The following is a 144179-nucleotide window of genomic DNA, read 5'->3' on the forward strand; positions in this document are numbered from 1 at the left end:
TTTAATGCCTGGTGTCTGCGGCATCAAGTGGACTCCACTGATCCCCCGATTGAGGCGATCCTGGACTTCCTTCAAGACGGACTAGACAGAGGTCTGGCTGCGGCCACACTCAAGGTACACGTAGCGGCCCTGTCCGCCTATCTGGGGAGGCGTCTGTCTCAGGATCCTTTAGTGAGCACCTTTATTAAAGGAGCAACTAGGCTGAGACCGGTGGTGAACACCCCTGTCCACCAATGGGACCTTATTCCGGTCCTGAACGCTCTTTGTGACCAACCATTCGAACCCCTGGAAGAAGTCTCATTTAAGTTACTGACTGGCAAAATGGCTCTACTATTGGCAGTTACAACTGCCAAAAGAGTTAGTGAGCTACAAGCCTTATCTGCCGAGGAGCCATATACTATATTTTTTCCGGACCATGTGCAGCTTAGGTTCCTCCCAGGATTTCGTCCCAAGATTCCATCCGCTGCAAATAGGAACCAAACTATTTCTCTTCCAGCATTTTTTCCCTTCCCCTCTTCATCTGAAGAGGAAAGATGGCACAGGCTGGATGTAATCAGATGTCTGCAAATTTATCTGCAGCGCACTCGCCCTTTTAGGCAGGCCGAAAACCTGTTAATCAGTTATACGGGGAAGAATAAAGGCGCCAAGGCCGCCAAGGCCACGATATCCCGCTGGGTCTCCGATACCATAAAGGTCGCCTACACCGCCCAAGGGCGTCCGGTCCCATCTTTTCTTCATGCCCACTCGACCAGGGCAGTGTCCACCTCTCGGGCTGAGAGGAGTGCGTTGTCCTTGGATCAGATTTGTGCAGCTGCCTCCTGGGCATCTGAGTCCACGTTCATTCGGCATTACCGCCTGAGGGACCGGGTGTCCGATTCCTCTGCCTTTGCTCAAACCATTTTGAGCTCTGTCATGGAATAATCCCGCCCATCTTTGGGCCTACTTGCTATATCCCCACATTGTGCCGCTGGTACGGACGACAGGGAACAAGTGATTATGAAGATAATCTTGTTTCCCTTAGTCCTAACAGCGGCACAAGATTTCCCACCCTGGGAATCATATCTTATGTATAAAACTGTGTATAAATATGGAGGTACTTTTGTATTGACACGCAGAGGGGAGGTTCTTGTGCCCTCTTATAGGGCCAGCCACGCTTTTGATTGGCTAATTAAAAATCCGCCTGTCCTACCAGCACACAGGGGCAGAAATACCCCACATTGTGCCGCTGTTAGGACTAAGGGAAACAAGATTATCTTCATAATCACTTGTTTGCTATTACTCCTTGATAAAACTGATGGCAAAACACTTGTCAGGATTGTTGTGGTAGTGGTGCTATTTTAATTGAGGTCTTATTATACATCCATCTGGTTGGTTTTAATTGTTTGCAATAACCATCAATATGATATTATTGTACTATTATGGTACTAGAGATGATTTGATTATAATATGCAGATTCAGTGTATTAACAAAGATATTTTCAGAGACATCTGGTGAAGTTGGTCTGAAGTCTGGTTATTTACACAGTTTTTTTGGGATTGCTCTGCTTGGAAAACTCAGTTGGCATGCTCTCTGGCATGGTAATATTTAGTTGATAACAAGTACACATTTAAAGATGACCTTTCACCTCCTGGGGCACTTGTGGTGTAATACACCACTAGAAAGTCGAAATCGGTTTTCCCGCTCTATACCCCCGGTGAAGAGCTATTGGTGCCGGTAATGTAGCTCTTCACCGTCAGAAGGGCGTTTCTGACAGTCAGTCAGGAACGCCCCTCCTCACAGCAGTGTCTATAGCGCTGTACTGTGAGAGCGGTGAGGAATAGACAAGTACTGGGGGGGGGAGGGGGCGTTCCTCACCACTCTCACAATACAGCGCTATAGGATGACTGTCAGAAACGCCCTTCTGACAGTGAAGAGCTACAGTACCGGCACCGATAGCTCCTCACCGGGAGCACATAAAGGGAAAGCCGATTGTTGGCTTTCTAGCGGTGTATTATGAAAGGTCCTCTTTATTGTAAAAATGATTCTACTCTATATTTAACTTCAAAGAAGCTGTTTATTTGAATTATTTATTTTATCTTTAGACTTTGTACTGAAAGTACACACAGCCAAGTAAAAGCTGAATATGGAGTGCTTTAATGGGACAGGAACGCCTGAAAATCGCTGGCTCTATGATTTGTACAATATCCCACATATGTCTAGTTCTGAGTTTCTCCTGAGACATGTTTATATATAAGTGTATTCATGCTTTTAAAATGTATAGCAAGCAGTCCAATACATATACCTGCAATATTAGCAAACAAAAATATTAGTGTCATTTGTATTGTATCTGTAGCTAGATGTGTAAGTGATGCATACTGTATATACTGTATATATTTTATACTGTTGTTGTAGGTTAATTTGGAAAGTGGATTGACATTTACCTAAATGTATGTGGTTCTATTGTAAAATACTATGAATAAGCAGTTCCCTTCTTCCCTTCTTTGGCTTCCATTGAATTTACACAATTAAAATTTAGTTTTGTATGCAATAAAGATATTGCATTACTGCCGCTTTGATTGATGCTCAAATGAATGTAATAAGCCTAACAATCTTTTTGCTTGCTTCCGAGCCTTCCAATTTACTGCAATAACCATTTACTGCATAGACATTTAAGATCTGGATGTCAAAGACTGTAGAAGGACAAATGTAATCATTCCATTTACGTTGCAAGGTTACTTTCAATTACAATTTATTTCTGGTGCTCTTGTAAATCTAGCAAAGTTCATAGTAGATAATTTACCATCTTTGGTAAACATTAGACATTATTTAATTTAAAAGGCACTTCCCAGGATACTACAGCTATCAAGACATATAATAATCATGCATTAATGCATTAAAGGAGTTGTCTAGGATGTTTTAGTATTGCGGCAGGAGTCCAGGGAGACAGTGATAAATTAAAAAAAAAAACAAAAAACAAAAACAAGGCCCCCCCTTCATACTCACCTGTCCCAAGTTCTCTGGTGTTCCAGGCCACTTCTAGTTCTGTGTCGCCCACAGCTTTTCTGGCGGAAGACTGCACTGCATGTGACTGGACAGAAGACCGCACTGCATGTGACTGGCTGGAAGAACACACTGCATGTGATCACTGAGGCCACTGATTGGCCTAAGGAAAGAACATGGGACATCACAGGTGACGTCCCAGCTACTTTTCTTAAGCAGCTGATTGGCTTCAGAGGTCACATGTAGAGATGAGTGAAGTTCTGGAAAAATTCGATTTAGCCACTTCTCCAGATTTCCCAAAAAAGATTTGCTTCTCTCCGAATTGATTTGCGGTGAATAACGTTAAAAAGCAGCTATTTCCTGGCTGCAGAGAGCTGTATAGTAGTGTAGAGGAATGTGCCTTGCAGTAACACACATGGGGAGTCTACTGTGGTAGTCACACAATATAGTGAGTATTACACACACATGACAAGCTTTGCTCTTAGAACCACTGCATACCTCACTTATTCAGCCACAATGGCAGAGTGTGGAGGCTGCAGTTGCCTTATGAGTCCCTACAGTGACCCAGTGGCAGAGTGTGCAGGTTGTAGCAGTATCCTGCTAAACTGATAAATATATAGAGGACTTGAATATGAACAAATTTAGGCTACAGAGCTTAATAGCACCAAGTGAAGGTACTGCAGTGCTGCCCCAAATACTTCAAAACAGATTGTTATCCCTGCAGCATCAAACATCGGGCCTTTTATCAGTGAAGTTCTATTACCCGCTGCCATAAACAAGGTATAATAGAATATCAGTGTACAATATACTGCAAAAAGGTTTTCAAAAATAGCAAAAATATTGAAAGTTCAAATCACATTTTACATACAAAAGATGTAGCAGAACTGGCCGTGCGCTGAGCTCTGCTACACCAGAGATGTAGCAGGGCTGGCCGTGCGCTGAGCTCTGATACACTAGAGATGCATCTCTGGTGTAGCAGAGCTCAGCGCACACTCAGCTCTGCTACATCTCGGGTGTAGCAGAGCTCAGCACACGGCCAGCTCTGTTACGTCTCCGCTAAACACTGCTACATCTGGAGACTGCTGTAGACCGATCTTAGACTCCGCCTCCTCCGGCAGAACCAGCGTTGATTGGCCGAATGCTGTACTCTGTATGGCATTTGGCCAATCAACGCTGGTCAATGCATTCCTATGGGAAAAAGTCAGCTCCCGCATATCGCAAGCTGACAGGGATCCCGACGAGATTGAGCCCCAAAGAGCTGTTTAAGTAACATTCCCACCTAAATAAAGGTAATCCCTAGCTAACCCTGCCTGTACATCTATCCCTGTTTCACAGTCACATAGTTCACAGTCTCAAATGAACTGAATGTTAAATCCACCATTCGTATAAATTGGAGGTCACCTGATTTAGCCAGCCAATTACTTTTTCAGATTTTTTTTCGATGCCTCCGTTGTCGTAGTTCCTGTCCCACCTCCCCTGCACAGTTATTGGTGCAAAAAAAGCACCAGGGAAGGTGGGAGGGGATACAAATTTTTAATGTGTTTGCCTCGTGGTATTCGATTTCAATTGAATACCTCGAACGGCCTGATATTCGATTGAACGCCATTCGCTCGTCTCTAATGTGTATGTGTTTTCACTTTTTTTTTATTTTTTATATGCTCTAGAGAAAAGAATTCAATTTTTTTAAAATTATTTAAATTTTCTTTTTACAATTTATTTTACTTACCGACTGTCATGGCAATAGATCACTGGCCCCGGATCTCATTCCCGGTGCCAGCATTCCTACCAAAAATGGGCTTTGACTGAGGTGACAAGGGCCTTAATTCCCGCAATCTGTGCAGACACTGATTACAGGCATTAGTGTCGGTTCTCCACTGTATAATACAGCAGAGACCTGGAGGCTTTTTAGATACCCAACATCTGCTATACTATTATGACAGGAAAAGGTTAAAATATAAACATATATTTCCTATAAAGTAAACACTGTAATGGAATAAATTCACAATGTGTAAATTGCAGTTTTTTAATCTCCCCCCAACATTTTGATTAAAACTACAGACAAAGAAGGGGATATTGTGGTTATGGGTGCCACTGAATATTATTGTGAGCTGGATGTTGATCCCACTGACAGTATTGAAAACACTATAGACCATTAGTTCAGCGTTCCACCAACCTTTTTTGCACCAAGGACCATGAAAACCAATTTTCTCATCGCTCGGCAGCAGGGGGTAGGTGGATTTTTTGGTAGTGGCCACTTACACTGCCGCCATAATGGTATGGCTAGTGTTGCCTAAGGCTTAATTTCTTTTCAGGATGTCAGAGTAGCCTCCCAGAACTCATGTTTTGATGTGAATTGCCTCCCACCCTCAAAGATCTTTTGCTTGAGTTCTGATTTTGTTGTATAACTCTGTGCTACTGTCACTTTAACTATATTGCTTAGTCATGGCCATTGTGCTACTTTTGGTACATTGATGACAGGCAGTGTGATGATTCCCCCACAGGTGGAGCTTTATTGCAGCCCTTGACTGTGAGTGGAAGCTGGGCTTTGTCGCAAAATCCAGGGGAGCGAACTAAGGGACAGCAGAGTCCATGTGAACTTAGCATGCATTCTGTGAGAACAGGAACAGTTGTTGTGTTTCTGTAAGCCTTGCAACCTAAACACTGTCTATGAAGCAGATGTGACTTCTGTGAAGTTTTTCTGTAACCACAACTACTTGTAGTAAAGTGCTCGATGAAACCAAGACCTGTGAGTGTTGGTGTGCTTTTCTGATGTAACTAGAGGTACTAGCAGGGAAATGACTGGCTTCATCTTGTCTTTGAATAGGATGAAGTAACAGGAGACACTGTCTCGTGCCTGGTACAAGTGTAACACTGGTGAAAGCTCATAAAGAAAATGCACAAAAATGTGCATTACGGGGCAGATTCATAAAGAAAAAACACTTATTGTCTATAGCATGCAATCACATTTTTCAAGATAATCATAAACTGATCTAAGATGTGCAGTGTTTGGCATAGGCATCAATGACAGATTTTCTTTTATATAGTTTCATCAATGTCTCCTTATGACTTTTATAAGCTCTAGAAAGCCTTTGCTACAATAAATAGAATCTCATTAACTGGCATTACAAATACTGTTGCTCCCTTAGGGGTGGGGCAGGAGGGCCTCCTGAGACACACTGCTCCCCCCACTCTTTATTCTCCAGCCGTTGTATTTTGTTCCATGATAGTGAGAGCACCTTGTTTTTCTTTTTCTGGTTTATTCTATTATTTCTCTGTACATGTACCCCTTTCCCTCAACCCTCACCCCTAAACCCCAATTGGACTCTTTATAATCTCAGCTTTTTTTTTCATTTCTAGTCTGTGATCAATGAGTGACCGTCCAAGGATTGTCAGGATCCTGGACCAGTAAAGAGGCACCGCGCTTACTCCCAGAATGTTCAGTAAAACGTAGCTTTATTGAAACCGATGAAATGCACACACGACACTGTCAGAGCGTTTCGGGGTTTAACCCCTTTTACAAGTGGGATATAAACAACAGAGTTCCCTAAGTAGTCAAAACAGAAATAAACAAAAAACAGGGGGGCATGTTTAGAGGTGCAAAAATAAAAAATAAACTTCAGTATATGTAAAATGTTTCCACTGTGGGCTTCTTCTTATCATTCTTCCTGTTATTGATCTGAAGGCTGGGAAAGGGTATTATTGTGTTACTGTTCAAGGCCTCCAAGTCAGTGAATCATTTTCCTGCTTAGTCATTGGCCACTCCACTCATTTATAGGTAAAAAAAAGAGAAGATAATTTGAAAGGAAAAAAGCTAAGAAAGTCACAAAATACACAACTCTCTATTTAAAGAATTTAGTAAATTTGTTTCTGCAAATGCCCACATCTTTGGGATAGGCCATCAATATTAGATCTGCGGGTGTCTAACACCTGGAACCCCCTCAGGTAACCAGAACCAAGAGCTCGGTTTGCAGTATTGACTCCTTATCGGTGATCTGTGGTGGTCCTCAGTGTCGGAGCCCCGTGGATCTAATATTGATGGCCTATCCTATGGATGTTAGAAACCAAATAATCCCTTTAATTGTTCATTTGGTAGAGCGGGACTAGTTATCAGCTGTTAATTACAGAGGAAATTAGAGTTTGAGGGACTATCTTTGTATGTGAAATTATAGGAGGTTACTAGAGAACCTGGAGCTTGTCCATAATCACTGATATAGCAGGTTGATAGTCAAGCCTATTAGTGAGCTCATATATTACTTTAGATCCTATACTGTATATTGCATCAAATACAGGCTGTAGATTTCACACTTCCCATATGAAGGGAGAGATTCACAGTATTGTTATTTTAAGACAAAAGTGTTATAGCGATTTATTGTGTAATGTTGATTAGTCCCAATCAAATTGTGGACTCAAGCCATACATAATTGTCAGGATTTGAACCGGTGTCTTGCGGTTCTCTTGGTTCTTTGTCTCATAGCTATTTGCCCAGTTATGTTTGGCCTCTGCCTCTCTATCGCATGTACTTCTTTGTTGTCTGCTGCAGTTTGGGATCCCCAGGTGTATTTGTGTATCCAGGTGTTGCCAGGCTCTATTCAAGACTGGCTGTGTGTTCACTCTGTGCGGGGTTTTGTTTCATTGGCAGCTAATTCTTGGTCCCTGTATTCTAGAATATATCTAGAGCTCTGCTGTTTCTACCTGGGGGTTGTGGTTAGACATTCCTTCTCTGTAGTTTGTCTTGGTGGTTTCTCATTATACCTTTCCTCACCATTTCCCCCCTTCCTGCATTTAGTTTCTGTTTTGTGTTTATGGGCATGCTGGGCTTTCTAGTTCGCCTAGTTCCAGTATTTTGTCTTGCAGCAATCTCTTCGCTAGGGGTACCTAAATTTAGAACACCAGACCCTAGAATCTTGCAGCCCTTTTCCCCCTCTTTCTGTGCAGGTCTTCATGTTTAGTGAGAGAGTAGCTGTCGGAGCTGGGGCTGTTCCGGGTAAACTGACCAACACCTGCAGGCAGGGATTAGCTAGCCGCCGTAGTGTAGGGACAATTTTCCCTACCCCTGTTTCCTTAGATTTTTGCTACATCCCTGCAAACAGTTACCTATCACAGTAAACTGTGACAATAATACAATTAATCACATAGACATCAGGAATGGTGACCTATTTGAGATTTTTGGCAGTACAGAGGTACCGTATCCCACCATCAGGGGCACGGGAATTGCAGTTTTAACTGCAGAGACATCGTTTCCCATATCAATATCCTCCTGATGAGCTAGTAACCCTAGCGAAATGCTGCGTAGAGGGGAAACCAGGGATCTCTAAAGCAAATGGGGAGGCCCTAGTAACTTAGTATAGCAGAGAAATTGGAGACTAAATAACTCTGGGGCCGTGCTGTATCTGGGCTCCTATGAGGCTGTAAGGTAGACAGTTTGACTAACACTACACAGGGAGAGATGAAACTACGGCTTGTGGCTAGGCTGCAGTGCTAGGAAGTGCTCCAGACCTTATTATTGGTATACTGTGGATGCAATGCTAAATAAAGACTCCACAATATAGAAATACCTAACAGCATATGTGAACATCACTGCAAAACGTTGTGACTGGTATACTGTGGGATGCAATGCTAAATCCAGGCTCCACAATATAGAAATACCTAGCAGCACATCACTGCAAAACGTTGTGATGAATGGAGCTATTTAATGTCTGGCTGGGACCTGTTGTGCCACAGCCAGCCTTGCATATGTAGTATATAGACCACAGAGCTTTCATTCACCTGGTGGGAGATGTTGATTGCTACCTGATCAACTGGGTCTCTGGTCTCTGCATTTGTTAGTACCCAGATATCAAGGGGTAAACTGTGTGGTTCTCAACAAACTATCTGAGAGCTACATATGGGAAAAAGTTATTTTGTAGATGACTGTATAGGGAAGGCAATAAAAATACTAATTGTTGCCTGATAATAGTGAAGTCATACTGCAATTGTGTTATCATTTTATTTAGGCCAATTTTAAACAAATAATAGTAAAAGTTATGTTTTAATATTTACTCCTACAGTGATCTAGTTAAGTACCTTGAGTAAATTACCCGTCAGTGACTCTATTTGAGATTTTTGGGTGATATTTGGACTATCTGAATATTTATAGAGTCTTTTTGACTACCTAGTTTTCACTATCCTTTTTATTGATATTTGTACCATAAAAAACAAGTATATACCTGGTATTTTTTTTTAAATTTACAAATTCCTTTATTTTTTCATTTAGTGAGTTTTTGATGTGGAGCCAAGTTTGCAGCAGAATGACAATCGAAGTGATATCTGAGTGCGTTCCGTGATGCATTCATGTCTGAGGGTTTCCGATCCATACAGATGGAGCAGAAGCAGGACAGTATCTGTTCTATCCTGCTCCATGTCATCAGAAAGGATTGGAGAACCCTATAGATGTGAATGCATCATGGAATGCACTTGGATTTCACTCTGAGTGTCATCCTACTGCATCTGCTGAAAACTCGGCTCCGCATCAGATGCACACGCAATAGTTTTTATGGGTTTTAGTGTACGTTTTGCATCAGTTTTCAACTGTCAGTGAAAAAAATGTATGATCTTCATTATTTTTTGTTTTTTAACCCAACCTACGTGTTTTGGTTTTTTTTAACTGTTATTTTATAATATAGTAACAAACAGAGATTACAAAATTGCAGAGGATAAATAAGATAAATGGAAAACCAATAAGAAGAGGACAAAACGGATAAAACACCAGGACAATGAAGACTGACAGAGGGTAGAAAAAAGGTAGAAAAAAGAGGAGGGAAAATAGATCAGAGATGTTGCAGCATACAATAGCTATGACATGGGGACCAGATAGTGTCAAAAGCCACCACCATATTATTTAGGCTTCACGTTAGATATTGCAGTTTCCGAATGTTCTTGATTCTTGACTAGTGCAATAGGGGCAAGAGTAGATTGGGGGGGGGGGGGAGTGGTAACTGATTTCAAATGTAAAGCTATAAGAGACTTGGTTGCAGTGCAGCGAAAAAGGAAACCATTAGCAAATTGCATAATTCATGTAGAGTAGAGTGCAGTGTAAGACAGAGAGAAAGTGATTCCCAGGTATTTAATCGATTACTCCCACAATTGGAAATCAAAATTGCTATACAATTGAATTAGGCAAATTGAGGGAAAGAACCACGGAGGGTTTTTCATGAGGAAAGGTAAGGAGATATGGGGTTAGTGAGAGTACGGAGAACATCATCTGCAAAGAGGGAAATTTTGAATTCCCTGTCCTGCATCTTTACACCCATAATATCTGGATTTCAGCAAATACATGCCACCAACGGCTCAATACAGAGCGCAAAGATGAGAGGAGAGAGGAGCAGCCTGCTGGATGCCATTTGTAAGGGAGCTTCACCACTGCAGAAGAGGTAGAATACAACACCCGGATCGCCTGTAGGAACTAGCCTTGAAAGCTAAAAGCCTCAAGGGAAGCTTTCATGAACAACCAATTGATACAATTGAACACTTATGCGCATCATGGCTAAGGAAGAGGGCAGGAGAGGAAGAGTAGTTCGCCGCCTCTATCAGGTCCATCTGTTGTTATCTCCACCCTGACAGTAGGGAATGAAGTCCACCTGGTACTTGTGGATAAGTGGACACATTTGGTCGGTTAGCCAGGAGTTTCGGAAAAAGTTTTAAATCTGTATTTAATAGAGCAATGGGCCTATAGCTAGAACGCTCCTGGGGGTCCTTATTAGGTTTGGGAACTAAAGTTAGGTGGGAACACAGCATCGACTGGGTGATAGGGGTGTCCCCCAGAAAAGAATTTACAAAATTGTAGCAGGGGAGAAAATCTCTGACATACAGCACCCAAAAGAGCATTGTAAAGTGGCATACATCATCCTGCATAGCTCTTTACCAATGACAGTTGATCACCATAGATTACTATATTTATCTCTGGTGACTGTTGAATAAGAAAACACAGTTGTAACAAGGCCTGTAGGAACTGAGAATCCACTGGGATTCCACTAAGGCCCGGTTCACATCTGTGTTTGGGCCATTCCGTTGCTCTTGCCACATGAAAAATGCAGAGACACATTTTTGCTGTTGAAACCACACGGACCCCATTATAGTCTATGGGTTCCGCAGGTTTCCTAAGATTACTGCTTTTTTTTTTAATGCAGATTAGGTTTCCATTCAGGTGGTGCCCAAGCGGACCCCCCAAACGAAAACCTCTGTGCAGAAGTGAACTGGGCCTTAGGGCTAAGGCTGAGTGCAGAATCTAAAGGATTGGAATTTATTCAGTCATCCCCCAAAGCTTTCCCAGGTCACTACCACAACAGTAGTATCCATTAGTGACAGCTGAGAAGACTACATCTCTGAATTAGGTAATTTGCTCACCAAGGCTGATGGCATAGTATGAAAGTAAAAAAAAAGTCATACCTAATCCATCTATGACCTGTTTTTAACATTTACCTAAAGTACACAAAGATGTTTACAGCCCCCGGGCGGGCCAATAATATCTGAGATTTCATCCCTCACCTGTAACCTGTCTCACTATGTGGATGTGTTAGTACAAAAATATGTTATAACCCTTCATTCATATTTAAGGGATCCAGCAGCATTAATTTCAGATCTACAAAATGGAATACCAATTTTTTATGGTTAGCTTTAGATGTATCAGCACTTTATTCAAATATTTCACACAGAAAGAGAGTTTGGGCAACCCAGAATTTCCTAGATAAGGATCAATCATTATCTGATTTATAAACGAATATCTATTTTATAATGACGCTTGATATCTTTCTATTTGTCAATAAGGTCTATAAACAGATACACGGCACTGCAATGGGAACAATCTATCACAGGCGTCAGAAACCCCCGCCACTGGTGCTGGAGTCGGCATCCAAGGCATAGCTACCTGGCACAGGACTCTCTCTGCAGGTGGCAATCTCTCTCTAATTGAATATGCAGTTGGAGAGGAGGATGCACTTGGAGTTGGTGGGAACATGAGGGACAATGTCGAAGTGTCCAGGCCAGTAGCCTAGTCAAAGTTTTTAATCTTTTATTTCTGACAAGACTGAATAGGCATTATAATTTGTGAAAAGGGGCCACTAAAGGAGAACTATATTTGCGGACAAGGCTTCATACTGTGCAGGGGCCACTAAGAGAGCATTATACTGTAAAGTGGCGTTATACTGTGTAAAGGCACAAAGGGGATGTTATACTGTGTGTGGTCCAAAAAGGGGACATTATTCTTGTGGAGACACTAATTGGGCATCATACTATTTGGGGGTTGTCCAGTGTTATTACTACAGATGACCTACCCTCATGACAATAAACATTTAGAATGCACTTTTCTCACACAAGATACTCAAAGCACAAGGAGCATTGTGGAGTATGGGATTAGTAGTTACCATAGAGATGCTCATCCCCAAAACCCACAAGGGTCAGTTATTTTTAGGGCAGCCAATTTACCTATCAGAAACCTGGGACCCCAGAGTTGCAAGGCAACAGTGCTCTCCACTAAGCCACCATGCTACCCCCTTATGCTAGAGCATCAATTGCAGATACGTAGGCATCCAATACCCAACAACCCTATTGATCAGCTGTTTACAGAGGTCACAATGTACCAAAACTGGCACAGCTCCAACACATTGCCGTTTACAGAGCCAATAATATGCTGACCAGATTTTTTCAACCATATCAGCATTTCTGAACAAAAATGTTACCTGCATGATGCATTCTCCATTAGAAGTTAGACTCTACATTCTTCTCCTGGTCCCATAGGGAAAAAAAGCAGCAATATTTTAAGCTCTTGTAACTAGAAAAAAACCCTGTACTTATACAATGATGTGAGTGCAATACTAACAGTGACCAAACTGGTACAGAGGGACCTGTCAGAGTCCCCTCAAAACTTGTGAATGTGTGTGTGTGTGTGTGTGGGGGGGGGGGGCAGAGCAGAGTGGAGTAGAAGTTCGTGAGAGGATAGAAGATAAAGTATTGGTAGATAGTGGGATATTCGGTCACAGATGTATTGAGGGGGCAGCTTGTGGAAGGCTTTATATGTCAATTCTATTAACTGGGCAGTGGGTAGCCATTCAAGGGGATTGGCAGAGGAAAGAGGCTATGACAATGGGGAGAGAGGTGAATTAAGTGGCAGAGTTTATTGTAGACTGGAGCGGAATGAACATCGGATGGGAAACCGTGGAGAAGGATGTTACAGTAGTCTAAACTGGAGATTATGACGGCATGACTAATGTTTTTGTAGTAAGGAAGTGACAGATTTGAGGAATGTTCTTGAGTTGAAAGCGATGCGGTATTGAGGACTTGGATGGGAGGCTTGAAGGATCAAGTAGAATCAAGTTACCCCAAGGCAAAGGACTTTTGGAACTGAGGTAAGTGAAGCACCATTAACTTTCATAGATAGGTCAGGTAAGGGGGGCTGTTTGAGGTGGGGAAAATGATGAACCCTGTTTTTTCCATACTGAGTTTGAGAAAGTGCAGCAGAGAAAGGAGACTATAGATGTCAGACATTCAGGAACTCTGCATATGGAATCTGTGAGATGGGGCAATAGTTGGCTGGCGAAGACAAGTTGAAGGATGTTTTCTTAAGGATGGCTGTAACAGTAGTGTGGTAAACATTAAAGCCCCAAATTTCAGAACGCAGCTAAAAAAATGCTGCAGAAAAAAAACCTGCATTAAATCTATAGGGAAAACAAGCATTTCCAAAGGTAAAATTGACGATGTGTTTTTGAAAACTGCAAGTTCTCTTTTCCACAATGTGTGGATGGGATTAGCCAGAATCACATTCACATTGCTGGTGCCGGAAAACACTGAGTTTCCACAAGATGGGTCTTAGAGATGAGCAATCTGATTTGGATAGAATCTCTGTTTTAGTGGTCTGGCTGTTGTTCGGGTCCCCTGGTGGACCTAAACAACAGAGAACTCAGCAGAAGTGTGAACCCAGCCTCGACTGACTATGCCAAACTTTCAATCTGATATTAAAGATTTATCCAATTGACAGCAATATCATCAGCATGGCAATATTGCCATCACATAGTTATCTGTCTATAGAAACAATGGCCAAACCGGAGCCTTGGCAGTCATTCTTTTAGTTCCTGATTATGCAATCTTCATAACATTGATAGCAGAAACACGTACGGTTTTTCTAATATTTGTTTGACCGAAAACATAATTGATCTATAATGGCAGAGTTACCCTGACGAAGCCACGGTAGTGGCAAAACGCGCATCGGGGCGCGTTCACTACATGAAGGTCCACCCATAGGTAATTTACCACTTGGTATCATGTTATTTCACAGAATATTTGCACTTTAAAAAACTATATGTTATATATGCACTTTAGAAACCATGGATGTTTCACATATCCTTATATATATGTAATATAAGTGTCATTTATTCATCATCAACCATTAGTATTCCATCTTGGGCCTTCATTGTTCTGTTTGGTTGTATCACCCCATTCATTATTTCTGTCTTACATATGTTTTAAAATGTATTTAAATAAAGCTTTATATATTTTTTGCTAAACATTTTCTGTGGCAGTGCGCTGTTTTAGCATAGTGTTCTAGAGTATTAGAGGTGTAGCACAACTGAAATAACTAGCTTCTCCAATTGGGTCCATTGAAGCGTTGGCATGCCACAAGCCTATATACTGTCCGTTTGTCCTTGTGCTTTGGCCAGCATGTATATAGTGAAACTCAAAATATAAATGTTTTAAGTGTGTCAGACAAAATAATTCAACTGGATACCCCTTTAACATTAATAAAATGAAAATTACTAAAAACACTGCATTTCAAAATAATCTTTATCTAGACAGCAAAAACACACAGTACATAAACTTTTAGATTTTATTTTTCAGTTTCCTTTTTTTCATGGTATAAAATAAAATATGCCTTTTTAATACATATATATATGTAGCACACAATTTCAGAATTGCTGTATGTTAGATATTCTGCTATACTTTACAACAATGTTCATATTATTTTCAATATCTTTCAATAATATCCACTCAGCAGCCTGTATGTGCATACACACTTACACATATACAACTCTTAACATTTAGTTGTGAGCAGGATTTCCCTGAAACACTATACAGAATTTGTGCTGGTTTATGATCAGTGCAAGCTGCTTTATGGCACAATTTGACATACAATTTATCAACAGATTGACTGTTACTCACATGACAAATATTATAGAGTGCACAAAAGGACGAGAGAGGTTATAGGCAAACTAAGTCAGGGTGCTCAATATTTGACATTTAGCATCCAGTGACAATACTTTAATAAAATAAAAAAAATGGGGCTGTGTGTGCATTCATGGAGTGAGATCTTAGATGAAACTTGTCCCAGAAAACACAACAAAAACAAAAGAATGAAATCCAATGTGCAGACCCACAGCAATTTTTTGGTTGAAACTGAAATGATTAGACAACTGCTGTTTATGGGCTACTTGCATACTAAGGTTTTTCCCTGGTGTTTCTTTGATGAACCTGTTAAATCAGGAGGCAATGGGGGAGTAACTTACGCCAGTTTTACTTCTTTCCCTGAAAGGTGCAAAGTTTGCTAGAATTCTTACGATGGACAAAGCACCTAATCTCAAATGACAGGAACCAGGCATAGATTTGTGGGAGTAATTTATACCATTTTTTTTGCTACACCTACAGTTAAAAAAAACAAAACAGATGTACAGGGCACAAAGGCTGAGATGTGGCATGGTGTGCCAAAAATGTGCCAAATTGGAGCACGGTTTTGACTATTTTCAAGGCACAGGTGCCCTAGAAAATATGGACTAATGTTTATGCTACAAAAAATTGCTAACGTTGCCAACACAAACCTCAGTGCGCAACCAACCTATAATGGACATGAGTATATACTGTACGTTGTGAAGCCAAAATTCTGAACTCCTATTTTGATTTAGTTTCTGACTAGTGAAGGCATCAAAAATAAGAATGTATGAAAAAAAAAAAAAAAAAGAAAAAAAAAAAGCGCAACATGTACCAAGGAAAGGTCTATAATGAGAAAAAAACTATAGCAGCATTTCAACATTAATATCAAGTTGTAGATACAAACCTCAAAATGGAAGACCCCCTAAATGACAAACTTGGCAGTATTGTAAAACCTTTCTTAAACTGAATGTTTAAAAGAACTGTCTGTTAAGTGCTACATAGCGTTTTACCGAAACGTATCCATCATCCCAACCGCCCTCCCCTTGAAATGTTTTAGCAATGTAGAACGATAGAAAATGGTTTAATTAAAAATAGGCTGCTGCATGTATAAAAATATAGCATAAAATATAAGCAATGTAACAGCTGAAGCCTGAACAACTGATATGCAGACATTATCACATGCTAGTTTTGTAGCAAGCATAACACATTTATACTCCCTTCTCTCTCTACAGAGCATCTAAAGTATCACTGAGCATTCAACCTTCTACTGCACAGATTTCCTCTCCTAATGCTAGGTTCACTCCTGTGTTTGGGTTTCCGTTCATAAGGTCCGCACGAACTGACAACTATTCCACTTAAAAAAATAAAAAGCGGTTAGCCACGGAAAAAGGCAGAAAAATGTGGAGAGAAAAGTCCTGTATACAGGATTTTTCTCTTCACATTTTTTAAGCAGATTCGGGGATGGAAATTTCCCCATGGTGGGACTATTAAAAGATTATCTTATATTATCTTAAACCCTGAATGGAGACAAGGCGCAGATGTGAACCTAGCCTCATACAGTGGAATGCTAAAGAGAAGAAAGGTAGCACAAGGAACAGCTAAAGCTAGAGAGTTAGGTGAATGGTTCGCTTGGCTTGCAGTCTACTGGGGAACTACAGTCTTTTACAACAATTAAAGAGGACCTTTCATCAGATCGGGCACATGCAGTTCTATATACTGCTGGAAAGCTGACAGTGCACTGAATTCAGCGCACTGTCGGCTTTCCCGATCTGTGCCTGGTGTAAAGCGCTATCGGTCCCGGTACCGTAGCGCTTTACAGTCAGAAGGGCGTTTCTGACAATTAGCCAGGGACGCCCTTCTGCCCAGCAGCGCCTATCGCGCTGTACTGTGGAGCGGGAAGGAACGCCCCCTCCCTCTGCTCACACAGCTCGTCCATAGACGAGTATTATCAGGAGGGGAGGGGGGCGTTCCTCCCCGCTCCACAGTACAGCGCGATAGGCGCTGCTGGGCAGAAGGGCGTCCCTGGCTAATTGTCAGAAACGCCCTTCTGACTGTAAAGCGCTACAGTACCGGGACTGATAGCGCTTTACACCGGGCACAAATCGGGAAAGCTGATAGTGCGCTGAATTCAGCGCACTGTCAGCTTTCCAGCAGTATATAGAACTGCCTGTGCCCGATCTGATGAAAGGTCCTCTTTAAAACTAGTGGCATGAATTTTGTTCATTTATACAATTGCAGTCTCTACCTTTCCCTCTGCTTAAGCATCCTTTATGTGGCCAACTTGAGCAGCAGTTAGTAAATCTAATGTAGTACCAAGGTCATTGGGGCTGAATTATTAAGACTAATATAATATATAGTCTAAATAATCACCTGTGCCAGAGTGGGATGTGCCAAAATTAGGAGTCACATGCCACTTAATTTTGGTGTATCTTGCGAGTACCCTGCATCTGAAGTCCATGTCTACACCAGTCTAGTGTAGCTTTCAGCCATTATTCACGCTGATTTTCTGTCACAAACAACATTCCATTTGTTAAATTAAGTAAATCTCATCTTTCATTATTTTTTAGAATCCCTTAGAACTGGTTTCATATATTGAAGTTTTAGTAAATTATTGGGATAATTGCTCATATTTACACTGTACTTTGGTAGTTGGGTCCAATGATAAGGTTGTGTTACTGAGAATTTACACACAAACATTTAAGTAATTCCCTACGGCAAAGAAGTCAGTAACTTCAGTGCCTCTCAATCCCAGGACTACCAGCAGGTTACTTACTATGCCTAGAAATCAAATGATAAGAGAATAAGTTGCACACAATGTTCATCACACTGACCTGTAGTCCACATGTGTTTGAAGCAAAAATCTCAAAAATCTATACAGCAATGAATTTCCTTTCATACTCTCCCACATTAACTGCCTGATCACTGAAAGGAGGACAGTTAAGCCAAAGGAAGCATTGTTCTGTTAATACCGCTATGGGGTCTTAGAGGAAAACTTTTTTAATAACTACCAGTGATGGTAGGGCTCAACCAGAATTTTAAAGGGGCAGTCCATGTATGTTATGGGCAGACAACCCAGTTTCTGAAGGCGGAAGACCAATATTTGCAGCGGCTCTCCACCGTGGTTAATGCAAGGGGAATTCCAAGAGGGCACTTCCCTTCTACGAATTAAGGATACAGATTATGTAAAGCAGATAACCCTCTTAAGCGGCATAAATACCTCTTATTGTTGTTAAACTTATGATGGATTGTTTGCACAGATTGCCAGATTTAGCAGGGGAGAAAGCTTAGCTGTCTGTGCATGAGTGTATGGAGAGATACAGTATTTAACAAATGGATGACAATATTGAGGCCAGAAAAACCTGTTGTGGAAACAAAAAGCTACCTGATATAGGCGGTTGTGAAAGATTTTAAGGAAATTGTAGAAGAGCAGGTGATTTATTACTTGCCCGTAAAATCTTCCAATGCTCCTGTGCCACAACTCTGGTGAACCCCCACATGATCCTGCAGTCATGGCATCATGGCTGCTGCAGCTAGTCACTAGCTGAACAGTGACTGGCTATAGCAGTCATGCGAGCAATTTAAAGAACGTCAGTGGGTGAATAACTGGTAAGTAATGATATATATATATACAGTATATATATATATATATATATATATATATATATATATATATATATATTTTTTTTTTTTTTTAAAATTTACTTTACATAATTTTCTGCTCTTAGGTTATTTTGTTAAAATCCCAGACAGCTCCTATAATTAGTAACCTGGCATAATAGTTGTCACAAATATTCCCTTAACAGGAGACCACTAAAACCTGACCTACTGGGGGCTTCCAATGGTTACAGTTTATGAAAATAGACGTATGCGTAATTAGTGAACTGCAGCACTTCCATACATTAGTGCTGTTCCACACTGGCTTCATTACAGCACAAAGTGTGATGGATTCTGAAGGTCTGGACAAGTAGCAGACTGGTGGAACACAGACAGAAAAACATGTCTTGACTCATACACTTGCTTCCTACCTTCTTTGGTACTAAACGTTCTTATTAACCACGTGGAAGGGAAATGTGCCAATGAAAATATGTTAATGTATTTACAAATAGAAACTATAATACATACAAATCTACTTACTAAGTTTGAACTTTTTTTTTCCACAATGAATTATGCACATCTTTTGTATATTTGTTCCAGTCTTCTTTAGATTTCATCATAACCCTTCTAATCTTTACAAAATGTATAATCGCTCATCCCGTACCTCACTTACAGTATATATATCAAGTAGATGTGGGTATCTGATAAGTCTATTTTTTTGAATATTAAAAAAAGCAACCTCACAAAAATAATACATTATGTACAGCTTTTTTTTCTAGATATAAAAGGCTATGCAATTACTCCCATCCCAAATTATAATGCTCTGGTAGTGTAACCTACTATACGCATATATATATATATTTATTTAAATATAAGTAATAAGCCACACCTCACCGTATCACCAATTTGACATACATTATTTACAGCAAAATTATTACATCAAGATGATGATGCATTGATAAGTAGAAGGACTTGTTATTTTCCACATTGTTGGTGAAGCGAGCGGCTTGTAATATTGCTGTAGCTTTGTGTGGTTTTCAGTACTGGATCTTTATATAGGATTTTTGCCTTGGTAGTTAAGAGGTTAAATGATCAGACATAAGGTAGGATGCCGTATTGAAGGATGGCCATTACTCCTGCGCTAAAGAGACCAGCCACAGGTACTGTCACAAACCAGGCCAGGAAGATGTTCCTAAACAAACGCCAATCCACAGCTTTCCGTGAGCGAATCCAGCCAACTGACACCACCGATCCAACCTTGGTTTTTGTTTTTTTTTAGAATGTAGAGAAGGGGGGAAAAAAAACAAAAAAACACTTAAAAAACAATAACTTATGTAATAAATCCTGTGTTAAGTGTTGGTAGTATAATTTGTTTCAATGAATAGTTATGTAACTATGTTTTGCACTAGAGCTTTAATACCAATGGTATGCAAATGAAAAACAAATTCTGAAATAAAGTGATGAATAAAGTGATGTTCAGAGTCTACCAGGCTAATGATTTCATGGGATGTTGAGAGCAGTGGTACCAACTAAAGATGGGCCTACAAGAAACTATTATAACTCAAACTAAGCATCTGTTTATTAGATATTAATAATGGAAAGGAAAAGAAGCGGTTATGGAAAGAATTAGTGACCAGTCTGAAGCATAAATGCATTGATCTGCAGAGAACTATTGATCGTTTTGACTTCAGTAAGTTACAAAAGCTCAGGAATATAAATTTGGATCTGTATCATGCCAGTCTGGTAGGTTCAAAAAAGGCAATTTGTTTAAGAGGCTAAGGCTCGGTTCACATCTGCGCATGGGTTTCTGTTTGGGAAGTCCACTTGGGGATGGAAACTTAATCCGCAAAAAAAAGGTGGTTACCTAAGGAACCCCACAGACACAATAGACTATAACGGGGTCCGTGTGGTTTACGCACGAAAAATGCAAAGAGAAAAGCGCTGCTTGCAGGACATGGCTCTCCGCATTTTTCATGTGGAGAGGGGAACGGAGTGGGCCGTATACAGATGTGAACCGGGCCTTATACACAATAAAAAAAACAAAAAAAAAACAAAAACAAAACACACAACAGTATAAGGGGCCACTCACATCACGTTTTGGTCATCAGTTTAACTGATCAGTTTTGCAGATACAAAAAAGGGATTTGAAAAGTGGATGACCATCCGTTTACATAGAGTCAATGTTAAATCAGTTTCTGTCCTTTTGTGGTTTTCCTACTTTTCTATCCTACAGAAACTGATCCGTTTTTATTTAACATTGATGATGATTATGTAAATGGGTGGTGATCATTTTCCATCCACTCATCTGTTTTTTCACATCAGTTTTTTGTATCTGCAAAACTGATCAGTTGAATTGATGACAAAAATGTGAACGGCCCCTAACCTACATAAGAAATAAAAAAAACCTGCTACTGCACTTACACATCACTGAGTGACTGGTTTTTGCAGGGGGTCAGATTACTTGGCCTCAAAGAAGAAATGTTGAACACAACATAATAATGATGGGGAACTACAAATCCTAAGAAAGGATTCTGAGATTATTTTTAAAGAGGCCCTTTAATGTCCTCAGGCACATGTGGTTTTATATACTGCTAGAAAGCTTTGCCATTATGTGCCCTGGGGCTGGAAATATCGGTGCCGTTAGGCTGCGGTCACATAGAGTTTTTTGGTCAGGAAACTGACTCAAATTCCTCCTCCTAAAAACACGTCACCATAGGACTGTATGGTGAGGCGTTTTTTGGAGGAGGAATTTGAGTCAGTTTCCTGACCAGAAAACTCCACGTGAACGCAGCCTTACTGATCTCTGTCCACTGTCTGAAGGGCGTTCCTGACAGTCTACATGGGCTGTGAAGAACGCTTTCCCCCCTGACAGTACTCGTTCATAGCCCTGTACTATGAGATGGGGCGTTCCTTACCGCCCAGTGATAATGCTAAGCTGTGAAGAACGCTCCCTCAGTACTAGTCTATGGACGAGCACAGACGGGGAAGGGATGCACTGTCGGCTTTGTAGTAGTATATAAAACTGAATGTGACTGTGGACATGAAAGGTCCTCTCTAATTTTATTTTCTATGTGTTTTCCAAAGTTCAGAAAACCCCTCTGATTTGACATGTTCAACTATTAACCAAACATACAATAAATTGCAGATAACTGCAGGACTCTTGATACTAAGAGTTTATGTCTTATAACAATTTAACTTTACTCAATAACTTAAATTTGCCAGCAGCAATTTAAGCAAGCCAAAAAATGTAAGTGCCATTTGAATATTGTTTTATTAAAATCTTCTAGGTTCGTTTGATATTTCAGGTAATTTATTAAATATAAGTGACAAGTTAAATGGTTATTTTGCATCATATACGTAAATTGACCTCCTGGTTCACATTGCAGAAACCCCAGTTAAAATACCTGCTGCTCTCCCTTTTTCATTTTATTTTTTTGTACAGCTCCTCCGATTCCAAATGGTTGGCCAGGATTTTTTTTTTATGGCCTATCCTTAGCATAGGCCATAAATATCTGATTTGTGGTGGACAGATTGGTGGTCGACATATAGATCAGTTGTTTACAGCCATACAATACAGTACAGAGCCAGAAGCAGTAGTCCTTGTCCTAAGGATAGGTCATAAAAAAAAAAAATCCCGGACAACCCCTTTAATTTTGGTTTAAGAGAGCACCAGCTTTTCAGGCTACTCTGTGCACACTGTGCTTTTCTAGTCCAAGACGCTCTCCTTGTTTTCAGATGGTCTTCGATAGCTGTGCTAGAAAGATTAAGGAGAACGGCAAGTATTTTAACCATATGTTGTGCATTTATTGGCAAATTTTAATACTAAAGAGGCATGACTTAAATATCCAATTCCAAATTTACTGAGCGAAAAATACAATTGTAACAAAACTGAAGTCAAAGGATTAGACTACTGCATCATATTCTGATTGTGAAACATAATTTTTTTTTCTGATTTACCACTGCAAACCCAATACCTTGCAATGAGTTGAGCTTATGGGTATACCAACATTAGAGGCTAATAGTACAGTTAGCCCACACATTACTTCAATGCAAAATCCACTGTTGGGAAAAAAAAATAACAGAAGACAGTTTGAGGCATGAAAGATATTTGCTTGCAACCACATGCTGTGCATAGAGGAGAGTGGATGGTAGATGACGGGACAGGATGAGGCTCTGAGTGACCTTCTTTAGATCAATTTTTAGTGGCACAAGTGGACTTCTCACTACAAGTTGTGCAGCTTCAAGTATTATATAAACCTGTTAGTACAGGGCATATTTTCTAGACTTTATATCATTCAAAACGTAATGCAAAAAAGTCAATCACAAGTTCCATAGAACACGCAGTTCTATATAATGCTATGTAATAAAAGGGACCGAATAGCTGCTCACATGTAGTAGTATGCTTGTCTTTCATAGGACAGACATTGCTGTACAGCATATCCTTTGTGCCAGTAAACATTGACCTGAACCATAGTTAAAGCAAATGGATAGCCTTGACTACCCCAGCCGCAGTCACATGCAAAGGGCATACCTTGCAGTGTGTGGTACTGATAGGGAGTCCAATATTGGAAGCTACCACAACTGTGAACGCCGAGGCCAACTCAATAGTGAATCCACTGCGGGAAGCATAAGAAAACACTTGATAGTCACATTTTGTTTGCAATATTGTCACCCATTAGGGCAACATAAAAATTCTTACCGGAATAGCCTTCAATGTCTGCTTCAGTGAACACAGAAGAACAGACAGCATGCTTCATATAAAACGGAGAAACATCTAAGCATTTCAAGTCCACAAAAAAACTAAGTAGGACTGACAAATAAGAAAGAATATGACACTTCAGCTCAGTCAAATTAGGTCTAAACTATACACTGAATAGAGTATCGTAAATGCCTATTATGTTATGTACTTTGCTAGAAGCTATTTTCAAGTTTTCAGAATACAATGTAAAGTGGATCTGTCATGAAATTTAAAGAGGGCCTTTCTCCACCTTGACCAATTTTAGTTCTTAACATGTTAATAGGCACACACCACTGATTACAAGGCAGTTGGAATTTTCTCTGTAGCTCCCACCATTCTTGAGCAACAAGCACAGTCAGTTTTGGTGTCTGATGTGGTATTCAATCTCAGCAAAGTCAGAAGGGCGGTGTCAGGCAGGGGGTGCGATTCAGAACTCCAGTCAGAGGCAGCCAATGTCAGAGGTCAGAATAACAACCCTTGCCCGCTCCTGCCTACTGACACTGCCCTAGTGACAGAGCCAAAATAGCATATCAGACACCAAAACTAACAGCAATGATTGCTCAGAAATGGTGGGGCTAGAGAAAAAAGTTCAACTGGAGGTGGTGAAAGGTCTCCTTTAATAACACAGGTACATACATTATTAAACAGATCTCTTAGACCTGATGAGGCTGGAGTGCCCACTGTACTTTGAAAATCCAAATTAGAATAACTATAAAATCCTATAAGAGTTTTCATGCCTAATATTAAAATTAGTATTTTTTTAAATCTAGCAGTAATGGAGCAAAGTATGATCTCCACTGACCAGACCTATTTATTACATTTGACAAATTGTATGAATTATGGGATTTAAATAATTTTGTAATGTGTTTCAATTAAAAATACCAAACAGGCTCTTCTGCAGCCTACTTAGTCCCATTAAAGTGTAACTAAACTTTCAAATAACTTTGACTTTCTGGCAGCATTTGGATCATTCATAATATTTGCAAAATACTTTATTATATTCTGTCTCCTTTCTGGGAAATTCTGCCTTTCTTTATTGGGTACAGTGTACAGGCTTGTGTGTAATGCAGGGAAAATATTGGTAAAGGGTTACTTCAAACAGTTTCTGTGAAATGCAGATTTCACAAATGAGCCAAAACTTGCTAAGGGTGGGTTCACATATGCACTTGTTCTCCGCTTTGTGGGTTTCCATCTTCTGCCGACAGGAGATGGAAATCCGGCAGTCAGTGTCCGCCCGTGAGTGTCTTCTGGTCTCCGTGGCGAAATGTGTTTTTTGTTTTTTTTTAACTGGACACAAAGTCTTGCATGTTCGTCCTTTTGTCCGGTTAAAAATAACGGTTTCGCCGTGGAAAGACACGATGTTCACAGGCGGACACTTTGCAAACCCATTCAAATGAATGGGTTTGAAAACTGTCAGTTTCCGTCTCCTGTCCAGTTTCTCGAGTAGAAGACGGAAACCTGAAAGCGGAGACCGGGTGCAGGTGTGAACCCGTCCTCTTAAAGTAGATTACAAAATTTATCAAGGACACAAATGCATTGTTTGAAAGTTTAGTGATGTATAAAAATGTATCAGATAGTTTGGGTTTGGTAGCCCTCATCCCTGCTCTCCGAAAAGGATCAGTTGGAAGTGTTTTCTAGTTAAATAAAAAATTTAAAACAAAAAATAAAATTGGAGCTGCAGATGGCTGAACAAAGCAATAGAAGTTTACTCAACTTCAATGATTCAATGCCATTCCAACACCACCTGGGTTCTTCTACATTTCATTTTTTGGACCCATCCAGACATGGCATGGATAATTTCCAATCATTCAGGCACAGGCTGCAGAGGTGAAATACCACATTGGCAGACGCAGGAACTCTAGTGCAGCAGAACCTAGATAATGCTGGAAAGGCAACAGTGAGGGATCGGTTGAGCAGACTATGCAGTCTTTGTTTTAGCCATGTACAGTTCCCTGATATATATAGAATATGGACAAAAGTATTGAGTTCTGAACCTCCACTGGCACTAACATCGATACAAAAAGAATGTATTGGCATAGGTTTTCATGGCAGAGCAGCTGCATGCAAATCTTACATCACCAAGCACAAAGCCAAGTGTTAGATGGAGTGGTGTAAAGCACACCACAAGACATCATAAGACTGGAGCAGTGGAAATGTGTTCTACGGAGTGACAGATCGCATTTCTTTATTTAGCAGTTTGTTGGATGTTGTATGAATTTGATTTATGCCATGAGAACGTTGCCTTTGGTTGAGATGGGTTCATGCCAGAGGGTAGTTTTTCAGTGGCTGGCTTTAGGCACCTTAGTCGTAGCAAAAAAAAAAAAAAACTCATTAACCCCATCAAATTCCTTTGGGATGAACTAGAACGGAAACTGCAAGTCAAGCCAACTACAGTATCTGACCTCACAAATGCTCTTCTGGATGAATGGTCAAGGTATAATGTTATAGAAAACCGTACTCATGCCTACAGATTTAAAATTACATGTCATGAAACCTATAGGTGTTTCAAGTACTTTTGCCCATATGAGGTATTTTTTTTATATAACTGGAAAACCCCTTTAGCCTGACATCTTCACCAAATAAAGTAAACTTAAAGAGGTTAGAAGCAGTGCCTGATACTTGCTGGGTATCAAAGGATTGCCATGTTAACTGTTCAACCCATTGTGCAGAGTCAGTGTCAGGACAGCTCCTTTAAACCCTATTTACAAGCATTGATTTGACTGATAATACCACATTTTGTCTTGTGTAAATGATGTACCTGACCTGAAGATCTTTCATTTACAGTTCATACAAAGCACATTCCTGATTTATCACCATAACTCAGAACATTTACTATAGTAAAGGTTCAGAGTTACCATGACCTACCAATTTGCACACTGGCAATCATTTATCATTTTTATGGAAAATTGGTATAAGTAGATATTTTTTTTGCTACCCTAGAGACATAACATCATGAAATGGAAGAAATAGGCTATTTTAATTGAAAAATATCTGCAAAGCTTATTTTTATTTTATGCACATTACAGCAATCCAGCAAATTGGCTACAACAAAGCAACTGGCCTTTAAAAGGCAAACGTGTCCCTATTTACAGAGCCAGACATAATGTTTGACACAGAGGCCCGTAGTACTCACTTGCCAGTAAGATCCGGTGTTGCTCTGCACTTTGCTTCTCACAGAGAACTAATTTCCTGCTGCTATCACTGGTCAATCACAGATAACGTCTACTGAATTACATTTTTTTCAGCAAAAGTGATCAATATCTAATGCTTTGGGGAGACACGGGGAGCCCAAGCTGCTTGTGTGCCATGGCAAATTTTCAAAAGCTAGGTATGGCGCACATATGACTAAATATCCAGTAATGTCACATTGCAGTGACAGAATTTAGTATTATGATAACTTTGCAAACAAACTAATATTTTTTGAAAACTACTTGATTTTCAATCTGATTGCATTCATCCCCAAATCAATGACTAACAGTGTAACTAAACTTTTGGACAATTTTTGATTTTCTGTCAGTATTTGTGTCATTAATACATTCTGTAATATACTTTAATAACACATTTTATCTCCTTTCTGTGAAATCCTGCATCTCTTTATTCTTTCCCTTGCCTCTATATTGAGAGCTCCCCCCCTCCTGAGTAACTGTGTATGGAGTACGGGCTTGGAGAATGGGGCTGTGTAACATGTAGAGAAAATGAGGGGAGGGTCGCTTCAAACAGTTAGGTCTCTGGTGTTCTAAAATGTACAAACTTGCTTTTGGTATTATATATAAAAAAGGGGAGATTCACACTACTTTGCAATGTTATCCAGATTGTCTCCATACATATTACTGGTTGAAAACATAATCAAGATTGGGTTATTTATATCAGATTTCATGCCCCTACATATAAAATATCCTAATCCTGACTGTGTTTTCACAGAGAATCTCCTCTTTCATTTGACACCAAAAGTAAGTTTATATGTTTTTGTCTGAGATAACTTTATGAAGTGACCCTCCCCTCTTTTTCTCCAAACTTTACACAGCCCCCCTACTTCATACACAGATACACAGTTACTCAGTGAGAGGCAGGAACAGCTCTCAATACAGAAGCAAGGGAGAAATAAAGAGATGCTGGATTTCACAGAAAGGAGCCAAAATTTGTTGTTAAAATATATTACAAAATTTATTAATGAGAAAAAGACTGCTAGAAAATCAAAATTGTCAGACAGTTTAGTTACTTTTTAAAAAAGATCTCTCACCACCTCGTTAAAGTCCACTTCTTTGTAACATTTAGTAGACACTGTTCAATCGATTCTGGCACAGTTGGATTTTTTGCTTTAGTCCCACCGCTCCCAAGCAACCTATGCTGTTTGTTTTGTGTGAGAGATGTGCTATTTGGACTCTGTACTGTCAGGTGGGTGGCAAAAGGCGGGAGCAGACGAGGGGTGGGATTCTAAACTTTGACACTGTCCACCTATTACCAGATAATGAGACCTGGAGTTGTTGGAGGTGGTGAGAAGTCCTCTTTAAGGATGTGACATTTTTGCCAAGTGTCTGTTAATCTCACAGTATAAAGAATGTCTGGTACTGCCAAGCCTTCTGGCTCCTTCTCTATGCCCCAATTCTGACTTTATATCTGAAACCCTGACTAATTAGAAGACTGGTTGATATGGACATGATGCCTGACAACTTCACTCTGGTTGTTACCTAGAGTATTTCTAGCAACTTAAAAAAAAAAAAAAAAAAAAAAAAAAAAGTTCCTGTGTTTCTATAGCACAAAGAGACAAGAGGTTTGCCAGTTGTTACACCATGACATTCCTAACCATGTTGCATTATTAGATGTATGCATTAAAAAAACTAACAAAAAGAAAACAAATTTCTAAAAGCAGTTTTCCACACAATGAACATTAAATATAACATCAATCTTAATATGTGCCTGACCACTAGAAACCCCACTGATTCCAAGAATGGGTGTAGGTAGGTTCTATTTTATAACAAAAAGTCATGGGGTCACTTGCCGATGAAGGCTATAAAACTAGCAGAGCAGTGGAATTTAGGGTCTTACCCTTTTCTCTGGATCTAATTGATATGTTATAAATGTTAATTGTGGGAAAACCTATTAAATGAGCAGCTAAGAAAAAAGTAAGCCGTTAGAAATGAAGGGAGAAAACATTATCAAACACTGGATTGTATCGGAAAACTTTAGCGCACATTTTGCATTTATGTTTTAGAGAATAGAATGATCATATATATTAATGTGAAATAATCTACTTATTAATTAATTCGATTTATTTTGTTTCTTTTCTTTCACAAAATTTGACAACATAAAGGCAAAATGGCTTGGATACAATGTAATGGCTGATACCACGTAAAATATTTAAGAATTACATTACCTGGATGGCGTAATTGGAGTTAAGTCTTTTCCCATAGTTTGGATCACTCGTCGACCCCATACCCAAAGGCCAGCACAGATCCCCACTCCTCCATACAAAAGCAACCACACTGGTGTTGAGGCTTCTTGCATGACTCCTCCTTGCTGGTATATCAACCAAAGAGCGACTAGAGGTCCAATGGCATTGCTGTGTTAGAGAAAGACATTAATGGAGAACAATGCATACTGACACCACAAGGGAAAGGAGTCTAACTAACAGTAACCACCAGTAGGGGTGATTTGTAATATTTCTGTAAGCAGCCTGCCAGACCTTTTTGTGCAGCTCTTGAGAGCAGGGTCCTTACTCCTATAGTTGGGACTGTTTACAAAATTGTTTCTCTGTGCATGATGGATTGTAAGGTATTGTAGAATATGTAGGTGACATGTGAATAAAGATTATAATTAGTGTACTTAAGTACTTCATAACATTAACTGAAAAATGGGAGAATACCTACTATATATGGTTCCATGTAAATTGAGAATAAATAGATTGCAAATGATACATGGCAATGGAGTATCCTTTACCTCACATCATTTCCTCCATGAGCAAACGATCCAAAGCAGGCTGTCAGAATCTGGAGAAAGTGGAAGAGCAAGTGGACCTCTGACTTGTCTTTTTCTTCCTTGTCCTCTTCCAAAGAGTCATCCGGTGGGGGAATTGGATCAGCTAGTTCTGTAGCAAGCTTCATCTCTACGCCACCTTCTTCTGCCTCAATTTCTGCTTCTGCTACAGCATTGCAGTAGCTGGAGTAGCTGTCATACCGTATACGTTTTTTGGAGTAAGACACAGTATCCCCAACTAACTTTTCGCTGTCCTCTGGCGTTGCGCTGTCAGATGCTTTGAATGTCGAGTGTACAGGCATGCCGCAAATAGCGGCTGTATAGCATGTGTAGCTGTTGTTGCGTCTCAGCACTCTGTAGTTGTTTTCATGAGAAGGGCGATCATCGGTCACTCTATCTAGATGTATTTTGTGCAACAAGTCCTTATATAGGCCTGAGTCCTTGTGTACTGTATGATACACATGAACATCACTTTTCATGTTGTGGCCTTCAAAACTAAATGTACCATTAGAAATTGGAGATCTAATTGAGCCATTTGTCATTGAAGCAGCCCTTCCTATAAAAAGGTAATACACACACAAAAACCATACATGAATAAATAGAAAAAGATAAATAAATAAAAAATAAAAACAAGTTTGTCTTTGCATCAAAAGCATTACATATCCAGTGACTATTCAACAAATCCTGCATAATTTCAGCAGTGCAAGAGAATATAAGAAACAATACAGTATAAGAAACAGTATCTTATTAGTGAATAATGCTTCTTTCTCTACTTATCAGGAAGATTTTTTGACCTACCCCTTCTAAACTCATTCATTGTGAGATATTTTTAGAACCTCACAGAGGGAACTGAAGCTCACAGTAGTGATGGGGGAAGTAATGAGCAGGAACTAAGTGGGAGAGGAGCGACATAGACAGTATTTTCTACAGAAAGTTTCTATAGGTCCGAAATCCAGTATAATTTCCCATATGACCCTACTGCTGCTGCTTATGAGGGAACATATTCTCCTCTATTTTTCATGTGAAGTATTGGAGCCATCATAGCCGCTAGTCTCCACCCATCATCGGAGAGAGACATGGCAACTAGTACTAGAGCATGCACAGGGGAAAACTGCCAGACAATGCAGATGTCATCTCATAACAGAAAGGAAAAAAAATCCATTATTCCTTGGATCTTCATAGAACGGGGCCTTTAAAAACCACAAGTATATAGCTGTTATAACATGTATAGGGCAGGCACTGATCCTTGTTATAGGATCATGACTAAGGGCAGTGTCTGCACAAAATGCATCAAAACAGTAGTGTACATCAGCTGGTTGCACATATTTCAAGTTGTACTTTAATGAAATAAAAGCAAAACGATATAAAATTAATTATACTTTTGTACTGAGGACAATACAAATCACAACATGAGTTTTAACTCAATGTGGACAGGTGATCAGTGTTATCTATATATTTCTTGTTTATGAAGTGCAGAGGTACAGCAGTTTGTGCATGCTACGTGGACCATTTTTCTTCCTATTCTAACAAGATACAAGCAAAAAGAAAGACATACCATATGGAACCCTTGTGCTACCATTCACTACAGACTCCGATCCAATGGCAGCTTCTGTGGTAGCACTAGTAAGAGGCACCACGCTTTCATCATTCCCCTTTGCACCAGGCAACTCTTTAAAGACAGCAGCTTCTTCGTCTTGAATTTTATCAAGGCTTTCCTCTGATATCCGCGACAATGCTTCTTTCTTTAATCGACCTACATAAACATCAAGTATGAATTCCTTCATCTCACAGGATCACTCTCACACATTTAAGGTTCTAGTCCCCGATATTACTTATTCAGGTGCCAAGAAAAGATGCTGAACGTATGTTAAGCTCTATTTAATTGGCATGTATATATTATCCATCATTAAAGGGAACCTGTCAGATTTATGCAGCTTTTTGCATAGGCGGCATGAAATGGCAAAACACTTTCTAGTTACAAAGAAGTAGATTTTTCTCAGAAACAGTATGGCATATCGGAGAAGACTTGGGGGAGATTTACCTAAATGACAAGCTCTTTGTAGTCCATAACACAGTGCGGTGATCACTTCTTATAATACTCTTTAAAGGGAACCTGTCAGGTGGTTTTCTAACATAAACTGGCCTGTCAAATGCCACAAAATCCGGTCCAAAAAACCAGTAGCTGCAACTGGAATCCAGTCTTGGCATTCCGCTCCGGATTAGGCCCAAATGAAAGGGCCTGATTGGGAGGAAGTGTCACGAGACGGACGTCCGCGTCTGAATCCGCCTGAAGAAAGGGCATGTTGCTTCTTTGAGTGCCTATGAACATACATTTCTCAATGGAGGCTTTTATGTACAATCTGAAACCACACGGGGTGATGATCACCTGACCAATCTTTTCTACAAGTATTCACATTCATTCCTAATCATTCTCCAGTATAAACATGCCCTGCTACCATATGACAAAATGTTCACTCTTCAGTGATCCCTACTCTTTTGTGAACATTAATGTAGTTTTTCAAGTTTTTGCAGCAGGTAAGGCAGAATTGCAGCAAACCATCTCCCTTTCACAAAAACATGGCATTTAGACGCAATTCCATGGTAAGTGCACCAAAGAACACACCATAGCTACAACACACATCATGATAAACATGGGTTGAAAAATATTCCATAACGAATACAGTAAATACAGAGGAATTCAGGAATTTAAGGTCTAGGCGGTTTCAACATGAAATAATATTTGGATTATTTTTTTTTTTGTAAAATCATCACACAAAAAACAAAAAACAAAAACATACTTGCTATTTTCTTTCTCATCCACGGGCAAACAAAAAACCACACTAACAGAGCACATAAAAAGGCAACGCCTAATGATATTAACGCGGTGCCCCACACAGGAAAGGTCTGAAGTCCTAGCACTGGAAATAAAAAAAATAAAAAATAAAAAAACAAGAGAAAAATATTTTATTACATAGATCAGACAAGCATAATGAACATAGCTTGCTTTATGCATACATTTCTTTTATGTATGAGAGCATATGAGGTCAGAACAAGAATATAAACATTGGTTATACAATCATAATATGCAGATACACTACTGGAACTACTGGATGTCTCTGATTCTATTCTAGCGTATGATAACTTAGCATACACGCCCTCATACACTTGCATATTAGATGAGGTTGGATTTAAACACAGGTCCATCAAGTCCAACCTATACAGAAAAGGTGACTTTAGACCTTCTTATTGACACTAACACAAATAAGATATTGAAAATAAAAAGTTATGTGGCAATACAAACATTACGTGGGCTTGTTTTTTGTTCTGCAAGTTTTCTCATGTACTGGTACTATTGTAAGGTGCTCACGACAAACTTTTTATACATTTTTGAAAGAGGTAAAAAATAGTAAATAATAATAATGAGATAATGTTCCTGTATGCGTGGTATAAACATTTAAAAAGGATTTTTTTTTTTAATTAATAAACTTTTTTGTATTATAAACTCTATTTGGTAGTACTATTACAGGTCCTCAATTGTTAAGGCAACTCAATAAGACCTCACAATCATATTGTAGGGACTGCAACAGGCTCCCTAAGTTCGTATAACTACTTATATCATTGTCACTATTGACTATGACAAATAAAGGGTTAAAATAGCCAGGATCAGAAGTATCTCGGAATCCGGCGTCAGCTATGCAGTATATTAGAGCTGGCAATGACTGCTTCTGGTGCAGCCACAGCTCTTACACCAACTCAATGAGGTAACAGGATGGCGTAGTATGAGACATGCCCATACCCCATGCCATGTACAGAGCACAAACAAGTTGAATTATGGATTACATTTGCAATTATTACTTACATGGGGCACCTGTGTAAAATATAGAAAATACATTAATTGCTATTGTAGCAGCATAAAATATTGGGAGTGCCCGTAGTCCATTAGGAACTGGATCCTCCTGCAAGACCAAAAAGAAAAATGTATTAGCATGTAAATGAAGAGGTTATTCATCCAAAGAAACATGGGATCATCCATATCACAAATCCAATAAGCCACAAATTAATTTTAATCAGACAGCATGAACTTGCGCACTAAAATTCCTAAGGCTGAGGCTCCACATTGCAGAAAAACTGCTTTTTTGCCACAGATATTGCTGTGGTTTTTGAAGCCAAACCCAGGAGTGGCTACCATAGGATTCGGAAATATATAGGAGGCTCTTATACTTCTTCCTTCTGCTCAATCCTTTCCGCAACAGAAAAAAAGTAGCTTTTCCACAATGTGGAAGGGGTACTCATACAGTCCTATGAAAAAGTTTGGGCACCCCTATTAATCTTAATCATTTTTTAGTTCTAAATATTTTGGTGTTTGCAACAGCCATTTCAGTTTGATATATCTAATAACTGATGGACACAGTAATATTTCAGGATTGAAATGAGGTTTATTGTACTAACAGAAAATGCGAAATATGCATTAAACCAAAATTTGACCGGTGCAAAAGTATGGGCACCCTTATCATTTTATTGATTTGAATACTCCTAACTACTTTTTACTGACTTACTGAAGCACAAAATTGGTTTTGTAACCTCAGTGAGCTTTGAACTTCATAGCCAGGTGTATCCAGTCATGAGAAAAGGTATTTAAGGTGGCCAATTGCAAGTTGTTCTACTATTTGAATCTCCTCTGAAGAGTGGCATCATGGGCTACTCAAAACAACTCTCAAATGATCTGAAAACAAAGATTGTTCAACATAGTTGTTCAGCGGAAGGATACAAAAAGCTGTCTCAGAGATTTAACCTGTCAGTTTCCACTGTGAGGAACATAGTAAAGAAATGGAAGACCACAGGGACAGTTCTTGTTAAGCCCAGAAGTGGCAGGCCAAGAAAAATATCAGAAAGGCAGAGAAGAAGAATGGTGAGAACAGTCAAGGACAATCCACAGACCACCTCCAAAGAGCTGCAGCATCATCTTGCTGCAGATGGTGTCACTGTGCATCGGTCAACTATACAGCGCACTTTGCACAAATAGAAGCTGTATGGGAGAGTGATGAGAAAGAAGCCGTTTCTGCACGTACGCCACAAATAGAGTTGCCTGAGGTATGAAAAAGCACATTTGGACAAGGCAGCTTCATTTTGGAAACAAAAATTGAGTTGTTTGGTTATAAAAAAAGGCGTTATGCATGGCGTCCAAAAAGAAACAGCATTCCAAGAAAAACACATGCTACCCACTGTAAAATTTGGTGGAGGTTCCATCATGCTTTGGGGCTGTGTGGCCAATGCCGGCATCGGGAATCTTGTTAAAGTTGAGGGTCGCATGGATTCCACTCAGTATCAGCAGATTCTTGAGAATAATGTTCAAGAATCAGTGACGAAGTTGAAGTTACGCCGGGGATGGATATTTCAGCAAGACAATGATCCAAAACACCGCTCCAAATCCTCAGGCATTCATGCAGAGGAACAATTACAATGTTCTGGAATGGCCATCCCAGTCCCCAGACCTGAATATCATTGAACATCTGTGGGATGATTTGAAGCGGGCTGTCCATGCTCGGCGACCATCTAACTTAACTGAACTTGAATTGTTTGTCCAAAATACCTTTATCCAGGATCCAGGAACTGATTAAAAGCTACAGGAAGCGACTAGAGGCTGTTATCTTTGCAAAAGGAGGATGTACTAAATATTAATGTCACTTTTCTGTTGAGGTGCCCATACTTTTGCACCGGTCAAATTTTGGGTTAATGCATATTGCGCATTTTCTGTTAGTACAATAAACCTCATTTCAATCCTGAAATATTACTGTGTCCATCAGTTATTAGATATATCAAACTGAAATGGCTGTTGCAAATACCAAAATATTTAGAACTAAAAATGATTAAGATTAATAGGGGTGCCCAAACTTTTTCATAGGACTGTATATGATGTGGCCATGGGGCAGTAGTGTGCACATGGCTGAGAATTCCACATAAAAACCACAAGTGGTTTTACTGTAAACTCTCATAGTTTAGCAATGAATGGCTTGTAGAGGTGAAGGACATGGATCCAAGTTGATTCACCTGTACAGACATTTTTCAAAACAAAACAACCCATACCGTTAACTTCCACTACTTAATTAGCAGCCACTATGCATTCCTGCATTTGGTACATCCACTAAATTCGGGTTTGTCTATAGAGAATCTGTGGCTGCTTACTGGATTTTATGTGCTTCACCATGTTATAGGTGATAAACTGCAGTCATCTACAGCACAACAATTTAATGTCAGCCCGAGATATATTCATACAGTACTGTGCACAACTTTTATGCAGGTACAGAAAAGATACTTCAGAGCAAGAATGCTTTCAGAAATAGAAGTATTAATTGTTTATTTTTGTCAAATAATAAACTTAAGTGCAGGAACAAAAGAGAAATCTAAATCAGATAAACAAGCATGACAGAAAACAGAGTTGCCTCCGCCTCAGGTTCCGGACCAAAAAACTCCATGTGAACATATTCCCATCGACCAATGTTAATGAAAAAAAGGATCAGAGATATCAGCTTGAAACAGGTCGGAAGATTATTATCTCGGAAAATAATAGACACTATAGGTGTCTGCCAATCACGTACATCCCACTCCATTTGCTAACAATTTGCATTAGTGGGTCAATCACAGTTTAAAGAAGACCTTTCATGGGTTTGGGCACATGCGGTGTTATATACCGCTAGAAAGCAAACCCAATTTTTGCCCTGGGTGAAGAGCTGTCGGTGCCGGTACCGTAGCTCTTCATCGTCAGAAGGGCGTTTCTGACGCTCTGTCAAGAACGTCCTTCTCCACAGCAGTGCCTATCGCGCTGTACTATGTGATCGGGGAGGTACGCCTCCCTCCCTCTGCTCACAGTGCTCGTCTATAGAGGAGTATTATCAGGGAGGGAGGGAGGGAGGGGGCGTTCCTCCCCGATCACACAGTACAGCGCGATAGGCACTGCTGGGCAGAAGGTCATTCCTGACAGAGTGTCAGAAACGCCCTTCTGATGATGAAGAGCTACGGTACTGGCACCGATAGCTCTTCATCCAGGGCACAGATTGAGAAAGCTGACAGTGCACTGAATTCAGTGCACTGTCTGCTTTCCAGCGGTATATAACACCGCATGTGCTCAAATCCATGAAAGGTCCTCTTTAAAGGGTATTTTGTCAAATTTAACATGGCTTATCTCCGGGAAACACCTTATAGAGTAAGAGGAGCTGAGCAAAATGATATATAGGTTGTGATTTAAAAAAAAAAAAAAAAATGCAGTGATTTATTGATATTTATATTTAAACCTTTAGTCTATTTGTTGGTCCTACTCAGTGGCTGACAGCATTCCCTATATGAGATCCTAGGTGCGGAGCATGATTTATATAAACTTGATCATTTGCCATGAACAGGGTTTGTTTTCTTGGTACCTTACGCCAAGTGTGTTTTGAAATATTTTTCCCTCCACTACCCAGTGCTACAAATAGCTTAAGGGTAAGTTCATGCAGGGTTTCTTGGATCGTAACCAGAGGTGGGTAAGCCGGGTAGCCGCAACTGAAAGCCGGTGCACTGCACCAGCATCCAGCCGCGCACTCTGCTCCGGATTAGGTCCAAAGAAATGGCCCAGTCCGGAGGAGGGAGTGCCTTCAGGCCGAATCATGAGGCGAAATGGCCTGAAGAATGAGCATCTCGCTTCTTTTTCCGGGAGCTGGCACAAGTTAGCTCCCAGAAAAAGCTCCTGAGCGGCTCCCATTGATTTCAATGGGAGACATCTTTTTGGTCAGGATTTTGAGGCGAATATGACCTCAAAATCCTGACCAAAAAACTCTGCGTTAACTTATCCTAATGGTGACAAATGTAATGAAACTCTATTTACTAAAGTACCCATAACACACTGACATACTCATGCGTCACCAAAATTGAATAATTTGGGATTATAATTTGCTACTCATTGGTTTACTGGTTGTGAAAACTACACCATTTTTAAGTTACTTTGTAAAATATTGGTAGTCAGGCTTTTTGTGCTTAAAATGTATACCCAATGGATGGTAAAACAAAAAAGATGGGGCAAGGGATCCTTTATATAAAAGTACCAGTTGAATCAATTTTCATGAGCATAGAAGTGATATTTTCATGATATGATTTACCTTATTCAAGATGAAAAAGTTAATCAACATAAACAGACCACCAGACATCAGACCGGAGAGCAGTGGTGAAATGAACCAAGAGGCAACTGCAATGAGGAATTAAAAATAGAAGGTTTAGAAGAGACGTATTACCACATTACAGGTGCTACATAACATAATACATCTTGTACAATGGAATCATAAAAACAAACTACAAGGTGATCTCAAGGTTACAACGTAGCAGGCATTCACACACAGGAGGTTACAAGGTTAGTTAGATGCAGACAAGTATTATAAAGGATATTCATATGCCGCAGTGTATGGTACACTTTATGTCCAACAAAATAGTTTTTAAAAAAACAAACAAAAAAAAACAAGCTAAGGATTGGGCACATTGAGGGTCACAGATAAGGAAGAAAAAAATATTATAATACAAATAAAAAATGTTTCTATCTTACTAATCTAAGCTCAACTTGAAACGTGTTTTGTTGGTTATGGTCACAGCATACAATCACTCTTGGACTTATAAAATATATGGTGCCAACAGAATAACCATTTGTCATATAAGCCCCTTAAAAAGGGTTTCCAGAAGTAGGTAAATAAAACATTCTCTATATAAACAATTTTCTAATATACTATGTTTCAAATCCTCACCATTTACCAGATATTAAGCCAAATTCATAGTACTACTGTGGCTTCAATTCACAAAGCCACAGCTCTGGTGGACCTGAATCGTCTTGGGTTCCATCATGGTCATACCGATTGGAAGAACAGTGCTGCATGCAGTGCACTGACTGTACTGAAGAAGGCTCGGAGTCTGTGACAGCGATGTGAGCACAGCTTTAGTTTACAGACAGTGAATAAGAACACCCCTGTTTACATTCTGAGGCTGACACCTCTGTACAGTGTCAGTTCTGCTTTCAATTTTGAAGTAGATAAACCTGTATATAGTCTGTGAGCCTATGGAGACACCAACACAGGTGTGAACATAGCCTAAGATGTGTGATACTACAGCAGTGGGAAGACTAAATCTCACTGCAAGGGATGGCACAGGCAGGGGATGGCAGGGGTCTGAGAACCATTTTTCTTTTCTTATTAATTCTATAGGAAAATGCAGCTTTTCCGCAGCGTCAGTTTTCTGCAATGCTGGAACTGTGAAACGCGTGCTGCATCTTCTCACTGCATTTCCACAGGAGGCAGAAACATAGGGCCTTAGACTAAATGAACCAGCAATATAGGTGCTCATATACTACTCCATTAACATTCATCCTCACTACAGTCATGCAGAGTAAAGGAACTGGAAGCACAGGATAAGGGTTTCTCTGGATTGGGCATAAATATCCATTGTGGGAAATCCTCTTTAGCAATCCCAGGATCTATTTGATCAGATGGATAAAAGCTCTTATCTGTCGATAGCATATAAATACTTCAAATACTAAGTTTAGTAATTGTCATGCTCCAGGCACCACAAGAACAAGTCACAAAGTGGGTAGCAAACTAAAACAATCGTGCATTGGTCACAAGGCATTTACTATGTTTTCTTATATTAAAGACTCCCATAACTGTTCCTCAAATGTGTTTACTCTACAAAGTCGTGTGGAACTGTTGCCGAGAGCATAAATAGTAGGACAAAGAAATAAAAAAAGGTGGAACAGATGCCTCTATTCATTCACATAAACAATAAGTCTGACAACAAACACTACAGTTTTATGTGGTATTCCTCTTAGAGACATTCCTCTTCCAAATCCGTTATCTTCCAAGGGACGGCTTCCAAAATGGTTTGAAACCTTAATAAATACATCAAATACATTTGTGACCCACAACTAAATTGTTCATACACAAAAAAACATTTCACAGAATCCCCTCTGACGCACTGGAAAACTTCAATCGAAAACTAAATCAAAAGCGGAAAATTATTAAAATATGTAACTTTTTGGTTGTCCCTTTGGCGATTGCCTGGTCAGATGGGAACGTAACTGTTGACTCATTATCTAGACTCGATACCAAATGACCAGAAAGAAAGAAAATAACCAAGTCCAACTAGCTTCCCTAAGATAAGATCAAAGGCTTACAACATAGGAAGAATTACTGAGGAACGTGTTCACTACCAAGCAATAGAAAAGGAAATCCTAAATACATAAACATCTGTTTTTCTGCCACCATTCTACAAAATACAAACCCCCAAATTACTTTTCCTTAACCCCCTTTATACATTAAACTCTAGTGAATATCTCTCATCTGCAACACTGTGAATAATAGCACACAATGTACACACATATAGAGAGCAATCAAAAATGTGATACAACATAAAACTGGCTAAAATGGCCTAAACTCTCCCTCCCTATACGTCCATCAGTTCATTTAAAGGGAACTTAGAAACGCATAGAGCAGGAGATGCTGAACAGATTGGTAAGCCGATTCCCACAAGACGATATAACTTGTCAATGCTCTGCATGCACAACCGTAAAGTGAGGGCTGTTAATTACAGTGGCACCACCCACTGGACTCCTAAGACCAATATAAATAATATTTAAATGAATAAAAGTTCTACTGAATCTTTTTCCAAAAAAACCAAATGTCAATCTACTCAGCTTCTCGTGCGGGCAGATCAGACTGTGTATTCTGTGTGACGGATTCCCTTTAAGAAGGCATGTCTGGTTTAACACAAAAAAAAAAATCTTAAAAATGCCTTCTACAAGTTAATATCTAAATACTGTTTCATTTAAAGAGAACACAGTGCTATACTATAACAGTGCAATACAATATTTGCTACTTATGCTTTAAGCTGTCCAGTAAATGCTATTTCTATTACAGAATATATACAGTATATTTAACTCTATGCGACATGTTGAAAAAGGGACATTTAAAAAAAAAAAAAAAAAAAAAAGAGTGCTACCAAATATATTTTAATAAAGATAAAACTTTACGTTAAAGCCCCACATTGTGGAAACGCAGCGTGTTTTGTTGCAGATTGAGTTGAAAAGGACTGGGAAATATAAAGGAAGTGTTTCCATTCTGCTAAATTCATTTCTTGCTTTGGCTCAAAAGACTATAGTAATATCAGTAAAAAAAAATGCTGTTTCCAGAAAGTGGGGCCTTAAAGGGGTATTCCCATGTACATAATCATATCTATATTTGTACATAGTTAAAAGTTAAACATTTTTGCAAATATAAGTAATTAAAAATTCTGCTAAGTTTTAAAGATTTTCTCTAACTTTCTTAGTGGTGACAGTCTGTTATCTTGATCGGTGGCCATGGATACAACCACTAATGCAGAAACTTTCTATGGTCTGGGACTTGTCAGGAGCCAGCTATGATTTTCTTATTGTAGCTGTGTTATCAGGCAGGGACACTACATGTATCAGAAGATATCCCGGCCACAATAAGGACATCATGGCGGATTTTCTGACCTTAGGAAGTTCCTGCATTCATGGTCGGATGCACTGGCAACCAATCAAGATAACAGACTGTCACCACAAGATATTTAGAGAAAATCTTTAAAACTCTGCAAAATGTTTTATTACTTATATTTGCAAAAATGTTTAACTTTAAATTATCTACAAATTTATAAAAAAAAAAAAAAAAAAAAAAACTATGTACATGGGAATACCCCTTTAACCTTCGTGTTTTTTGATGCTAAAAAGCAATCCAGCCATGAGCTGGCAAAATGCAGAAGAAAAAAACAAAACCACTTCCAGCAAGGTGCACCACTGTGATACATCTGCTTGCCTTCTCTAAGTTATAAATGTATATATACATATATCTATAAGCTAGAATTAATAAATCTGCCCCAATACATTCAACATACAGTGGCTTGCAAAGTATTCATGACCCTTGAACTTCTTCACATTTTATTAACTTACAACCACAAACTTAAATGTATTTTATTGAGATTTTAAAGGATAGACCGATACAAAATGATACATGGTTTTAAAAAATGTTAATCAAATAAAAATCTAAAAACTGTGATGTGCAAAAGTATTCTGATACCGCTAAATAAAATCCAGTGCGCACAATTGCCTTCAGAAGTCACTTGATGACTTAATAGAGTACAGCTGTGTGTAATTTAATCTCAGTATAACACACCTGTTCTGTGAAGGCCTCAGTGTTTTTTAAGAGACTACTAGTGAACAAACAGCATCATGAAGACTAAGGAACTCATCAGACAGGTCAAAGATAAAATTGTGAAGGAGTTTAAAGTAGGGTTAGGTTATAAAAATATATCCCAAAGTTTGAGCATCCCAAGGAGCACTGTTCAATCCATCATGCAAAAATGGAAAAAGTATTCTACAACTGCAAACCTACCAAGACATGGCCATTCACCGCCTTCAGCAAAGAGAACAATGGTTAGAGAAGCAGAAGCAGGAGCTGTAGAAATTCAGAGCTCAGGCGGGAGAAATTGTGCTCTCCACAAATCTGGCCTTTATGGAAGAGTGGCAAGAAGAAAACCATTGTTGAAAGAAAGACATAAAAAGAGCCATTTGCAGGGAAGCCTGTCAGAGTTGATGGGAAGATGGATGGAGCTAAATACAGGGCAATCCTGGAAGAAAACCTGTTGAAGTCTGCAAAAGGCTTGAGATTGGGAATGAGATTAACCTTTCAGCAAGGCAATGACCCTATCCCATTGAGCATCTGTAGCAAGACATGAAAATTGCTGTTCACAGACTCTCTCCATCCAATCTGGCTGAGCTTGAACTATTTTGCAAAGCAGAATGGGCAAAAATCTCAGTCTCCAAATACACAAAGCTGGTACAGACATACCCCAAAAGACTTGCAGCTGTAATTGCAGTAAAAGGTGGCTCTACAAAGTATTGGTATAAGGAGACGGATTACTTTTGCACCTCACACTTTTCAGATTTTTATTTGATTAAATAAAATTTTGAAAACCATTTATAATTTTCATTTGTCTTCACAATTATCTGATACTTTGTGTTGGTCTGTCACTTAAAATCTCAATAAAAGTACATTTGAGCCTGTTGTTCTAAGGTGACAAAATGTGAAAAAGTTCAAGGGGTATGAATACTTTTGCAAGCCACTGTAGAAAAAAAATAAATAAAAAAAAAATCAATATACAAAGGAAAAGTACAGTTATACAGCTCAGTTATTGACTTCTGGCGGAAGTCTCCACCGCATGCGACCGCTGTGGTCAATCAGCGTTCCTGGGTCCCTTCCTGTGGCAGCTCAAATGACCAGTGAGGCTAACCAGCGGCCTCAGCAGAAGGGACCAAGGCCGTCACAACCAGCGAGGAAATCCACTGCAGAAAGACAGCTGAGCAGAATCACCAGACCTAGCTGGGAGAACACCGGAGACAGGCGAGTATGTTTTTTTTCGTGCAATTGTTTTTTCCACCTTCCCCAGACAATCTGTTTAAGATGTTAACACTGTGGATGATAGTTTGGTCAAAAGAAATGGCACTAAAATGAAAAGCAAACAAGCTGCATGCACAGATACTGCAATTCTAAATGTCATGCATATTGAAGAGCCTTTTAAATAGTTAAAAAACTTCCTTATTGGCAAGGTACTGTATAATCAAATATGTGCCCAAACCCTATATTTCTTACCTGCAATGTCAGAAATGCTATGTAGATTTGTATGTTTAAGGGAGGCTATTTAAACACTAGCTCCCCCTTCCATTATAGGTTAAAAAAAAGTCTGCTATATTTTGACCAGATATTTCTAGAAACGTTTTCCACATACCCTCACTCATAAAAGGAAATGTCAATTACCAATCTTGACAAGTTGCATCCACTGCACACCATGGGAACCAATAGCAACAAGAGAGAAGCCAATTGTTGCTCCAACTATGCAATGTGTTCCAGAGATGGGGAGTTTCAAGAAGGATGCGATCAACTGCCACACTGCCGAACCTGCAAAAAGAATGAGAAGGTTACCTATTCACATAAGGTCACGATTACGAGATGTCACATCCCTCACCAAGACAATGGAGTAAAAGTACTAAGCAAAATGCCTCAGAATTCTGCTGTGACTTACACACACACAAAAACGTAACATGTACTGCGCCACAATTATCAAGTATACAAAAATGAGCAACAAAAAAAAACGGAAAAATGTAGAGCGCTGCTGTAAAGGTAGTTAAATACCACAGAGCAGATGTAAAATAAAAATATGCTTATTGGTTCCACAGACAGTGAAGAATAAAACGCGTTTCGACACCAAATAGGTGTCTTTGTCAGGCCAGGAAATAGCGAACTGTCTTAGCCTTGGGAACCGAAGGACTTTGGTTCCTAAGGCTAAAACTGTTTGCTATTTCTTGGAACCAACAAATATATTTTTATTATACATCTTCTCTGTGGTATTTAACTACATTTACAGCAGCGCTCTACATTTTCCTGTTTTTTGCTCATTTTCATATACATTACCACCATGTACAATGTAGGATGGCGTCTGGGTAAGAGCTGAAGCTGACTTATTGAGCTGGTACAGTTTACCTACACGGGCGCCAGGTCACCAATCCTTCGTGCATAACTGTTTTTACAACTATCAAGTGTTTTAGACACTATTTCAGCTTGTATGGCTTCATAGGAATGAGGTACAATTTATCAGAAAGTATACGTGACCTACGCTACAAGGCCATATACCAAAATGTTGCTGCATTTCTGATAAAATTAGACACTTTGATAAATCTGGTGCAGTTTAAGGCTGTCTAGTCTAAGCCTGCATTAAAACTTAGTACAATATTAGTAAATCTGCCCCTATGTATCTTAATTACTGTGCTTAATCAACCACGTGCCAAACCAGAACAACACTGCGCAGTCACCAATATCCAGTGGCCACAATTATGACTAATGGAGAGTGGGATATTGGTTTTTTTTAATCAGATGTTTTTTATTGAGGTTTTTAAATAAAAAAAAAAATAATAATAACCAAAACCAAATTTCCTAGTTCCAATCGTGCCAACTCCCCCTTCCATAAATCCCAGCCACATCTGTCTGAAATAGCCCTAAACCATACAGGCATGATCACATTTCGGTATGAATGAACAGGTTGCAGCGTATGACATGGATGCAGTCCAGGGCTCCTCAGGCCACCCAACAGTCCAATACAGGAGAGAAGCTATAGAAACTCAGGGACTCTAGAGGGTGTGACTACAAATTAGACATAGCTCTAATACATAGTATGAAATTCCAGGGTTCAGAAAAATACAGTAGGTATAACAATCAACACATCGGATACATTTGTCTCTAAATATTGGTCTAGAAGTTGACAACCCCTTTGGGTCTCTATGTAATCCCCGTGTCAAACAGAATAGTGTTATGCCACCTAATACTGTCAGCCTTCTCTGCAATTACTTCAAACTGGAAATTAAACACTGTCCCCAGTTTAACCACCATTATAGTAAAAAATCAATATGCATTATATACCGGTATATTAATATATACAGTCATGGCCAAAAGTTTTGAGAATGACACAAATCTTATATTTCCACATGATCTGCTGCTCTCTGATTTTTGTGTGTGTTTGTCAGATGTTTTTTATCACATACAGAAATATAATTGCAATCATATTATGAGTAACAAAAGCTTAAATAGACAGTTAGAATGAGTTAATGCTGCGTTGCAATATTTGCAGTGTTGACCCTTCTTCTTCAGGACCTCTGCAATTCTCCCTGGCATGCTCTCAGTCAACTTCTGGACCAAATCCTGACTGATAGCAGTCCATTCTTGCACAATCAATGCTTGCATTTTGTCAGAATTTGTAGGTTTTGTTTGTCCATCCGTCTCTTGATGATTGACCACAAGTTCTCAATGGGATTAAGATCTGGGGAGTTTCCAGGCCATGGACCCAAAATCTCTATGTTTTGTTCCCTGAGCCATTTAGTTATCACCTTTGCTTTATGGCAAGGTGCTCCATCATGCTGGAAAAGGCATTGTTGATCGCCAAACTGCTCTTGGCCGGTTGGGAGAAGTTGATCTTGGAGGACATTCTGGTACCATTCTTTATTCATGGCTGTGTTTTTAGGCAAGACTGTGAGAGAGCCGATTCCCTTGGCTGAGAAGCAACCCCACACATGAATGGTTTCAGGATGCTTTACAGTTGGCATGAGACAAGACTGGTGGTAGCGCTCACCTTGTCTTCTCCGAATAAGCTGTTTTCCAGATGTTCCAAACAATCGAAAAGGGGATTCATCAGAGAAAATGACTTTACCCCAGTCCTCAGCAGTCCACTCCCTGTACCTTTTGCAGAATATCAGTCTGTCCCTGATGTTTGTTTCTGGAGAGAAGTGGCTTCTTCGCTGCCCTCCTTGAGACCAGGCCTTGCTCCAAGAGTCTCCGCCTCACAGTGCGTGCAGATGCACTCACACCTGCCTGCTGCCATTCCTGAGCAAGCTCTGCACTGCTGGTAGCCCGATCCCGCAGCTGAAACACTTTTAAGAGACGGTCCTGGCGCTTGCTGGTCATTCTTGGGCGCCCTGGAGCCTTTTTGCCAACAATGGAACCTCTCTCCTTGAAGTTCTTGATGATGCGATAGATTGTTGACTGAGGTGCAATCTTTCTAGCTGCGATACTCTTCCCTGTTAGGCCATTTTTGTGCAGTGCAATGATGACTGCGCGTGTTCCTTTAGAGATAACCATGGTTAACAGAAGAGAAACAATGATGCCAAGCACCAGCCTCCTTTTCAAGTGTCCAGTGGTGTCATTCTTACTTAATTATGACAGATTGATCTCCAGCCCTGTCCTCATCAACACCCACACCTGTGTTAATGGAGCAATCACTGAAACGATGTTAGCTGGTCCTTTTATGGCAGGGCTGCAATGATGTTGAAATGTGTTTTGGGGGATAAAGTTCATTTTCTAGGCAAATATTGACTTTGCAAGTAATTGCTGTTAAGCTGATCACTCTTTATAACATTCTGGAGTATATGCAAATTGCCATTAGAAAAACTGAAGCAGTAGACTTTGTAAAAATTAATATTTGTATCATTCTCAAAACTTTTGGCCATGACTGTACACATCCGGAGCCAAACTCCAAAAATTCTTTGATGACTGGCACTGCTGGAAAACATCGAACTTAGCCTCCTATCATCCATTCTAGATATATTTGTATCCCCATATAAATACTACACGTCTGATCTGTCCCTATTGTTATACATGTTGGCATAACTTATTGAAAAGATGCTTATTTAGGTACTACTTCCTGTAAACTGAAATGTTCACTGCCTATGATATTGTATACTGAAAGCGTCTAATTATATTATATACGCCTACTACAGTAGCCAATGATACTCATATGCTCATGTTACAGTGCATTGCCCTTTTCTACTCCCTAAGATGTTTGGGGAATATTCTCCACATACAACTACCTAGTATGTGCCAGTGTCTAAAAAAAAAAAACTGATGATACACTAACAGTGGGGTGGAACTGATAACAGGCCAAGTATTAAACCAGTGTCGCCACTGTGTACTCTCATAAAAGGAAGCCCAGGGTGACCTGAATAATCAGTTTTCTCACTGTCGAAGAAGCTGTTCATGCTATTTTAACCAACATATGACTTCCCAGGTGTAATATGCTGTGACACAACTATAAGCCATGCAGGGTACATCATAGAATAAGGTAGCTGCAAGTCCCGACGCTGATGTTTAACAACAGAGAACTCCATCCTTTTCTTCTGGACTTCAATGGAGTAATCCTGGAAGGAGATCTTATGATTATCCACCACCAGGTTAGCGTTTCCCTCCACAAAAGTTTATCTTAGCGAAAGGCTTGCAGAAGCCAGAATTTAACATAGTCCAAGGGGTTGTTCCCTTTTCACATTCTGTGGGAACCTCATCCTTTGGATATTATTACACCTGTCATCCTGTTTAGCCTTAATGGTGTATAAGGCTCTGGTGTGTTGTAGTGAGTCTTGCTTGAAGGAGAGGACCTCACCGTCAAGGTCACCTACTCTTTCTTCCTGGAAGCAGCATACTCCACAACTTTAAGTCTAGTCGGGAGTATAGAAAAGTCCTCCCTCAGCGTACCCACCTTAAAGGCATGGGATTTAGGACCCTGCCTAATGGCTTGCATAACACCGGTCAGTTGAGCTCAGCGTCTGCTGCAGCATCCACACCATTAGTATCAGCCAGGTCGTCTTGTGAAGAGAAGAACTGGTCTATTGAGGTCAGATAGCAGATTCAGGGTCATCATCCAGCCATGCTCTCTTTGCAAATCTGCTAAGCCTGGAATCTATCTACCTTGCCGGAGGATCAGTGGAGTACACTGCGTAGAATGGATAGCACCACAGTAGGCCTTCTTATCCGTCCTTTTTGCAACTTCAGTCTTGGCACTGGGTTCAGAAGGGTCTCAATGCACAGTGGTAGATATCCCCAGGTACCAGATCGCAGAGGATAAAGCCACCTCCACCCTGGTATATGACCCCATTCTTTTACACAAACTATATGACCCCCCTTTTTTTTTTCTTTAAGGCCCAACCCCTACACAAAGTAGTGGCTGATAATTTTTACTCATAGGCCTCCATGGTCACCTCTAGGGGGTGCTGTAGACAATACTGAAGAACGTGGGGATGGTGTACATAGTGTCCCGATGTTCTTCACTTTTGTGATGTTAGTGTAGCTCCGTCTAGAAGAGGCAGCGTAGGGTAGATAGGATGGGAGCTGCCGATGTGAGTCACCAAAAATGTCTTGGCATATCACAGGTTCGCCATCACTGGTCTAGATGAACTGAGGGTTTCCTAGTTTAAACTACCTCCAGTTTGTATGGTAATTTCAAGTCCAGTTCTCAGTCCCAGAAAGCTCAGTGTAATGTGTGCAGTAGTCATAAAGTGCAAGTCACAGCTCAGGTGACAAAATTCCCTGTGCTTAAACAATCTGAGGTCATCTAATTAGCATGCCAATGCAAGGCTTTGTATCACCGGGTCATCTTAGAGTTGACTGATCAAAGAGGCTAGTGTGAATCCTGTCGCAGACTTAAACCACCAAGTCTATATAGTCTTTTATTTTACACTGTTTGCATGTATTTGTCTCTGTGTTATGCCATCTTTTTATTGTAATGCCCTGTACCATTTTCACGTATATTAAATCTAAAATTTATAATTGTCCTTTGGCTCTAATTTCCCCCTCCATTTCTGAGGCGTGAATATCGCTAGCTGTGTTACCTGTTGTGTGCGAGATGTGAGTGATGTGAACATACTGGTGTCTTGCCTACCGCAAGTAAACGATGGTAGCAGCTTTGTGTAGTGTGTAAAAGGGCACTTCTCTCCTATGTAGTCCAGCGTGATAGGCAAGGACGCACTTCTTATATGATGTACAGTGAGTGGTTGCATTGTGGGCATGACTGTTCCTTTGTTTATGATTGCATTAGCATTAAATATGTGTGTGGTAAGTTGACCCCAAGAATTGGGATACAGTGAGTACATACATCTTTGGGTGTGACCCTGATCACTGTGCCAAAAAAATCTCCTTACTTCTTAGTTTAACTCATTCTCTAGAATAGAGAATATACAGGTGTTGAGTATATGTTACAAAACAAAAGCTTAAATGAGTAGAATACATTAAATTGTAATTAAGTTTAAATAGCTTCCAATTAATAATATGTGTCTTCCCTGGAATTTTCACTCATCACTTTAAAAATTCAGCATCTTTTAAGAAATAAGGAAAGACACCTGGGAAGATTTTATTGGCAACAAACAACGTTGGAGGGGAGAGACTTTTTGTTTCAGAAGGAGATAAATATGTAATGCAAGGCAATATTTCTATTGTAACAGCTAAAAGAAATAAATGTAAGGATGAGTTCAAAAGGTTTAGTGAAAAATATGGTAAGCCTGTAGTTCATTATTCTCTCCCTGCTTCTTTATTGAGAGCAGTAAGGGCGGGTTCACACCAGCGCCCGATCTCTGTTTTCAGGTTTCCGTCTTCTACAGACAGAAGATGGAAACCTGGCAGACCATGTCCAGCTGTGAGCGTTTTGTGCTCTCCACATTCAAACCGTTTTGTTTTTTTTTGTTTTTTAAACAGGACACAAAGTCCTGCATGTCCAACTTTGTATCCGGTTAAAAAAAAAAACGGTTCCACTGCAGAGAGCACAAAACGCTCACAGGTACTCACGGCTGGACACTTTCCAAACCCATTCATTTGAATGGGTTTGAAAAATGACAGCAGGTTTCCATCTCCTGTCCAGTTTCGGGCAGGAAACGGAAACCTGCAAAACGGAGTCCCAGGCGCAAATGTGAACCCGCTCTAACCTGTATCTTACAGCGTACAGGCAGGGAAATAAGGTGGGGGAGTCACTTCAGTTGTAACTCAGGAATTATTATAAAACGTAGAAACTGCCTCCTGTTTTTGTATAAAGAGGAGATTCTGCATTTAAAATGTCCAAATCCTGTCTGTGTCCAACTAGTAATCTCTCTAGAGACATTATCGAGATGCAGGGAACACCACTCAATAGAGAGATAAGGGAAATTATAAAGAAAGGAAACATTTCACAAAAATAGGAGCCAAAATTTATATAAAAAAAAAAAAATTATATATATAAATTATATATTTCACATTTTACTTACACTTTGTATGAGCAGTATATTAATAGAATGGCAATACTGTCAAGCTAGGATTATGAACTACAGATATAGCAAAGGTTAACATGACTCATAACGCATTAACACCACCATTGCAGAGTGTTAACTCGACTCTTTCAATGTGTTTTCAATGACTTGTCTTCTTCTGAGATAGGAGATCACACTGCAGAAAGTCAAGCAGTGCTACAGCTATATATAGACATGGGAACAAAGCAGGGAAATATTTTATCTAATAGCCTGAACGGGATGCCATATACTAGCCCTGAAAGATAGTGATAGTAATATTAATAAGATTGCTGATACTCTTCTGGCTTATTATTCAGATCTGTGTAAGGGACAGAATATTAGTATCGATTTGGATGCAACTTTATTGCAGCAACTTCATTTGCCAAAGCATAATGAAAATCAGGGCTCTAGTTTATATAAGCCTGTAATTTTAGAGGACTCATTACAATTATTAAAGGGGGTTGGCCACTTTCAGACCAATATGAGACAAATGTTATTGTTTGTACGTCAAAAAAAAAAAAAAAAAAGTTATACAAGTTTCCAATATAGTTCTTGCATCAATTCCTCACGGTTTTCTAGATCTCTGCTTATTATCAATCTGTTTACACCCAGAGGATAAAAGTCCATCAGTATGTGATGTACACAAAGTTTTTTTTTTTTTTTTTAAATGTAGATTGTGAGCTCCATATAAGTTTTTTTTTTTTCTTCTTTTTAAGTATGTCTTTGTAGAATGGGAGGAAATCCACGCAAACACGGGAAGAACATACAAACTCCTTGCAGATGTTGCTCCTGGCGGGATTTGAACCAGGACTCCAGTGCTGCAAGGCTGCAGTGCTAACCACCGAGCCACCGTGTTGCCACTCTGATGTACACAAAGTTTTATCCATTAGAAGTAACAGAATGAATGACAACAACCAGGGATCCAGAAAACTGTGAGGAATTGGTACAGAAAGTATATTGGAAAATTGTACAACTTTTTATTCTACAAACCATAACATTTGTCTCTCAATGTTGGTCTGAAACTGGACAACCCCTTTAATGGATTAGCGGAAATATGGTATATATGCCAGGGGGAGTGGTAGCCACCTTCATTATTATTTAATCAGTCTTGTGAGCCTCCAGTGGTGTAGATACTATAACTAAATAAGCTCTCTTTCCCTATAGCCTGTCAAATATTAGGGTGAGTTCACACTACGTAAACGGCAGCTTATTCTGAACGTAAAACACGTTCAGAATCAGCGGCGTATAAAGCAGTTCCCATTCATTTCTATGGGAGCCGGCATACGAGCGCTCCCCATAGAAATGAATGGGCTGCTTTTTTCACTACGAGCACTCCCATTGAAGTGAATGGAAAGTGCTCGTGTACGGCTCGGAATGAGCAGACCTAGCCGTACACGCCAGCACTTTCCATTCAATTCAATGGGAGTGCTCGTAGTGAAAAAAGCAGCCCATTCATTTCTATGGGGAGCGCTCGTATGCCGGCTCCCATAGAAATGAATGGGAACTGCTTTATACGCCGCTTATTCTGAACGTGTTTTACGTTCAGAATAAGCTGCCGTTTACGTAGTGTGAATTCACCCTCATACTGTATTTGTCCATAGTGTAGACATCTGAGGTATCAAGAAAATTTATTATCTTAGGGCCCGTTCACACGGAGTAAGCACGTGCTTTTTGGCAACATACATGTGTATAAAAAAAAAAAAAAAATACACGTGAAAAAATAAGACTCCCATTGACTTCAATGACATTTTACATGTGTATTTTGACATGTATTGATGGGGTTTTTTTTGGTTTTTTTTACATGTGTAAAAAAAATGTCATTGAAGTCAATGGGAGGCTTTTTTTTACATGTGTATTTTGCCAAAATAAATGCGCGTTTACTCCGTGTGATCAGGCCCTTATGCCGATACTATGTATATTTCCATCACTGAAGGTCTAAGTAATATTCTCTGTATTATTTTTGGGTAAAAGTTGACAATATTTTTAAAAAATCCATACGCTTAGTTTTTGTATTTTTCTTTTTTGTAGGGATTGCGTTTATCATATATATATATATATATATATATATATATATATATATATATATATATTACATAGGCATTGGTTGATCATTTATTGTATAGAGGGCGTGTCCCTGCCCCCCCCCCCCCTAGTATATTTGTATGGGACTATGGGAAAGAAGGGAGGAGTCAAACGTTATAAAGAATACTGTATATAGTTATGAAGAATCTGAAGTGTAAGACCAGTTTGAGGCCGCACACTGTAGAAAAGCTGCATTTTTTGTTGCCAATTGATCTGTGTTTTTGAGCCAAAAGGTAGAAGTGGAAAGAGCTTCATTTCTATTTCCACTGCCATAACCTTTTTCTAGACACCTTTCAAAACAGTCTAATAACGTACAAAACGAGTTTGAAACACATAACTGTAGTACAAGGCAAGTAGGCCAGTTTATTGGCATAAAGTGATCCAGAAATTTGATGCATTTAACTTCGTAAAACTCACACACTATTTCACTCCTACAAACTAAAATCTACTTAATAAAATTGCCCAGTATCAGACCAATATTGAGATAAAAGTAATTGTTTACATAATAAAATGTTCTACAATATTCCAATATACTTTCCTCACGGTTTTCTAGATCTCTTCTTGCTCTTATTCTTTCCGCTTACTCCCAGTGGCTAAACAGCAGCCCATGGTCATGTGATGTACAGTTTATGGTCATGTGATGAGCACACAGGTGTCTGATTACTGTGCTGTGACTATAATGAGCTGTGCACCTGTGTGCTCAACAACAAACATGCTATACCCTCCCTCATTCCACAAAGAGGCTCCACCCCCCTGCCCACCCAACAGACAAGTCAAGTGAAAAATATCCTAACATTATAATGTATATAGTATGTAATCTGGAATCAATTGAGACTTTTGTTAAATAGTAATACATGAAGATAGCATTTCGGTAGTTTCAGTAAAAGTCAAACTTTTAAACCTTTATCCCTCCGTACATATTTTCACCTCTAGGTTCATTCAACTTAGCAGCATGCCTCCTATAAGCTGTCAGCCAAAACACCCACTCAGGTTTTTTTTTTTTCCTGAAGAATTTTCCATAATCACCATGCTTTGAATTTTTAAGCACATTTTAGAGTAATGTTTTTTCACTCCAAATCTCTAACAAGGAAGCACCTTAGAGGGAACATTTACCGTATATACTCACGTATAAGCCGACCAGAATATAAGCCGGGGCCCCTAATTTTACCACACAAAACTGGGAAAACTTATTGACTCGAGTATAAGCCGAGGTGGGGAAATGCAGCAGCTACTGGAAAATGTCAAAAATGAAAATGGTCGGAGTTTTTGGGTGCAGTAAGTGCTGGGAAAGGGGAGGGGGTGTTTTGTTGTCTGTCTGCCCCTTCCCTGAGCTTGAGGACTGTTTTTTTTTCCCCCCACTTGGAGCACTGCAGATACCCTATATTCAGTAGACCGGGCACTTTCAGACACAGGGATACCTAATGTGTATGTGTTTCACAGTAATTTTCTACTTTGAGGGTGGGTTCACACCAGCACCCGATCTCCGTTATGCAGGTTCCTGTTTCCTGCCCGAGAAACTGCGCAGGACACGGAAACCAGCAGGCAGTTTTTAAACCCATACTTGGGTTTGAAGTGTCCGCCGGTGAGTGTCTTCTGCTCTCTGCGCCAAAACGTTTTTGTTTTTTTTTAACCAGACACAAGGTTGGACATGCAGGACTTGTGTACGGTAAAAAAACAAACAAAAAAAAACATGGTTTTGCCGCGGAGAGAAGGCGCTCACGGGCGGACAGTGAATGTCAGTTTCCGTCTTCTGCCGACGTTAAATGGAAACCATAATGGAGATCGGGCGCTGGTGTGAACCCACCCTTATATGTATTCTAGGGAAAGTAGTGGTTTAGAACTTTTATTTATTCTATTATATATTTTATTATAGCTTTTTTTTTTTCCACCATTTTATTAGTATTGCCATCTATGGGAGATTTTATACATTACTATTACCGTTGGTCATAGACCAGCCGCAATAGTAATATTGCTATGCTAGGCCTGGGAGCCTTCATTAGGCTCCTAGCTGTCACCGGAACAGGTCAGCTTCTGCGATTTCGCCGCACAGCAGCCGGCCTGCAACTTTAAAGGCCCCTAGGATAATTTTAAACTTTTTTGGGGGGAGGGGAGGACATCTCCGGAGGGCATATACACTGTAACTCTTAGGGTGCATTCACACTACTGATACGCTGCCTGATTCTGAACGTTAAAACACGTTCAGAATCAGCGCGTATAAAGCAGTTCCCATTCATTTCAATGGGATCCGGCATACGAGCGCTCCCCATTGAAATGAATGGGCTGCTCTTTTCACTATGAGCGCTCCCATTGAAGTGAATGGGAAGTGCTCGCGTATAAGGCTCGGAATGAGCAGAGCTAGCCGTACACGCGAGCACTTCCCATTCACTTCAATGGGACTGCTCGTAGTGAAAAGAGCAGCCCATTCATTTCTATGAGGAGCGCTCGTATGCCGGATCCCATTGAAATGAATGGGAACTGCTTTATACGCGCTGATTCTGAACATGTTTTAACGTTCAGAATCAGGCAGCGTATCAATAGTGTGAATGCACCCTTACAGTGGAGATGCCCGTTGCTATGGCGACCATTATAGTTACAGACCCGGTATCCAGCATACAGACACCAGGGCGGGTGCCGGGGCCCGCAGCATGGTCACGCTCCTGCAGGAAACCAGCGGCGGCAGGAGCTTGGTGATGCTGTTCATTTCAAACTGTAGAAGTTCTTATGGTACTTCTGTTAGCAGGCCAGAAACACAGATACACGCCAGGTGCGGGCCTGAGCTTTCGTGCCACGTCACCCAGCATGTGATGGAGCGGTTGGGGAAGGGGCGGCGTCTGGAGAGCAAGCGAGCCGGAGGCTGCGTTCCAGGCATGCTAGCAGAAGTACCGCAAGTACTTCTGCAGTTTGAAATTCCAACGGCCACCCACCTTGACTAGAGTATCAGCCGAGGTGGACTTTTTCAGCACAAAAACTGTGCTGAAAAACTCAGGTTATACTCGAGTATATACAGTAATTCTGATAAAAACAAAACAAAACAAAGGATACATTGAAGTCTGTTGAGATATCCTCCTGACTATTGGCAACCCTAAAACATCTCTTCCTTCCTTACTAGAAGAACTGAATATCGAGCAGGACTTAATCTGGATGAAAAGGCAGCTTTATCTACACTGCTCTGGAAGTGGTGGTGTCTTCTCATTCAGAAGTTTTGGACCCGTAACCAGGTACTTACCTTAATCCATTCCACAATCTTTGTACCAAATGACTCTATTGGCCTTATGGGTTATGTGGACTAAGATAAATATCAATGTGCATGGAGGGATGTAAATTATTTGATTTATGCTGCTGCCGGAGTGAGGGCAATTTTGAAAAGTTGAAACCTCCCCCTAATGTGGAAAAAGACAGCAGAGGAAATGCATTACTTTGTACAGAAAGTCCAGAGTTTTCCTCTGCAGTCCTTCTGTCCCCATTATACCTATACTTGAATCCGTTAGTGCAGGGGGCAGCAACCTTCAACTCTCCAGCTGTTGTAAAACGACAACTCCTAACATGCTCCATTCACTTCCATGGGCGTTCCAAGAACAGCAGAGCCAGTGTGCACGCTGGGAGTTGTAATTTAATAACAGCGGGAGTGCTGAAGGTTGCCTATTTCTGTAGGTACGCTTGTCATGTTGTATTTAATAAAATGCAATTTTTTTTTTCTCTCATCTGTGTGTAGGATGGATTGGGCCAACATCACTTGATAAGGAAAACAGGGCAGTTCTTTGACAACTGGGAGAATGTTGTCATTGTTAGGGTATAATTTTCAATCCACAATATATTAAGAAAGAATATTCATAGGATATGCAACATTATAGTCATTATTTAAGTCTTCTCTCTCTGGCCCCATCTTGGTGTTGCTCGAGTATTGTTCAAAGTGGCCCATGTGCCCCATGGGTCCCTTTCCACCCTTGGTGGTGGGTTTGTGCACATGCCTTTGTGTTTGTGAAGTTTCTGCCATTTAGCAGGTGGTAGCATCAAGCATATTATGTATGAAATTAAGGGCGTCTCCCGCAGGGGCAGTATTATATACACCCTTCTTTGGTATAACTTCTGGTGTTACCGAAGCTACGATGTTGTAAGGTTGTAAAGTGTTGTAAGGTTAGGTTCACATCTGCGTACGCATTTATAAAAAAAAAAAAAAAAAGGCTCACCTTAGAAAACTTGATTGACTATAATGGAGTCAGCCTACTTTCCACCCAAAAAGGCAAAATAAATAAATAAATAAATTGCAGGGAGGGGAACAGAATCCCCATATGGAGTACAAGCACATATGTGAACCAAGCTTAAAGAGGACCTTTCATCAGATTGGCCACAGGCAGTTTTATATACTGCTGGAAAGCTGACAGTGCGCTGAATTCAGCACACTATCGGCTTTCCCGATCTGTGCCCGGTGTAAAGCGCTATCTGTCCCTGTACAGTAGCGCTTTACAGTCAGAAGGGCGTTCCTGACACTGTCAGGAACGTCCTTCTGCCCAGCAGTGCCTATCGCGCTGTACAGTGTGAACGGGGAGGAACGCCCCCTCCCTCTGCTCACACAGCTCGTCCATAGACGAGTATTATCAGGAGGGGAGGGGGGGGAGTTCCTCCCTGCTCACACAGCACAGCGTGATAGGCACTGCTGGGCAGAAGGACGTTCCTGACAGAGTGTCAGGAACGCCCTTCTGACTGTAAAGCGCTACGGTACCGGGACCGATAGCGCTTTACACCGGGCACAGATCGGGAAAGCCGATAGTGCGCTGAATTCAGCGCACTGTCAGCTTTACAGCACTATATAAAACTGCCTGTGCCCAATCTGATGAAAGGTCCTCTTTAAGTGTTAGGGCCCGTTCACATTGAGTAAACACGCAAGTATTTTGGAAAAATACACGTGTAAAAAGAAGACATCCCTATATATATATATATATATATATATATATATATATATATATATATATATATATATATTTTTTACACATGTATTTTGCCAAAATACACATGCGTTTACTCCGTGTGAACAGGCTCTTACCATGTGCTCCCCTCCTCATCCCTGTTGCACACATAATTATTCGCCCCTTTTATCAATGACACTTCGAGCTCCTGATGCTACGGGCTGTTGCAATTGGAGGCAGATAGAGATTATGCCATTTATAGGCCACCTAGTCTACCTTTATATTATCTCTTTTTTAACATAGGACAGAAGCATTGGAAATATATTTATTAAAAAAAAAAATTTACAGACAAGAGTATTTTTACTCCAGAAGTAGCTTAAGATTTTGAAAACAGACAATGACAACCAAAATAAATGTTTATTGTGTGGACCAACGACATACCATTGGCAGAAAAGAAGTTGGTCGTGCCTGATCTTACTAGCCAATAGAGCTTCCATCCATGAACAATCTTTCTTCTTACGTTGTACACCAGTATTCTTGGCATAAAAATCAAAAATTACTTTTTCTTTCCTACACTGCCACTTTCCCAAAAAGGGGCAAAGTACCGGGTAATCTGCCTCACCAAATTTATTGCCATTATGTCAGAAATCTGGAACAAATGATGCGAGAAATCTACACCAACTATGAGCTGCTGTAAGTTTCCATCTAGGTGCACTCAATGCCAGTCTTCATATATCTGCTCCATTATTAGTATATGATGACAGCAAAAATAGGCTAAACTGTGTATGGTTGTATCTATAAAACAAATCACAGCAAGCAGATATTTTAAATTTAATGGCAGTGAAGAGGCAGCTAGGAAGTTTTGGTTTTTTTTTTTTTTTTTTTGCACATTCAGATGTGGTAAATGTGCCAGAATCCATGTGAAAAATAAAGCGCCGTGTGAACATACCCTTAGTGTATGTTCATGAGGCGGAAAATGAGGAGGAATTCCTCTTCATTTTCCACCGCCAGCATTTTTGCCACAGTCTAGCCACAACGGGATGCCAATGCAGTGTGTTCCGGTGCAGCATCCCATTCATCCGGGTCTAATCAGGAGGGAGTCAGCAGCCACAAAATCTGCAGCAAGATTGCAAGATTGAGCAGGACTCTCTTTTTCACATCCTGCTGTGATCTCTGCCTCCCAGTCCACCCCCAAATCCGCAGCAAATTCCTTTGTGTAAACACACCCTTAGCTGGTCAATTGATCAACAATTTAGGGGATTTTGCTATCTTTTTGAGTCAAAGCCAAGAATGGATTTATAAGAAGGGTGAAATATAACAGCTTCCTTTAGCTTCACTCTTGAATTTGGCATAAAAAAAAAACCAAAAAAAAAAAAACCCACACACACTTTTTAAAGGCTATGGCCCCACATAGTGAGTTGCAGCCAAAAAAATGAACCAATGCACTTGCATGACATGTGCTCCATTCATTGTAGTCCATTAGTGAATTGAGTGCCAATCAGACTGCTAGAGTCTGTGATCTCCTGATGTGACCTGCGATCTCATGAGGCGACCTTTCATGTGAAGTGCCTCATGTTTTACGTACTGACCTCTCCCCAACTCATTATTTGATTGACAACTCTAGTGTTCAATCAGGAAAGAGTTAGGGCAATCATTTAGAGCAGAGGTGTCAAACTGCCAAAAGACCTTTCTTTAGGCTGGGGCCCCACATTGAGGAAACGCAGCTTTTTTTTGTTGCAGATTTTGTTGTGGTTTTTTGAGCCAAAGCCAAGAGTGGATTGAGCAGAAGGGAGAAAATATAAGAGCTTCCTATATATCCCATTCATTATGTAGGCATTTTTGGCTTTGGCTCAAAAAACCGCAACAAAATCTGCATTTCTGCAACATGGGGCCTTAGCCTTAAGGAGTTACCCAAGACCCAAGCATAATGGATACTGATGACCTATCCAAAGGATAGGTCAAAAGTATATGATCAGTTAGGGTCCGCACGATCTGATTTGACTGCCAGAAACAATATACAGTACTACAGGAAGCTAGTGAATCTGAGCAAATCAAGTGAATCAAAGCAAAGCTGCAGTTCCCTGGTGCCATTGTTATAGGGTACGTCTCTTTACACGGTATACAGGTACTGGCTCTCAATCAGCTGATCGGTACAAGGTCATCAATCTATAAGTCTACATTGTAAAATGCAGTTTTAAAATCTTTAAAGCATTAGGTCAGACTTGATTGCAGCTTTTCCCCAAATTTTAACTTAGCAGGCTAAGATTTCCCACAAGCAACAGATTAATGAGATAAACTGGCTTGAGAAATGAGAAATTTAATGCTGTATTCCAATAAGGATGTCCCGATCATTCTCCAATCCTAATTATCAACACATATGATGAACAAAAAACAAAACAAAAAACACACCATTTCAATCAAACAAAACACAAACTACTTACCAACCATAGCGCTAACCTCTCCTGCCATCAGTAAATTCACAGAGTTGTTATAAAGGTTTACATCGATGATACCCTTCCGAATGGTTTCCCCGACTTTAGCTCCCAGCAGTACCGAGCCGGTTGTTTCAAAAATCGAAGCCAATATGCACGCTTGCCGTAAAGTGACCACTCCAGAACCCACTGCTGTACCAAATGAATTGGCCACATCATTTGCGCCAACAGAAAATGCCAAGACAAAAGCTATGATGAAGCCCAGTATGACCATCCACATATACTCTTCCAGAACCATTTTGGCAGCTTCTTTTTTGCTCTCTTACTCCAGGTCAAAAGAAAAAAGTTAAAAACCAGAATTATGAGGCAAACAAAAAACTAAGTGACCCAGATCCAGATTACGAAAACCTGTCGAGCAGAGCTGTGTAAACAGTGATCAGCTCAATCTGGAAACTGCTAGTTACTGTTCAAGAGAATGAACAAACTGCTAACTGAGGATTAGAAAACAACGGTCTATAGAGTTCCTTTGGGTCTGCTCAGTCAACAGTAACATAAATTCCATATTTTTCTCCCAAATGAGTTTTCTTTATATTCTCCCGTCCTGTAAAATAAATAAATAAATAAATAAATCATATTATAGTAGATGTAACAGTATGATCTTTGGCAGAAACAGAGATGGAAAAGGGGAGGGGAAAGTAAATCTGTAGCTGGATCTGAGCTTCAGCATGTGACATTTCAACCGAAAACGTCAAGAAATAAGATTATTATAAGACCCAACAAGCTTTGTTACATAAGCAGGTCTGAAATTCAACACTTGCTGGCTGAAAACCAAAGCTGTACAATAAGGACAGTTCAAAGGGATTACTACAGTAAAAGAAAGCAGTGGCTTGGAGCAGCAAATCTATACACATTATTTGTCCATCTATACACGGCTTCAGATAAATGTGGGGATCTCTCAGCGACGGCTTGGCTCTGACACAGTACACATTGCAGCATTCAGCAGAGCCGTGACAGGGCATTATTGCTCATTGACAGGTGAACCTGACACTCAGTTTCCACTGCACTCTATGCTACAGTGTGAAGCATGGTTCCACCTAGAGGGCTGTGTACATGGCGTGTTTGTGTTCTCAAATATAGTATTGCAATTTAAAGGTATCACAGTCATGTGAAATTTTTTTTTTTTTTTTTTTTTTTAACAACGTCATTAAGTGAGTGCTAAAGAATTATCTGTAAAACCTCGCTCCATGGATCAGAGCAGTGATTTTCAAGCAGTGTGCCGCGGCACACTAGTGTGCCGTGACACATGGTCGGGTGTGCCGCGGGGAAAGTTCCCCAGGCGCATGCCAAGATTGGCACGGGAGACCTATTTTGCTGGCACAGCAGCCAGTCCCCGTGTAAATGTAGACGGAGCGTCCCTTCACTGCTCTGCTAGCTAGAGCTGAGGTGTAGGACACGCCCCCTTCTCTCCCTGCCCACCAATCAGAGGTGAGCCTCTCACTGCACAGGATAAGGGCTCCCTGGACCTGCTGCTACACCTGAGGAGCTCCTGCCGTCTGCAGCCCTGAATAGGAGAGGAGGAGAGGAAGAGAGGAAGCTGAACAAAGTGAAAGTAAAAGAAAACACCAGGTTAGTAACTATTCTCATTAATGTCAGGCATTTGGGGTTATTACTTTAGTTTTAGTAACTCCATGTGCCTCACATTAATAGCAATTAACCCCATCATGTCCCTCATATTAACTCCTGTGTGGCTCACATAAGAGTTAATAACGTGTGACATATGGGGGTACTATATAATGAAGATATTTACTTAATTATCACCTCCATATGTCTCACATATCAGTATCCCTTATGTAAAGCACACAGGGGGTTAATGTGAGGGACAGGATGGGGTTCACGACTATTAATATGAGGCACATTGAGTTGTAACCTGTAATATACATGACCAGACTTTTTATACACAACTGTGGATAAGAGTACAGACCTATACATTTCTAAGGACCCATATATACAGCCATTCTTTTTGTGGCTGTGTATCTGGGCCAAATTGAAGAGCTGAAAATTATAGAGCAGGTCCTATATCTATCCTATACCTACCCTATATCTGTCCTATACATACCCTATATCTGTCTGCATTTGTGGCCCTGTCAATTAATTTTTAATGTTTATATCAGTGAAAACCACATGCGTGCCACTTGTATGCAGAAGGCGTAAGGCTGAGGCCCCACGTTGCATAAACGCAGCGTTTTTGTTGCAGATTTTGCGGCAGTTTATTTCAACCAAAGAATCAACCATTTAGAATCTATATTATTAACTATATGTATAATATGTACTGTTTTAGTGTCATTTTGTGCCATTTTGGTTGGTGGTGTGCCCCGGGATTTTTTAAGTGTAAAAAGTGTGCCGCGGCTCAAAAAAGGTTGAAAATCACTGGATCAGAGATTGAACCCATCTGAAAAGGACATCATGGAGGAGCAAGTCATCTGCTTTCAGTCAACTGACCTACCTTCCTGGCTGGGGAAAGCTGACCGATAAGGATTTCATCCCTGGACTTTAAGCATATTATATAGCAGCCCCACACCCAAATAAATACCACTGTTTTAAGTGAATCTGTAACCCAAAAGCAGGGTTAGGAAGTAGCAGCAGGTGGTAACAGTTGTATTTTTGCTCTCAGCTTCAAGCAAAACTTTTCAGAATATCTAAACCTACAATTTTCCAATGTATTGTGAATTTTTGCACTTCCATTTTTAGTGTAAGGCTAGATTGAAGACTATGTTGCGCAGTGTCTGCCGAAATCGTAGCTGCTAGGATGTCTTCCATTTGATGTGAAGAAAAACAGGAGACTGCATGGAGCAGTATAGTGGTCTTTACATTGTAATAAAGTGAAGAGTAGCTGTGACTATATGCATATATATGGGACAAATATACACTGAGGCAGATCTCCTGGCCATTATGTGCCATAAATCTAAAAAAAAACATGCCAGATTTTTTAAGATTGGCTCAGGTCATATAACAAATTTGGTGCATCTTTAGCTACATTTATATTATTATTGGCTGGCTCATTTTTAAATTTTGGTGCAATTGGTCACATCTTAAGCTCTGTAAAATTTGAAGCTGGTAAACTAGGCGGTTTGCATTATTCTTTGTCACATTTTACTCATAAATGAAGTTATGTGCAAGAACGAGCCAGGTTAGAGCAAGCACAGTCGTAAATTTTTCCCAATCTATTTATAAGTAATTGTGCAATAAGAGGACATACAAGCAATGAGGTTGTGAAGGCGCATACAATATATATCATACTTTGTCACAGGACCAGAAGAACGTGACAACAGATCCCAAGAGCCCCCTCGGGCCCTTTGACTATAATGGGGTCCCAAAACATGGGCCAGACAGTATTCATTTTTTACTGCCATCACTGGATGAAAACATTGGGCTTGCAGAACTTTTTAATCCATCATTTTAGAAAGACTCTGTGCTGAACTGAGGTAGACGTCAACATAGATTTAGTGAAAATGGTTGAAAATGCAATGGTCATGAAATGTGCTTTAAGCATAAGTGATACTTTCCTAAAAAGGTACCAATAAGGTAATTTTCAACAAGAATACAGAGTATTTTTGTTTCACAGATATAGCAGAAGAAAATTTTCCAGTGGACTACTTGGGCAACATGGTGACTCTCAGGCCCGATTCACATCTGCATTCAAGGACTCTGTTCCCCTCTCCACTTGAAAAATGCGGCGAAAAAGCACTGCAAACAGCACTTTTCTCTCCGCGGAAACCACACAAACCCCATTATAGTTTATGCGGTCAGCAAGTTTCCAAAGGTAACTACTTTTTATGCAGATGAGGTTTCCGTGCGGGGGGGACCCCAAGCGGACCCCCCAAACAGAAATGTGAAACTAGCCTGAGCTGCGGGTCTTGGGTTTTAATCCAACCAAAGACAATATTTACACGGAGTTCGCATGTTCAAATCATATATACATAGGTTTTCTCCCACATGCCAAAAATACTGATAAATTGGTTCCCCCTAAAAACAACAGACCCTTATGGGTGTTGGGGATGAGAACCTGTAAGGAATTCACTACCTCCCCTACTCCATTTCCTACATTTTGAATCCCTTTGTGAGAAAATAAGTGTTAAATAAGTGTTTCAGTCCAACTCCATCCTTGAAGGACTGTCTGAATAATTCTTCAGGAAAGTAGACCGGGTCATCACTCTTCCTCAGGAAATAATATTGCGGGTATATGAAACTCTGGCAAATCCATTTTAAATGTCCCCATGCCATGTCCCTGCCCTTCAGATGCCTACCAGTTTGCATGTATTATACACTGCAGTTATGCAACTTGCATCGGTTTCACAAGTAATAAATTAAGATATCTGTGTTAACATTAACCTTATCAATTTTTTACATAATGGCAAATGAAACACTATTTTGAAACAATGGACCATAATGACTCCATAACATCTGACGGTAAACTAATAAGTCATATGAGTACCAACAAGTTTATTATCATCATCAGAATAAATTATGTTTGGAGCAAAGGTTACGAGGTTGTACCTTTTGCATCATGTGAGGGAGTTCTTTCTTCTTAAAACTGATACTGAATCACAACGCCTACCCATGAATATTGACTGGGGATTGTGCCCTTTACGGTTACCTGCTCCCACTACATCATTCCTGATAAACCTACCTATTATTAAACCCATAACTGTGACCCAAGCCACCATGTGGGAGCTGCACAGTACATGCAGACTTCCTTGTCCCTTCGCCTTTCTAGGAGTTTTCAACAGTGGCATAAGAGGCTGTAAATAAAGTGCACAGCTTACCTGGGGCTATCGCTGTCACCACAGAGCTCCAAAATACAGTCCCGGTCACATTCTTGTCCTCACAGAGCGCAGTCACATGTCCCAGATACATATGGCTTAGTGACATGCCCCCATTATACAGTGCAGACTGGCCAGGCACATACCTCTCCCCTTCCTAAATATACAGTACTCACCTCTACTTCACAAGATCAACAGGAAAAGTACCAGTACGTGGTGCTGCCACCTACTGGCTGTATTAAGAATGACTCAGGAGACAATACTGAAGCTTTCAAGTAAAGAAATAAGCAATGTACCCCACACGGCGGGCATGTGTAGGCAGGCACTGCCCGCTGACAGCTAGCTCACCCATCACGTGACCTGACACTCATTTCACAGAGGACCACTTTATTATCAGACGAAGAGCCCCCTTATAACAATCCTCATATCTCCATAGGCATAATGATACACCGATGTAATAAATCCACATATGTCACTACACAGATAGAGAATGTTAGAGCAACAGGAGCTCCTTGAGCCATCCACATAAGTAGAGGCCGGCGAGCTCCAGAGCCCAGCACTCCACATGTCAGGGATGGAGGTGACACGGCAGGGCTCCATACACAGTGACAGCAGAAGCGCTCCCGCTTACGTCAATCTCCAGCAGTGAGCCGCTGCCAGCCCTACACGAGGTGCGGCAGGAACAGAGACCATTCCCCGTCACACAGCCCTCCAGCCCCGCACTACACCCCTCTCCGTTTCCTGGTCCATTACACCTCAGTACCGGCAGCAAGAGGCCCGTGTCCATGTCCTCCCGGCACCCGCCCGCCTGCTACAGCCACAATAGAGAGAAGGAGAGCGATGCCGCCTGCTCACAGGGGAGAGAACACTCGTGTATGAGCTGAGGAGTAGCCATCACCACCATGCTCCGGCATCCTGCGCTCCCTCCATACATGGCGGGAAGCGGTCATTGTGGCCGCGCCGGTCACTCACCTGGCTAGATCAATGGGACAGAGCGCACCACCGGTCTCCCTTGCAGCCGCTGATGATTGCACTGCACTCAGTGAAGGGAGAGGGGATGAGCTCAGCCATTGGTCCGCCCGGCGTGGGTGACGTCAGCGCGCTCCACCGCGCTTTAAATGCGTCACGCGCATACAAAATGCACGCTCGGTCTGAGTTCACTTCGCAGCATGCGACGCGACTTCTGTGCAGGGTTGTGAGGAAGAAAGCGCGGCGGGAGACTCACATCATTGCCATATATAGAGAGGTGAAATAGGCGCGCGCTCTCCGCACATGGCGTCAATTCAATGGTTCTGATCAGTCAGCCGAGGGCAAGGACTGTCGTTTCCGAGTAGCAACAAGTCTAGAACTTACTGACTGACTGGTCTCGTGTCACTGTACACAAAGCAAACAGCTAGGGCTCGTGGACACCATTTAAATTGGTGTGGGGGTCTGTGCTCCTAAAAGGGTTGTCTTATCAGTGGCACGGCTCTGGGGCCTCACTGTGCTCAAGAATGGATGGTTTCCTCCCCAGCATGAAGGAAGAAGGGCTGGAAAGATGCCCCTATTTATTTCTATGGCACCAGAGGAGCTAGCTGAAGGTTAAAGGGGCATCAGTAAAATCATGCTGCTAGAGCCCCACATATGCGTGAATAGCCTTTAAAAAGGCTATTCAGGCATCGGTAAAGTTATATTAAACTACCCCCCCGTTTTAAAATAATAACCTAAAAAAGAATGTGCTCTACTTACCGAACGTGCATGCTGGGCGGGAATTCAGGGTGTGTCTTCATCCCCGCCTCTTCTTCCTCCGGTCCCGTCTTCCTCCGGCGCTCGCAAACGGACACTGATATAAAAAAATAGCCTGGGCGCATGCGCAGTAGCATGTGGCTTCTACTATGGCTACTGCGCATATGCCCAGGCTACTGCGAGCGCCAGAGGACGACGGGACCCGAGGATATCGGAGGAAGAAGAGGTGTGGACAAAGATGAAGACACACACCGAATGCCCGCCCAGCGTGCACGTTCGGTAAGTAGAGAACATTCTTTTTTAGGTTATTATTATAAAACGGGGGGGTAGTTTAATATAAAATTTACGGTGCCTGAATAGCCTTTTTAAAGGCTATTCACGCATATGTGGGGCTCTATCAGCATGATTTTGCTGATAGAGCCCCTTTAACACCTCACGGCTGTGCTGGGCTCCATTCTGCTAAATTTCAGGCTTTAGCTTAAAAGCAGCAAAATAAGCAGCTTTTCCATAAAGTGTGGTCTGAGCCTAAGACTGTGTCATAAATGCAGTAGTTTTGCAGTGACAAAAACCAAAGCACTTTACAGTCGCTGCAAAGTGAATGGGATTGTAGCGAATTCCATGCCGATTTTACGGTAAAAACTGCGGTGTGACACGCTGCAATATCCAAATCTGGCATGATTTTGGAAATCACAGCATGTCAGTTATATCTATGGAAATGCTGGTGGTTTCCCCATAAATATAATTGTAACAATGTCCATAGAGGAAAACTCACAAACTGTTTAAAGCGTTGCAGGAAGAACTATGATATGCTTTTCGGCTGTGGGATGTCTCATTGGGCCTTAGCCTGAAAGGATTTTACAGCCTCGGTCATTATACATACTGATTATTATTATTGTTTATTTATATAGCACCCTTAGTTCCATAGGGCTTTACATTAGGGGGTTTATTTACAAAACAAATATAATACTAACAGTGACCGACTGGCACAGTGGGGTAGAGGGCCCTGCCCGCAAGGGTTTATAATCTGTGAGGGAAGAGATTATTCAGATGGTGGTGTGATGACAGTAGTGTTATTGGGAGTGAGAAGTCTTCCTGAATAAGTGAGTCTTCAGGGCCTTCTTGAATCCTGTGATTGTGGAGGTCAGTCTTATGTGTCTTGGTAAGGAGTTCCAGAGTATGGGAGATGCACGGGAGAAATCTTGGAGACAGTTGTGTGAAGGGCGGATAAGAGCGGAGTAGGAGGTCTTTAGAGGATCAGTGGTTGCGTGTGCGCAGGTAGCAGGAGATTAGGTCAGAGATATATGGAGGGGACAAGTTGTGGATGGCTTTGTATGTTAACATTAGTAACTTAAACTCAATTTGCTAGGCGGCGGGTAGCCAGTGAAGGGATTGGCAGAGGGGAGCAGCCGATGGAAAAACTATCCATAGGATAGGTGGCATAAGTAGCTGATCAGTGGGAGTCCATCACTTGGAACACGCACTGATCAGCAGAGTCAGGATGCTGGTAGCAACTCTGCTCCTATTAAATAGGAGCAGAACTTCAGCCCCATCTATTGTTTTGCATTAGCGCCAAGATGCTGAAGTTTTGCTCTTTTTACTTGAATCGGACCAAAGCTGCTATTAACCCAGGATCCTCTGGATTCATCCAGTTCTATTGGTACAGGGTCTGGGTGTTGGACCTCTTCGAATAAAATACTGCTGACATGTCATGTCATGTGCATAGGTTTTCAGTATGAAAAATAACTGGGGGCTGGTGACCCCTATTAAGTTAAAGTAAGAGGCTCTGCCACAGATATAGCCTCTGATGCAAATGTAAGCATAGGCTTGGTGTTGCTGATAATTTTGTCAGGTTTTCCCATTCTGTTAGGCTAGGCTCTTATGTTTTCATGCTTTGTTTTGAAAAAAAAAAGTATGCAAAAAAAACATGCAAACAGATGCCATGGAAAGTGCATTCATTTGCATCCATTTTACATAGACTTGAACAATAAAAAAAAAAATATCAATACATCTGCAATGTTTTTCTATCCTGCAAAAAAATGGACAGAGATGTATACATTTGTTTTATATATATAAAGCTTGTGTAAAATGAATGCACTTTCCATGGCATACACCTGCCATGGGATTTTTTTATTTTTTTTTAAAGTCATGAACTGTATAGTAAAAACATGATATGCACTTAGCCCCTTAAAGTCCCATTTAGGCAAGGGCAATAGACTTTTGGCTATGGAACACTGAGGCCAGTGCCACACGAGCCAGAAATACTGTGATTTGCCCATGGCGTGGTTTTGGAAATCGCAACATGTCAATTATATCTACAGAAACGCCGGCGGCTTTCCCGTAGATATAATTGTGACAGAAAGTCTGCAGAGGAAAACTCTGCAAACTTTATGTTTAAAGGGGTTGGCCACTTTCAGACCAATATTGACAAACAAATGTACAATAAAATTATATACAATTTTCCAACATACTTTTTCTATCAATTCCTCACGGTTTTCTAGATCTCTGCTTGCTGTCATTCATTCTGTTACTTCTAGAAGATAAAACTCTGACCATGGTCATGTGATATACGGTCCATGGTCATGTGATCAGCACACAGGTGCACAGCTGATTACCAGGCAAATGTCTGATTACTGTGCTGTGACTGTAACGAGCGGCACCTGTGTGCACATCACATGACCATGGACCGTAAATCACATGACCATGGTCAATTTTATCCTCTAGAAGTAACAGAATGAATGACAGCGAACCAAAATCTAGAAAACCGTGAGGAATTGATACAGAAAGTATATTGGAAAATTGTATATCTTTTTTATTGTACATTTGTTTGTGAATATTGGTCTGAAAGTAGCCAACCCCTTTAAAGCGCTGCAGGAAAATCCGCGATTCCCGCCGCAGTTCTTCCCGCAGGCTTTAGCGCTGTAGATCCTCCCGTGGGGCTGTAGCCTAAGGTTGTGTTCACATGGAGGAATATGCCGTGGAGTTGGGGGCGGATTTCTTTCTTGAATCTAGAGCAGATTCCTCCCGGAATCTGCCTCCCATTGTTTTCATTGGGAGGCAGAGATTGCATCAAGAAAAAAAGAAGCATCCTGTTTGATCTTGCAGCGACTAGTTCAGCTGTGGGGTCCACAGCTCAAGGCTCCATTCATTAGGGCCTAATCAGGAATGGGATGCCGTGATGGAATGCTGATGCACTGCATTGGCATCTTGTCGCGTCTTTACCACGGTGAAAATGCCGGTGGTGGAAAATGAAGAGGAACTCCTCTTCATTTTACACCATGTGAACATACCCTTAAAGGAGTATTTCCATGTACATAATTATTTTTAAATTTGTACATAATTAAAAGTTAAACATTTTTTGCAAATATAAGTAATTAAACATTTTGCAAAGTTTTAAAGATTTTTCTCTATATATCTTGTGGTCACAGTCTATAAAAATAACCTAATAAGTTATCTCACGTTTGTTAGATTTTTCACACTGATTACCTATCCACAGGCTTGGTCATCAATATGTGATATGGGGTACATGCAGTCTTCTATCCTGAATCCCTCTAAACTGAATTCGTTCCTCCATCCACTGCAGCAACTGTGTGGAGTCTGGGTGTCGGTCTTCCACAGATCACATACCGATGACTTGTCCAGTAGATAGATTATCAGTATGAAAACTACATGGAGGGCTGGAAAACCCCTTTAAGCTAATGCCCCGTGGGCCGGAAACACCGTGCTAAAGTGCTGTGGGAACAACGGCAACACATCGTCGTTCTTCCCGCAGCGCTTTAAACAGAAAGTTTGCAGAGCTTTCTGTTACAATTATATCTATGGGGAAACTGCTAGAATTTCCGTAGATATAATTAATATGCTGCAATTTCCAAAACTGCGCCGGTTTTGGAAATCACGGCGTGTCTGCACTGTGGGTTTTACCGCAAAGTGGGGAGGGAATTAACTTGAATCCCATTCACTTTGCCTGTACTGTAAGACGCCACAATTTTTTGCGGCATTTCCAGCCCGTGGGGCCCTGGCCGTAGAGCATCACATGTAATGCAACCCTGTTGCTTAAAGGGGTATTCTAAATTTTTGGTATGCCTAAAATGACTAAACTGTGGTGTTAATGATTACAAGCACACATTTTAGCACAGCTTTTGTGTGCAGCACTATTGATGGGTCCCCAGTGTTATATACTGCCGGGAAGCTGACAGTGCGCTGAGTTCAGCGCACTGTCGGCTTTCCCGATCTGTGCCCGGTGTGAAGAGCTTACGGTCCGGTACCGTAGCTCTTCTATGGTCAGAAGGGCTGACCATAGCGCTGACCATCGCGCTGTACTGTGGAGCCGGGAGGAACGGCCCCTCCCTCTCCTGATAATGCTCGTCAGCTTTCCGGCAGTATATAACACTGCCTTTGGGAAAAATGGTGAAAGGTCCTCTTTAAACTCTTTCCCTTCACCTGGCTCTCTAGAATCAGGAATCTGTGCATTCAGATAAAGTAGCTGACATTGTACATGCATGGGGTTGTTCAGATGCCAGAACTGTCACAGGTTTCTGAAAGCAATGCATTGTAATTCCACATGCACGGCTATCTTTTTATTAGCCTACTGGAAATATCCAGAACCAGACAAAGCTAGTATATGTGGTGGCGATTTTGCTAGGTTGACGGCTCAGTGAAAAAAGTAAATTGTATATTGTTTAGAATCACTCTGTCACCTGTGTACAAGAGAGTCCTGGTAGTGGGACTGAGCTTCTGGGCATGTGCGGATCTCAGCACTGGCCATATCAGGTTGACTTTCTGAGGGAGGAGCTAAGAGAACACCATAGGTGCTGTAAGTAATTTCTAATGCAGAAGCATTTAAAAATCATTTTAACTGAAAAATGTGATTTATTTTGAAAATAATGTTAATTTTTACTTGAACATATTTCAACCCATTTGTAACTACTGCAAATGTGATGAAATGAATGAATGAATTTAGGCTAAGACCATGCCTTATGCCGATTTCTGAAAGCTATGATAAAGTGCATTGTAGGATCCATATTGTTTGTGAGCTAAACCCTTTTTTCTTCATACCGGTAGATAAAAGTGCAGACTTCTGAGTGTGTCATATTCTTTATCAATTGTGAGTCTACGGGGCTGCCCAGGGCTGCTTTCTGTTTACAGTTAGACACAAGGGCGCTGACCTGAATTAAAGGGGCTCTATCATTGGGAAAAGACATTTTTAAATAAGCACATCCTTGCATAGGCTTTAGAAAGGCTATTCCACACCTACCTTTTGTATATAAATTGCCTCAGTAGATTTGGAATAAGTCCGTTTTTAGTCGTATGTTAATTAGCTTCCCTGTGCACCAGAAGTGTCTGTGATCACAGTCTGCTCTATGTGTTTATATAGCAGAGAGGAGTCATCAGCACAGCAGCCTCTGCTATACACACACAGAGCAGACAGTGCACGCAGACATTTTTGGTGCAGAATGGAAGCTAATTAACATTTGAATTAAAACGGACTTACTCAAAATCTACTGATGCAATTTACATACAAAAGGTAGGTGTGGAATTTCTAAAGGTGTTTCTAATGGAATTTCTAAAGGTGTGAAATTTCTAAAGGCTATGCAAGTATGTGCTTACCTAAAAATGACTTTTCCCAATGATAGCGCCCCCTTAAGCAAGCACTTCACAGTGTGTACACCGGGTCCTAATGAGTCCCTACAAAGTCTCTATTTAGTACTGAGCAGCTCCCATCCATTGGTATAGGTGCTTTATAGTAGAGATTCTGTATAAAGAATAAGAATTAAGAATATTATAAAAATTCTGGACAGGTTGAGTCATATGTTTTGTTTTTATTTTGCAATAATTACACCCTGCTATATTGAAAAATACAGTAAGGGGGCATTCACACGGAATAATGTGGCGCTGATTCTGCCATGATAACTCGCGGCAGAATCAGTGCTGATAAAAAGACTCCCATTGACTTCAGTGGGTTCCGTTTAATTCGCATAATACATTGAAATCAATGGGAGCCTTTTTATCAGAACTGATTCTGCCGCGAGTTATCATGGCGGAATAAGCGCCACTTTACTCCGTGTGAATGCCCCCTAACAAACCTTCCAATCTAAAATATATTTTGAGATACCCTGTTATGGGTTCATCTCCTGTCCAGAATGAAGAGCATCTCTTGGTCTGCAGAACTTGTTATCTGTTTACATCAAGAAACCTAAAGAGCTGGTAATGTCCAGCCTTCTGTTAGTTGGATCTCTAGTACTACATGAAGGACCAAAAGAGTGTGAAACATTGCAAAGTGTTAATTACTCTGGAAGAGTGGAGAAATTCACGATTTAGGAACAGAAACCTATTGCTGGTTTGCCTGATTTCAGATACTTCACATTCCATTAAACAAGTTGCTTGTCACACATGTATCCAAACCACAAGCTTATGATATCCCAGTAGTGAAGAAATTTACTGCTCTTTCTATGGCGGTTTTCTGGCACAGATGGAAGTAGTTGTAGCACATCTTTGGTGCACAGCCCCTTTTTGTGTAACAGATGCTCCTAAAACCAGAATCACAGTAACATTTCATGGCTTATGATTTGTCTGGTAGTCTTGTAGCTTTTTGCCACATCACTTCTTCTGCATATGAACTTATCTTTATGATATAGTCAAACGCAGCAGAAACTCTGAATGGGAACTTCTGCTGCAGATATATAGACCAGATACTGTATTTCAGTGATGACAACTTTACAATACATACTCTTATAGCTACAACCCCACCTGGTATCCCTGTTCATTCAAAATAGTCCTCACATACCGCAAACAGCAGTAGAAAAACTTTTCTTTTGTGTGAGAAAATATTAAATGTAGTTGTGAATGGACCTTGTGTTTCTTATCAAACTTAGCGCTCAATGAAACAAAACTGCTTGTTTACCGCATAAAAGACTAGCGATGTAATAGCGAACTGTAAAATGGTTTACTAAATAAAAAATGTAGCTGCTTCTGTGAGGATGAATGCTGGACTTTCTTTGACAAGTTTTTCCATCAGTGGTCTATTTTTGTCTCAACATCATTCATTCATCCTTTAGGCTTCTATTTCTGTGCTGGAACAGAAACATATTCAATAGATGGGGAATGGAATTAGAATTCGACTGATTAAAATAAATGGAGCCTGCCAAACTCTCTTTGGCAGACATGTTCTCGTGTTTGATGGCAGCGATCTCTGATAAGTTATATACATACAGTGATTAGAGTTTGTCAATATTCCTCGTGAGCATTTAAGGAGGAATTGTAGTCAGGTCTCCAGTAACAAAACAGAAGGCAGCATTTTTTTTTTCTCACCCACATATTTCGTATTAAAGTAGAACTCTGCACTCCAGTCAATATTTAAAGGGGTTGTCCACTTTCAGACTAATATTGAGAGACAAATGTTGTGGTTTGTATAATAAAATGTTGTACAATTTTCCAATATACAGTCCTATGAAAAAGTTTGGGCACCCCTATTAATCTTAATCATTTTTAGTTCTAAATATTTTGGTGTAACAGCCATTTCAGTTTGATATATCTAATAACTGATGGACACAGTAATATTTCAGGATTGAAATGAGGTTTATTGTACTAACAGAAAATGTGCAATATGCATTAAACCAAAATTTGACCGGTGCAAAAGTATGGGCACCTCAACAGAAAAGTGACATTAATATTTAGTAGATCCTCCTTTTGTAGAGATAGCAGCCTCTAGTCGCTTCCTGTAGCTTTTAATCAGTTCCTGGATCCTGGATGAAGGTATTTTGGACCATTCCTTTTTACAAAACAATTCAAGTTCAGTTAAGATTGATGGTCGCCGAGCATGGACAGCCCGCTTCAAATCCTCCCACAGATGTTCAATGATATTCAGGTCTGGGGACTGGGATGGCCATTCCAGAACATTATAATTGTTCCTCTGCATGCCTGAGTCGATTTGGAGCGGTGTTTTGGATCATTGTCTTGCTGAAATATCCATCCCCGGCGTAACTTCAACTTCGTCACTGATTTTTGATCATTATTCTCAAGAATCTGCTGATACTGAGTGGAATCAATGCGACTCTCAACTTTAACAAGATTCTTGGTGCCGGCATTGGCCACACAGCCCCAAAGCATGATGGAACCTCCACCAAATTTTACAGTGGGTAGCAAGTGTTTTTCTTGGAATGCTGTTTTTTTTGGACGCCAAGCATAATGCCTTTTTGTATGACCAAACAACTCAATCTTTGTTTCATCAGTCCACAGGACCTTCTTCCAAAATGAAGCTGGCTTATCCAAATGTGCTTTTACATACCTCAGGTGACTCTGTTTGTGGCATGCTTGCAGAAACTGCTTCTTTCTCATCACTCTCCCATACAGCTTCTTCTTGTGCAAAGTGCGCTGTATTGTTGACCGATGCACAGTGACACCATCTGCAGCAAGATGATGCTGCAGCTCTTTGGAGGTGTTCTGTGGATTGTCCTTGACTGTTCTCACCATTCTTCTTCTCTGCCTTTCTGATATTTTTCTTGGCCTGCCCACTTCTGGGCTTAACACGAACTGTCCCTGTGGTCTTCCATTTCCTTACTATGTTCCTCACAGTGGAAACAGACAGGTTAAATCTCTGAGACAACTTTTTGTATCCTTCCCCTGAACAACTGTGTTGAACAATCTTTGTTTTCAGATCATTTGTGAGCGGGCTGTCCATGCTCGGCGACCATCAAACTTAACTGAACTTGAATTGTTTTGTAAAGAGGAATGGTCTAAAATCCCTTCATTCAGGATCCAGGAACTGATTAAAAGCTACAGGAAGCGACTAGAGGCAAAAGGAGGATCTACTAAATATTACTGTCACTTTACTGTTGAGGTGCTCATACTTTTGCATCGGTCAAATTTTGGTTTAATGCATATTGCACATTTTCTGTTAGTACAATAAACTTCATTTCAATCCTGAAATATTACTGCGCCCATCAGTTATTAGATATATCAAACTGAAATGGCTGCTGCAAACACCAGAATATTTAGAACTAAAAATGATTAAGATTAATAGGGGTGCCCAAACTTTTTCATAGGACTGTACTTTCTGTATCAATTCCTCACAGTTTTCTAGATTTCGGCTTGCTGTCATTCATACTGCTTACCTCTAGTGGATAAAAGACGGACCATGGTCATGTGATTTACGGTCCATGGTCATGTGATGAGCACACAGGTGCACAGCTGATTACCAGGCAGGTGTCTGATTATTGTGCTGTGACTATAATGAGTAGCACCTGTCTGCTCGTCACATGACCATGGACCCTAAATCACATGACCATGGTCAGACTTTTACCCACTAGAAGTAACAGCATCAATGACAGCAAGCAGAGATCTAGAAAACCATGAGGAATTGATACAGAAAGTATGTTGGAAAATTGTATATCCTTTTATTGTACAAAAAATAACATTTATTTCTCAATATTGGTCTGATAGTGGCCAACCGCTTTAAGTCTTATTTAGATGGCAGCTGAAAGAGCATATGCTTTGGTTTACATTCTAAATCAAATAAACAATATTGCCTGGCATGTGGAGGTCTTCTACTATTGGGACCCTACCACTACACCCAGGACTGTTAATATTTAAGACAGGGTGCCATAAACATTGATTTTCCACTATTTCTGAGTGAAGCCATAGGTCATTTCTACTATAATTAGGTATTGGATGAATGCAAAGAAGCTGTACATGTATTGAAATATACTGATGTGGTCCATTTGCTTTTGGGATTTGATAGTTTCCTCTTCCATTAAAGAGGACCTTTTCATGTCCTCAGGCACATGTGGTTTTATATACTGCTAGAAAGCCAACACTGCGCTGAATTCAGCACAATGTCGGCTTTCCTGTTATGTGACCTTCACAGTACTCGTCCATAGCCCTATACTGTCAGAGGAGGCATTCCTTACTGGCCAGCGATGCCGCTGAGTGGAGAGGTACGCCCCTCCTGACTGTACATGTCCATAGACTAATACTGGGGGGTTTTCTTCAAATATCAGTGTCATCGCTGGGTAGTAAGGAACACCCCTTCTGTCAGTACAGGGCTATGGATGGGTACTGTCGGGAGAGGGGGGAGGCGTTCTTCACAACCCAGCTAGACTGTCAGAAACACCTTTCTGACAGTGGGTTGACATTGGTAATTGCACCAATATCTCATGCCCCATGGCACATAATGGGAAAGCCAGCAGTGCACTGTCAGCTTTCTAGTGGTATATAAAACCACATGTGCCTGAGGACATGAAAGGTCCTCTTTAAGAATTGCAGGTTCCCTGTGTTTTCATACACATTTATCACACCAAAAGATGTTTGGTCCACATCAATGCAGTTTTTAATGACAAGTAAAGCTGGTGCCTCTCCATTTCCCTACTGCTATTGAAAGTTTCTGCCGTGAAGCCAACAGTTGGAAGAGAGCCAAGACTTTATATTTCAGTAGAGGGCTCCCTTTCTTGCCAGACAATTATGGCACTCAAGTAAAGCACTTCTTTGTGCATTTTAGATGTTGAACTTCAGATAACCCAGCAGAAGTCTTGAAGTACAAGCAGGTTGTAGTATTCTGCAATCCTATTTATACTGTCTATTCAGAAGTGTGCTGATGGCTGTCGCCACTCATCTTAATTTAGGCAAAAGGTCACAGTTCAGCTGAGCATTTGAAGGTCTGCCAATGTCTTTTTTTAATAGCTCATGAAGTTCTATTTTAACTATAGAATGTGACAGGCTACAGCCAAGAAATACATGAAGATCTAAGGGCATAGAATATTGTTCTAGGAATTATAGCATTGTGTCTCCTAGGAAAGTGAAATGCTTTTTCCCTCAGTTCATATATCGATGCCACACTCGATGCAGGGTATTTTAACTGTGATTCTCAAGGTGATTCCATCAGTTGCTTTTTTTAAACTGCATTCCCAGATGTCCTTCACATTATACTGTAGTTGAGCACGTGCTTTGCACATGCTCTAAACTAGTCCCATAGTAGTTATCACATAAGTTTCTGTTAGGTCTCAGAGCAGAGACTAGTCTACAGGCACTTTGCGTTATATAACAAAAGACAATCATGAACTCCATAATCTAGGGGGCAGGATTGCTAAAACTATGTTTTATTTAGTTTTAAAGGGAGTTTTTCAAATGGTTTCAAACCAATAAAAGTGCAGTATAGAAGCCTTTAACCCATAGATGTTGCTAATCTGGCCATTTACGTCGCTCTATCTGATACCCAGTGCTGCAGTCACATTAATTAAAGTCAAATACTTGTGATTTACAACTGCTCCTGCAATAGTGATAAGTGCTGGAATCTCCATGCTGAGGTTACTGTCCCAGAGTTACACTGTGATAAGGGAAGCTTTTAGGACTTTGATCAACAAAATTTAACCCTTTACAGCGAACATAGTAAAGTGAAACTGCTGTTCACATTGTTCTAGCAGAACTCGCTCCTCTGTCAGCAGTTCCTCTGTCAGCCCTCACCAACACCTACTTCCTCCATATTTGCTCTGTCTCAGCAGGAAGCCTAGCTAGCGATAACACAAGCAATTTACAGCCCTCTACTATACTAAACTACTGGTTAGATTACACATGGACAAGGTGTCCAGAAAATAAGCCATACTGGAAATAAACCCATTTCAAACCTTTTTGTTGAAAACTATATAAATGTGTAGCCCAGTAATTAGAAGAACTAGAGAGTCTAATTTTATATATAAAAACTACTTTGTTTTAGGTAAAAGAAGCAAAATGAAAAAAAAATTCACATTTTAAAACATTCTTCCACTTCTAGCAAAAAAAAAAATTAAATTTAGTTAACAAATAATACTGCTTATTTTAAGCCTTATTTGTCTTGAAAAAAACATGGTAAAAATAGTTGAGATCTGCAAAGCCATTATTTTTCTAGCAGAAAAAGGAACCTATTGAAGTCAATGGGAGGCTTTTTTTCAGCGCTGAAATTCCACACCAAATTCCTCACCATTTTCCTCCGTGTGAATGGGACCTAAGACCCCCTTGGTGAAAAAGAGGAACTTGCTTTAATGCCACCTTTTGGAAGTTAGCTCCCTATAGATTAACCCCTTCCCGCCGATGGCATTTTTTGATTTTCGTTTTTCGTTTTTGACTCCCCTCCTTCTAAACCCCATAACTTTTTTTATTTCTCCGCTCCCAGAGTCATATGAGGTCTTAATTTTTGCGGGACAATTTTTTCTTCATGATGCCACCATTAATTATTCTATATAATGTACTGGGAAGCAGGAAAAAAATTCAGAATGGGATTTGAAGAAAAAATGCATTTCTGCGACTTTCTTACGGGCTTTGGTTTTACGGTGTTCACTGTGCAGCCAAAATGACATGTCCCCTGTATTCTGTGTTTCGGTACGGTTCCAGGGATACCAAATTTATATGGTTTTATTTACATTTTGACCCCTAAAAAAAATTCCAAAACGGTGTTAAAAAATTTTTTTTCTAAAAGTCGCCATATTCCGACGGCCGTAACTTTTTTTATACATAGGTGTACGGGGATGCATAGGGCGTCTTTTTTTGCGGGGCCGGGTGTACTTTTTAGTTCTACCATTTTCGGGAAATGTTATTGCTTTGATCACTTTTTATTCAAATTTTTATCAGAATTAAAACAGTGAAAAAACGGCGGTTTGGCACTTTTGACTATTTTTCCTGCTACGGCGTTTACCGAACAGGAAAAATATTTTTATAGATTTGTAGAGCGGGCGATTTTGGACGCGGGGATACCTAACATGTATATGTTTCACAGTTTTTAACTACTTTTATATGTGTTCTAGGGAAAGGGGGGTGATTTGAACTTTTAATACTTTTTTTTTTTTTTTTTTTTTTTGCATTTATTAGACCCCCTAGGGGTGTTGAACCCCAGGGGGTCTGATCACTAATGCAATGCATTACAATGCTAATGCATTGCAATGCATTGCAAAAAATCATCATCTCTTTTGCAGGCTGTATACACCAGCCTGCAAAAGAGAGAATTTGCAGACTGGCTGGGAGCCCTTAACAAGGCTCCCGGCTGTCATGGCAACGGGGGGTCGGCCCTGGAGCATGCTCCAGGAGCCGGCGATCCCTGCCAAAATGGCGGCGCCCATGCGCCGCCGGGAAGATGGCGCCTCCGGCGCCTTTGACAGCAGCGCCGGAGGGGTTAATGCCTCTAATGACCGATCGGAGGCATTAGAGCCGGTTGTCTACTGCTTAAAGCAGTAGACACCCGGCGGCTATGGCGGCCGCCCGGCTCCCGGGCGGTCGCCATAGTTACAGACCCGACACGCGCCGTACTATTACGGCGCATGTCGGGAAGGGGTTAATGCATATTGTAAAAAATAAAAACAAACAAAACAGTAGGATGATCTGTGAATAATAGACAAGCCTAAAAAACTCCTCCAAAAGGAAGAGGGTCAGAGAGCTGTTTCAAGGTTATTGCCTCTCATCAGTCCAGTGCTGGCTGCTGTATGAGAGGTCTAGAACAGGTACTGGTACAGGGACTTATTAGACCATGATATGCTATGAATTCTGCTTAAGGAATATGCAAATAAGACTTCCTTGCTGGGAAAAAAAAGTAACTTTCTCCTAGTGCCACTATCTGGTAGGTAGCTCCCTATAGATTATTGCATGATTTTCGAAAACCCTAATAGCATAATCTGGGAATAAATAATTATGTTGCATTTTTTTTTAGCCAAACCCAGGAATGACTGCAAAATTAATATAAAGGAAGCACGTATATTTTTCGCTTCTGCTCAATCCATTCCTGGATTTGGCTCAAAAAACTGCAGCAAAATCAGCAACAGAAAAAAATAGATTTTTGCAGCATGTGATAGAAGCATCTGTATTTTTCATCATCGGTATTAGCATTTTAAACCTCAGACACTCCCCAATGTGGTATAAATAAAAAGAACATTTGGACTTGCCAAAAAAAAAAAAAAAAAAAAGTTTTGTGCAGCACTATACTCGATCATATTAAAAAGTTATGGGCCTCAGTATATAGCGACTTCAAGAAATTTTTCGCAATTTTTTGGATGTTTTTAAGGTGTTAAAACGTTTAAAAAAAACTAAATATGTTATCCTTAGAATCATACTGACCCATAAAATACAGGTGACATGTCATTTTAGCTACACAATGAACAGCATAAAAACAAAGCCAGTAAGAATGTCAAACAAATGCAGTTTTTCTCCAATTCCACCCGATTCTGCAGTTTCATCCAACTTCCCAATACCATCGTACAGAATAATAAATTATGCCACTACAAAGTACAATTTGTGCTGCAAAAATTGACAAGGACCTTTCATGTCCTTGGGCACATGCGGTTTTATATACCGCTAGAAAGCCAACAGTACGCTGAATTCAGTGCACTGTTGGCTTTCCCATTATGTGCCCCAGGGTTGGAGATATCGGTTATATTGGTGCCCATTGTCAGAAGGGCATTCCTGACAGTCTAGCTGGGCTGTGAGGAATGTCTCCCTGACAGTAATCGTCCATAGCCCTGTACTATCAGAGGGGGCGTTCCTTACTAAATTGCAATCACGCTAATCTGTGAGGAAAGCCCCTCCTGACTGTACTCGTCCATAGACTAGTACTGGGGGGGCATTCTTATAATGGCACAGATATCTCCAGCCCCGGGAAAGCCGAAAAAGTGCATGGAATTCAGCGCACTGTCAGCTTTCCAGAGGTATATACAACCGCATTTGCCTGAGGACATGAAAAGTCCTCTTTAGCTGTTCATATGGCATTGTGAACAGAAAAATAAAAAAAGTTATTGCTCATGGAAGTTGAGGAGTCAAAATTGAAAAATATCTGCAACGAGTTAATATAAAATCCTATTTCTTAACATTGTACTGCTGCTGTGGTAGGTAGAGGCAGACTATGAATAGGCTGACAGTTTTTATGTCCCATGAAGAGGCAGATGTATTGAAATTTCAGGCAGCTTATATAGAAAATTCTATATATTCTATATTCTAGGACATGCTATAAAATTTTCCCCTGATGATCCAGCAACACTGGTGAAATGTGTAGGGAGTATTTTAACTTTATTGATGGACAGACTAGCTGGTCTCCCAGACTGCGTGTCAGCTGTAGCTTCAGCTATGGGTGTTGGGGCCCCTTTTCAGCATATGGATCATTATTCGTTGTCTCTTTCAGGGTGCTTAGGGGGGACTACTGACAGAGTGAATCTGAATTCATAACCCTGACATAACCAGGCCTGTGTGCACTAAACACTTTGGCATATGCATGAGCTACTCATATGACTATCTTAATGGGAGCGGTGCATGCTTGTATTTCAGTGTGAATTCAGATCTCCAATTAAATTACTCTGGTATATGCATGAGCTACTCATGTGACATTTTTAATGATAGCGGTGCATGCTGGTATTTTGGTGTGAATTCAGATCTCCAGAGATTTAACATACAGGCTATGGTAGGTCTGTCTTGCTTTGTGCTCTGTTGGTCCACGAATTGTGGATCCTATTGAACCTATAAGCAAACTGACGATAATTTTGAATTGGATTAGTGTGAAGGATAGATAGATCCGCATACTGCGTATGGTTTCAGTCCTTCAATAACACTGTCACTTGGCGCACTAGGGTGAGTGTGTGCATTCTGTCCTTATTTTACCAGTATTAATAAAAGCAATGTTTTATTTATTTATTTGTTTATTATTAGAGATGAGCGAGTACTGTTCGGATCAGCCGATCCGAACAGCACGCTCGCATAGAAATGAATGGACGTAGCCGGCACGCGGGGGGTTAAGCGGCCGGCCGCCGTCAAAGCGGAAGTACCAGGTGCATCCATTCATTTCTATGGAGCGTGCTGTTCGGATCGACTGATCCGAACAGTACTCGCTCATCTCTATTTATTATTATACATCCTTGACCCTATCATTTTTTCTCTGCTCATTGTATGAACCCTGATAAGAGGCATAGACAGGATTTGACCCCCTGTAACCTACCTGGTCCACATAACAGTTTATATTTAGGAAATTCACCTGGAATTATAGGCTTAAATAAATAATTGGGAGCCAAATAATGAAATAGTTATCGTATCTTTGGTATTAGATATAATAATAATGTTTAAAAAAATGGAACAACGTATGAGTTAAATGAGTATGTTTTTATAAAGTAACAAAATGTTATTTAAGACATTCAAAATGAAGTGTATCACATCAAACACAGATATAGATAGATAGTAGCACATTTCCAAAAACATAAATAAGGTTTGGTGAAAAAGTAGACAGAAATTTGATTTGGGTGGCACGTGACAGTGTTGTGGATACACAAATGGTGCTGTTCATAAAAGACCTTCAGTGTCTGCATTGTTGATCGTGAAAGAAAAGCAATTAGCTGGTTCATGTGACTGGTCCAAGTTATATAATACATTGTTGTTCTGCTTTGTATGGGCTGAGAGCCGGGATACTAGGATTAATGGCACATTATGAGCTTTAGCAAAGCAGTTAACTGCAGAATACTTTCCAAATCAAAATAGATTTTTTTTTTTCTGCTAAATAAAAACACAAAAAAAATTTTGAACAAAAAAGGGGCAAAGTGCACATGGCTTATAAAGACACATCTAAACTAACACTCGCACAACATTTAACAAATAGGTGGGCCTAGATCGTAAATAGTAAAACAGTAAAACTAGTCAATAAAAGGTGCAACTGCGAAAAATATGGCCTAAAATGGGGCAGATGATAAATAACCCCCAGTATGTTTTGTTGTGTGACCATTGCGTAAATGTGCCTGCTGTCCCCCATCTAATTTCAGCAGCTAGAGTGAATTTATCCATTTAACCACGCCGGTTTTGGAAATCGCAGCATGTCAATTATACCTACAGAAAACGCCGGCAGTTTCCCCATAGGTATAATTGTAACAGAAAGTCAGCAGAGGAAAACTCCATGAATTTTCTGTCTAAAGTGCTGCGGGAAGAACCAGGATGCGTTGCTGCCGCAATTTTTCCCGTAGTGCTTTTTTTTTTTTGTTGCGGGACGTCCCATGGGGCCTTAACCTTAAAATATAAATCTATGCCAATTCCTCCCTGACGTAGATTTTCATTCATGTGCTCCAGCCTGGCATATTAATACATAAATAACATCTTAATAAATTTGTACAATGCCTTTCTAATTGATAACCATTTTCAGTTAGAGCGCCCTGAATGGTGTGGCCACACGACAGTAACTGCCCACAGTTTACTACTAATAGTTGTGCTTCACCTGTACTTGTCATGAAACTGTAGTTAGTGATGTTCAATAAACTCTGATACAACATACATATGCATCATAACTGTTAGGGAATTGCTAAATGACAATTCCCCAGAAGCTGAAGGAGAACCCTGGAGGCAGGGGCACAAGAGACAGTGAGCCCTAAGCTGAAGTCCCCTACTGTCGCTTCCTATTGCCAGGCCCTATCCTATGTAAAAGGCGGCAACTCAAAGACGATCCCTTCCTATATATGTGACACACAAAACACAGACAAGACAAACAACAACAAAGGGAGGTCAGTTAGCCAGGGTTCGGTAACAGTCAAGCAATGCAGTGCCAAATCGAAGTCCAAAAGAATAGTCAGTAGGGAAAGCCAGAGGTCAAGGATAAGAATACAAGTAAATTAACAGCAAGAGCAGCCAGCAAGCAAGAGGCAATAACCGGCACCAGTGTGAATGTGAGCCAAGACTAAATAGGGGAGACGAACCCGCCCTGGACCTGACAGGAAGGCAGGCTCGCAATCACAGGGCAAGACAAAATTTAACCACTTAATGGACAGAGGCAACAAGGGCAGAAGATGGGTGTGGTGCAAATTCAATTACAGAACTAGAGCCGTGTTCACACAGTGCAATTAAAAACTCTAAGCAAATCATCAAATTGCACACGCCTCCTGCGCCGCAGCATGCGAGCAGAGGGTGGCTCAGAGACCCGAACAGGACAGAGATGTTACAATAACGTTCAGTTGTAGTTGATTGTTAATTACTCCTTATACTTATTTCTTCCTTATTTGTATGTCATTAGTCACTGATATCTCCAGCATTGGGGCACATATCAGGAAATCTGACAGTGCGCTCAATTCTGTAAAGGTTCATTTGTAGAGGTCCTTATTAAGTAAAAAAGAAGAAAGGAATCTATACTACATATCAAGCTATAAATAACCTGGAACTCCCTCCAATATAAAAGGAGCTTTTTAATATAGTGTAAAATGTAGTGTCTCCTTTAAATGATTACTACATATGATCCTTTTCCTGATTTACTTAAATTGGACCTTTCATGTGATTAATTCAGCGCACTGTCAGCTTTTCCGGTATGCACCAGGGAACCAGAGATATCAGTGCTGATAGTTTTGGCACCGATATCCCTCTGTCAGAAGGGCGGGGCTTAGCATTATCACTGAGCTGAGAGGAACGCTCCACCTCACAGTACTCTTCTATAGCCATGTACCATCAGGACATAATTTCTAACAGCCCAGCAATGACACTAGACTTTAAAGCTCGCCCTTCTGAAAGTGGAGGGATATCAGTGCCAAAACTAACGGCACCAGTATCTCTGACATCTAGACACATACTAGCAAAACTGAGAGGACACTGAATTCAGCACATTGTCAGCTTTTTAAAAGTATATTGTCAGGGTCTGGGGTTGCTAGGTGGGGTGGCATAGACAGAAAAGTCCAGATTCTTTAGTCCAAAACAAAGGTGGAGTTTATTTTCACTCAAAACGGTAGTGCAGCAACAAAAGGAAACTATACAAAAATAAATACCTGCCCGGCTAGGCTCTAACTAAACATAGAATAGGTTACCTCACCTAGAATAACAGAAATCCAAAAGACAGTAGAATCATTCAGGACACAGCTCCAAAAATATGACCTCTCTGTTGGCTCTCCAGCCAAGCTCTGCCCAAAGTCTGCTGCTGGAGCTGGCTTCTTAAGCCGGAACATCCCCAAAGTGTGGACTGGAGGGGGGTGGAATGACAGGTCCCACTACCAACCTACCTGCCATTCCTAAAAATCCAGCCCAGTAACCGGAACTCTGAAATAACCCTCAGCAGACAATAGTTATCTGCTGAGAAACATTCTTTCTGGAGTTTTCTAATCTCACCCACATGAGTAGTCTGGGTGAGATGTACACCCCCTCCATTACCTGACCAGCCATCGGCTTACAATATATTACTGTCAATCTCCTCTCCAAGGACTTGAAAAGTCCTCTTTCAATATTGTAAAGAAACAAGATTATTAAGTTTATTCAAGCAATACACTACTTGGAAAATATAATTTTATTGAAAATTTACCATTAAAATTCTAATGTGCCTTCAGATGTTATTGCACAAATTTCTGTGACCAGCCTACCAATGTGAATGGAACTTAATGTAAGGAAATGAATGTACGTTCTTCCAAAACAGCCCTATTCACACTAATGGAACTGATTTGGAGGCTAAGCGAGCATTCCCACTACTATTGGATATCCGTTCTGATAGTGTTAAGAAAAAAAAAAAAAACACACAGACACCTATCATAATGGATATTAAGAGACACTGACCAATGTTAATGTGGTTAATATTAATGTAGTCATTTATATAAATTTTTTTTGAAAAGTGAATAAATATTTAGACCAGGGCCCCACGAGATGGAAAGGCCGCGATTTGCCCACGGCAGTGTCATCGCTAGGTGGTAAGGAACACCCCCTCTGAAAGTAGTTGTCCATTAATGGTTGGACCGGTATAGTACGGCCAGTGGCGTAACTACCACCATAGCAGCGGTAGCAGCTGCCACAGGGCCCGGGACATTAGGGGCCCGGTGACAGCTGCTACCGCTGCTATCATTATTCTCGGAGGTCTTTTCGGACCCCCGAGTATAATGATCGGGGCCCCCTGTTGGTGGAATACTTTCTACCAACAGGGGGCCCCGAAGCTGCAGCAACGGCTGAGACACAGGAGCTGCAGCTCTGGCTCCTGTCAGCGCTGCAGGACGATCCCCCTCTCTCCCCCCTCCCTTTCTCTGCTGTCCTCTGCCCACCAATGAGTGGAGGAGGCGGGGCTTATCCCTGCCGAGCTCCTGCCGTCCTGCACTGGAGGAAGAAAGGAAGAAGGAAAGTGAAACTAAAGCTACACAGGTACGTACTGGGGTTACTTATTAATGTCAGGCATATGGGGTGATTACTTGTGTTTTAGTAACTCCATGTGCCTCATATTAATAGCAGTTAACCCCATCATCTCCCTGACATTAACCCCTGTGTGCCTCACCATAAGAGTTACTGATGTGTGAGACATATGGGGGTAATAATAATGAAGATACTTTATTATTACCTCCATGTCTCTCACATATCAGTAACTCTTATGGTGAGGCACACATGGGTTAATGTCAGGGAGATGATGGGGTTAACTTCTATTAATATGAGGCACATGGAGTTACTAAATTGTAATGCACATGACCAGATTTTTTATCCACAATTTGTCCTGGTATAGCGGTCAGCGGGTGACGTGACAGTATTTTGTCCTGTAGGGGCCACTAAGGGACATAATACTGTGTGCAAGGGCCACTATTGGGTATAATACTGTGTGCAGGGGCCACTATTGGGTATAATACTGTGTGCAGGGGCCACTATGGAACATAATAGAGCGCGCAGGAATGCGTAGGAGGGACTCGGTCGAGATCTTCGGTGTCGGGGGGGGGGCCCCATGTCAAAAGTTTGCCACGGGGCCCCGCCATTCCTAGTTACGCCACTGAGTACGGCCATTCTGGAGCTCATTGCATGCCATGATGCACTTTCACATGCTGTGGTCAGTCCGGGGAGTAGACAATCGTGTGAGCATGGCGTTAGTCGGATAAAGTAGCATGCTTATTTCTTTTTCGTAATTAAATACAGTTTTGCTCTTGACCTCAATTTTAAAGAAAACCCACATCAAGAAAACTGTGCTACCCTCATACTTAACCTAGCCGCCTTACTAAAGGAGAAGTACATAGAGTTTGGAGTTTATTTAATTAGTGCATGAAAGGCTGAAGTGACTTTTACACCGCTCAGAGAAAGAGTAGTTAATAAGTACTGATTATTGATCGCCTAAGCACTGTTCAGGTCATCCTGATCTTTTCTAGCTCCCCAATATATAATAACCTGAGCTCTTTAAAGAAAAGACATTTATTCTTGGTTGTTGTTTTTTTTCTTTCTCAAAAAGTAAATATTTGAATAAAATGTAAAGATGACAAAAAGATAGAATCCATGCTTCAGTTCCTGGCCTCATGTTTCTATACGTGAACCTGAGTGAAAATGTAGCCTTGGACTATATTTTACTTTAACCTGACCTAAACTTATTTCATCAGCGTAGTTATCCGTTTTCTGTACAAGTTCAAGTTTCCAAAACTGATAAAATCTAGCCTGCAGAAATGGACACAATTTGCAAAGTTGATGAAACATTAGTTTTCCATTTTACAATTTCCTGGAATCTTTTCTTGGTGAATTTTTCAATGAAATACTATACAACAATAAAATCAGCTTGGAAAATAACATAGGGCCATTTAAAATAACAGTTTTAGGCTAAGGCCCCATGTAGCAGGCTGCAGCAAAAAAGTATTGCTGGAAAAACCATGTCGCCAAGGCATTACGATTTTTCCAGCAGCATTTTTCACAGAAAGTCCACAGACGTTCCCTCTGTGAACTTTTTTCTTCCATTAAACCTATAGGAAAACTGCTAGCATGGGCAACTTGCGGCGTTTCCAGCCTGTGTGGCCCCGGCTAACACATTTCTGATAATGGTGTTTTTTGATTTTCATTTTTGACTTCCCGCCTTCCACGCCCCATAATTTATTTTTCACAGAGCCATATGAATGCTTAATGTTTGCAGGACAAATTGTCCTTCATAATGGTACTATTTATAATGATGTATAATGTACTAGGAAGCTGGAAAAAATCAAAATGGGGTGGAATTGGAGAAAAAAAATGCATTTGTGCAATTACTGGCTTCGTTTTTACTGCATTCACTGTGCAGCTAAAATGACATTTCACCTGTATTCTATGTTCCGGATTGATTCCAGGGGAAGCAAAATTTATAATATTTTGTTTACATTTTCAATCCTTAACAAATAACAAAAAAAAAAATCTTAAAGTCGCCATATTCTGACTCCTGTAAGGGCGGGTTCACACCAGCGCCCAATCTCCGTTTTGTGGGTTTCCATCTTCTGCCGTCAGGAGACAGAAACCTGACATTCAGTGTCTGCTTGTGAGCTTTTTTTGGACTCCACAGCGAAACAGTTTTTTTGTTTTTTTTAACTGAACACAAAGTCCTGCATGTCCGACTTTGTGTCCGGTTTAAAAAAAAAAAAGACTGTTTTGCCACGGAGAGCAGAAGACGCTCACGGGAGGACACTTTGCAAATGGTCTGATGGTTTCCGTCTCCTGTCCAATTTCTCGGGCAGGAAATGGAAACCTGCAAAACAGAGATCAGGCGCTGGTGTGAACCCACCCTTACTTTTTGATATTTCTGTGTACAGGGATGCATAGGACATCGATTTTTTGAGGGGTCAGATGTACTTTATAGTTAGATCATTTTGGGGAATGTCTACTGCTTTGAACACTTTTTATTCAAATTTTTATCAGAGGTGGAAAATGGTGGTTCGGCACTTTTGCGCTATCTGCCTTCATTATACCTATAGGGAATCTGCCAGCTTTTCTGTAGTCATAATTGACATTCTGCAATTTCCAAAATCGCAACATATTTTTCTGCAATGTGTGGATGGGATTCACAGTGACTGTAAAAAGCTATGGCTTTTGCAATGTTTACACCACGTGGAACACCTGCCTAAGTCTGTTTAGCAATAGATCAGTTTGATTTGTCCACAGAGTGTTTAACCCCATAGAGACACAGCCCAAAAGTGACTTAAGGACCAGGCCTCTTTTTTCAAAACTGACATGTGTCACTTTAAATGTCAATAACTTTGAGACGCTTTAACTTACACAAGTGATTCTGAGATTGTTTTTTCGTAACACATTGTACTTCATGTCAGTAGTAAATTTTCGACAATATGTTTTATCTTTAATTATGAAAAAATAGGAAATTTGGTGAAAATTTTGAAAAAAATGCAGTTTTCAAACTTTGAAATTGCAAGCCTTTCAAATAGAAAGTCATACTACCCAAATTTTTTCATAAATATAATTAACCATGTCTCATATTTATGTGGCAATCAAATTTTAAGCACCCTTTCATTTTTTTCAGAAATTATAAGGCTTACAAGTCAAGCAGTAATTTTCCAAATTTTCAAGAAAATTTCCAAAACACATTTTTCAAGGGACTAGTTCAGTTCTGAAGGGAATTGAAAGGCCTCTCTAATAAAACCCCCCAAAAGTCACCCCATTCTAAAAACTGCACTCCTGAAAGAATCCACAACGGAAAAAAAAAAGATTCTTTTCTTCTAACTAAAATTGAACTAATAAAATATAAAATAGACGGAGCAGTCTATATATATATTTTATTACTAAATCTAACTAGAAAAAAAGTGCGCAAAACAGTACAGACGTGATCAGTAACGTTTATTTGTTACTGATCACTGCGCTTTAGAAAAAAACTGAGTTTAGAAAAAAATTCTTCTCCTAGCTAAAATTGAACTGCAATAATACAGATAGAAGTGTGTGTGTGTGTGTGTATATATATATATATATATATATATATATATATATATATATATATATATATATATATACACACACACACACACTATATCTTTATTGCAGAAACTAACTAAAAAAAAAAAACCCAAGAAGGGCTTTCCAAAAAAAGTTCTGCTGGTAAAGTGTTAATTTTACCAGCAGTCAGGAAGAAGGGGGAGGGAGGCTCTGTTCTGCACCCACTGGCTAGGTGCAGATTGCAGAACTTTTTAGGAGCTGATGCAGCCAGACGTGAGATCAGAGTTTGGTGGAGAGGGGGGATGGGAAGGGAATGGGGATGGGAGGGTGGAGTGGCTTGTGGAGTGGCTGGGGGGAGATTTTTAGGAATGACAGGAGAGGGTGGCTGGCAGCAGCAGCGACGGAGCTCTGATCAGATCAAATATGTCACTGAAGACACGCAGCAGCAGCGGTAACGCACAGAAGGCTCACAGGGCAGCACGGAGGTCTACTCTGCTCGCAAGTCCCAGGGGAACTGACATGGGAAGCAAAGTGACCCCCGGTTAACACTGTCCTGCAAGCCTGCAATTGGTTGATCGGCCGTGACACGTGCCGATCAACCAATTGCAACATCTGGAGGGTTGGCGCCACTGTACGCCCCCCAAACACTCGACAGGGATTGGTGGTATGTATACCTCCAATCCCTGTCACTTTTACTGACATCTGCCGGCGCAGATCCAATGATCTGTGCCGGAAAGCTGAAATTTACCGATCTGAATAGATCGGTCATTTTCAGCAATCTAAGTGGCAGGGAGGGGGTTAAACCTCCCGATTCACGTGGAGAAGGTTGTCTGCTGTCATGGACAGCAGCAACCTTCTTACAGTTAGCGTCTCTTGAGACGCGGAGACTATTTATAACCATGACGTACTATTACCTCATGGGTCGCTAAGTACCAAGCTCCCATGAAGTAATAGTACGTCAAAGGTCGCTGAGGGGTTAACATAATTTTTACAAAGTCAGCCTCCTCTTTTCATAAGGGTTTTTTTGGGGCAAAAGTTTAAATTTTTTTATTGAAATATATACAAACTACTGTTATGATGGCACAACACTGATTCCACTTGTGCTAATCTAAAAAAATCTGTTTTTTAAGATTTTTTATTTGCTCACAACACAATGAGCAATGTAACGCAGTCTGTTTGTTTAAGATTTTCTTTTTGGGGATGGTAGCCAATATACTGTACATAAAATTATAAAAAATTGTAATTAATTTTATAATTAAAATACATTGTAATGAAAAAAAAAAACAAGCTATCTGATGCAGTTCTAGCCACCCTTTTACTGCTTTGCTAAACTACACACAGTGTCAAACATGGCAGAGGACAGGCAAAAGGAGGGGGAGGCGGAAACACATGTGCAAGTGGCATTTGCTTCCATTCAGGGATAACTAACAGAATAATCCAGATTCTGTTCAGACTCAAGTGCTGTTCTGATGGTCATTAAAATCCTTTCCATTTCAGAAGATACTCTAGCTTTTTCAGATCGCCGGGCAAACATGTTGATAGTGTGCCAATTTTTATGGCACTTCTGCAAATTGTCATTCTGCCAACACAATGTTGCTGTGGCCTCCACCAGTTCCTCCACACTGGGCCATTTTCTGCCCCAAACTTTAAAAGGACAAGCCATTGCCTAAACTCCCCCTCTCTTATTTCATGGTTGTAAGGTGAAATGCACATTGATTGGCAATGTGACATATACCGGAGCAGCAGTATACAGTGAAAGAATACTGCAGCAAGCCACAGACATAATAGAGAAGATAATAACTGGAATAACTTCTACCTCATAATCACTGTTGGAAGATAATCCAGATTTTTCATCTGGCAGGCAAGGCAGTAGGCACTCTGATGGAGTTCCTCAAATTTTTGAATGCTAATGGCATTTAGCATGTGGTCCCATACAAGGATAACTGACAGGATAATCAAAGTTCTTTTCTGACTCATAGGGTCATAGAATTCTTTTCATTTCAGTAGATATTCTAGGTTTTTTAGCATGCAGGCCATGTTGATGTGGCATGTGCTCACATACAGGGATAACTGGCAAAATAATCCAGGTTCTTTTCTGGCTCCCAAGTGTTCTCATGATCATAGAATCCTTTCCATTCAAACGTGAGACTACTATCGTTTTATAGACAATCATCTTTGCTATCCCATTCATAAATCCGACTTGCAATTATTTCATGTAACTGAATTATTACTGTTTTGCTCCTGGTATACAACAAATTACAATCTGTTCTCACATTCCCTAATAGCTCAGTATGTTATTAGGTTGAATCCCAAGTGAAAAGTCCCTGGTTCAAATCAAATCAAGGATCAGCCATGAAAAAGATGTCCCAAGGAAAGAGAAACATCATCAGCATCATCAAGTCAAAGTTATATACAAAATAGCCAAGATGATGGTCTATAAAATGATGGTGGTCTAATGTTGGAAGTTGTAGTGAATGGTGAGATATGGGCTCCACACAGCAAGCCACAGCCAAGAAGTGCAGCCGAAACAAAAGCACTTTACACAGAAAGTTTGCCGAGTTTTCCAATGTGGACTTTTTGCTTCCATTATACACATACGGAAAACAACAGCGTTTATGAACGCCGTAGCGGAAAAAATAAAATCAAAAGTGCCAAACCATGTTTTTTTCACTGTTTCACCTCTGATAAAAATTTTAATAATAAGTGATCAAAGCAAAAGACATACCCCAAAACAATATAACTTAAAAGTACACCTGGCCCCTCAAAAAGTCACCCTGTGCATCCCCATACATAAAAATTACGCGTCAGAATATGGTGACTTTTAAGAATTTTTTTTTTGCAAAGTTTTAGATTTTTATTATGGGGTTTTAACTTTGGTGGGCCCTGGGAGGAAGCAGTACTTGCAGTCAAAGTGAGCTCTATTCACAGGTATTAGCATCGGGTCTCTACTGTTGCGGCCGCCAACTTTTTAAGAATAGTATGGCAGATGTTGGGAAGGGCTTAAAACTTTGAAAAAAAAACAAAACACGAACATAATTAAAATTATCCAACCTTTCCATAGCTCACAAATAAGAGTAAGAGAAAAATTTCTATGTCTGAAAATACCCAAACTATAAAATTTTAAAAACATTTATCTCATACAGTAAACAACATCCTAGCAGTAAAAAAATTCTATTTTTCAGAATTGAGATCAAAGCATCAGTCATTACACAAATTAGCATAAATAAAAACTACAGCTTACAGTCCTATGAAAAAGTTTGGGCACCCCTATTAATCTTAATTTTTAGTTCTAAATATTCTGGTGTCAGCCATTTCAGTTTGATATATCTAATAACTGATGGACACAGTAATATTTCTGGATTGAAATGAGGTTTATTGTACTAACAGAAAATGTGCAATATGCATTAAACCAAAATTTGACCAGTGAAAAAGTATGGGCACCTCAACAGAAAAGTGACATTAATATTTAGTAGATCCTCCTTTTGCAAAGATAACAGTCTCTAGTCGCTTCCTGTAGCTTTTAATCAGTTCCTGGATCCTGGATGAAGGTATTTTGGACCATTCCTCTTTACAAAACAATTCAAGTTCAGTTAAGTTTGATGGTCGCCAAGCATGGACAGCCCGCTCTCAAATGATCAAAAAACAAAGATTGTTCAACATAGCTGTTCATGGGAAGGATACAAAAAGTTTTCTCAGAGATTTAATCTGTCAGTTTCCACTGTGAGGAACATAGTAAGGAAACGGAAGACCACAGGGACAGTTCTTGTTAAGCCCAGAAGTGGCAAGCCAAGAAAAATATCAGAAAGTCAGAGAAGAAGAATGGTGAGAACAGTCAAGGACAATCCACAGAACACCTCCAAAGAGCTGCAGCATCATCTTGCTGCAGGTGGTGTCACTATTCATCGGACAACAATACAGCGCACTTTGCACAAGGAGAAGCTGTATGGGAGAGTGATAAGAAAGAAGCCGTTTCTGCAAGCACGCCACAAACAGAGTCGCCTGAGGTATGCAAAAGCACATTTGGACAAGCCTGCTTCATTTTGGAAGAAGGTCCTGTGGACTGATGAAACAAAGATTGAGTTGTTTGGTCATACAAAAAGGCGTTATGCATGGCGTCCAAAAAAAAAAGCATTCCAAGAAAAACACTTGCTACCCACTGTAAAATTTGGTGGCGATTCCATCATACTTTGGGGCTGTGTGGCCTATGCCGACACTGGGAATCTTGTTAAAGTTGAGGGTCGCATGGATTCCACTCAGTATCAGCAGATTCTTGAGAATAATGTTCAAGAATCAGTGACGAAGTTGAAGTTACGCCGGGGATGGATATTTCAGCAAGACAATGATCTAAAACACCGCTCCAAATCGACTCAGGCATTCATGCAGAGGAACAATTACAATGTTCTGGAATGGCCATCCCAGTCCCCAGACCTGAATATCATTGAACATCTGTGGGATGATTTGAAGCGGGCTGTCCATGCTCGGCGACCATCAATCTTAACTGAACTTGAATTGTTTTGTAAAGAGAAATGGTCCAAAATCCCTTCATCCAGGATCCAGGAACTGATTAAAAGCTACAGGAAGCGACTAGAGGCTGTTATCTGTACAAAAGGAGGATCTACTAAATATTAATGTCACTTTTCTGTTGAGGTGCCCATACTTTTGCACCAGTCAAATTTTGGTTTAATGCATATTGCACATTTTCTGTTAGTACAATAAACCTCATTTCAATCCTGAAATATTACTGTGTCCATCAGTTATTAGATATAGCAAACTGAAATGGCTGTTGCAAAAACTAAAATATTTAGAACTAAAAATGATTAAGATTAATAGGGGTGCCCAAACTTTTTCATAGGACTGTATACCATAATAATGTATTTTACACCTCCATACACAAAAAAATAAAAACATTTGTGTCACTGTATGGCAACTTTTTGCATTTTTCAATGTTTTGGATCTTTGTGAAGGTATTAAAACATGACAAAGACTATATAATGCTGCCTTCACACGGAGTAACGCTCCGCTCATTCTGACACGTAAACACATGTCAGAGTGAGCAGAGTAAAACAGAATCCCATTGACTTCAATGGGTTCTGTCTTATGTGCGCTACCCATTGAAGTCAATGGGAGGTTTTTTTTACCTATTGCTTTCAATGTGATTTGGTTCCAATGTGATTGTGACTACCCATAGAACATAAGGCACATGCTACCTTTACTACACAGTGAATTCAGTAAAAAACAAAACCTGTATGAAAATGGTGCAAATTTAGTTTTTCTATAATCACACCCTATTCTGAATTTTTCTCCAGCTTCTTAGTACATTGTATGGATTATTAAGTGGTATCATTACAAAGTACAATTTGTCCCACACAAAATAAGTTCTTGTATGACTCTGTGATCCGAAAAATAAAAAAAAATTATGACTTTTGGAAAGGGGTGGGTTAATACAATGCAAATGCAAAAAATTAAAATGACTGCAGCGTGAAGGGGTTAATAGCTGCACACAAGTGTTTACATGAAACATTTTCTTCTAGATTTGCTTTTCTATCTAAACATTAAGCCATATGGCATACAAGAATTGCACAACTCAAACTTATCAAACTGAAATTTATCTTTCTGTTTTATCATTTTATGAATCGGATTGAAAACACAAAAATCAAATTCATACTGCAGTTATAATATGTTTACACAACAATGGCAGGAGTACAATGTTTGTTTAGCTGGGTGTATTGGGTTTATGTAAATATGATTATATACTTATTTATCTCTGCTATATGGCTACTGTGATACTATGAACAATTATAAATTATAATCTTAAAGGGAACCTAGCAGCACTTTAAAGGGAGTCTGTCAGCATGAAGATCATAGTTTTGACCGTATAGGCTGCTTCTATACTTTGCAAAGATACCTTTCTGCACTGCTTACCATTGGTTTTTCCATAGACATACAGTCCTATGAAAAAATTTGGGCACCCCTATTAATCTTAATCATTTTTTGTTCTAAATATTTTGGTGTTTGCAACAGCCATTTCAGTTTGATATATCTAATAACTGATGGACACAGTAATATTTCAGGATTGAAATGAGGTTTATTGTACTAATAGAAAATGTGCTATATGCGTTAAACCAAAATTTGACCGGTGCAAAAGTATGGGCACCTCAACAGAAAAGTGACATTAATATTTAGTAGATCCTCCTTTTGCAAAGATAACAGCCTCTAGTCGCTTCCTGTAGATTTTAATCAGTTCCTGGATCCTGGATAAAGGTATTTTGGACAAACAATTCAAGTTCAGTTAAGTTAGATGGTCGCCGAGCATGGACAGCCCGCTTCAAATCATCCCACAGATGTTCAATGATATTCAGGTCTGGGGACTGGGATGGCCATTCCAGAACATTGTAATTGTTCCTCTGCATGAATGCCTGAGGATTTGGAGCGGTGTTTTGGATCATTGTCTTGCTGAAATATCCATCCCCGGCGTAACTTCAACTTCGTCACTGATTCTTGAACATTATTCTCAAGAATCTGCTGATACTGAGTGGAATCCATGCGACCCTCAACTTTAACAAGATTCCCGATGCCGGCATTGGCCACACAGCCCCAAAGCATGATGGAACCTCCACCAAATTTTACAGTGGGTAGCATGTGTTTTTCTTGGAATGCTGTTTCTTTTTGGACGCCATGCATAACGCCTTTTTTTATAACCAAACAACTCAATTTTTGTTTCCAAAATGAAGCAGGCTTGTCCAAATGTGCTTTTTCATACCTCAGGCAACTCTATTTGTGGCGTACGTGCAGAAACGGCTTCTTTCTCATCACTCTCCCATACAGCTTCTATTTGTGCAAAGTGCGCTGTATAGTTGACCAATGCACAGTGACACCATCTGCAGCAAGATGATGCTGCAGCTCTTTGGAGGTGGTCTGTGGATTGTCCTTGACTGTTCTCACCATTCTTCTTCTCTGCCTTTCTGATATTTTTCTTGGCCTGCCACTTCTGGGCTTAACAAGAACTGTCCCTGTGGTCTTCCATTTCCTTACTATGTTCCTCACAGTGGAAACTGACAGGTTAAATCTCTGAGACAACTTTTTGTATGCTTCCCCTGAACAACTATGTTGAACAATCTTTGTTTTCAGATCATTTGAGAGTTGTTTTGAGTAGCCCATGATGCCACTCTTCAGAGGAAATTCAAATAGGAGAACAACTTGCAATTGGCCACCTTAAATACCTTTTCTTATGATTGGATACATCTGGTTATGAAGGTCAAAGCTCACTGAGGTTACAAAACCAATTTTGTGCTTCATTAAGTCAGTAAAAAGTAGTTAGGGGAATTCAAATCAATAAAATGATAAGGGTGCCCATACTTTCGCACCGGTCAAATTTTGGTTTAATGCATATTGCACATTTTCTGTTAGTACAATAAACCTCATTTCAATCCTGAAATATTACTGTGTCCATCAGTTATTAGATATATCAAACTGAAATGGCTGTTGCAAACACCAAAATATTTAGAACAAAAAATGATTAAGATTAATAGGGGTGCCCAAACTTTTTCATAGGACTGTACATGTCTACACACTAATACATACACTTAGAGAGCTAGAAATAAGATAGCTAGGTCTCTAGGAGCCCTAAGACTCTCTGCTGGACCCCTTACAATCTGGTTTCCGCGCTCTGCACTCTACTGAAATGGCTCTCACAAAAGTCTCCAATGATCTCCTAATGGCTAAATCCAATGGTGACTTCTCTCTTCTTATTCTTCTGGACCTCTCTGCAGCTTTTGACACTGTTGACCATCAACTTCTCCTCACTATGCTCCGCTCAGTTGGCCTCAACGACACTGCGCTCCCCTGGTTCTCCTCTTATCTCTCAGACCGCACCTTCAGTGTATCATTTGCAGGCTCTGTTTCTTCCCCTCTTTCCCTTGCTGTTGGGGTTCCTCAGGGCTCGGTCCTAGGCCCTCTGCTCTCCTTCTACATAGCCCCCATTGGACAAACCATCGCCAGATTTGGCTTCAGGTACCATCTTTATGCTGATGACACCCAATTATACACATCTTCCCATGACACCCCTGCACAGAACACCAGCGACTGTCTCTCTGCTGTCTCTAATATCATGTCCTCGCTCTATCTGAAACTAAATCTCTCTAAGACTGAACTACTACTGTTTCCACCATCTAACAGATCTGTCCCTGATATATCCATTGCAGTCTCAGGCCTTACTATAACTCCTAGGCAGCGATGCCCGCTGCCTCGGGGTCATGTTTGACGCAGACCTTTCCTTCACCCCCCATATTGAATCACTCGCACGTTCATGTCACCTCCACCTCAAAAACATCTCCAGAGTACGCCCTTTCCTTACCAGAGATACACTAAACACACTTATTGTCTCTCTGATTCATCCTCGCCTTGACTACTGTAACTCCTTGCTAATCGGTCTTCCCCTCACTAAACTCTCCCCTCTACAATCTATTCTAAATGCAGCGGCCAGGCTCATCTATCAGGCTAGACGCTACAGTGATGCCTCTGGTCTGTGCCAGTCGTTACATTGGCTGCCTATTCATTATAGAATAAAATATAAAGTTATCACCCTCATCCACAAGGCTCTCCATAATGCTGCACCTCCCTACATTTCCTCCCTCATCTCTGTCTACCGCCCAACCCGTGCTCTCCGCTCACTCAATGACCTAACACTTACATCCTCTATTATCAGAACCTCCCACGCTCGTATACAAGACTTCTCCCGAGCTGCACCACTTCTCTGGAATGCTCTACCCCGGACAATCAGATTAACTCCCAATTTCCACAGCTTCAAGCGCAAACTAAAGACACATCTTTTCAGACACGCCTATCACAATTCCTAATGTAAACCCTTCCGTACCGTCATTAGAATCCCTAAAATCTAACCCTCCTCTGTCCCCGCTCCCACATTTCCCCACATGATATGATGTCATCTCATGCTAACTTTATATGTCCAAGCTCCATCCACATGTTAAAGGTCACGACTGGTGATGGCTCATAAAGTTTTATGTTTGTGTAATGACAGTAACCTCTATTACAAAAATGTATGACCTCTGTATAAGCAATGCCACCCCTGCTACCTCTTGTGTCACCCCCTCTACCTCATAGATGGTAAGCTCTTGCGAGCAGGGCCCTCAGTCCCATTGTGTGAAATGGCTTTCTTTGTAATGTATCTTTCTGTCTGTATTTGAACCCTACAAATTGTACAGCGCTGTGGAATATGTTGGAGCTATATAAATAAAATTTATTATTATTATTTATTATTATTATAAGACTAAGGCCCAATGTAGTGGGCTGCAGCAAAAAAGCAATGCTGGAAAAACCATGGCGGATACACATTGCGTTTTTTCCAGCAGCGCTTTTCACAGAATGTCCGCATTGGTTTCCTGTGTAGACTTTCTGCTTCCATTACACCTATAGGGAAACGACTAGTGTTTCTGTAGGTATAATTGACATGCTGCGATTTCCAAAACCATAACAGTTTTGGAAATATAGCCTGTTTGCTGCGCATCTTTTTCTGCAAGGTGTATATGGGATTTGCTAGTCACCTTGCAGTGACAGTAAAACGCCGCAGCATTTACGCCACGTGGGGTCTCAGCCTATGAGTGTTCTATACAATGTTTCAAGCCCATTTTAAATATGTTTTTTACCAAACTTTTTTATCCCGAAACAAACCAAGGACCCAAGCTGCCGAACCCAAACACAAGACAAATCTTGAGAGGTTTGCCCATCTCTAGTTATCTAAATTTTAACAAAAATTTCAACAATCTTACAATTCCAAATCCGCCGCTAAACCTTATCTAATTTGTGAATTCCAATCTTCGGTAGACAGACCATTGTCCCATTGGTCTGGAGCAGATCCTATTGACTTTCATAGGAGAGTTTTCTAGGCACGCTCTGTGATGTCTACACAAAAGGAGGAGTAGATAAGCTGTGAAATCCAATATTGTGACTGGTGGATTCTGTGTCTTATCTATATATATATATATATATATATATATATATATATATATATATGATAGCTGTAATCATCAGTGTGTTGAGAATTGAGTTTCTTAAGAAAACATGAAGTATCAACGTATTAAAGGGGTTGTCCAGTTTCAGCAAATAAATGTTATTGTTGTATTTTGTAAAGCTGTATATAGAGAGTCACCATAAGAAGATTAGTTACACTACTACATCATGTATCTTTCTAAAAGGCCAGAGAATAAAAAACTTACAATGAAACCTGTGGACATTAGGAAGATGAGTTTGTACTGAACTGGAGATATATGTAAATATTGTATACTTTCTGATAATGTAAACTCTCAAAAACTTTAAATAAGGTACCGGACCACCTATAGACTATTTAAATCTGGGTAGTCCATCTCTAACCTTGAAAGGACATATATATACTTTTTTTTTTTTTTTATGTAGATTGTGAGCCCCATATAGGGATCACAATGTACATTTTTTTTCTATCAGGATGTCTTTGTAGAATGGGAGGAAATCCACGTAAACACGGGGAGAACATACAAACTCCTTGCAGATGTTGTTCCTGGTGGGAATCGAACCCAGGACTCCAGTGCTGCAATGCCACCATGTTGCCCCTTATATATATATACGTTCTCACAAGGATTGCCTTCTGCACAAAATCCAACTGTTACTACAGTTGGACATTCCATAGGATGTGCACAGCTATGATGTGGCTTCACTCTGATAACCACTAGAGGTCACCAAAACCTGCTGGGCTGCTGTATTCCTCCTGTAATTGGGGCTAAATAGACTAGCCCTAGGTACAGCAGAAACCATAGAAAAACTGAAAAATGCTGTCCCAAAGGTCTATTATGACTATTATGATTATTAATGCTTAAAGGGGTTCTCCCATCTCAGTCTTTCAGCCAGGCTGCCTGCAGTGTCTGTTTCTCACTTCCTGTTTCTCCCTCCCCCCTCCTGCTGAATGGGACAAACAACACTTCTGCAGATCAGATAATATACAGATGCTTGTACAGAATGGACAAAGTGTTATCTATGTGTCTACATAGAGAGATAACAGACCAGGCTTTATCAGCAAACTGCAATTATCTGAACAGATTGTCCTGCCGGGACTAAGTGACGTCACTTGTCCTATCTCCCAGGTCCATGCTTATAGCAACGCTGTGTAAACAATGGGAGGAATTGATTCACATAGCAGGCAAGCAAAGCAGAATTTCTAAAGCAATATATTTTGGAAAAGTCTTCCCGGCATCCAAAGTAGTAGTACGGCGCATGCCGGGTGTTTAACTATGGCATTCGCCTGGGAGTCGGGCGGCCGCCATAGCCGCCGGGTGTCTACTGTTTTATACAGTAGACAACCAGCGGTAATGTCCCCGGTCGGTGCCCACACCGATAGGGGACATTAACCCTTCCGGAGCCTTGGTCAGAGGTGACCGAGGCGCCATTTTCCTTGTGATCGCCAGCACCCGGAGTAATCTCTGGTGCCGGCATCATATTGCTTTGACAGCCAGGAAGCCTGGCTGGAAGGCTAAGGCCGCGGGGTGTCCCACAGCACTGTAGCACCAGAACCTTGCAGTGCTGGAGTGCTAGGTTCGAATCCCGCCAGGAACAATATCTGCAAGGAGTTTGAATGTTCTCCCTGTGTTTGTGTGTATTTCCTCCCATTCTACAAAGACATACTGGTAGGGAAAAGAATGTAGGTTGTGATCCCTATATGGGGCTTACAATCTATATATAAAAAAAGAAAGTTTGCAGAGGTTTCCTGCAAAATGTTAAAAGTTGATTCATTAAAATTCATTTATTACACTAGGTTCACACTTGCGTTTGGGCTTCCATTCTTTGGGTTCACTTGTAGAGATGAGCGAACACTGTTCGGATCAGCCGTTCCGAACAGCACGCTCCCATAGAAATGAATGGAAGCATCTGGCACGGCGACCGGCCGCCAGCAAAGTGTACGTGCCAGGTGCTTCCATTCATTTCTATGGGAGCGTGCTGTTCGGAACGGCTGATCCGAACAGTATTCGCTCATCTCTATTCACTTGGGAACCCGAAAAACGGAAGCCCAAACTGCTTAAAAAGCGGGTTCCACCCGGTTTCTGCCCTAAACATGTGTGGACCAAGACTCTCAGAGACTGAGCGCAGGTGTCAACCAAGCCTTATATAAAGATTTGTAAAGAAATATCAGACAAAGTCCAACTCTGTTGTCAAAATCCAATGAGAATCTATGTATTTACTTAAATTCAGAGCTCACTTCCTAGCTTTGTTTGAGCTGTGTACATGAAAGGGTTCTGCAAAGTTGGGTTAGGCTGTGTTCATGCTACCATAGGTGTCCGACAGGTAGTGTCTGTCTAATGTCCGCGCAAGATGTTAGCATCGGACACTACATGTGTCCATTTACAATTTCCATTATTTTAAATGGGATATTACGTAGTGCCCTTTAGTGTCCTTAAAGGGATTCTACCACTAAAACACTTTTTTTTCTAGTTACCACGTCGGAATAGCCTTTAAAAAGGCTATTCGTCTCTTACCTGTGGAAGTGCTCTCCGCCGCGCCGTTCGTTCAAAATACCGGTTTGTACCGGTATGCTAATGAGTTCTCTCGCAGGAGCAGCGATGGGGGCGTCCCCATTGCAGCTCGAAAACTGACCGCAGCGCCGCCTCTCTGGTCTTCGGTGTCCTCCCTTTGCTTGTTCAGCGTACTGTCGGACGCCTGCGCAGTACGCTCTGTTCGACGAAGATTGCCGAACGTACTGCGCATGCGCGAAATTGCGATCCCAGCCATAGTGCGGGCACCGAACTTTCGCGCATGCGCAGTACGTTCGGCAATCTTCGCCGAACAGAGAGCATACTGCGCAGGCGTCCGACAGACGCTGAAGAGGCAAGGGGAGGACACCGAAGACCGGAGAGGCGGCGCTGCGGTGAGTTTTCGAGCTGCAATGGGGACGCCCCCATCGCTGCTCCTGCGATGGGGACGCCCCCATCGCTGCGAGAGAACTCATTAGCATACCGGTACAAACCGGTATTTTGAACGAACGGCGCGGCGGAGAGCACTTCTACAGGTAAGAGACGAATAGCCTTTTCAAAGGCTATTCCGACATGGTAACTAGAAAAAAAGTGTCTTAGTGGTAGAATCCCTTTAAGTGTCCGTTTACAACCATGTCCAATTTTTCAAGCACACAGCAAAATCCTACATGTACACAGCTAGTGTCCGATACTAAAATCTTGCGCTACAGACACTAGCTGTTGGACACCTACACTAGTGTGAACCCAGCCTTAGCATGTCTATTTGGACTGCACTGCTACAGCAATGGAAATATTCCAGCAGATATGACATTAAGGCCTAAAAAGGATGTGCTGTCCTGTTCCTGTTAGTAAGCTGTGTGTACAAAGGTTCTGCTTAGTTTGTAACAAGAACATTGAATTGTATTGGTTCTCACATAAAGCTGTGCACGCGGTCTTGATGCAAGTTATATGCCAGTGCAAATGTTTATTTCCTGTTATAAAGATTGCTGGATACAAATGTACAGGCTGAAAGGAAGATAATCTAGGCAAATACTAAAGCTATGACGAGCTTTCTCTTTCCAATACATCCTGTCCTTATTTGTATAGAGATGCAACATTACATTGTCATGACCTGGTTATGAGTAAAAGGAAAGGCAGAAACCTTAAATAACACAGAAAGCTTTGGTAGCCAGATAATTTCTGGGATCACTGAAAGAGTTACTACCTTTATGCAAAGCGTAGATGATGTCCAGAATGATCAGCACACAGAGTTATCTACGGTGAGGTGAATCCTGCATCAGCTCAGACGCAAACAATAGATATGATTACCTGTATGACATTCATGCAAAGGACTTCTGCTGGGATGGCTGCAAAGTCACACACTGGTTCGTACTAGTTGCACTTCTCCAGCAGCTGCTATAATTCCATGCTTAGGCATCCCAGAAGAGCACCATAAATAACATAATCGTATGGGGGTGGGACCTGTGGGCAGATCATTTTGACAGTTACTCTTCCTGAGCTTCTATCCTGGAAAAAAAAAAACTTTCTCTACACCCTCTGCTGTCAATCAAAGGAATAACAATTTCTAGAAGCTCGAGTACAAAACTGCAACTCTATACGTGATAAACTACAAAACACTGCAGAACTGCAAAGGTAATATGGTACATTTATGTGTGACTAAGCTATAGCTAGCAACAACACTGAATGCTAAATATAAACTACTTCTGCTGGACTTCAGCAAAACTGGCATTGACAAAGGGAATCAGAAACTCCCTAAGGCCGGGGCCCCACGGACCGGAAACGCTGTGATTTGCCCGCAGCAGAGATGCTGCGGGAAAAATCGGGGCGTTGTACAGTGCAGGCAAAGTGGATGGGATTCATGCGAATCCCATACCCAGATAGCTCGGATACGCTGCAATTTGCAAAGCTGTTGCGGCTTTGAAAATCGCAGCATATCAATAATATCTACGGAAACACCGGCGGCTTTCCCATAGATATAATGTTAAGAGAAAGTCCACAGAGTAAAACTTTGTGAACTTTCTCTTAAAAGCGCTGTGGAATGAACCGCAATGCATTCACGCAGCGGTTCTTCCCACAGCGCTTTAGTGCTTCGGATACGGCCCGTGGGGCCTTAGCCTAAAGGGAATCTATCAGCAGTAAAGGTTAGAATCCTTAACCCAAGACGGAAAGTAAGAGCTAAGTAACAATGTCCGGCACAGCTATACCGTGGATAAAGCTGTATATGAAAAAAGTTGTGGTACTTTCCTGGATAGTAGTAGTCTTTCCAGGTTTCAGTGGCAGCTCGCTCGAAATAGAGCCAAATATTCCACAAAGGAGTAGATAGAAGCTGCATACAATTCCGTGTCCGTGACTTACTAAAAGCAGGTATCACCATTCCCAACTTGGAATTGTGTGTGCCCTGTCTACTTCATTGTGAAAATGAAATGAAAATGCTTATCTTTCTAGGCCTTTGGTCTCTGCTCTAGATTGTCGAGTCATTTTCCCCAAATTTGCATAAAAAGAAATGTTAATTGACAAGAAAATGGGGCTCCAAAGCTGAATAGCATATTTGGAAACTGTAGATTCACCTCTACGAAGTACTTGGATTTAGGTTCCCAACCAAATTACTGCTGATGCTAGGTTCACACTAGCACCATTCTACGCTTAGGGATCCAAACAACAGAAACCCAATCCACTTAAAAAGTGGTTACAGCATAGCACCTATGTGTATAGAAAGGCTGTGAGACAGTTATTTAACCCCCTATAGTAGCTGTTGTCCACAGTTGGTTGTCCCTTTCAATTAAATGGGCTCTAGCACAGCACGACCACTACAGCCATTTACTTCTTCATTTGTACACTGATCTCTAAACAGCTGATCAATGGGAGTACTGAGTGTCAGACCCCAAAGGTGTAACTGTCATGGAGGCAAAGTAGGCAATTGTTATGGGGCCTGTGGAGGGAGGGGGCTCATTGATCCCTTTCATAACACTTGGATCTCTTTTGATGTCTGACAGTCTAACGGCGGGTTCACACCTGGGCCCGGTCTCTGCTTTCAGGTTTCTGTCTTCTGCCAAAGAAACTGGACAAGAGACGGAAACGGGCAGTCAGTTTTCAAACCCATTCATTTAAATGGGACTGCAAAGTGTCTGCCCATGAGCGGCTTCTGCCTCTCCACGGCGAAACCATTTTTTTAACTTGACACAAAGTCGAACATGCAGAACTTTGTGTCCGGCAAAAAAAAAAAAAAAAAAAACGGTTTCGCTGCGGAGACCAGAAGACGCACATGGGCGTTCACCAGTGGACATTAAATGCCCACCCTAAGTAGCATCACTCCTTCCCCTCTGCTTTATTTACTTAGATTTCTGATACAGTCTGTCGGCATATCACCCATCCCATTCATGAAAAAGTAGCAGTAGGTCAGTATATAGTCAGACATGGGAGGCGATGGAGAAAAATGTAGCTGAATGAGTTACTGTAATGACACAAATGCTGTACCTCTTTGTGACTTTTTTTATTTTCCTTTTTTATTCCTCAAATAAACGTATTAAACCCTTTCCTTACATCTGTCGTAATAGTATGACGGATGCCAGGTGTTTAAAGATGGCTGCTGCTCGGGAGTCGGGCGGCTGCCATAGCTGCTGAGTCTCTCCTGTTTTATACAGCAGAGACCAGGCGCTAATGCCTGTGAACGGTGACCATACGGATAATGGGTATTAACCCCTCTGGCGCCTTGGTCAAAGCTAACTGAGGCGCCATTGTACCGACTGCGCGTGGGGGCCGCCATGTTGCTGGGGATCGTGAAAGCTCCCAGGCATGTCTTTCATTATTTTCTAATGGATTATCCTCTATTGCAGGCTACTATATATACCCGTCAATAGAACTGCTGATTTTTTGCATTGCATTAGCATTGTGTTGCATTGTATTAGTGATCAGACCCCCTGATCAGACCCAGCAAAGTAACTTTTGAGAGTTTTTTCGTTGTACTTGGTCTTAGTGGTAAATTTTGGTAAATTTGCTTTGTGGTTAATTATGAAAAAATAGGAAATTTGGTGCAAATTTTGAAAGATATGCAATTCAAAAAGTTGAAAATGATAATCATACCACCCAAATTAGTTCATAAATGTAATTTACCATATCTCTGCTTTATATTGGCATCAAACTTTAATCACCCTTACATTTTTTTTACATACATTACCAGGCGGCTTACATGACAAACAGCAGTTTTCAAAATTTTCAAGAGCATTACCAAAACCCATTTTTGAAGAGACTAATTCAGTTCTGAAGGGGTTTTGAAAGGCCTCTCCATTAGAAACCCACATAAATCACCCCATTTTTAAAACTGCACCCTTTTAAATAGCAGCATATATACAAGGTATCTTAGAAACCCTCTAAGCGTTTAACAGGGGCCACCATGTTTAAAGAACTGGCATCTGTCATACTGTTACAGCACAATCAGGAAGAGGTTAAAATGGTTGTTCTGCCCTTAGGCTTAAAGGGGTATTCCCACATCGCATACTCACCCGTCTTCTCTGCTGTAAAATCTTCTTTCTTCCTGGTTTATTGTGTTATTTGGTGGGTGGGGTTTCATATGCAACCTGCCGTTTAGCTCCGCCCACCGCATGGCGTGATCCTATGAGGTGGCTGAAGGGCCTGTGATGTCATCAAAGGTCCTCAAACAACACTATATGCACAATATTGGACTATGAGGTACAGGCAGGAGCAACTCCATTCTGTGTGTCTCTGCCATAATGAACACAATTGAATTAGCTAGTCTGATAACTGGGAGAACAGAAGACGAGTTCAGAAATGAAAGCAGCTCCTCTCCTCTATCTGAGAGCAGGAAGGTCACGTGGTGTAGACACAGGAATAGCTAGATACACAGGCTCGCTCCCCTGCACTTAGCCCCTCCTCCCTCCCCCCTGACAGCAGGCAGATATATCACTTGACTTTTGAGCAGATAAGTCAAGGGCTGTGTCAACAACGAATTGAATAAAGTAAGATAGTGGACAAACAAAGCAGTTTTGCTGAAGCAATGTATTTAGGAAAAGTCTTACATCCACATTAACAAGCAGTATAGATAGGATCCTTGTGATGGGCCAACCCCTTTAAGTCTCACGTTGTGGAAACACAGCTTTTTTGGTTGCAGATTTTATTGCTGTTTTTTGAGCCAAAGCCAGGACCAGAATGAGCAGAAGGTAGAAGTATAAGAGCTTACTATATATTTTCGATTCCATTTGTAGCCATTCTTGGATCAAGATCTGCAACAAAAAAGCTGCGTTTCTGCAACTTGAGGCCTTAGCATAAAAGAAATGTTTAGGGTAAGTTCACACGGGGTTTTTTGGTCCAGAATGGAGGTCTCCTTATCACCTGCCTGGTAATGCAGCCACAATGAGTAGAGAGGTGACCATGCAAGCACAGCTCTCTGCATTTACTTCTATGAGAATTATGAAAACAGCCAAGCAAGCAGAATTTCCTCTTCTTCAAGCTGTAATCAGGGTCGGACTGGCCCGCCGAAGCACCGGGGAATCCCCCGGTGGGCCCCAGGCCCCGACTATATATTGCTGCACGTTTTATTTAAGAAAAAGCATAGGCAGGGGCCCGATCTGCATGATCAAGGGCTGATCGGGATGGTTAGGGGACTATTAGTACTTGCTATTAGTACTTCGGGACCTGCATATACTAAGAGGAGGCAGCGTCCCTCTTCTCCTGCTAGTGAGGAAAGCCCAGGGGGCGGAGTTAATCGCTGTGCAGCATAAGGCTGCTGCCCGGCCCTTGCAAAGAAGAGGAGGAGAGGAAGCTCCGTACTGCAAAGAGAAAGTAAAATTCACCAGGTACAAGCTGGAGGGGGGAGGGGGGGTTACTATTCCTATTAATGTAAGGCATTTGGGGTTATTAATTTAATGTTAGTAACTCCATGTGTCTCACATTGATAGCAATTAACCCCATCATGCCCCTGACATTAACCCTCGTGCGCCCCATATTAGGGTTACTGATATTTGAGATATATGGAGGTAATAATAAAGTGCCTTAATACTATTTAATGTAATAATCATTACCTCCATATGTCTTACATATCAGTAACTCTTATGTGAGGCACACAGGGGGTTAATGTGAGGAACATGATGGGGTTAACTGCTATTATTATGAGGCACATGGAGTTAATAAGCTGTAATACACATGGCAGACACTATGGGACATAATACTGTGTGCAGGGGCCACTAAGGGACATAATACTGTGTGCAGGGGCCACTATGGGACATAATACTGTGTGCAGGGGCCACTATGGGGCATAATACTGTGTGCAGGGGCCACTATGGGACATAACACTGTGTGCAGGGGCCACTATGGGACATAATACTGTGTGCAGGGGCCACTAAGGGACATAATACTGTGTGCAGGGGTCACTATGGGGGATAATACTGTGTGCAGGGGCCACTATGGGACATAATACTGTGTGCAGGGGCCACTATGGGACATAATACTGTGTGCAGGGGCCACTAAGGGACATAATACTGTGTGCAGGGGCCACTATGGGGCATAACACTGTGTGCAGGGGCCACTATGGGACATAATACTGTGTGCAGGGATCACTATGGGACATAATACTGTGTGCAGGGGCCACTAAGGGACATAATACTGTGTGCAGGGGTCACTATGGGGGGATAATAGAACGCGTAGGAATGCGTAGGAGGGGGTCGGTCGAGGTCTTCGGTGTCAGTCGAGGGGGGGGGGGCATGTCAAAAGTTCGCCATGGGGCCCCGCCATTCCTAGTTACGCCACTGGGTCAGTGGTAACCACAACCGTGCCGTTTGTGTGCAGGAGACCTAAGGCTGAGGCCCCACATTGTGGAAACACAGCGTTTTTGTTAAAGATCTTGCTGCATTTTTTTGAGCCAAAGCCAAGAAAGGACTACTAAAGGAATGGGAAATACCTAGGAAAATTCTTAGACTTCTTCCTTCTGCTCAATCCACTCCTGGCTCAGAAAAACGCAGCAAAATAAGCTGTGTTTTCATAACGTGGGTCTAGCATTAGGCCTGCTGCACACAAATGGCACGGATGTGGTTACCACTGACTTCTACTGGGAAATTACAGGTGTATCAAGGTAAATAGCGGTAAACATATGCGGCTGGCAGCACAGTATGGCAGCACCCCTATGCTGAGGTTTGTGCTATATGACTATCATATAGGGGTCATTAGCCTTACAATTATTGCTCGGCAGTCCGAGGACCTTATCTTTGATTTTTTTTTTTTTAATTTAAATTGGCACGCTAAACAAAAAAGTTTGCCTCCCCCTATTCTAGACCCGCCCCCTGTATCCTGGGTCCTGGTGAGGGGCAGCTACTGAAACCAATCCAGCTTGATGCTGCAAGTGTCACTGACGTCTTGACGGTGAGCGTGGTAGCGGGTTTCTACAGAAGAGCCAAAGACCAGCAACGTGGAAGGTAAGTACAACTTATCCACACAAACAAAAACAACTTTATCCCCTATTTGCCCCCTAATCTATTAATTTCACTGACCCCTCTGAGAACTATAACTCCCAGCAGCTCCAGATGCTCTGGATCTGTTGAGAGTTGTAGAATCCCCCCCTCCCTCCCAAGTTAATTTCCCGCTGTATTGTAATGCTGGTGCCTGGTCTTGGGTTCCAGCATAACAATGACTAAGTCGCAGGAGCCCCCTGTAGGCCCCACATCACATCATCGTGATGTGTGGTGCACAAGTCCCAGGGTGCAACAGAAAGAGGAGAGGCGGCAAGCAGGAGCGGGGTGAGGTAAGTGATGCGACCAGGTTCTCTCCAGTTTTGCGATTGGACTTTAACAACCAAAAAACCATACTCGCCTGTCCCCAGCACCCCATTGTAACTCGCCTGGAAAACCTGCACTTAATTGGTCTCAGCGGTCACATGAGGTGCAGGACTCCCAGTAAGAAGGAGCCAGCATGAGACTAAATGGACACTGGTGGCAGACAACAGATTGCTGGGGACAAGTGAGTGTGCTTTTTTGTTTGTTTGTTTTTTACTTTACACCTACTGCTTGCCACATGGGTTGCTCCAGTTCCTGGACAACCTCTTTAAAGGATTTATCCACTTTTCTAATATTGATGGTCTGTCTTTAGAATAGGCCATCAATATTACATCTGTGGGGGTACAGCAGCCAGAACCTCTGCAGATCAGTTTTTCTAGGACAGTGTAGGTACAGGTAATGGTAATAATTTTAGAAGCCACGCTGTTCACTTGCCATACTGGGTGTAGTGGTGGGTTTAAGTAGTGCAGCGGTGAACATCATATGGTGGGTGAGCAGCATGGCATTGTTATTACCTTGTAGCCGTGATGTCTAGGTAAAGCTGATCTGCAGGGGTCCTGGCGGTGGGCCCCTAGAAATAATTCCACTGGTGGTCCCTAGGCATCCCAGTCCGACACTGGCTGTAATGTTAAGTGCAACATCTCTTGCTCCTACGTCTGTGGAAGAAGCATTTTATTTACCTGGTCAGTCCCTCCTATGCAGAGGCACCATGACATTGTAAGCAAAAATAGGGATCTGTATTAAAGTTTTTTTTCTTTGATAGACACGTGTTTATCCCAAGCATGTTTAAATTCATTTATTGTAGAGTTCCCAACTACACCTGCTAGAAGTTTGGTCTAAGCCTTAACTATTCTTCTAGGGAAATAATATTTCCTGTATTTGCTTCTGAACTTCCCCCAGACTATTTATCAAAAATACCGCTCTTCAATAGGAAATGTGCTTGAAAAAAATGTTATGAACACAAAAAGCAAAGCAGGGAACAGAGTGCGCTGAGATGACACTATTGTGCCTAGGTCACAAATTTCTCTGGTTATTGATATTGTGCCTTTCCTGTGTCAGGGATTAGTGATACTACTAATCCAATCTAAATAATAGAACGCGGTTTTTACCTTTCTCTCTATCTAAGAATACACATGCGAAAACAAGGAACAGGAAATGCCTGGAAGTTCTTGCAAGAAAATACACTAGATTTACATGTATGAGTCAGTGAAGTGTTCTGTATAGCTAAAGGGCCTGAAATCTGGAATTATGCCTACTTATGTCATTGGTAAAAAATCGCTAAGGGGTAGTTAACTCCAGAATGACAAGGGGAAAATGATAGTCTTACCTTCCTTTATATGTTAAACAATGTATTCTATTAGTTTTATTTAAACAGAATATGAAAAAGAAACTACAATAAATTGGTGAACACAGATGTAGTAATAAGATGTAGTTATATGTATTATATATCTCTAGAAAGCTGGCAGTTCACTGCATTCAATACAAGACTTCATTCTATATAGCCCAGCAATGACACTAAGCTATACGGCCACCCTTCTGACAGTGGAGGGATATCTGTGCCATAACTAAGGACATTGATATCTCTGGCATTGGGGCCCATACTGACAAAGCTGACAATGACAGAACACAGTCATCTTTCTAGCCCTATATAATAACGCCAATATCAGAGGAAATAAATGGTCCTCTATAAATCTATTATTCAAGTGTACAATCATTTAGCCAACTGTGTGAATGCTAAGAGCAAAATGAATTTCCAGGAATTTACACCAATGGTTAAAAGCAATTTTTTTCCTTCAATTGACTAGTAGTGACCTCACAATCCTCCAAATAAAGGCAATGGTAGGCAGACTCGGGATGGAATCTGCCAAGAGATTAGGGAGCGGAATCTGATCTCAAATCGGTTGCAGATTTCTACATGTGAAGCTTGCCTTAGCCTTCCTGTTAGTAGGCAGGGGGCTCATAAAGTGGGAGACAAATGTGCAGATACTCAGTGAGATCAGAACACTCCTTTGCATCCCTGCCTAACAATGAAATGCTCCTCAACATTGAAATTGCAACACCAAGAGAGTTATCAAAATTACAGAACTAACAAACATGGTAAAGATATGTATTTATAAAAACAGGAGAAAAAATAGTTGAAACGTCTCAGTTTATTCAATACCAAGTATAAGCATCCCGTGGAGAAATAGTTGCACTTACAAGCCTTAGTATGCGATCAGTGAAGTTATTAATGGCTGTATGTGGAGGGTTATGCCACGCTGGGCATGCAAGGCATCAAGATTAGCTTCTGCAGCTCCCTTTGTTTCCTAGAAGTGCTCAATAGGAGACAAGTCTAAAGACGTTGCAGGCCATGGTAGCACATTTAGGCCACGCAGGCTGCTTACTATAGCATGTGCAAAGACGCCATCTTACCACAGGCTCCGCAACCAAATCAATGTAAAGGTGAACTGTTATTGTACCTGAAATGAAGAAAACGGTTAGTCTACCTGGAAAAGCCAGTTTGCTTTCAATGTTTTTTTTGCCCATTCCACATGCAACAGATTGGAGCTAGCTAATTGAAAATTTGACCATTAGTAGTTCACCTGCTATTTCCTTGATTTACATAACCTTACCGCTTGACTATTTTGGTGTTACAATTTCAATGTTGAGGAGTCTATATACAGTATTGTGAGGTGACAGGCAGAGTGCTGGAGTCCACGTATATCAGCCTCAGGTTTCTGACATGTGTGGTCCAGGGAGGATCTGAAGTAGGCCTCAGCCCAGGTTTAGATCCTGGACTCATTACTGGGCCAGAAAAGTTTGCAGCTACTGCATTCCAGTGCAGTTCTATGGGGTGAAAGGAGGTGTATGGCTCTGTCCTGTAACGCTGAGCCAAGTGAGTCCATACTGCTCCTGTTTTGTTTGTGTAACTGGAAGTAAGCCACATGTATAGTTAAGTTAACCTACTCTCTAGTTAATTGCTCAGACGAGCAGGTATTTATTTTGTTTTTGCCTGAAGTTAAGGTCTGTATTTTATTTTGCTCATTTTGTGCCTGAAGTCCAGATTTATTTATTTTCCTGTGTTTTTTCTAAATAAACCAGTTTGCTACATGTTTTGTTTCCCTGTTTGGGTCTGCTCCACTGCTTCTACTGAGCTACCTTCCCCACAATATGTAGCATACAATTGTATCACAACATTTTATAACAAATAGTAGTTGCCTTCATTGCCTCTTATATCATTGTATAAGCATACAGTATCATTGGTCTCTAATATAAAAATGTTGTACTGTATGATATGCCTCTGTGTAAGAGGGTGCTACAGTCTATACACAGTTATGTAACAGGTATTCTGACCTATGCCTGCCCAGTGGATGTGTGTTAAAGTTTGTGTAAAAATGCTATCTAAACATAGCTTAAATTAGACTGAAGTGACAAAAGTGCAAAAGGTGCCAAAACATGTGCAAACTGTAACAAAATTATTGTATACAATTTATTTCCAGTTAGAATCCTATTTATATGTTTTATAGCAGTCATTTTAAGAACTAAAGCATATTCTTCACTGCATTATTGAAATAAAGATGAAAATATTATTTGTTACCATGGTTTTTCTACAGATTATCTGAGTCACATACTGTATTACAAACTGTTCAGTAAAGACTGTTCTGCCTTGAGGCATTCCCACTCCCTTTTGGAACGCACCTAAACTCCCAGTAATTCTGTGAGACTCAATTCTCATGTTCTCTAGACATGTGGGCAGTGCATGCAGAAAACCGAGCTGAGTCACAGGTCACCAGGCTCTTAGAGGTTTTATAGAAATAAGCCATCAGGTTAACCGTTCAGATTTCAGGAGCCACAAGCAAAGTCATTATAATCAGCTTTTTCTTCTTTTTTAATTCATAATTTATGTCATTTTTATACATTGTTTTTTCTTCTCCAAAAATGTGCTCTGTTCACATCTGTATTGTGGTTTCTATTACAAACATAAGCCACAAAGCAATGCAGGATCCATCAGATAATAAGCGATTGACTCCAAAAACTTAGAATAGGATCTGTTGTGGTATCTGCTGTTTTGAAAAAAAGAATAGTGCTGTATACTGCACTGTTCTGCCTATTGTGAATGCCCAATGAACATAGCCTTAGAGAAATGAAATTTTGCTGGGTTTTTTTTTTTTTTTTTTGCAAAATCTATTAATTTTAGACTAATTGGGTTTTTTCCACACACAGCGGGTTTTTTTTTCTTGTTGTTGTTTTTTAAACCTCAGTAGGTAACCTGAAGTAATAACTTGTAACTCATCAGCAATGGAAACAGATAAGACATCTAACAGGTAATTCTAACTTAACTTAACGTAACGTCTCTGTCTGTTCAGATCTCTGCATCACCCTCCGCTCGCATGCTGCGGCACAGGAGGCATGTATAGTTTGATTCTTTGCTTAGAGTTTTTCCTTGCACTGTGTGAACACTGCTCTATTAGCTATCTCTGTAATTGAATTTCCACCACACCCATCTCCTGCACCTTGTTTCCCTATGTTCATCAAATAGTTAATTCTAGCCTTGCCTGGGTGATTGACAGCCTGTCTACCAATCAAGCCCAGGGCGGGTTTTTGGCTTCCTATATACAGGCCCTCAGCCAACACAGGGTTGCTGGCCATTGTGGCTCTGTCCTTAGACTGTGTCCCTGCTAAGCTCCTCTTTCTGCTACTATTATATTACTGACATCTGACCCTTGGCTTTCTTTGCGACTATTCTCTTGGGTTACAATTTTGTACTGCATTGCTTGACTGCTACAGGACCCTTAGCTAGCTGACCTCCTTTTGTTGTTTGTCTTGTCTGCATTCTGTGTTGTCGCTTATATATAGGAAAGGCTTGTTGACCTGTAGTCCTCTGCCACCTAGGACTGTGAGGCAAGCAGGTAGGGGTAGTGGTGGGTTCAGCTTAGGGCTCACTGTCTTGTTGTGCCCCTTCCCCCAGGGTTCACCAGCAGCTACCTGCTTCACCATTGCTTTAAACTCATGTGTGCTTGGAGGATGCAGATGTGTTGGAGTCACCTTCCAGTACAGGCTGTATTGAGAGAATGGAAGATGAGGAGGAAAGTACTGCTGTGACACCTAGGGGGAACTGCAGGGAGAGGATACCATAAGTCAGGTTATTGCATGGCACATCATAAACTTGGTCAAATTTAAAATTTTTGGTACAGCATACAATTTTGTGACAAGGACTACTGTTTGGTGACACAGATTAATACTTTGTGCCTTAGAAATATCACTTTGTGGTACAAAATGCAGTTTTTGGATTTCATTTTACCAAATTAATAACAGCAAATAAGCGTTCATGTCAGCACTTGCTTCTGACTATTGGTCTGTGTAAACAGAGCACTGACCAGGTCTTCCCAAACAACTCCACAATGACTGTTCAAGACACCCTTCCCAAATGCCTCCACAGTGACTGTCTGAGACAGTCTTCCCAAACACAATGAGATTGACTGTCCGAGACAGCCTTCCCAAACGCCTCCGCAGCGACTGTCCGAGAGACTTCATAAATGCCTCCATAGTGACTGTCTGAAACAGCCTTCCCAAATGTCTCCGAAGTGACTGACCCTTACTTACCGTATATACTCGAGTATAAGCCGAGTTTTTCAGCACAGTTTTTGTGCTGAAAAAGTGCTCCTCGGCTTATATTCGGGTCATTACGGTAATTTTCTGCTAGCAGGCCAGGATAGCAGACCCCGCCCCCCACCACCACTCCATCACACGTCGGGTGACGTGGCCACGTAAGCTCAGGCCCACACCCGGCGTGTGGCTGCTTCCTGGCCTGCTAGCAGAAGTACCGTAAGTACTTCTGCAGCTCTTAATGTACAGCATCGCCGCGCTCCTGCTTTGGACCCCCGCACCCGCCCCGTCTGGATGCCGGGTCCGGATGCCGGGTATGTAAGTGTAATGGCGCTGCTCTGCAGAGCGGTCGCCATAGAAACCGGCACCTCCGCTGTAATGCTTACAACAGAGATGCTGAAGCTTATGCCTGCGAACTCTGATTGTAGGCATAAGCTTTGGAATCTCCGCTGTAAGCGTTATAGCGGAGGTGCCCTCCGGAGATGTCCTCCCCCCCTCCGGAGATGTCCTCCCCCCTTCTGCCTGCCCCATACCTTTAAAGATGCAGGCCGGCTCCTGTGCAGCGAACTCGCAGGAGCCGACCTGTTCCGATGACAGCTGGGAGCCTACTGAAGGCTCCCAGACCTGTCATCGCTATAGTACTATTACGGCTGGTCTATGATCAGCCGTAATAGTAATGTAGAGAATCTCCCATAGACGGCAATACACTTGTATTGCCGTCTATGGGACTTGCAATCAAATGACTGCAGGTTCAAATCCCCCAGGGGGGGCTAAAAAATTGTTAAAAAAAAAAAAAAGTTTAAAAAAAAAATATCTAATAAAAAATTAAATAAATAAAAGTTCTAAATCACTCCTTTCCCTATAATTCATATAAAGGCGGGTTCACACCAGCACCTGATCTCAGTTATGCAGGTTTCCGTTTTCTGTCGGGAGAGGACAGAAACCGACATTCAGTGTCTGTTGGTGAGTGTCTTCTGCTGCCCATGGCGAAACCGTTATGCATAACGGAGATTGGGCGCTAGTGTGAACCTGCCCTCAAAGTAGAAAATGACTCTGACACACATACACATTAGATATCCCTGTGTCTGAAAGTGCCCGGTCTACTGAATATAGGATATCTGCAGTGCTCCTATTCCGTCGGGAAGGGGTTAATAGGAGCACTGCAGATACGCTATATTCAGCCAGGCTAAATTCCAACTGGGGGTAAAAAACCCAGTCCTCAAGCTCAGGGAAGGGGCAGACAGACAACCAAAACACCCCCTCCCCTTCCCCAGTATCTACTGCACCCAAGAACTCGACCATTTTAATTTTTTAAATTTTCCAGCAGCTGCTGCATTTCCCCCCCTAGGCTTATACTCGAGTCAATAAGTTTTCCCAATTTTTTGTGGTAAAATTAGGGGGGTCGGCTTATATTCGGGTCGGCTTATACTCAAGTACATACGGTAGGTCACTTTCTGTTGTCTTTCATTCTTTGGTGTTTTTGTCTACTAGTGTATGTCTCTTCTGTCTTATTACTGACTTTATTGTCATCCTATCCTTGTGATTAACTGGTTGTGCCAGTGTGATTAACTGAAATACATAATTACAGGTTACAATTTTACTTTTAGTTTGTTATAATTTTGTATGTTACTATATACAAGAATGGTTATATTATTATAAATCCATTATATACAGCTACTATAATGGTTGTGTTCGGAACCACGTCCGTCTATGATGTCACACTGTTGTAGCAAAGAGTTCCAGAGTTGTCATAGCAACCAGTCAAACCACTGCTTTATCTAAAAACCTACCTTGAAAAAGTAAAGCTGGATTCTGATTGGTTGCTGTAATACAGGGACATTTTCCTATACTCTTAGGCTAGAATGGCTACAAAAGGAATGGGAAATATATAGCAAGCTCTTATATTTCTCTCTTCTGCTCAATCCACTCCTGCCTTTGGCTCAAAAAAACAGCAGCATAATCTGCAAGAAAAAAAGCTGCATTTCCGCACTTTTGACATTCTGTAGAAAATGTTACAATATTGTTAGTGACGGTAAATTTGAAGCCATAAACATGGAAACACCGAAGAACCAGGAAGGAAGTAATGACTGTGGGTCCAGCCCTAAAGACTTTAGAAGAAAATGGCTCATCAGGAGATTCACTATCCATATTTTCCATGTGAATGACCAGTGGTCACATCTGTAGGATTCAAATGATGAGGAAGTGGTTGCAGACCCTTATCTAAGCATTCGTGCACCTGGGCTAAAGATGAATTCCTCTTACTTAAACCTCTATCTAAATATTCTGAACTGACAGCCCCACTTAGTTACATCCCTTGACCTTTTTCTGATTCTTTAGTTTTCTTACCTTGCTCTCCAAAGTGTATTTTGGGGTCTCTCAGCTACTCTTAAATGCATACCTCCCAACTTTTGAACAACAGAAAGAGGGACAAAATGATTGGCGCGCATAGCGCGCCTTGGAAAATTTAGCTCCGGACACTTCTATGTTGACTCCACCCATTCTCATTCATTTTTTATGTTCCCCGACACAGTATAATCCTCCTACAGTCACCCGTACATTATATGTCTCCACATTGTAATGTTCCTTTCCAACTGCCCCACAGTATTAAGCCCATCTCCTGGTGCCCCAGTTTAAACATGAAACTGGGACAGCTGGAGGGGGACATTAGCAATGGGGGTAGTTGGAGGGAGACACTAAATTAATGGCAAATGAAGTGGGGCATTACACTGGGAGCAACTAGAGGCAGATAGGTCCCCCTCCAGCTACTCCCACGGTTTAATGCTCCCCTCCAGTTGTCCCCAGTTTAATGTCCCCCAGTTTAAGTGCCCCTCTTCATCTGCTCCATTACATGTCCCCTCCTCCATCTCTGCCCCCGGTTTCATCTCCTCCCTCCATTTCTCCCTCAGTTTCATATCCCCTTTCATCTGCCCCCAGTTTCATGCCCCCCCTCCATCTCTGCCCTCTGTATAATGACACACAGACAGACAGACACACACACACACACACACACACACTCTCTCTCTCCACTCTGCATCCCCCTCCCCTCTCAGTACCTTACATGCATCTCTTCATCTCTTCACTGCACTCCCACCTAGTCACGTGACATGTGTTGTCACACAAAGGTCCTTGTACCATAGTGAAGCGTTCCTCCGATCACCACAGCCTTTTATCTATTATAAAAGCAGGCGGTGATCGGAAAAACGATTGTTCAGTAAAACATTAACAGGACATGCAGGGACTTGCATGGGACCACGGGACAGGGGTATGAAAGCGTGATCGTCCCGCCAAATGCAGGACGATTGGGAGGTATGTGCATGTAAATGTGTATGGGTCACAGGAGCTGCATCTGAATGGTGCGCATCTCTGTGCCAACAGGACAAGACTGTAGCAGGTGCACTGTGTGTGCAGAATACAAGTTATGGCATTATGACATCACATCATGACCTAACAGTTGAAGATGTTCTTAGTAGCTGAGCTCTGATTGGTCACTGTGGACAACATATTCTTCTTAGTTAACCTCTGATTGGTCAGCTGTGTAGCAAAGGCAATATTTCTGTTTGGACATGTTCAGTCATGTTCTCAAACAGGCACAAAATCTGCATCATATTAGTGTTGTATTAATTGGCACACCATAGAAAAATCTGCAGAGAAAATTAACTCATGATGTGGATTATAAGACTACAGTGTATCAATTTATTTATTTTATTGTAAATTTCATCATTTGGAATGAGTAAAATCAATTGTCACAAAGCTGCAACAAACTCTGTGACAAATCCACATGTAACACTTTTAGATTTTTCTGCAGAGTCCTTCTTCATTCCCCCCACCACCACCACCACCACCACCACCAAAATACCATCTCATAGCAATTATTTCCTAAAATACACCTCTATCCACTGGCGACAAATATGAGACCAAAGTAAATGACATATTACACTGTACACAGTGGTGAACCTAGCCTCTCTGCTGCCTGAGGCGGACGATCAAACGACGCCCCCCGGACTGAAGACTGGGGATGGCGGGGTATGATTTTTCTTTTGATCGTCTGCATCAGTCAGCCCAGGGGGGGAAGGGGGAGTGGTGTGTTCTAGAGGTAACATTAAAGTGAATAAAGTGTAGTAATACTTTGTTACTTACAGTAGATGTCTTCCCACATTTCCAGGCTCCCTCATTTCCAGACATCTTCCCTTTGGACGCCATGAACACTTCTTCCAGCTGTTACTTGACTCTGTAAAGTTTGTAACATGGACATCTTTGACAGGGCCGGCTCCAGGTTTTTATGGGCCCTTGGGCGACAGAGCCTCAGTGGGCCCCCTTGTGAATTAGGCGGGGGAGTCGAGACACTGCGTCGCAGATGAAGCGAGTGACGTCATACAGGAGTGTGGCGTCACCAACGCCATACCTCCCAATTTTTAAAGAGTAGAAAGAGGGGCAAAATGTACGGCGCGCTCTGCGCACCGCGGCAAATTTGGCTCCACCCACTTTTGTTGATTCCACCCATTCTCATTCATTTATCATGTGCTCCCACACAGTACAATCCTCCTACAGTCACCCGTAAATTATATGCCCCCCTCCATCTCTCCCCCAGTTTCATATACACCCTTCCTCTGCCCCCAGTTTCATGTCCCCCCTCCATCTCTGTCCCCAGTTTCATCACGTTCTCCCCTTCATCTGCCCACAGTTTCATGTCCCCCGTCTCTGCCCTAGTGTCATGCTGTTCCACCCCTCCCCTTCATTTGCCCCCTCAGTTTCATTGGGCCCCCTCCATCTCTGTCCCCAGTGTCATGCTGTTCCACCCCCCCATCTGCCCCAGTGTCATGACGTTCCCCCCCTCCCCTTCATTTGCCCCCCAGTTTCATTGGGCCCCCTCCATCTCTGTCCCCAGTTTCATGCCGTTCTCTCCCCACCCCCTTCATCTTCCCCAATGTCATGCCGTCCCCCCCTCCCCTTCATTTGCCCCCCAGTTTCATGGGCCCCCTTCATTATGTTCCACCTTTATATTTAATACAAAACAAACATTTACACTCACCTTCCATCGTTCCCCCGACGCTCCTCTCTCACTCCAGTCACATACGCGATTAAAGCAGGAGCTGTGAGTTCAGCTCCTGCTTAGCTGCGGCCCGGCTTGCGTGTGTAGGCGTGATGTGATGACGTCATCGCGCCTACACACGCAAGCCGGGCCAGAGCTTTAAAGCAGGAGTTGAACTCACAGCTCCTGCTTTAATTGCCTACGTATTCAGCTCATCGGCGGACGCACGCCGATGAGCTGAAATCGTGACAGGCAAGTGCTGGGGCGGGCAAGTGCCGGGGGGCCCCCAGAGGCTCTGTGGGCCCCGGCACTTGCCCGACTATGCCGTGCGCTGACGCTGGCCCTGATCTTTGACACCTCACTTCTCTACGCTGCAACCTCTATTATGCCCCACAGTTGCCCACCCAACTCTATTATGCCACATAGTGGCCCACCCCTGAACTATTATTATACTTGGGGGTCTTTTTAGACACTGGAGTATAATAATCAGAGACCCAGTGCAGGTGAAGAAAAATAATAAACAGTGTTACTTACCTCTCCGGGATCAGATGTTACTCCTAGCAGGCTCCCGCGTCCTATAGCAGAAGGGGAAGCAGGGGGCTGCCAGGTAAATAGGCCGCTTCCTGCTGGGGATACTCCAGCAGGTAACAGCCTATTAAATAAAAAAAACAAACAAAAGTATTTACTTACCTACTTTTGTGATTCCTTGCCACTGCTGCTCCTGCGCCACCTCCTCTTCACCTGGAAAAAAAACGTCTGAATGTGAGCGCAGGCGGTGTGATCATGCCGTCTGCACTCAGATGCAGAGGTCCAAACCAGAACAGGATAGGGCCGCTCGGTTTGTCTTCAGAACGGCCCTGTCCTGGACTAGTTTAGGTACAAAAAAATTACAAACAAGCATTGTAAGCAAACGGGTTTTTCTTTGAACACGTTAACACGTATATACTCGAGTATAAGCCGAAATTTTCAGCACAGTTTTTGTGCTGAAAAAGCCCTCCTCGGCTTATACTCGAGTCAAGCAAAAAAAAAAAATATATATATATTTTTTGTTTGGGTGGGGGTTGTCTATGACCAGCTGCAATAGTAATGTATAAATGTATAGAATCTCCCATAAAATAGTGGAAAAAAATGAAGCTTTAAAAAAAAAAAAAAATGAAAAAAAATAACTTAAATAAAAGGTCTAAATCACTCCTTTCCCTAGAATACATATACAAGTAGAGAATTACTTTGAAACACAAACGCATTAGGTATCTCTGTGTCTGAAAGTGCCCGGTCTACTGCAACTACTGCACCCAAAAACTCTGACCATTTTAATTTTTTAAATTTTCCAGTAGCTGCTGTATTTAATTTCTGCAGTGTTAAAAAATTTTTTTTGTAAAAGTCGCCATATTCTGACAGCCATAACTTTTTTATACGTCCGTGTATGGGGATGCGTAGGGCGTCTTTTTTTTTTTGTGGGGCTGGGTGTACTTTTTAGTTCTACCATTTTCAGGAAATTCTATTGCTTTGATCACTTTTTATTCAATTTTTTATCAGAATCAAAACAGTGAAAAAATGGCGGTTTGGCACTTTGGACTATTTTTTCCGCTACGGCGTTTACTGTACAGGAAAAATATTTTTATAGATTTGTAGAGCTGGCGATTTCGGACACAGGGATACCTAACATGTATGTGTTTCACAGTATTTAACTACTTTTATATGTGTTCTAGGGAAAGGGGGGTGATTTGAATTTTTAAATACTTTTTTTTAAAAAAATTTATATTTTTTTTACTTTTTTTAAAAAAAATTTTTTATTGCATTTATTAGACCCCCTAGGGGTCTTGAACCCCAGGGGGTCTGATCACTAATGCAATGCATTACAATGCTAATGCATTGCAATGCATTGCAAAAAATCATCATTTGTATTGCAGGCTGCATAGAGCAGCCTGCAAAAGAAAGTGACTGCAAACCGGCCGGGAGCCTTTACAAGGCTTCCAGCTGTCATGGAAATGTGACATCGGCCCTGGAGCTTGCTCTAGGCGCCGGCGATCACCGGCAAAATGGCGGCGCCCATGCACTGCTGGGAAGATGGTACGATCAAAGGCGCCGGAGAGGACCGATCGGAGGCATTAGCACTGGCTGTCTACTGTGTAGGCACAGTAGACACCCGGCAGCTATGGCGGCCGCCTGACTCCTGGACGGTCGCCATAGTTAAACACCCGACATGCGCCGAACTAGTATGGCGGATGTCGGGAAAGGGTTAAACTTCTAGATGAGCTATCTATAAAAAGTTGCCACTCTTGAGGCTTAAAGCAATACCAATTGCAAGGAATAAACCAGTGACGTTGTGTCAGTAGCACAGACTGTCATGATTGCTGAAGAAACTAGAAAATGTTCGATGCCATTTCTGCTGGTCGGCAACTTGAACACTTTTGTCCCGAAGGTTCCACTGCTTCAGTCTAGATGTCAGTAGCTCAGCATTGGACTTTGTGAGTCCCATATCTCGTGTCAGGTCGTTGAGATCCTTTTGATTGGGGTAGTATCTCTCCGTTTCTCCCCAACTGACACTATAGACTGGATCAGTTACATCTTCTTGTTCAAAATCTATGTGCCACTTTCTTCTGATGATGGCTGATTTCTTTCAGGAGGTGCAGGTATGGGGAGCTCAGTGCAGTGTGGTACTGGAGCAATTGATGATGGGATATCAGGATATGCCACTGGAGGAGTATTCTTGTCACTTCAGGAGATATCAGGGCATTCTTGCTACTTTCACATTTGGAGGGATCGACCATGCAAAAGTAGCAGTTGGTTGAGTGGTTGGTAGGATCTTGCCAAATTTTTGGAATAGCAAATTTCATGGTTCTTCTTTCCCCTCAGAACTATCCCTTGAGTGTTCTTTTGCAGTTTTCACAACTTTAGTGAGATACCCAGAGTTTGTCCTGGTTCCCAACCAGTACTCCCAAGTATACCTTATACAGTCCTATGACTTTGTTTTCACATCATTTGAGAGCGGGCTGTCCATGCTCGGCGACCATCAAACTTAACTGAACTTGAATTGTTTTGTAAAGAGTAGAGATGAGCGAACACTAAAATGTTCGAGGTTCGAAATTCGATTCGAACAGCCGCTCAATGTTCGTGTGTTCGAACGGGTTTCGAACCCCATTATAGTCTATGGGGAACAGATACTCGTTAAGGGGGAAACCCAAATCCGTGTCTGGAGGGTCACCAAGTCCACTATGACACCCCAGGAAATGATGCCAACACCTCTGGAATGACACTGGGACAGCAGGGGAAGCATGTCTGGGGGCATCTAACACACCAAAGACCCTCTATTACCCCAACATCACTGCCTAACAACTACACACTTTCCACATTCAAAAAAACCTCTATCAAAGTGGGAAAATACCTGGAAACCTTCTTTACTCCCCAAATGGATGGACACAAACCCCAATTTAAGCTCAACAAACAGTAACAACCACCCCTTTAAATCACGTTCCCCATGACAACCACAAATGGAATAGGCAATGGGAATTCCAAAAGCCCTCACCCTTAACTGTCATTTTGAGTGTGTGTGTGTGTGTGTGATGTGGTAAGACCTTCCAAAATTCACTTTTCTAGCCCTTAACATGAGCCCTTCCAAACAAAGTTACAGGACCTTAAGCTGAGCTACCAGCAGAGATTGAGGCCCTTGGCATGAGTAGAGCCTTGCACCAGCAGTGTTTTTGGCACTTAGGGTGAGTTGAGCCTTGTACCAGCGTGTGTCCCTTAACATCAGGCGGGCCCTAAGTTCTGCGCTTTGCACAAAAGTTCCACATTAACTAGGCTGAATGGTACAAAGATTAGTAGGCCCGAGAACCAGGAACAGGTCTTGCAATGGCTGTCGGATAACGCTTAAAGCACATTGTCCACCAGCCAGGCAGCCTCTACCTCCTCTTACCCAACAGTCTTGTCCTCTTTCCACCCAAAATTCCCAATCTTCCCAGAACAATAACCCCAACTGTCCCTGCTCCCCAGAGCTGTTCTCCCTTCCTTTGACTGTACCGCAACCTGCACCTCCATTTCGCAATTCCACGGACCTAACAGACGAGTATCTGTGTCCAGATGCTCAAACACTAGAGTCTCCTCCATTCCATCTCCGGTCGATTTGGTGGCGGATGACCAGCAACCCACCCTCATCGACGACGATGAGACGCAGTTGCTGTCAGGGCAGCCAGTTGACATGCGCATTGTGCAGGAGGAGGAGGCGAGACAGGAGTTGGAAGAGGAGGTGGTGGACGACGAGGACACCGACCCCACCTGGACAAGGCAGATGTCAAGCTGGGAAAGTAGTGTGGATGTTGAGGCAGGTGCAGCACCAAAAAGGGTAGCTAGAGGCAGAGACATGTCCAGAGGCAGAGGTCAGCTGCTTTGCCGAAGCCAGGCCAGACCCGGAATGTCCGAAGATGTTCCCTTTTGTACCCAGCCCAGAAAAACTCCCCCATCGAGGGCACGTTTCTTGAAGGTGTAGAGTTTTTTCAAGGAATGCGCCGAGGACAGATATAGTGTCGTCTACACAATTTGCCTCTCGAAATCGAGTAGGGGCCCTGAGAAGAGCAACCTGTCCACCACTTCAATGCACCGTCATTTGGAATCCAAGCAATGGAATCAGTGGCAGGCAGCAACGGCAGGACAAACGTCGCCCGCCGTTCATGCCACTGCCTCTGCTCACAGTGCTGGCGATGCACTCCAGAGGACGAGCCAGGACATCACTTCATCTGCCTCCGCCACTTTGTTGACTTCTCCCTCATCCTCCCCTGTTTCTGTCTTATCTCCTTCTCCTGCACCATCAAAGGCACCATCAGGCGCTTCTTTACAACAACCCACCATCTCTCAGACATTGGAGCGCCGGCAGAAATACACCGCTAACCACCCACCCACGCAAGCCTAGAACGCCAACATCACTAAACTGCTGGCCCAGGAGAGGTTGGCGTTCCGGCTTGTTGAAACTCCCGCCTTCCCGAACCTGATGGCAACTGTGGCACCTCACTATGCCGTCCCTAGCCGTCTCAACTTCTCCCGGTGTGGCGTCCCCGCCTTGCACCAGCACGTGTCACTCAACATCAGGTGGGCCCTTAGTTCCGCGCTTTGCTGCAAGGTCCACTTGACCACCGACACTTGGACAAGCGCCTGTGATCAGGGATGCTGCAGTGCTTATCTTTAATGACAGGCAGGGTGAATGTGGTGGAGTCTGTTCCCCGGGTGCAAACTGGGGTGGCCTATCTCCTCTCCCAGGCCAAAATTCATGGCAGGAGTAGACTGAAACCCTACGACGCTGCAACCTCCACCACAGCTACTAGCGGCAAACGCTAAAACACTGGTGTGGGGAGACGTCAGCAGGCGGTGCTGAAGCTCATCAGCTTGGGGGACAGACAGCACAGTGCCTCCGAGGTCAGGGATGCCATCCTGGCTGAGATGGCATTTTTTTTTCCCTGCTACACCTGGGGCCTGGCATTTTTACGCCTGTGATAATGGCTGGAACCTGGTAGCGGCTCTGGAGCTTGCCAGCCTCCAACACGTTCCATGTTTGGCCCACGTCTAACCTAGTGGTGCGAAGTTTTTTAAAAACATACCCAAATGTACCGAAGCTACTGTTGAAAATGCGGCGCTTGTGCGCCCACTTTTGCAAGTGCACAGGAGTCGCTGCTAGCCTAAAAACACTCTAGCAAGGCCTACATCTGTCCAAACACAGGCTGTTGTCCGTCATTCACACACGCTGAAACCCTACAATACCATATCTTGAGCAGGGTGTGTGAGCTGCACAGACCTTTGATGGAGTTCCATCTACAAAACCCAAGGGTTCCTCAAAGTCAGCAACCAAAGTTTCTGCACCATGAGTTTCCAGGGGTGGCAGAGTTATGGCTAGGGGCAGAGGCATGGATAGGGATGATGTCTAGGGGCAAAAGCAGTGTGGATGTGGAGGCAAGCTAAGCAGGAAAAACTGGGGGTACAAGCTAAGGCATGGACTGGGGTGATGTCTAGGGACAAAAGCAGTGTGGATGTGGAGGCAAGCTAAGCAGGAAAAACTGGGGGTACAAGCTAAGGCATGGACTGGGGTGATGTCTAGGGGCAAAAGCAGTGTGGATGTGGAGGCAAGCAAAGCAGGGAAAATGGTGGCTAGAGGCAAAGGGATGTCCATAGGCAGCAAGGGCAAAGATGCAAAACTCTCCCGTTTCAAGAATTTTCCTGACTTGTCTCCCCACAAAACATTCCTGGGAGGAGGGCTGAAACACCACCCTCCTCCTCCTCCGCTGTTAGATTGACCCCAGCTATGAGCTGAAAACGCTGCAACACTGGTGTGGGGAGACGTCAGCAGGCTGGGCTGAAGCTCATCAGCTTGGGAGACGGACAGCACACTGCCTCTGAGGTCAGGGATGCCATCCTGGATGAGATGGCAATTTGTTTATCCCCGCTGCCCCTGGGGACAGGCTTTTTTGTCTTGTTGGAGGGCTCTGGAGCTTGCCAGCCTCCAACACGTTCCATGCCTGGCCCACGTGTTCAATGTAGTGGTGCAATGATTTTTAAAAACATACCCCAAATTAGCTGAGCTAAGGGTGAAAGTGCGGCACTTGGACACCCACTTTCCCAAGTCTACAGTACCTGGAGCTAGCCGCAATACACTCCAGCAAGGCCTACATCTGCCTGAAGCACCTACTGTTGTGCGAGGTCACCACACGCTCTAACCCTAGATACCGTATGTTCAGCAGGGTGTGTGAGCAGCAGAGACCTTTGATGGAGTACCAGCTACAAAACCCAAGGGTTCCTCAGAGTCAGCTCCCTCACTTTCTGCACCATGAGTTTCCATGGGTGGCAGACTTATGGCTAGAGGCACAGGCATGGATAGGGGTGATGTGTAGGGGCAAAAGCAGTGTGGATGTGGAGGCAAGCTAAGCAGCAAAAACTGGGGGTACAAGCAGCCGGTGGCATCATCACTGACAAGCACAGCTGTCTGTCAGCTGACAGGCTGACTTTCACCAAAATGAACAGACAATGGATAGACTCATCATATACATGTCAGTTACATGACAAATTTAGTGCAATTTGCAAGTCCAAGATGGTTTGGAGATCTGCGGAGAGGAATCTCACCACCTCTTGCGGGTGCCATCATTTGGAAGGCAAGCCCTGGGCTCAGTGGGTGAGAGCAAGCGCAGGATAATCGTCGTTTGGCCTGGCGGCCACTGCCTCTCCCACTGTTGACAGGGCTGGCGCTGCAGTCCAGACCAGCAGCCAGGACACCTCCACATCTGCCTCTGACACTTTGGGGAGTTCACCCTTATCCTCACCTTTTCCTGCCATTTCTCCTTTTGCCCGCGCCATCATGCGCCTCTTCCCAGCAACTCCCCATCTCCCAAGCCTTTCATTTCATGCTAAAGTACAGCGCAACCCACCCACATGCCCAAGGCTTCAACGGCCTCATCTCAAGAAATCTGGCCCAGGAGATGTTGGAATCCCGGCTGGGGGACACTCTGCCCTTTTTGGGCAGAGTGTCTACTGCGCCACCGCACTGTGCCGTCCACACCAGCACTTTCCCCCAAACATGAGGCGGTCCCTAAATTCAGCGCTTAGCCCTAAAGTTCCATGTGACCAGTTACGAATGGACAAGTGCATGCGGACAGGGACGCTACCTTTCAATTTGGGCACAGTGGTTGAATGTAGTTGAGGCGTGGACCGGGTCGCAAAATGTGGTGGCCTGACTTGTCTCCCCACACAACATTCCTGGGAGGAGGGCTGAAACACCACCCTCCTCCGCTGTTAAATTGACCCCAGCTACGAGCTGGAAACGCTGCAACACTGGTGTGGGGAGACGTCAGCGGGCCGTGCTGAAGCTCATCAGCTTGGGGGCCAGACAGCACACTGCCTACAAAGTGAGTCATGCCATCCTCGATGAGACGGCAATGTGGTTTTTGCCACTGCACCTGGGCCCAGGCATGTTGTCATGTGTGATAATGGCCGTAACCTGGGATTGGCTCTGTAGCTTGGCAGCCTGCAACATATTCCATGCCTGGGCCACGTTTTTAACTCATTGCTGCTAATCTTTTGAAAAAGGTACCCCAATGTTCCTGAGCTACTGGTGAAAGTGTGGCGCTTGTGCGGATAGTTTTTAAAGTCTATAGTTGCCGCTGCTAGCCTCTATGCACTCCTACAACGCCTGTACCTGCTGGAACAACGGCTGTTGTGCGACGTCTCCACACTGCTGGCACTAAACATATCATGTGTTGAGCAGAGTGTGTGAGCAGCACAGACCTTTGATGTAGTTCCAACTCCAAAACCCTCGGGTTCGTCAAAGTCAACTCCCTCAGTTGCTCAACCATGAGTGGCCATGGGTGGCAGACTTATGTGAAATCCCATCCCATCCATTGCACTGGACACGAAACATTAGCATGCGCTCAGCACAACTTCGGATATGGCAGCTGCGTTAAGCAGGGTGCAGGGTACAACACAGACCAGGCCCGAGCACCAGGAACAGGTGTTAGAAATACTGCAGCATCTGCCATTTCCTTCCAATTTTGGGGTTTTGGACCTGCCACCGACTTGTCTGGACCTAAGTGGGGATCATGAGACACAGTTGCCATCAAGGCAAGCTGTGGTCATGTGCGGTTTGCAGTAAGGGGGCAGTGCGCAATTGGAAGAGGAGTTGGTGGATGACGAGGCCACCGACCCCACATGGACAGGGGTGATGTCTAGGGGCTAAAGCAGTGTAGATGTAGAGGGAAGCTAAATCAACAAAAAACCTGGGTAGAAGCAAAGGCATAAACTGGGGTGATGTTTAGGGGCTAAAGCAGTGTAGATGTGGAGGGAAGCTAATTCAACAGAAAAAAAAGGGTAGAAGCAAAGGCATAAACTGGGGTGATGTTTAGGGGCTAAAGCAGTGTAGATGTGGAGGGAAGCTAAGCAGCAAAAACAGTGGGTAGAAGCAAAGGCATGCAAAACTCTACCCTGTTGGAAGACTTATTCCTAGGTCTGGAACACGTTAATGGCCCCCCTGGACAAATTACTGCCACTCAGGGGCCTAGTGTCACCAGGAGGGACAAGTATAGGCGCATGTTGTGGGAATACCTGGCCGACACCAGCTCTGTCCTCTCCGATCCCTCTGTGCTCTACAGCCTACACTTATTTTCTCATCTTTTTTTCTGAACTGCACATCTCTTGCCTGCTTCCTTTGGGATCTTAGAAATGGTGGTCCACTTCCACAGATGGTAACTTCAATAGACAGTGTAACGGGAGTAGCTGAGGGATCGCTGTCTTAACCACTTTTTGGCACAAAATTAACTTCCAAAGCCAAATATGGTGCAAGTATATGATGCAACGACACCTACACACCTATCTCTGACACATTGGGGAGTTCACCCTCATGCGCCCTTTTGGCCTGCACCATCATGCGCCTCTTCCCAGACACTCCACATTTCCCAAGCTTTTCATTGCAGGCAGAAGTACAACACAACCCACCCCCATGCCCAAGCCTTTAACAGCCTCATCGATAAACTGCTGGCCCTGGAGATGTTGGTGTTTGTTTATGCTTCTGGAGACCCAGGCCTTCCGTCAGCAGATGGCAGCTGGGGCACCTCCCTATGCTGGGCCTAGCCGTTACTACTTCTCTTGGTGTGCTGTCTCTGCCTTGCGCCTGCATGTGTCCCATAACATCAGTCGGGCCCAGAGCTCTGCGCTTTGCTGCAAGGTCCACTTGACCACCGACACATGGACAAGCGCCTGTGGTCAGGGATGCTGCAGTGCTTATCTTTAATGACAGGCAGGGTGAATGTGGTGGAGTCTGTTCCCCGGGTGCAAACTGGGGTGGCCTATCTCCTCTCCCAGGCCAAAATTCATGGCAGGAGTAGACTGAAACCCTACGAAGCTGCAACCTCCACCCCAGCTACTAGCGGAAAACACTGTAACACTGGCATGGGGAGATGTCAGCAGGCCGTGCTGAAACTGATCAGCTTGGGGGACAGACAGCACAGTGCCTCCGAGGTCAGGGATGCCATCCTGGCTGAGATGGCATTTTTTTTTCCCTGCTACACCTGGGGCCTGGCATTTTTGCGCCTGTGATAATGGCTGGAACCTGGTAGCAGATCTGGAGCTTGCCAGACTCAAACACGGTCCACGCATGGCCCACGTTTTCCAACTTGTTGGTGCCATGTTTCTTTGAAACCTACACCATTGTGCCTGATATACAGGTCAAAGTGGGGCCATTTTCGTAAGTGAGAACTAGCCTCTGCTAGGCAGAAAACATTCAGAGCACACTCCTCTCATCTTCGCACCGTTGGCTGACGGAGGAAGACGAGGGGGTTGGAGTGGCATCTGATGTCCCTATCCCACACGAGGCTAGAGGGTGCACTTCAGTGCATCCCATTGCTTCACCACAAATGGTGTGAAGGGGAGTGGAAAATGGAGGAAATGGAGAGTGACCCTTACAGTTGGGGCCAGCAAAGGCATGCCAAGTAACACACTGGCACACATGGCTGACTTCATCTTGGGTTGCTTTTCAACACATATTTCACATCATGAAGAACAAATAATACTGGATTTTTACAAGCCTCGAACCCCGGTCTAGGTCTAATGTCTGTTCCTTTCTTATATTAGGGGAGAGGGAAAAAAAATTACTTCAGTGATACGTTTAGCGTACATAGACTGACTATTAATGTTTATCCCACTTAGTGTTGTTAGGGTTACACACCGTCACAACCTGGCTAAAGCTTCTATAGCTGTTAATAAAGTCAACATAACTTTACGGTATCCAAAAAGACAGCTGGTACCGACAGAGAGCAAGACAAATGTCACCCAAAGCTGTGAGCTCTGAACACCCACAGTGACTTTGGCGTCATCATCATTATAAGGGAGCGGGTGGTAATAAATAACTTGGCAGTGCCTAAAACCCAAAAAGCTTATACAACTATATTTACATTAAGATACACAAATGACACTTTTCAGTAGCATGTCATGAGACAAGCTGATAAGCTCTTCCTTTGTGCAGTGCTATTTGAAAGTTAAACGCTGCCTTTATTTTAATTCTGGAGAAGGTGCAGACATTAGATTTAGAACATGTTGTCTTCATTGTCCAAATCCTCTATATAGGTAACGTGTTTTTCGGGCCGAGCTGTCTGGGAACGAGCTGGTGCAGCACTGACAACCTGGGTGAATATGGCAAGAGCCTGAGATGTAGGGTGAATGAATCCCCAAATTATTTGTGGAATTCCCAGTGAGACAATGGCACTATCTACCAGTAGCAAAAATTGTGGGTGCACGTAACCCCAATATATTCTTTGAATTACCAGTCAGAAACTGGCACTATATGGCAGTAGTAAGAAATGAGGGTATTTGTAACCCCAATATATTCTTTGAATTCCCAGTGAGACAATGGCACTGTATAGCAGTAGCAAAAATTGTGGGTGCACGTAACCCCCATAGATTCTTTGAATTCCCAGTCAGACAATGGCACTGTATACCAGTAGTAAAAATTGTGGGTGCACATAACCCCAATATATTCTTTGAATTCCCAGTGAGACAATGGCACTGTATAGCAGTAGCAAAAATTGTGGGTGCACGTAACCCCCATATATTCTTTTAATTCCCAGTCAGACAATGCCACTATATACCAGTAGCAAAAATTGTGGGTGCACGTAACCCCAATATATTCTTTGAATTACCAGTCAGAAACTGGCACTATATAGCAGTAGCAAAAATTGTGGGTGCACATAACCCCAATATAATCTTTGAATTCCCAGTGAGACAATGGCACTGTATAGCAGTAGCAAAAATTGTGGGTGCACGTAACCCCCATATATTCTTTGAATTCCCAGTTAGACAATGGCACTGTATACCAGTAGTAAAAATTGTGGGTGCACATAACCCCAATATATTCTTTGAATTCCCAGTCAGACAATGGCACTATATAGCAGTAGCAAGAAATGAGGGTATTTGTAAAGCCAATATATTCTTTGAATTCCCAGTCAGACAATGGCACTGTATACCAGTAGTAAAAATTGTGGGTGCACATAACCCCAATATATTCTTTGAATTCCCAGTGAGACAATGGCACTGTATAGCAGTAGCAAAAATTGTGGGTGCACGTAACCCCCATATATTCTTTTAATTCCCAGTCAGACAATGGCACTGTATACCAGTAGTAAAAATTGTGGGTGCACATAACCCCAATATATTCTTTGAATTCCCAGTGAGACAATGGCACTGTATAGCAGTAGCAAAAATTGTGGGTGCACGTAACCCCAATATATTCTTTGAATTACCAGTCAGAAACTGGCACTATATGGCAGTAGCAAGAAATGAGGGTATTTGTAACCCCAATATATTCTTTGAATTCCCAGTGAGACAATGGCACTGTATAGCAGTAGCAAAAATTGTGGGTGCACGTAACCCCCATAGATTCTTTGAATTCCCAGTCAGACAATGGCACTGTATACCAGTAGTAAAAATTGTGGGTGCACATAACCCCAATATATTCTTTGAATTCCCAGTGAGACAATGGCACTGTATAGCAGTAGCAAAAATTGTGGGTGCACGTAACCCCCATATATTCTTTTAATTCCCAGTCAGACAATGCCACTATATACCAGTAGCAAAAATTGTGGGTGCACGTAACCCCAATATATTCTTTGAATTACCAGTCAGAAACTGGCACTATATAGCAGTAGCAAAAATTGTGGGTGCACATAACCCCAATATAATCTTTGAATTCCCAGTGAGACAATGGCACTGTATAGCAGTAGCAAAAATTGTGGGTGCACGTAACCCCCATATATTCTTTGAATTCCCAGTTAGACAATGGCACTGTATACCAGTAGTAAAAATTGTGGGTGCACATAACCCCAATATATTCTTTGAATTCCCAGTCAGACAATGGCACTATATAGCAGTAGCAAAAAATGAGGGTATTTGTAAACCCAATATATTCTTTGAATTCCCAGTCAGACAATGGCACTGTATACCAGTAGTAAAAATTGTGGGTGCACATAACCCCAATATATTCTTTGAATTCCCAGTGAGACAATGGCACTGTATAGCAGTAGCAAAAATTGTGGGTGCACGTAACCCCCATATATTCTTTTAATTCCCAGTCAGACAATGGCACTGTATACCAGTAGTAAAAATTGTGGGTGCACATAACCCCAATATATTCTTTGAATTCCCAGTGAGACAATGGCACTGTATAGCAGTAGCAAAAATTGTGGGTGCACGTAACCCCCATATATTCTTTGAATTCCCAGTCAGACAATGGCACTATATACCAGTAGCAAAAATTGTGGGTGCACGTAACCCCAATATATTCTTTGAATTACCAGTCAGAAACAGGCACTATATAGCAGTAGCAAAAATTGTGGGTGCACATAACCCCAATATATTCTTTGAATTCCCAGTGAGACAATGGCACTGTATACCAGTAGCAAAAATTGTGGGTGCACTTAACCCCCATATATTCTTTGAATTCCCAGTCAGACAATGGCACTATATACCAGTAGCAAAAATTGTGGGTGCACGTAACCCCAATATATTCTTTGAATTACCAGTCAGAAACTGGCACTATATAGCAGTAGCAAAAATTGTGGGTGCACATAACCCCAATATAATCTTTGAATTCCCAGTGAGACAATGGCACTGTATAGCAGTAGCAAAAATTGTGGGTGCACGTAACCCCCATATATTCTTTGAATTCCCAGTCAGACAATGGCACTGTATACCAGTAGTAAAAATTGTGGGTGCACATAACCCCAATATATTCTTTGAATTCCCAGTGAGACAATGGCACTGTATAGCAGTAGCAAAAATTGTGGGTGCACGTAACCCCAATATATTCTTTGAATTCCCAGTCAGACAATGGCACTATATACCAGTAGCAAAAATTGTGGGTGTATATAGCCCCAATTCTATTGCTAGGGGACTTGCAGGGTATTTCTGAGGTGAAGGTGGGGGGGCACACCGTTGGAACGGTGATTTGGGGTGTATATATGGGGTATACGGGAATACACTGTCAGTGTGTTCCATTCAGGATCCTGGGAAAGCTGGGTTGCGGCGATTGAGCCCGTCAGTGCCACGTTACACTGACAAGCTTCTCCCTGGAATTGAAGTTATATGTAAGCCCAATATATTCTTTGAATTCCCAGTGAGACAATGGAACTATATGGCAGTAGCAAAAATAGTGGGTGTATATAGCCCCAATTCTATTGCTAGGGGACTTGCAGGGTATTTCTGGGGTGAAGGTGGGGGGGCACACCGTTGGAACGGGTATCGGGGGTATATATCGGGTATACGGGAATACACTGACAGTGTATTCCATTCAGGATCCTGGGAAAGCTGGGTTGCGGCGATTGAGCCCGTCAGTGCCACGTTACACTGACAAGCTTCTCCCTGGAATTTAGCTCTTACAAGAGCTGTTGTGGTTGTCTTCTCCTTCCTATCCTAGCCTGTCCCTGCCTACCCAGAATCTAAGCCCTAGCTAGCTGGACGGAAACCTCCGTCCTCGGTGAATTGCAAGCTCAGAATGACGCGAAGCTGGGCGTCGCTGTTCTTTTAAATTAGAGGTCACATGTTTTCGGCAGCCAATGGGTTTTGCCTACTTTTTTCAACGTCACCGGTGTCGTAGTTCCTGTCCCACCTACCCTGCGCTGTTATTGGAGCAAAAAAGGCGCCAGGGAAGGTGGGAGGGGAATCGAGTAATGGCGCACTTTACCACGCGGTGTTCGATTCGATTCGAACATGCCGAACAGCCTAATATCCGATCGAACATGAGTTCGATAGAACACTGTTCGCTCATCTCTAGTAAAGAGGAATGATCCAAAATACCTTCATCCAGGTACCAGGAATTGATTAAAAGCTACAGGAAGCGACTAGAGGCTGTGATCTATGCAAAGGGAGGATCTACTAAATATTAATGTCACTTTTCTGTTGAGGTGCCCATACTTTTGCACCGGTCAAATTTTGGTTTAATGCATATTGCACATTTTCTGTTAGTACAATAAACCTCATTTCAATCCTGAAATATTACTGTGTCCATCAGTTATTAGATATATCAAACTGAAATGGCTGTTGCAAACACCAACATATTTAGAACTAAAAATGATTAAGATTAATAGGAGTTCCCAAACTTTTTCATAGGACTGTAGGCTTCACACATCCTGACCGATGTTCTCATTGAGTATTTCTTGGCAAAGAATATGTAGCAAAACGAATCAGCAGAATACTTACAGCATCTTGATGCCATTTCTGCATCTAACTAAACACTATATTTCTCAGTCCTATTCAGTTGCTGCACTTGCTCTCACACTATATCGCTATCCACTGTCACTGCAATTACAGTGACAGTGCAATATCTCATTGGTGGTGTGAGAGGACGCGCTGCTGCCCATGTTTAAGCCCTTGTTTGGAGCATAACCTCACTGCCCATGAGATATTGCCCAAGGGACCTCAGAGACTGCCAACTACAACCTAAGAGACAGTGAATGCATACGGTTCATGCAGACAAACACTATCTACCAACAACTTTATATGCCATCTCCGTACAGTTAGGAGGATTCACCACTGTCTTTGTAGACATCTTCGTGTTTTCTACTAGTCATAAAATTGCCATGAAACCAATACACCTGAAGAAGGGCATTGTTTAACGCCCGAAACGCGTTGTGTGAGAGTTTTTTTGAAGCTAATAAAACCAAATTTGCTATTTTACTAAACAAGAGAGCGCAGTTCCTTACTCCTGGATTCCTACCGAATCTGAGCTGTTGGTCCTCCATCCCTATTATTTACACCTGCGAGATGTCAGGAACATTGCTGCCTCGACCTAGGAGAAGCATTTTGTGGCCTAACATTTGCAAATAGTAGAAGAAAAATTCGCCGGCAGCTCTCCGTAGATAAAATATAACTTTTATTTTCAATACATCATAAAATGACAAAACTTTGATGTAAATAATAAATTATTATTTACATCAAAGTTTTGTCATTTTATGATGTATTGAAAATAAAAGTTATATTTTATCTACGGAGAGCTGCCGGCGAATTTTTCTTCTTCCATTGGATTCCGCTACGCTCAAGGAATAGAGCGTGCCGTGCACCCCGGACTTATTATTGCAAGCCGAGATCTTCACATATATGGGTGAGCTGAAAACTTTTTTCTACTTTTTTGTATTTGCAAATAGTGTTGTGGCTTAAATCCATAACCCTCCAAGGTGAGCTCCTTTGCTTAATTAAGAATATATCATAATTCAAGAGATACTACACTACGGTCTGCTCGGTGTTTGTCATTTTTTATATTTTTTGAGCTTGTGATATGCGGGAGCTGACTTTTTCCCATAGGAATGCATTGACCAGCGTTGATTGGCCGAATGCCATACAGAGTACAGCATTTGGCCAATCAATGCTGGTTCTGCCGGAGGCTCGTCTGTGAGGAGGCGGAGTCTAAGGTTGGACCAGAATGGAGACTGCTGTGGACCGATCTTGGACTCCGCCTCCTCTGACAGAACCAGCATTGATTGGCCGAATGCTGTACTCTGTATGGCATTCGGCTAATCAACGCTGGTCAATGCATTCCTATGCTGAGATGTAGCAGTGCTGGCCGTGCGCTCAGCTCAGCTACACCGGAGATGCAGCCGAGCTGAGCGCACTGCCAGCACTGCTACACCAGAGATGTGAACCCTGCTGCACACTCAGCTCTATTGGATCAGAGATGTAGCAGAGCTGAGTGTTCACTGAACCCTGCTGCACACTCAGCTCTGCTGCATCAGAGATGCGCTGAACCCTGCTGCTCACTCAGCTCTGCTGCATCAGTGATGCGCTGAACCCCACTGCACACTCAGCTCTGCTGCATCAGCGCATCTCTGATGCAGCAGAGCTGAGTGTGCAGAAGGGTTCAGCGCATCTCTGATGCAGCAGAGCTGAGTGTGCAGCAGGGTTCAGCGCATCTCTGATGCAGCAGAGCTGAGTGTGCAGCAGGGTCCAGCGCATCTCTGATGCCTCCGTTGTTGTAGTTCCTGTCCCACCTCCCCTGTGCAGTTATTGGTGCAAAAAAAGCGCCAGGGAAGGTGGGAGGGGAATCGAATTTTTAGCAAATTTGCCACCTGGTGTTCGAATCTCTAGTTAAAACAAAAAAAAAAGACAAAGTTCATTCATTTTTTATTTTAACAGACAGTTACAAAGGATGAAAAATGAATGTTAAAAACTGTCAGATGGCTGACAAATGAAATATATGTGATTCATGGATGGAAAACAGTCCTTAAAAACTAACTTTTATTCATTTCTAACAGGCGTTTTTTTTACAACATTCTTGTGCTTGTATGTGATATAAACACCTATTGACAAAAGCACTTTGACAGCTTACACAGTTTTTCTTCTCTTAACTATTGGGACTTTCAACTGCAGAAATAAATCTAAAACCCGAGTAACATCTACTCAGATGTATCAGATTCATCAGATCTTAGTCCAATGAATGTACTTATATAGTTATGAATCCATGTCTGTATTTATCATATTATACAGCTGTAAGGAAAGTGTTCACCAAATATTTGCTTATCGTCTCCTGGGGCACTTAGTACACAGTACGTTACTGTTCTTGGTTGCAGAGTTAACCTATATAAGTGATATATTGTTGCATGTTCAGATATAAATATCTCAAAGTGATAGTAAATAAGATCACAGCATAAAGTCTTGCATATAAACCTTGTAATGAGAACCAACACAAAATGATTCAGCATCCGACGGGTTACTTTTAGTCAGCACCCTCGGAAACTTGTAAACTCTGCCACTACAGGCTTTACATGGTATGTCAGGCTGCAGAAAACCAAAACACCTTCTTCTATGCCCTCATATAGTTATAGCCACAGCAGGACAGTGACAAAATTGTATTGTCTATGTTATGACTGTGAAGAGGTAAACTATTTTGTGTTGTGTTTCCATGTGATTTCTTCTTTGTAACCTTAGTGGTGGTACATAAGACCCCAGATCTGGTAATATCTCTGTGTGAATGTTCTATTACTGCTTCTTATTTCTTTCTTTCCTCATTAGGCTGGCCACCTAATGCTCTATTTTCCTACTATTTCTTGTCTTACCATCTGGGAACCATATACTAACACTAAGGAACTGTTCACATTAACATGGATTTATAAAGTGTTTTTGCATATTTACCTGCATGAGTGGAGTTGCACTGGGTGTGTCTCCCCTGATCTTATAAGAGGCAAGTCTGCAGCAACTCCAGGGTTTTATAGGGAAAACTGCAGAGGATTATGGGAAATGTCTAAGGTATAAAATGATTCCAATTCCCAGAAAGCTGGGTATGTGTTGGTGAAGTTCACATGATGGATAGTTTGTGAGACTACAGCAGCCTGAGGTACAAGGTGTTTGTTGTATACATTATGGAGATTTTCTGAAGAATTATTATTTTTTGTTAAAACTGGACTTCCTGAAATAAACTCCTTGGATTCTTTTCATCATTCAAGACCTGATTGTTTTTTTGAAAAATCCCATGCTTCACATATGGTGTCAGAAGTGGGATGATTTTTGGAGTATTGCTGTAAGTACTCAAGCCTAAAGAAACAAAGGAGTTATGTACAAGACACGTTCCTGGCGTATTAATGCAAAGCAGCCAACTAAGTCTGCAAAGTGAACTGTTGCAAGGAAGCTGGTGAATATGGAAAGTCAAGGTGTCAGACAGAGAGCACTGCTAGAGGAGGATGCAGAAGGGCAAGGAGCCACAGCTGCTCCATTAACTCCAAGTGTTGCTGAGCCTTCTGAAAAGACTTTACCAGAGAGCATTGCTGACCTTATGAAATGGTTAACTGTGCAGCAGATCAATGCAGAAAAAAGGCAAATGGAGGAAGCCAGGAGAAATTGCGAGGAATTGCGACGTCAGGATGAACGCTGGAGGGAGCTGTTTCAAACCCTGAGACCGCCTGTTGCTTGGAAAGACCCTCGCATGACTAAACTTTCTCCAGAAGATGATATTGAAGCCTATTTATCCACATTTGAAAGAATTGCACATACCTGTCAGTGGCCTAAGGAACAGTGGGTGGTAAGACTGGCGCCATATCTTACTGGACAAGCCCAACTGGCATATAGCCACATGAACATGAATGATGCAAATAACTATGACTTGGTTAAAGAGACTATTCTAAGGCGATATGACATCAGTGAGGAAACCTACAGACAGAGGTTCAGAGAACTCAAGTACAGCTACACTGATGGTCCAAGGGAAGTCTTTACTCGCCTGCAAGACTTATACATGAAATGGATGAAACCAGACAACAAGACGACTGAGCAGATTAGTGAAGCGATCATACTTGAACAGTTTCTACAAATTCTTCCAGCTGATGTTCTTGCTTGGGTTAAAAAACATCGGCCCAAAAATGCTGACAAAGCTATTTCTTTGGCAGAGGACTTTATCCTAGCAAAAAGAGACCTAAGCAGGTCTGCAACTGGCCCAGCCAAATCATTCAGAACTTTCTCTGGAGGGAGAGGTCAAGAAGCCAGAAGTCCATTACAAACTGTCACCAGTGAAAAAATGTGCTATATTTGCCAAGAAAAGGGACACATAGCTAAATTTTGCCCCAGGAAAAGCACTAAAGGCACAAAGTCTGGATCGTTTTTTGCTAGCAGTGACTTCATGCTGCCAATCCAAGTTAATGGACAGAACGTGGATGCTTTGCTTGATTCTGGCAGTAAACTAAGCTTGGTAAAGGAGAACCTAATAACTCAGAAGATGGACTCTCCCAAAGTGCCAATTACTTGTGTTCATGGAGATACAAAAAAATACTCCACATCAAATATTGACCTGCAGTTGGATGAAAAATGTTTTACCATGCCAGTAGTTGTTGTTCCAGAACTACAAGTACCAGTGATCCTTGGAAGAACCACACCCGGATTCAAAGATTTGCTAATGGGGAAAAGCCAGCTGTCTGCTGTGACTACCAGAGCTAAAGCAAAGGCACACAAGAGAGGTGAGACTTTGGAGGACATTTTCCCATTCCATGAGGACATCATGGAGCCGCCATCATCAAAGCCTCTGAGAGTTCCAGGACAGCAGGATGTCTCTAGGAGAAGAGTTTCCCTGGATGGCAAGTATAAAAATGCTGACTTGTGGGACACTGATATTGCATTTGAACAAAAACAGGACATTGACTTATATGCATTGTATGAACACGGTTTAACTAACAGTAAAGTGGTTGCAGAAAGTGGTAAGCAGCTTGTTACACCCTATTATCTGGTGGAAAACAATATTTTATATAGAGTGTGTAGTCACCCAAAAACAGGAGAACAAGTGCAACAGTTAGTTGTGCCAAAAAAGTTTAGACCAGAAATTTTGAAATTAGCGCATGATATTCCTGTTGCTGGACATTTGGGTTATAAAAGAACTTTGGCCAGAGTACTCTATCGGTTCTATTGGCCTGGAGTTTATGATGAGATCACTACTTACTGTCGTAGTTGCCCAATATGTCAGTACACTGCTTCAGCTCCTCCCAAAGCAGAGCTTATACCCTTACCAATAATTGATGAACCATTTAATACTGTGGGTATGGATATTATCGGTCCACTAGAAAGAAGTTCCAAAGGTAACCGTTTCATTCTTACAATTGTTGATTACTGTACCAAGTATCCTGAAGCCATACCTATGCGCACAGTTACTGCTAAAAGAGTTGCAGAGGAAATTTTGAAGGTGTTTAGCAGGGTTGGATTACCTAAGCATATCCTTACTGATCAGGGGAGTAACTTTACATCTTCCTTTCTGTTAGAAGTTTATAAGCTTCTTGGTATACAGCCTCTCAGGACTACCCCTTATCATCCACAAACTGATGGGTTGACTGAACGGTATAACCAAACCTTGAAAAACATGCTTAGGAAATTTGCACATAATGATCCAAAACTATGGGACAAATGGTTGCCCTTTCTATTATTTGCCTATCGTGAGGTTCCACAAGAGTCTACAGGGTTTAGTCCTTTTGAATTGTTATATGGGAGACGACCCAGGGGACTCTTGGATGTTATTAAAGAGGTATGGGAAGGTAAAGATGGTCATCAGAAAAATGTGGTAGAACATGTATTGGAAATGAGAGAGAGATTAATGAAATTGATTAAGGTAGCTCATGATAATGTCCACAAGGCAAAAGTTTACCAAAAGAAATGGTATGATCAACATGCCAAAAATAAATCGATTAAAGTTGGGGATAAGGTTCTTCTCTTACTTCCCAGCAGTGAGAATAAGTTGTTGGCCAGATGGCAAGGGCCATATAAAGTGGTTAGACAAACAGGTCCTGTTGACTTTGAAATTGAAACCCCAGATAAAAAACAAAAAAATAAGGTTTACCATGTAAATTTATTGAAACGTTGGATTGAACCAGAGGTTGGTCCTAAAGATAACACTACCTGTAATATTGTCTCAGAGTCTTCACAGGATATGTCTGAAGAAATCTATGATTTGTTGAAAAATTGTGCTCACTGGTCAGAGGTAACATTGAATCCAAAGTTATCTAAAGAGCAACATTGTGATCTGAGGAAGATTATAGGGTCTAGTTCACATATTTTTGGAAGTAAGCCTGGCCGTGTATCATTAGTTTCTCATACAATAAATACTGGAGATCATCCACCTATTAGACAGAGACCTTATCGTATACCTGAAAAATTAAAGGGTAAGGCTGAAAATGAGGTTCAAGAAATGCTTAAATTGGGAGTTATTGAACCCTCTAAAAGTCCTTGGTCATCACCTGTAGTGATGGTTGGGAAAAAAGATGGGACAATAAGATTTTGCATAGATTTTCGTAAAATTAATGCTATATCTAGTTTTGACAATTACCCAATGCCGCGTATTGATGAGCTCATAGATAGATTGGGGTGTGCAGAATATATTTCTACCCTAGATTTATGTAAGGGGTACTGGCAAATTCCGCTTGATGAGAAATCAAAAGAAAAAACTGCTTTTGTGATGCCTAATGGTCTGTATCAGTTCAGAAACATGCCATTTGGTCTTCATGGTGCTCCAGCCACGTTTCAAAGAGCCATGGACTTACTCTTGAAGAATCATACGGAGTACAGTGCTGCTTATTTAGATGATGTGGTAATCTTTAGCAAATCATGGGAAGAGCACTTGTATCACTTGGAAAAGGTGATAACTGAAATTGGGAAAGCAGGATTTACAATTAATCCACGTAAATGTGCTTTGGGATTCCAAGAAACAAAGTACCTTGGGTTTATTGTGGGTAGTGGTAAAGTAAGGCCAGAGATATCCAAAGTACAAGCCATTCAATCTGCGACTATTCCAGCCACAAAGAAAGAGGTCAGATCCTTTTTAGGTCTTGTTGGCTATTATAGACGTTTTATTCCAAACTTTGCTACTATCGTTGCTCCCTTAACCGACCTAACTAAAAAGAACAGTAGAGAGGACGTGATATGGACAACAGAATGTGATTTAGCTTTTGAACAAATAAAAGAAATTTTGTGTAAAGAACCAGTCTTACAAAGCCCAAACTTTGACAAACCATTTATTGTACAGACGGATGCATCTGAGGTGGGACTTGGGGCAGTCCTGAGTCAAGAGATTAATGGTGAGGAACACCCTATTCTTTATTTAAGTAGGAAACTTTTTCCCCGTGAACAAAAGTATTCTACAATCGAGAAGGAAGGGCTGGCGATAAAGTGGGCATTGGAGGCATTACGCTATTATTTATTAGGAAGAGAGTTTACTTTAGTGACGGATCATCATCCCCTCACTTGGATTCATACCATGAAGGACAAAAATGCCAGAATAACTAGATGGTATTTAGCATTACAGCCATTTAAATTTGAGATACAACATCGGTCAGGGTCCAAGCACCAAAATGCCGATCATTTGTCCAGGTATGGTGCTGAAGTGAAAGCTGTCTGAAGAAGGACAAGCTTCTTCTTAAGGGGGGAGGAATGTGAAGAGGTAAACTATTTTGTGTTGTGTTTCCATGTGATTTCTTCTTTGTAACCTTAGTGGTGGTACATAAGACCCCAGATCTGGTAATATCTCTGTGTGAATGTTCTATTACTGCTTCTTATTTCTTTCTTTCCTCATTAGGCTGGCCACCTAATGCTCTATTTTCCTACTATTTCTTGTCTTACCATCTGGGAACCATATACTAACACTAAGGAACTGTTCACATTAACATGGATTTATAAAGTGTTTTTGCATATTTACCTGCATGAGTGGAGTTGCACTGGGTGTGTCTCCCCTGATCTTATAAGAGGCAAGTCTGCAGCAACTCCAGGGTTTTATAGGGAAAACTGCAGAGGATTATGGGAAATGTCTAAGGTATAAAATGATTCCAATTCCCAGAAAGCTGGGTATGTGTTGGTGAAGTTCACATGATGGATAGTTTGTGAGACTACAGCAGCCTGAGGTACAAGGTGTTTGTTGTATACATTATGGAGATTTTCTGAAGAATTATTATTTTTTGTTAAAACTGGACTTCCTGAAATAAACTCCTTGGATTCTTTTCATCATTCAAGACCTGATTGTTTTTTTGAAAAATCCCATGCTTCACAATGACAACATACAGTAAAAAAGAATGTGTATGAATCTTAAGGTTTTTTATTTACTGTTACACTCTCCTTGGCTTTTTCTTTTTTTCTTTTTTTTTTTTTTTTTTTGCCAATACTTACTACTCACTAGTTTACAAAACATTTACAG

General features: G+C 41.7%; 1 protein-coding gene across 6 annotated transcripts; it reads right to left on the reverse strand.

The window, feature by feature from the left end:
• Positions 1-17301: 17301 nt before the first annotated feature.
• Positions 17302-103549, reverse strand: SLC20A2 (solute carrier family 20 member 2). Of its 6 annotated transcripts, none has more exons than XM_075283825.1 (11): positions 103442-103549; positions 59527-60118; positions 43291-43431; positions 37585-37670; positions 33315-33411; positions 32254-32373; positions 31011-31208; positions 29420-30011; positions 28857-29042; positions 23276-23360; positions 17302-20001 (listed from the first exon to the last, which is right to left on the reverse strand). In XM_075283825.1, the coding sequence occupies exons 2-11, from the start codon at positions 59813-59815 to the stop codon at positions 19837-19839; spliced, it is 1959 nt and encodes a 652-aa protein (XP_075139926.1). In that variant the 5' UTR covers positions 59816-60118; positions 103442-103549; the 3' UTR covers positions 17302-19836. The 6 variants fall into 6 exon arrangements, with proteins under 6 accessions (XP_075139926.1, XP_075139941.1, XP_075139950.1 ...); XM_075283840.1 differs by having other exon boundaries at positions 103338-103513; XM_075283849.1 differs by lacking the exons at positions 23276-23360; positions 103442-103549 and adding exons at positions 22719-22803; positions 65310-65393.
• Positions 103550-144179: the final 40630 nt, after the last annotated feature.

This window comes from Leptodactylus fuscus, chromosome 1, assembly GCF_031893055.1.
Source record: "Leptodactylus fuscus isolate aLepFus1 chromosome 1, aLepFus1.hap2, whole genome shotgun sequence".
Lineage (NCBI taxonomy): Eukaryota > Metazoa > Chordata > Amphibia > Anura > Leptodactylidae > Leptodactylus > Leptodactylus fuscus.

Bases quoted from the DNA above. Each gene is read 5' to 3' on its own strand.
- SLC20A2 (XM_075283825.1), bottom strand. From the start codon at position 59,815: ATGGTTCTGGAAGAGTATATGTGGATGGTCATACTGGGCTTCATCATA. The intron at 33,412-37,584 runs GTAAATCATATC...TTGGTCTTGCAG, and splicing joins ACTTTTTCATCTTGAATAAG to GAGGATCCAGTTCCTAATGG. The intron at 29,043-29,419 runs GTAAAGGATACT...TCTCTAACACAG, and splicing joins CATGGAGGAAATGATGTGAG to CAATGCCATTGGACCTCTAG.